This window comes from Cajanus cajan, chromosome 6 (assembly GCF_000230855.2).
Source record: "Cajanus cajan strain Asha chromosome 6, NIPB_CcT2T_4, whole genome shotgun sequence".
NCBI classification, from domain to species: Eukaryota; Viridiplantae; Streptophyta; class Magnoliopsida; order Fabales; family Fabaceae; genus Cajanus; species Cajanus cajan.
This window is the reverse complement of record NC_138522.1, coordinates 65,478,825-65,623,003: the sequence shown is the minus strand read 5'-3', so window position 1 is coordinate 65,623,003 and position 144,179 is coordinate 65,478,825. Positions and strand designations below refer to the sequence as shown.

Below are 144,179 nucleotides of genomic sequence, written 5' to 3'. Positions count from 1 at the left end.
TGCTAATAGTGAAGAACTTAGTTGCTCATAGTTAAGAAATTCACTCACAAATATAGATCGAGATCTTTAAAGGATTCATGATTACAAGAATATCACTCTCACCCTCTCAGATCTTTGAGTAAATACTAAAAAATGAAATGTCTCTGGACAGTGGCGGAACATCAATAAAAAATTTGGGGGTGCCAAATTAATTTTTTTTATATATAAATTAATTTTTTTATTAATTAAAAAATAACAAAAAAAAATTATTTTCTCTACTCAAAATAAACATGCATAATAATAAAATTCAAAAAAAAATTATCATTCACTAGTTATAAGAATCATAAAATAAATATATATATATATATATATATATATATATATATATGAATATATATATATATAAAATATTTAAAAAAAAGTTTGGGGGAGCAACGACTCCCCCTGTCTCTTAAAAGGTCTGCCACTGTCTCTGGATTGTCTTGAGCCCTAATTCCATAATATTCTAAATGGACTTTTTTTGTGCATACCCACTTAAGCAACAAGGTTGGATCACTTAAGTGAGTTAGATGACGTGTCCACATGAACATTGTTGTGTCAGTTTGCTCAGAGCACTCAGATTGTTGGCTTAAGAACCAGAATAAATTAAAAAAAATTTCTAAAATAAATTAATAAAAAAACTATTTACCAAAATAAATAATTTTGGACAGTAAGATGAAGAAAGCGTCAAAATGAGTGACGATTTGTGGAAAGCGTCGACCTGAGTGACAAGTTCGTACTGTTCAACTGTTCCCACGTTTCAAAAAACAACTGAAAACGTCACTGGTAGTGGCGTTTTCAGTTGAGCCAAAAACATACACTGAAAACGTCAAGGGTATTGACGTTTTCAGTTGTGTTTCAAAAACAACTGAAAACGTCAATATTCCTGACGTTTTCAGTGTATTTTTTTTGGCTCAACTCAAAACGTCACTATATCATCTGATAAGAACACTTATGGTGATGCAGTGGAAGAAACCAATTCATCAGAGTTAGACTACGAGTTTATATGTTTTTTCCTTTCTAGCTAAAGACTTGACCTCTATAAATCAATTGATTTTCGATGTGAAGATATGCTATTAGGTATATCCTGAAATGGAAACACTAAATTTGTATATGAATTATATACATTTTATTGAACATTATTCTGTTTGTGTTTGCATGGGCACTGCACAGACCCATTTGTTTTTTTCTGTTATAACAATACATGTCATGCTCTCGTCAATAGGTCATGAATATTTGATTACAATAAATCTCTTGGTTTTCATTTGATTGCAGGAAGGGATGGGATTTTGTCCGAGGCTCAATGGCTTCTTGATATGGGTCTTCATCCAAACTCCAATTCTGCAATGTAAAATAGTTGATGGCCTATAGGATTCGTGTGTATTGAGTTGGTCATTGTATTTTCTATATAAATAGTTGGAATGATTTTACTTTATTTTGTGTATGTGATTCACAAATATCAGGCAATGGAGTACTTACTAAACTGCAGAGAGCAAGGGGGTGAAAGTTCTGTCCGAGAATTTTACAAATTCTTGTCTGAGTTTCAAAAAGCATCACGGTAATGCATTTTTTTTTCTTCATAAAATAAAGGTAATAGAGAATTTGGCTCAACTGAAACACAACTGAAAACGTCAATACCCCTGACGTTTTTAATTGTTTTTTGAAACGTGGAAACAGTATGAACATTACGAACTTGTCACTCAGGTTGACACTTTCCACAAATCGTCATTCATCTTGACGCTTTTTTCATCCTACGTGTCTAAAATTATTTATTTTGATAAATAGTTTTTTTTTATTAATTTATTTTAGAAATTTTGTTTTTTTTTAATTTATTCTGGTTCTTAAGCCCAGATTGTTCACTTTAGTGAGCTATTCATAAAGGTGTCTTTTGTACTAGCTCACCCAGAACAACCATTTGGTTTACTTGAGTAAGAGTGAAGACACATTAGTAAATTTAGTGGGAACAAGTTGTGACGCAATAGGAAAAAAAAAGGTTGTGATGCAAGGGAAGACATGTTGTGCACTGACGAGAAAACACATGGTTGGTGCTTAATGAGTGTTGGGTGGTGAAAAAAATTGGATGGCCAAATGACACTAATGTTGAGTTGTGAGAATTCCGGACAATACAAAATATTTTAAAAATAAAGAGACTAAATTGAATCTAAAAATAAATAGAGTGATTAAAAATATAATATTATCTTTTTTATCTTTTTTCTACTTGTAAAAAAAACTTACATTAATGTCTATGTAATGAATATCAATAATATCAAGTATAACCAAGTCTATTAGTAACCTTTTTTAGATTAAAAAACTATTATAATGAACTAACGATTGTCAATTCAAGTGGTTCAACACTTGTCTCTATTAAAAAAGTATTGGGATTTAATTCATAAAACTATTGTAATGAACTAACGATTGTTAATTCAAGTGGTTCAACACTTGTCTTTATTAACAAAGTATTGGGATTTAATTCATATATTGAGTAGAGCTATTAATTTGACTCTCACTCGATAGGTTGACCCAACCAACTCGCAAATAAGGTTAGGTTAGACTTTAAAAAGAATAATTTAAATAAAATAAGGTCATATTGTCGCACTAAGCTCGACAAGCCAAATGAGCCTAGGTTAAACAAGCTTACAAGCCTATGAGCTAGCTCTTTAAATCAATAAGTGATATAATTTGAATTACCATCATTGTTAATCGGTAAATTTGCATTGTATTGTAAAATAATAGAACAAAATATAATAGTAATAATTTTTTTACTTTTTTGTGTTCATTGATAGAGTTGTGATTACAAGCTTAGATTTAGGGTTAATTGTTATAAAAATTATTGGTCAGGTTAGACCAAAAAATGAAAGCCCAAAAAATACAAGTTATATCAACTTAATTTAAAATAACATTTTGACCTGTTTAGGTTAGATTGAATTGAACTCGTTTGACATCTCTACTTGAATGTAGAATTGTAATAAGAGATATCACTTTATAATAGGGGTTGACCCAATAGGAATAGGTGGTATCTCCTTATCAAACAAAAAATAAACAATTATAAAGTTAAAGTTTTAATTAACATGTAATATTGAAGACGTGCTTGAATATTTTATTCATAAATGTTTTTAAGAGGAAAAAATAACTTGTTTATAAGTTGAAATTAGTTTATACATAAGTTAATTTATAAAAGATTAAATTTAAAAAAAATACTTATGCATAAATTTTTAAGAAAATAAGAGAAAAAAACAATTCTTTTTACTCATCTTTTCATATAATGATGACAACAATTCAAAGAGTTGGAACTTATAACTTGTCTCAATTCTTACCATTAGATTGACGATAATAATTTATAAGGAAGCATATTTTATTTTTAATTTTTTATATTCAAACGTTTCCTAATTAGTTTAAATTGTATTTTTCAGTTAAGTTTAACTTGCACGGATTGTATTTCATTTTTATGAAACGGTCCTCATATTTTGTGGCGGAATTGAACTACAATGGTCGGTGAATAAAGAATACGATGGGCCAATCCATCAAACTGGACAGCTTGAATTGGGCCTAACATTGCCCTTTGTGCACTGTAATTAAGGTGAACTTCAAATTTTCTCTGTTTATGGATCATGTCTTTGTTATATTTTCCTGTTACATTTATAACATTCAATTACATACTTCATTAGGATGTACGACTTAGTTAATTTGATTATTAAATTTTTCATAAACTTATAATAATTTTTTCAAACAAGTATTCTTAACATTGATGATATTTTTATTCTACCAACTACTCATTAAATCAAGAAAAATACATTAATTAAAAATATTTATTATCAAAATATAGTTAATGTAAAAATCATGATTGCTTAACAAGTTAACTTATGATATATATTTAATTTTAGTAATCTAGTCATTAAATTATTGGTGATATGGATGAACTCACTTATATTGATGAACTATGGAAAAGTTTAATGCATATCAAAAGATCACAATATCATTTTTTAAAATAAAAAATTTCTCTCTCCCCTTCTATTTTTCTTTATCCCTCTCTCTCACTCTCACTCCCCCTCTTTCCCTCTCTCTCCCCCTCTTTCCCTCTCTCTCTTTCTCTTTCTCCATCTACCTCCCCCTCTCTCTCTCCCCTTCTATTTCCACTACAAAAAAATGTTAAATAATAGAGGTTATTTTGCGAAGGTTTTAAAAATCTCCTGAAGTTATTAAATTAGGTGCAAACACTGCAATTTTTTTTATTTTATTTATGAAGGTTTATAACCTCTTCTAATTAAATAATATTTTTCCGCTTAAATCCCATTTTTCTCTAAAATAAAATATTTTTTGTGCTTAAACTACCCGCGCGTGCCTCCCTCTTATCAAAAAATTAGAATTCCCTTTTGTCAAAGAAGTGAGAAAACCCTAAACACAATTCGACGTTCGAGTGGCATTCGTGTAGTGAAGAACATTTGTTTCTTTCTCAAACGATTCTTGCGTAGATAGCTCAGGCCATATCGCCATTGGCATTTGCCTTCCATTCATGGGCATGGTCCCTTTGAAAGATGAAGTCATATGAGTTTCTCCTTCAATTGAATCAAAGCGTAGAGAAATCAGAAAACCCCACCAATCCTAAGCTTCTACCAATCGTCGTATCATTGGAAACCCTTAAACTCGTTGATTTTGGTCCCTAGCTTCTACCAATTGTCATACGTGCTTCCCATTGCCGCAACGCTCTATACGCACATATTTCCACCTTTTCTGCTTAGCTTATATTTTTTTTTATTAATTGTGGTTTTGATTTTTGATTTAGACGTTATGGTTTCATGGGGGTTTCGTCATTAGAGGTGATTATTAAGTTTTGGCTTTGATGGGATTTTGGAGAAATTGATTTTTTGTTTTCAGGGATTCAAGTTTGTTGCGTCGTCGACCCACTTCAAAGAACGGTGGAGGGTAGGATGCCGAGAATCTAAGAGTCAAGGTATTTGAGCAATATAGGCAACATGCCTATAATACAGGTGCATCACGACCATTAAATGAAAATAAAATATTAAATAATGAGCCAAGGGAGGATTATAATGGCTTTTATGAGCTGCTACATGATGGGAGTCAAACATTGTACGAAGGAAGCAAATACACAAAACTGGAATTTATAATCAAATTATATCATATAAAAGTTTTGTGTGGATTAAGTGACAAGGCAATGACTATGATATTGGATTTGTTGAAAGATGCATTTGAAGAAGCATAATTTCCTCCTTCTGTTTATGAGGCCAAGAAAATTATTAACAATCTTGGTCTTAACTATAAAAAGATTGATGCTTGTCCAAAACATTGCATGTTGTATTTGGGAGATGATGAAAAAAGTCTAGATGCTTGTAAGCATTGTGGTACATATAGATGGAAACCCAAGAAGAAAAAAATAGCTGCAAAGGTTTTACGTTACTTTCCATTGAAACCAAGATTGCAAAGATTGTTCACATGTTCTAAGACTGCAAAAGATATGAGATGGCATGTTTTGGAAAATAATAAAGATGGGTTGATAAGGCATCCAAGAGATGGAGAGGCCTAGAAGACATTTGATTTAATCCATCTTGAGTTTTCTCCAGATCCTCGAAATGTTGGCTTAGGCCTTGCGACTGATGGTTTTAATCCTGTTAGGACCTTGAGTTCTTCCTATAGCATTTGGCCAATGTTTTTAATTCCATATAATCTTCCACCTTGGATATGTATGAACCACACTTCGTTCATCATATCAATGATCATTCCGGGCAAACAAGGTCCTGAAAATAACATAGATGTGTACCTAAAGCCCCTTATAGAGGAGTTACAAGAGTTATGGAATGGTGTGGACACCTATGACACATCATTGAATCAAAATTTTAGAATGCGAGCAACTCTTATGTGGACGATTAGTGACTTTCCTGGCTTAGGCATGTTATCTGGTTGGAACACACACACCAGATTGGCTTGCCTGACTTGCAATTTTGATGCGGAACCTTGTCGCCTTCAAAATTGTAAAAAGTGGTGTTTTATGGGCCACCGTCATTTTCTAAGTAGAAATCATAAATTTAGATTGAATCGTGTTCGTTTTGATGAAACATAGAAGAAGGAAACCCACCATTCAAATTATTGGATCTGACATTTTTCGACAAGTGGAACATATTAATATTACATTTGGAAGTGGAGCCATTCAAAATGGAACAATAAAAAGATCTAGACAAGAACCCACACAGTGGAATAACAAAAGCATATTCTTTGAACTTCCTTATTGGGAGTCTAATTTGTTGCGACATAATCTAGATTTTATGCATATTGAGAAAAATGTATGTGACAATGTCATGTATACATTGCTCCATGAGAAGGATAAATCAAAAGACAACCTTAATGCTCAAAAAGATTTAAAAGAAATGGGCTTAAGGCATGATCTTTGGCCAAATGATAATGGAAGATATCACCTTGGTTTGTTTTCACTGACACGTGATACCAAAAAGTTATTTTTGAAAACTTTGAAAACTATTACAGTACCAGATGGTTACTCAAGTAACATTTCTAGATGTATTGATGAGAAACTTAACAAAATATTTGGATTGAAAAGTCATGATTGCCATATTATTATGGAACAATTGCTACCACTAGCGATTCGTAACTTGTTGCCAAACCATGTGACATCTATCTTAGTGGAGTTTTGTTCTTTTTTTAGAATACTTTGTGGTAAAATCTTATATCTTCTAGAACTTCAATTGCTCTAAGATCACATTATGGTTACACTATGTCACTTAGAAATGTTATTCCCTTCATCATTTTTCACAGTTATGGTTCATGTAACTGTTCATCTTATAGAGGAAGCAAAACTTGGAGGCCCAGTGCATTATTGATATATTATCCAGTGGAGAGGTAAACATTTTAATAACTTAAATTTATGATGTCATATTACAAATATCTTACTAATGCTATCTAATTTTTAATCATTTATATAGGGAATTAGGTCACTTAAAATCTTTTGTGCGGAACAAGGCACAACCTGAAGGATCCATAGCTGAGGGGTATTTAGCTGAAGAGTCTCTTACCTTTTGTTCTCGCAAGATATTGAGACAAGGTTCAATAAACCTAAACGTATTTGTGATGATCCAATTGATAATGAGACTTCTTTTGTGTCCTCTATCTTTCGAAAAATTGGTAAAGCAGTCGGAGCTTGCTCAATGTTCAGTTTAACTCCAATGCCAAAATTGCAAGCTCATCGGTATGTGCTCCTCAATTGCACAATGGTCACACCATTTGTAGAGTAAGTAAAATGAGACAAATTTTTATTATAAGTCTACTTAAAATATAATAGCCATGTGCATTGATTATAATAATTACTTATGTAGTGAATTTAGACAATTCATAAAAAGGAGTTCAACAGGAAGAAGACCTTCATCTACGGAGATAGGGAAAAAAGTCAATAAAGAGTTTGTTGATTGGTTTAGAAAGCGGGTGAGTAGTCATTTAGTGGTTAGAGATTTTTAACTTTTTACCATATTTGTCTTAAACTTTGACTTTCAATTTTTTTTAGATTATGAATCCAGACACAATGAGTGAAATGTCTACTGATCTAAAGTTTCTAGCACGAGGACCTTTGGATAATGCAAGAAGATTTACTGCATATAACATTAATGGGTTCAAATTTCAAACCTTGGCTCGAGAAGAGGGACTAAAAACACAAAATAGTGGTGTTTTTTTTAACATCTAACACATCATGTGTTTCAAGTAGTGTTGATGGCAACTTAAGGCAAGCAGACTTGCCATATTATGAGAAGTTGGAAGATATCATTGAGATTAACTACTATGGTCGATTCAGTGTTATCCTTTTCAAATGTAAATGGGTTGATACCACACAAGATAGAGGTATAAAAAGGACTGCTGGAATTTTAATTGTGTTAACTTTGATAGATTAATTCATGTTGGTGATCGTGTAGAGCATGAACCGTACATTGAAGCATCTCAAGCACAAATGGTGTACTATGTAGATGATGTAGTCAATGAAGGATGGAGTGTTGTTGTACATATAAAGCCAAGAGATTTATATGACATGGGAGAAGAAGTAGAAGAAAATGCATATGAAAATGAGCCATACAAAGAGCAAGAGCTTGAACAATTTTATAGGCTCGATGATCAGTATGTACAATTGGCTACAAACCATCTAAATGATAATATAGTTGATTGAAGTTTGACTCCTAAAATAGCAAGAAATTCACACTTGTTTGGCTATATTTATTTACTTTTGCACTTCCTTAAAGGTAATAATTTTGACTTGTAAATGTTGTAATTATTTCATTAATTAATTATTTTAAACTTGTTTTAATTTTGATAGTATATAATGTTTAATTTCATAGTTCTCTATTTATTTTTCTCTTAATGTGCAATCATGCCAAAGGTAAAGCATTTTAGAAATCCACAAAAATCAGCACCTCAATTACAATGTGATGCACCTTTAACACAAGCTCCAACACTTTATGTTCCAGCAATGAATCCTGAAATTAATTCCCCACCAATCGATTCCTCACATGATCCTGAAGTCCCAACTATTAATGTCCCACTTTCTCATGTATTAACTTCTGATGTTCCACAAGAAGATGAAACTACTAGACTTCATGTTGGGCGTGAGTCTACACAATGTTGGACTGTTGAGGCAATAGGTATATAAGTATTGTATTTTCATTTATAACTTGATAATATAAACTATACCAAATTTTCTTATTATTAAGTTTTTTATTGTTAAAGACTCTGAAGAAACTATTAAGAAGATTAAGGTGAAAGTTAGGGGAGTCAATAGCTTACCTAGGGAGTTACGCATCATTGTGGATTTTGATGACCAAGGCCAAGCAATTGGTAAAGCACAAGCCTTACTTGCTGGATTTCTCGGAACATTGGCAGCTGATTGCAAATTATTTCCTATGGATTATGATAGGTGGTCTGGACCTTCAAGCGTACCTAAAGCTTATTTTGATGATTGCTTTGAAACAATTTTAAAGGTATGATAATTAGTCATATATATAATTTTTTATGTCTACATTGCTTATAATTTTCCTATCTTTACTTTTTTGCATAAATATGTCTATTATTTTGCTTATGCAAGTTTAAATTTGATATGATATTGACAAATTTTTACTTTTTTTTGCCTCGATTTTATTTTAAGATTAATGAAGCTAGTGCAAAAAGGTATTGCAAAATGAGTATGGGAAGGAAATGGGTTGCAAATAGGAAAAGCTTGTGGAATGAATTTAATGATCCAACCAAAACAAGAGATGAAATCATAAGAAATGTGCCAATAGGCATAGATAAAGATCAGTGAGCTTGTTTTGTTCATTATCGTCAGAAACCATCAACATTGGTACAAATTTGATTGTTTTAAATATTAATTTTATTTTTTGGCTAATTATATGATTACTATGGGAAGTTGTAAAGTTTTCATTGCTTTTCCTATAGGAACTTTGTTGGAGAAATAAAGAAATTTGAAGCAAGCAAGTTATTCCACACACCGATGGCTCCAAAGCTAATCCTATAAGAAGAAAAGAGTTGGTAATGATACTAAATGTTAACTTTTACTATTTAAAAATTTTCAATATTTACTCACTCTTTATTTATCTTAGTTGTTAGAAACTGGGAAGGTACCAAGTCGTGGACAATTGTATATTGAAACTCATAAAAGGAAAGATGGATCATTTGTAAATGATGAAGCAAAGACTATAGTGGTAAATTTTTCCTTAGAACATTGATTTCAAGGATTGTGTTTAATCTTAAAACTTTTATATTTGATTTTATTACATGTTTGTAGGAACAAATTGAAGTAAGTTTGACTCAAAGCATAGTTGATGAATCTGAAGTTTCTCTTCTAGATGTTGTCGGTAGAGTGTTAGGGCCAGAGCACTCTAGGAGAGTACGGTGCATGGGATTGGGTGATGTTCCTTCTAATACGTTTAGGAATACAAGACTTCGTGTTTATAACTTGAGCTCTTCTTCATCTGGTGTTGCCTTTCCATCTTCAAACCAATGGCAAGAGAAATAAAACAATTTAGAATCAGCTTTTAAGGCCTTCATGATAATGAAGGAAGGAAGGATCCATGAAGAATTAGCTAGTTATTTCACTTCTGAAACACATGTAAGTAATTAATGTGCCTACATCATTATATAGTATGTGTGGTATCTTTATGCCAAAACTAGCGATACACACACACATTTTAGTATTTGGCTACATGGTTTGTAGCATGATTTCTGTTGCAATTTCTGGTACGGGTGGTTGTTTTGTTGGTTCATACTCTTTGGTTGCATGGTTTACAACATGATTTCTATTGTATAGTTTCTGGTTAAAATGGTTATTTTGTTGGTTCATGGTCTTTAGTTGCATTGTTTGTAACATGATTTCTACTACAATTTTTGGTTTGGGTAGTTGTTTTGTTGTTTCATAATCTTTGGCTGCATGGTTTGCAACATGATTTCTACTACAAGTTTTGGTTTGTTGGATGTTTTGTTAGTTTAGTTCTAGTTTTGGTTGTCCAGGATCTGAGTGGACTAATCTTAGTCCCTGGCTGTTGGTTTAGGAACTAGTTGGCTTCTACACATCTTTGGTTTGGTGTTGCTATTATGGTTTTGGCTTGATGGAGCTCTTGATTCGTAGTTCTAGTTTTGACTGTGGGTGGGTTATGTTATTGGTTGCATTAACTAGCTGGTTTGTTTCGGTCCTTAATTGATTTGGTCATGGGTGTTTGGAATTGTCATTATGATATAATATATGTGATATATATTTTTCTTAACTAAGTTTTTTTTCTTTTATTATTTCAGCCAAACTATGCTTCAAGTGTTCCTAATACACCTTTAGATGCAAAAGGATCATCTAGTGCTAGCAACCCTTAGATTGCTTATAATGTATTTTGGTTTTAAAGTTTAGTATAAGGCTAATTTGACAATGTTATGGATTTTATGTTGTACTTGGATTTATAATAGAAGTTTGAATTGTAAATCTTTGAACTATATGTTGGTATTTTGGTTATTAGCAATGGAATTTCTTCATCCATTTTATGTGTATTTTTTTTATTAAGTTTCTTATAAATATCAAAAGTGAAAATGGGAAATTGTAATACATGTAAATTATGCAATTAAAATGAGTATAAAAATTATTATACACAGGAAAATAGGGAGGATTATAAACTCCACAAAAATATATTGATTAATGATTGTGATGGAAGAGCATGGGCTAAAGGCCCAACCACTAGAGCTATGGCCAGGAGACTACTTGAAGATTTGACTGCTTCAGAGATTAGTGGGCCCAATGGGCTTGGTGGGCCTAGGGTGTTTTTCATATGGACCTTACTTGAATAAACACCATGATTTGTTGTATCTTATTAGTATAGGAATTTACTTTGATTTTGGTCTTGTATTTTGACCATAAACTAGGTTTAATGCTCTTGGGCTTATATTTGGGCTTCTTAGGCTTTGGGCTTTTGATACCCAATATTAGGCTCATTCTTCTTCTTGTATTATTTCCTTTTCATTGTATTCCTTAGACCATTGTATTTTGGCCATTAGATTAGGGTTTAAGGAGGATTAGTAGTTCATTTGAATTAGGACAAATTAGGTTAAATTTAGGATGGATTTAAGTTGCATTTAGGTCACACTTTTGGCACCACCTTGGCTGCACAAGTGTGACACCGAAATGCAACCCTAAATATATACTAAATTCAATCTAATTTGCATTTAGCTCCACATGACCGGTTATGCACATGTGACACAAGGTTTGAATTCAAATTTGAATTTGAATTCAAATCTTGGCACCAACATGTGACCTCTCATGTGGCGCCAAGTGTCTCCTCATTTTCGGTGACCTATATGTTTCCTCCTAACACATTTTGTACTCACTTTGAATCATTTATGAAATTTGTGAGCCATAGTGTCGAGTTTCTCTCTCAAAGTCTCTCTTGAGTTCATCTTCAAAAACCTTAGGAATTCACCTAGATTCCTTCTCTTTGAAGTGTGCTCTCCATTGATGCTTGAGCTCGGATGCTTCCGTCCTAGTTTTAGGTTGAGTTCATCCGTGAGTTCTCTAGCTTGCAAGTGTTCTTGAGTTGAAGAATCAAGTCTCTATTGAAGAAGATCCGGCCTAAGCAAAACCGTGGAGAAGAACCTCCATTCACTTCTCATAGTTTTGCTATCAGATTGTAATAGTTAATTTACTTTAAAACCTCTACTAAATAATCTTTACTGTTATTCCACTTCAAAGCCTCCAGTAAAGAAACCTATGCAATTAGCATAGCTTTAAAACCTCTTTTAACAGAACCGCCACTAAATACTCACAATACCAGAGGTTTCTAAAAAACGCTGCTAATTGCTTGCAACAAATGTAACTACAGAGATTTTTAGAAATCTCTGCGATTTATTTTGCGGAGGATAAAAACCTCCACTAAACTAAAAATAACCTCCAATATTTAGCTCATTTATTGTAGTGTTTTATCTCTCTGTCTCCCTTTCTCTCTCTCTCTCTCTCTCTCTCTCTCTCTCTCTCTCTCTCTCTCTCGTTCTCTCTCTCTTTCTACTCCCTTCTATTTCTATTTATCTTTCTCCCTCTTTTCCCCTCTCTCTCTCCATCTCTACCTCTCTCTTTCTTTCTTTGTTTCTCCTTCTATTTCTCTTTCTCCATCTCTCTCTCACTCTCATTCTCACTCCCTCTCCCTCTCCCTCTCATATAATCATTTCTCTTTTTCTTTCTTGTATTTCATTATTTTTTTTATCTTGTCAATTTTAATAATATTATTAATATTTTGTTTCGATAGTTTAATGATATTTATTAAATTTATTTATTTATTTATTTACTTGAATGAAATGAAATATATGTTTTTATCCTTCTTAATTATTATGTAACATTTTTATTATTTTTTTATTAAATTTTGTATTTAAATAATCTTGACTATAAATTTTCAAAATTTTAAAAATACTTTAATATCATATTTATAATAAAATTTGAGTAAATAAATATATCTAATAAATATATTTTAATAAAAAATATTTTTATAAAAAATTTTATATTAAATAATCAAACATATTTTTAATAATCATAATTTTTAGTATTTGTAATTCTTAGAAACCATAAACGTTCCCTAATAGATAAATCATAACTCACAAATCTATCTGTAAAGAAACTACATTCAAGGAATCTGACTCTTTGAACGAATTAAATCACTCGTAACCACCTTGAACAAATTATGCCATGAATCAAATTAGAACAAGAATGGAAAGAAAAACACCCTTTGATACGTAAAGAAACTACATTCAAGGAATCTGACTCCATGATGAACTTTCAAAAACCTTTACTCCTCACAATAATGTCAATTCCTATATAAATAACCCATAACTCAAGATGCAGGACAGAAGAGAATCCAATATTTGCAGCAAACGAAAACTGAATTACTCTCCTCTAATCACGGAACACTCCATCAGCAGCAATATTCCAACCAATCAAACTCATTACACCATCACAATTTAATTTAAAATACTCGAAGGGAAATAAAGCCAACAGATTATATGAATAGGATTCTTAAAGTTACCATACCACCTCCCTAGTAGTGTTTATGGAACGATTTTTAAAAAAATTCAAACTGAACCGAACTATTTTATAAAAGTGAATTGGTTAACCAATCCATTTTTTATAAAGTGGATCGGTTTGATTTTTTTAAAATATGGATCAATTTTTTTAAATTAGATCGGTTCGGTGTGGTGCAGTTATCCACTTTTTCCTCATATATGGATCGATTTTTTTTAAAAACCAAATCAAACCAAACCGATCCACTTTGTAAAAATGGATTGGATAACTGAACCGATTTTATAAAGTGCTTCGGTTTGAATTTTTTTCAAAATAGATTAGATTTTTCATTACGGATCGACTTGAATCAATTTAGATTTTTTGCACACTCCTAACCTTCGCCGCACCATCTGCAACTTGCAAGTAATAAATATAATAAAAAAGAGTTGCACATAAAAAAAAATATATTTTATCCTTATTATAAAACCTAAATTTTTAAATTAGTGTGATTACTTTTATAAAACTCAAATCTTTTGTCTTAACATTTTTTTCTTTACAACAATTTATGTATCATTAATTTTTATGTTTATCTTTCTACATCATTAATAAGTGTAATTTACTAATGTGAAAGAGAAAATTAGACACAAAAAAAGATTGCACAAATATTATTTCCTTAAGGGAATACACAAATTCTTTTTTACTTTCTCGAGAATCTAACTTAGAAATGTTAGTTTTCACATTTGATTTGTTATTTAAAAAATATCATTATCACAAAATATTCTTTTTTAAGAATGATCTTTATGTAAGTTTCTCATGAAAATACTCTCACGGGTGAGAAACTAATTTTTTTGAGATAAAAATATTTTTTTAATATAATAAAATCATCATGTTATCTTTAATTGGTTATTTAATGTACTTAAAAAACCTTTGATTTCTAGGTAAAATTTATAAACATTTTCAGAAATATTTATGACAAATCAAACAAATTTTCATCACTCTTAAAAATCATGATTTATAAGATTTATGATTTTTATGAATCATGATTCTCATATATGAAAAAAAATTGATGTGGACTAAATATCCCCTAAATGTCTCATAATTATATTAGTTTCTTTTTAAATGGTTATATATATATATATATATATATATATATATATATATATATATATTCACAAATCAATAAATACAATAAGTTTGCGTGTTTCTTTATAAAATAGTTTTAAAGTATTTTTTATTATAGAGATTTTTATTTTACACAATAACAAATGCATACTATTTATAAAAGTGTAAATTAATTACTACTTTCTTTCCTTTATGATAGTTGTTTAAAGTTATTTTACACAAACTTAAAAACATGATAAATTTTATATTTTTCAAAGAATGATTTTGATGTTTCCTATAATACTCTCTTTCATCTTTACTTCATAATAAATATATATTAATTATTATGTATAAATTAATTAAAAATTACGTGAGATGTAAGAGGTATAATTAATAACATAACAATTAATATTATCTTAAAATTTAAAAATGATAAATAAATAGAAACAAATTTTTACTAAAAATTTAGAAAATAAAAAGAAACAAAGGAGTAAAAGTTAAGTAAAAACTGATTAATGTTATCTTAAATATTAAAATTATAAATAAACAAATAATAAATTAATATGTTTTTATTCTTTTAAATATGATTTAAAATTATTTTTGATATTTTAAATATAAATCATTTAATCATACAATTTTAAAAGATCAATTACATTTTAGTGTTTCATTATCATATTTAACAACGCTCGCAAGAATATTAATCGAATCTAATATAATATTTTTAGTAACAAAAATCTTAATTAGTATGTAAATTTTGTGTCATGGATTTATTAATAAATAAGCTATATTTAACAAATCCACTGATAACATCTAAATAGAGAAGTTAAATTAAGTTTTTTTTATTATATAAACAAAAAAAATTAAATTTATAATTAAACTTACCTCTTATTCAAAAGATCAATAAATCATAAAAAAACTTTTTAGAAAATAAAAAAATTTAAAGATGAGTCTACATATACATGATAGTAAAAACTAATTTGAAGTATCAAATAATTAAAAGTATGTAATGAAATATTCTATATTATATTGAACAAGATATATAATATTTTTATTTATTTATAAATTATTGATGTATGTATGGCAACCAACTTTTTAGACATGAGGGAGGAAAGAGGTGATGAATGAGTGGGAACTGGGATGGAAGCCAAGTGGTAAGGGAAAGTAAGGATCGCCGTTAGCCAAACATGTCCAAATACTATCTTGTGGGTCCCACCTTCCATGACTCACACACTACTTAGATACCTCACAATCTTTCTCTTCACACAATATTTAAGTGCTTCGTCACACTTTCTGGTATTCCTCTCTCATAATCTCTTAATTTTTATTTTTATCTTCGTTTATATGAATGCTATCATTATCTTTCTTTGCATTTCTGCTTTGGCTTCTTATTTTTCATTTTCTTATTCTCACTCGATCGTCGTTTCTACTCTCCACGCTTCAATTCATCGAAAAAATTATGATTATTAGTTCATAATTCCTTTCAAAGATTTCGCCTGATTTTAGTAATCTTTTATTCGATTGCCACCAATTCTTACACATCGTTGTTCTTGTTATATATATATATATGAGAACAAAATATATTTGTATATATATTCTACATAAATGAACCTGTTTGTATAACTCTATGTGCACATAGTTAGCACAACACATCTCGTTCGGATCTATGGAGAAATACTATTCTTTGTGTTTATGTATTGTCAAACTCGTACGCATGACTGCTTGGAATTTGACTGGTTTGTTTATTCTTCTTATGAATTCTTATTTTCTCAGCCTATTTAATGATCTTCTGAATGAATAGATTAGTGGATCGTTTGGTTGGTAAGTTGTGAATAATATTCGTATTCTCTGTAGCGAGTTGGTTTAAAATAAAAAGTTATAGTTAACGAGAATTTGATTTCGGCCAATACTTAATTTTTTTCTTCTTCATGGTTTTGGATTTTATTGCCAAGTTTCTTATTTGAATACAATTATATCCCATTCCACGTAGGCGTGCTCTTAGAAAAAAAGAAAGAGAAAAAAATCTAGCTTTTTAAATTTCAATCCGTGGACAGTTTCGCGGAAAAGATTATATATTCTATTCTATTTATGCAACTAGAATTGCTTTATTCGACTTCTGCAAGACGGAACTCACTTAACCAATAATTTATGGGAAGATGGAACTTTTTTTATATCTATAACTTTTTTAAAGTTAAAATTGACTTAATTTTATTCTAACTTGTAAATTACAGTTTGTTCGGATGAAGTGAGAAAACAATTATGACTATTCTCATCTTTATTCAGATAAAGAGAAGAGAAAATAAATAACAGTTTCTCTTTTGTTATTTAGATAGAAAAAAAAATTAAAAAGAAAGTATAAGTGTCCTGTTGGTGGAGTAACATTCTCTTTTCTTGTGCCGGTTCTTCCGCCGATGAAGAGGCCAAGAGGATTTATGTTTTCAAATACTCAACATTCGTTTATTCCAAAGTTAGTACTTGTTTTAACGTTTTTACTTTTTCTTCTACGTATTATTCTATTACAATAAACAGCAAAAGTAATTTTTTTTAATATTCAAATCACAAAATATTTTTACGCTTTTTTCTCAATAACAACGAGGCATACACTTAAAACTATATGTAATATCTAAATTTTTCTCTACAAGACTGATCTTAGTGAGTTAATATCTTTTATGAGAGCGGGAGACAACCGAAAAGGTAAAAAGATTATTCAGACATAAAAGTGTTATTTTTAGCTAAAATTTCTTTTGCACAATAATTTTTTTAGCTTAAACTTGGAAAACTGTTTGAACAACAAAATAAAGAATTAACTAGATTGTAAAAATTGAACAAGAGTCGGAACCAAAAAATGGTTTTATCAGTTTTTTATTTATAATATTAATAGTTTCAGGTATTTTAAAATAAATAAATATTAAGTCATTAACTATTTATTGTGATTTTTTTATTAAGTTTAAATTTGTTGACGTAGATTTGAAATTTAACTCGATTTATATTTTTATGTTTATCTTAATTTGTTACTTTAATATATTGCATAATATTTGTGTAGTTTTAAGTATAATTATGTTTTTTGTTTGAGCTTTTTTAATAATGTGTAAGTCCGTGCTTATTTTAATTTAGCTTTCAAAAATGATTATTTTATAATTTTCCTTAAGAACTTGTATAGCAAATTATTTCTTTGAAAAAGTCTAGGATAATTTATTTTTTGGTTGAAAAAAGTTTACGATCACGTGATTCGTATTTGAAATGTTTCTCTATTGAAATTTGAAATGTTCTGGGCCATGAAGAGATAATCCTGCATAGAAGAAACACGTAATAACATCGCCCTAAAGTTTGGTGAGAGATGCTGCCGCCTGCATGCCCTAATACTATTTTATTTATACACGGAAAGGGACTGAAATAATATAATTAATCTGATGCGACACATTATTTAATATTGGCCATCCCCCCATTATTACTGTTTTATTTATTTGTGACTTGGTATGTTGTGGTCCGCTTCTGATTTCGCTGTTTGTTACATAAAAAAAAAAAATAAAAAAAAAACTCAAGCAAGGATCAAGATGTCATGTTTGTTTATTTGATTGATTGATGAGGTTAATTTGCAAGCTGTATTTGATAAATTATTCAACAAGCTTGTCAGATTTATAGGACGTATTGCAGTTGTGTGTATGCATTTATTTATAAATTAGACCACCACCAGTCCTCCTCACTGCGAAAAATCAAAATTGCTATCCACTTGGATTCTAGGAAGAAAATGCTGCCCATACTAGAATGTCTTGTTTAACACGTGCAGTTTAGCGTACCTAACCTCCGTTGAAAGAAGAGGGACGAGGATGGTGGTGGTCAACTTTTTAAAGGAATGCGTTCAGAAAGTAATTTATGACCTTTGTGAGAGTTTAATGATTATGTAATACGCTGAAAAAATAGTGGTTGTGATTGGTTAACAATTACATTGTCTGTTGTCGGTATAGATTATTTGGCTAAGCTATGTGATGTGCAGGCTGTGTGAAGATGGAGGCTGGTGGCAGAACCTCCGTTCCTCCCTCCAACAGGAAGTCAGAGAGTGACACCATAAAGCGGGTGCCATTTGAGAAACCTCCGTTTACTCTGAGTCAGATCAAGAAGGCCATTCCACCTCACTGTTTCAAGCGCTCTGTTCTCCGCTCATTCTCCTATGTTGTTTATGACCTCACCATAGCCTTCTGTCTCTACTATGTTGCCACCCATTACTTCCACCACCTTCCCCGTCCTCTCTCTCTCTTGGCATGGCCACTCTACTGGGCTGTCCAAGGTTGCATCCTCACTGGCGTTTGGGTCATTGCCCATGAGTGTGGCCACCATGCATTCAGTGACTACCAGCTGCTCGATGATATTGTTGGCCTTCTTCTCCACTCTTTTCTCCTAGTCCCCTATTTTTCATGGAAATACAGCCATCGCCGCCACCACTCCAACACGGGTTCTCTTGAGCGAGATGAAGTGTTTGTGCCAAAGCAGAAGTCCAGCATGAAGTGGTACTCTAAATACCTTAACAATCCACCAGGCAGAGTCATCACACTTGCTATCACCCTCACACTTGGTTGGCCCTTGTACTTGGCTTTCAATGTTTCAGGCAGGCCTTATGAAAGGTTTGCTTGCCACTATGACCCCTATGGCCCCATTTACTCTGATCGTGAACGCCTTCAAATATATATATCAGATGCAGGAGTACTTGCAGTATGCTATGGCCTTTTCCATCTTGCCATGGCAAAAGGGCTTGCCTGGGTCTTGTGTGTCTACGGAGTTCCATTGCTAGTGGTGAATGGATTTTTGGTGTTGATTACATACTTGCAGCATACTCACCCTGCACTGCCACACTATAATTCCTCTGAGTGGGACTGGTTGAGAGGAGCATTGGCAACAGTGGATAGAGATTATGGAATCCTGAACAAGGTCTTCCATAATATTACGGATACCCATGTAGCACATCACTTGTTCTCCACGATGCCACATTATCATGCAATGGAGGCTACAAAGGCAATAAAGCCCATTCTGGGAGACTATTATAGGCTCGACCAGACACCATTTATCAAGGCAATGTGGAGAGAGGCTAAAGAGTGTATTTATGTGGAGCCAGATCAAAGTACCGAGAACAAAGGTGTATTTTGGTACAACAACAAGTTGTGATGATTAGTACAACAACAAGGTGGGAAGCTTTACTTTCTTTTGTGTCTGTTTAGGATTCAAGCTTGCTTATTGGGAATAATTTTGTTGAACCCTGATATTGGTAGTAGTAAAAAGACAGTAGAATAGTGATTTTGTTCGCATAATCATCTATGAACAGCTCGATTATTGCACCATGGTTTCGTTTAAAATCAGTGCTTGTCTACCTAGTTTCTTAACCTTGCCTATTATTTTCTCACTCACTAGTATCTAAAAGTTTTCAAATCATTACTCTCGGAATGATTTACATTTCTAATTTGGCAAGAGGGTGCAGAATATTAATTATTGAACTTGTTTCTAAACGTTAAGTCGTATCTAAGAATTCGCTTTCTAAATTATATAGCTTCAGCTTTAACCGTTTCTGAAATTATTTTTTATCCTGTGAAAACTTTTTACCTGTATATAAGATCAAGGGACTAGTTGCGCCTTTCAGTTGGGCAGGGGTTGATTGAATCTCAAAGGAAATTCAGCGCATAACTTTTTGACTTAATCAACATTTTGTTATATTCTAGGAGTAAGTATAGGAGTAAATCAATTTATAAAATAATTTCATGATTATTAATAATTTGAATTAATAAAATAAATTATCAAATAATTTTTAAATTTTTAAAAAATTTATAAATTAGATCTATGAATTAAAAATTTTAAATTCAAGTTTAACGGTTAGATAAATAAAATTTGACGTAGAATATAAGTTATTAAATAAAATAAGTATAGATAAACTTACTTATATGAGATAAACAGATTTTTCTTTATATATATATATATATATATATATATATATATATATATATTTTGTTCTAGTCCGTATAATTTGACTTTGCAGGAAGTAATTCGAAAATATATATTTTATAACAAAAGCTGAATAGTGGAAGTTGTAGAAATTTGCTATAGCCTTGAATGCGCTCATCTTTCTCTTTACCTTACAGATCAGGTTATACGGTACATCATTAACCTTGCTACACCATTTGTGATCTCTCAAGTTAACACTACTAACTAAACAAAATCTGGAAGCAATCAATTGGAATCCATTTTCCTTTTCCACTTTATTTTCATGTTATTGTGTAGCATGCAGGTTATATTTTTAATGAGTATTTTGTCTGTTTGAAAGCACGAGTGTTCCATTGCGCATTGTGAGCTTGAATCCTTGAATCCTTGAATACTCGAACACTTTCTTAACTGAGAATCGAGTCATATTAAACAATCATCTAGCCACACACACAACCTCATGCTAGAATCATATTATGGAAATCGATGCACCAAAAACTCCATGGCAATCAACGATCCCGACTCAGTCTCAAAACAACGACTGTTGACTACCACAACTTTGTCCACAACATTAGACGAAGCTAAATTGTCACCATACAATTAAAAGGGAGAGGACAACCGGCATCGATGGCATTACCACTCCCAAAACTCCCTTTGGAAGGTAGCCAACCACTACATAATGAGAATACCAACAAATTGTAAGAATACAGCCTCAACTATGAACCAAGAGGATCGATGAAGTCTCAATGCCTTGTAGACTTTGTAACAAAACTCACCCTTGTACCCTTTATCAAAAACAATCAATGGACTTTAAGCATTGATAACTCCTCTAACGAAAAAGGCAATGGCGGAGGCATAATCTTGAGAAACAATGACGAAATCATGCTTAAGCAATCCCTTAATTTTGAATTCAGCACTTGTAACAATCAAGGCGAGTAGGAAGCATTATTAGTCGTCCTCCACTTCCCCTGAGAACTCAACATCAACATGCTAAAATGCTACAACAACTCCCTACTCGTCATTTGACAAGTACTTGAAACATACCAAATAAAAAAACCACAACTACAAAAGTACTACCTACTTGCTAAAACACTCATGGCCAAATTTAAGAAATTGAAAATCGCCCACATGCCACATGAATAGAACATTTAAGCTAGCCTCCTCTGCAAACTCACAAGCATAAAGAAACTAGGACAACACAAAATGATCATACAATTAACTGCCACCTCCCCTAGTATCAATGCCATTAGCAATGTTCATACTACAAAAGCCTCAATAAGGAGCAAGTAGATCACGTTATATGAGAATTCGATGGAGGCATCTATGGTATGCACCCTAGAGGCAAGACAATGGCAAGTAGGATACTTTGAGTAGGATACTAGTGGCTCACAATTCGAGCAAATTATTGCTTAACTTTTTAGGGTATATAAAGTTTTTTCTTAAGACAACCTCATAAGTTCATGCTTTTAGAAAAGCTAGAGAGAAGTTAATGAGATAAGTTCTAGAAATTAAGGAACATTCTCCTTCTTCTTCTCTATCTAATCTTTTCTAGTCCTTTTTGTTAGCTAGGCAACAATAGTAGATCTTCAAATTTGAAGCTTGGAGGCCGAGAAGTTGAGCAAATTGCTTAGCTTCTCAAGGTATATAAAGTTTTTCTTCAGACGTGAACCCCATAAGTTTAGGTTTTTAGAAAAGCTAGTGAGAGGTTAATGAGATAAACTCAAAAAATTTGAGGAATTTTCTCCTTTTTCTCCATCTAATCTTTTATAGTTCCTTCCTTTAGCTAGGCAACAATAGTAGATCTTTGAATTCGAAGCTTGGATGCCTATAAGTTGAGTTGTGAGTTGTGTAGAGTTCTTTTCTTTCTTTTCTCCTCTTCTTGCTTTGGTGTAATTCAAGATAAGGAAAGCTTTGTGTTTAGATATTTGTTGGATTGTGTTGTTTGTAGTTGTTGATACTCATCAAATGTTGATTTTCTTGAATTGAACTCCATGAGTGTGTTTCACTTAAGTTTGGGTTTTGGAGGTGGTTGTAAATGGATTGATGAATTCTTGAAAACCTTGTGTTGCATGTTTGAACTTATTTTCGAGCTGTATATGTTGCATGTATGATGAGTTGTACATTGCATGTTGGTGTGTACTGAGTTTTCAAGTGATTTTGGAGCAAGTTGAGTTTCTGCCAAGTGCAAAAATTGATACCACGTCTTTAAGGTGTCGAGTGCAGCTTCAACTATTGGGTTTGCTCACATTGAGCACGGATTGGTGGTATCATACATGAGAAAAGAGAATCATCTCAAATTGAAACCACGTCGAACGTCAAATAAATGGTGTCGGACGTGCGTCAGGCCGAGGCCTTCTACTTGATTTGGGGTTGGTTGTGGGCTTTTACCACGCCAGACATGAGATAGTGAGAGACTCTCTACCTTAGCCACACCAGGCATATGTAGTTTGGCATTAGGCATGGATGAGATAGGAAACCCTCTTGCATCATTAGTGTCGGGCGTCTAAGGGATGACATTGGGCGCTAATTGCATGTTTTTGAGTATGATGCTTTTAAATTGCTTACGATGAAAGATGTTGATTGGGTTGTATGATGAAGATGATATGATGATGATTCATGATGTTTAAGTTGATATAGATTACATAATGATATGTATGATGTTAAGTTGTAAGTTGGTTGATGATTAAGTTGTATGAGTTGTAAGATACTATGGTTGAGTGAATTGTTGTGTTGTAGGCATATATTGTAGATACATGTTTTTGTTGAGATACATAAAAATTATAAGAGAGTAAAAATTGTTTTAGAAATTAAAGTATTTCAGTAAGTAAGTTGACTTCTAAATGGGTGAATATTTTTAAGTTGTCTCCTTTAGATTTTATGTGATATTTGTATATGGCAAGATCGAGATATACGTGTATAAAATGACCAATCGAGTAAAATATAAAGTTGTGGACTTAGTCCCTAACCGAGTATTGAAAAGACATAGTATTTGAAAAGTTGTTGGTGGGCTAATCTCATAGCTGACTTAGTGTTGCAAACTAATGTCTTAGTATGCTCATACCCAAATTGTTCTACCCTAACAATAGTACTAGAGCTCCTAGTTGAAGTAATGAAACTTAAGAGGTTAAATTAAGTTGTTAAACAGGTTCTTTTTTCACAATTTCTCGGTGCATCTCCTTCGTCACACTTTAATGTATTCTTCTCTCTCTCTCATAATCTCTTAATATTTTTTATTCTTGTTTAAATGAATGTTAGTTATATTTGTGTTTCTGTCTCGGCTTCTTATTTTTCATTTTCTTGTTTGCACTTGATCTAACCATTTTCACTTTTCATGTTTCGATTCACCGAAAAAAAACTGTAATTATTAGTTCATTCCTTTCAAAGGTTTCACGTGATTTTAGTTATCCTTGATTTGGTTGCGACCAATTCTTACACATTATTGCACTTATTTTTTTTTACATAAATATTTATATATATATATATATGAGAAGAAATTCATTTATTCTAAGAGAATGTCTATCTAGACTTACTTCGTTTAATAATTCATATTTTACATTAAATTTTAATGATTTAATCATTAAATTTAAAATTACTAATGTATAAATCAAGTCTGTAAATTAAAAATAAAATATTATTTAATATTTTATTTAATTAATTCAAACTAACTTATAATCATAAAAATATTTTATAAGATTACTATTTTCATCTTTATTTCGATAAAGAAAAGAGAAAATAAATATCAGTTTCTCTTTTGTTATTTAGATATAATAAAAAAATTTGAAGAGAAAGTATAAGTGTCCTGTTGGTGGAGTAACATTCTCTTTTCTTGCGCCGGTTCTTCCGCCGATGAAGAGGCCAAGAGGATTTATGTATTTTAATTACTCAACATTTGTTTATTCCAAAGTTAGTAGTTGTTTTAACGTTTTTACTTTTTCTTCCGATTATTATTCTAATACCATAAACCGCAAAAGTAATCTTTTTAATATTCTAATCACAAAAAATATCTTTACGTTTTTTTCTCAATAACAACGAGGCATACACTTAAAACTATATGTAATATCTAAATTTTTCTCATCTTAGTTAATATCTTTTATGAGAGCGGGACACAACCGAAGAAGTAAAAAATTCTTCACAAACATAAAAATATTATTTTCATCTAAAATTTATTCTCACAATATTGTTTGAACAACAAAATAAAGAATTAATTAGATTGTAAAAGTTGAACAAGAGTCGGAGAAAAAATTAGTTTTATAAAACATTTTTTATAATATTAATAGTTCAGATATATTAAAATAAATAAACAATTTATATTTGAGGTTTAAATATGGATTATTATTATTATTAAGTCATTAATTATTCATTATGAATTTTTCTTATAAAGTTTAAATTTGTTGACGTAAATTTTAAATTTTACTCGATTTATATTTTTATATTTATCTTAATTTGCTACTTTAATATATTGTATAATATTTGTGTAGTTATAAATATAATTTTGTTTTCTGTTTGAGCATTTTTAATAATGTGTAATTGCGCGTTTATTTTAATTTAGCTTTCAAAAATGATTATTTTATAATTTTCCTTAAGAACTTGTATAGCAAATTATTCATTTTATAATTTCATCATTATACTGAAAATTCTCATTAAATAAATTATGTTTACAATGTAAATATAAAAATGGTTGCAACTTTTGTCAAACTTTATAAACAGTTTAAGAAAAGTCTGAGACTACATAGAGCTCTGAATGATGTGGTTGATAAATAGATTCCATCAGGAAATAAAAAAATTGAAAGAGTAAGATTGAGAATATAATTGTATATGGTAAATGGGGTATGAGGCATGAGGAAAGGCACGTGAGAGTGGGAGATATTTTGGGTGGTGGAAAGTGTAATATGCGGTTGAGAGTAAGCAGCATTCAGAACAGTACTAATGGTTGTTCAAACAAAGAGTGGACGGTATTAAATGAATGCTAACTTTTATATTATTTTTTTCAGTTATTAATAAATACTACAATAAAAAGGAGTTACAAATAAAAATATACTGTATTTTATCTTTATTATAAAATCTAAATTTTTAAATTAGTTTGATTATTTTTATAAAACTCGAATATTTTATTTCTTGCTTTTTTTTTTCTTTACAAAAATTTTTAAATCTTTTTTTTTATAATTAAGAAATGTAATTTATTAATATGAAAGAGAAAATTAAATATGAATAAATATTATACAAGTATTATTTTCTTAAAAAAGTGTTTGACTTATGAAAACTTTTTTTCTTTTATGAGAATTTAATGTTGGAAAGTTTGGTTTGATATTTTAAAAAAATATTTTAAATTTTTTTTTAATAATTTTTTTCCTAGCTTTCTTCGGAGTATATTCTCATGGGAAGTAAGGACCTAACATTTTTTTTTAGGTATAAATAATTTTAATGTGATAAAGAGATCGTGTTACATTAATTTAATTATTTAATATAGTTAAAAAAATCTTTGATTCACACGCAAAATTTATAAATATTTTTAAAAATATTTATAATCATTCTTAAAAATCATGAATATTAGGAATTATGATTCTCATGAATGAAAATTAGATGTGTATAAAAAAACATATCTCCTAATTGTATCAGGATCTTATTAGTTTCCTTTAAATGATTTTATATTTGTTCTTTTCACAAATCAATAAATACAATAAATTTATGTGTTTCTTTATAAAAATTTTAAAGTTTTTTGTTATAGAGATTTTTATTTTACACTACAATAAATGTATACTAATTGTAAATGTGTAAATTATTTATTACATTTATCCCTTTATAATGAGAATTTGAATTCTCTCTAGCAATCCTCTCTCTCTGACCTCTCTCTAGTAACGATAATAATTATTGGATATATCTAATAACTCAAATTTAATCTTATAAAAATTATTTAAGAAATTATATTAATTATATTACAAAATTAATCAAAATTATCATAATATTATTTAAAAAATTACATTAATTTTGTAATAATATTTTTGACTGTACAATAATAAAAATTATTTAAGAAATATATATAACTATATTGATAATAGTTAACATTTATTTAAAATTTTTATAAGATTGAATTTGAGCTATTAGATGAATTTGGATTAATATAACTTAAAAATTTAAAATAAATGTTAACTATTATCAATAATAATATTATAATAATTTTGATTAATTTTTTAATATTATAATTAATGTAATTTCTCAAATAATTTTTATAAGATTGAATTTGAACCATTAGATATATCCAATAATTATTATTATTGCTGGAAAGAGGTTGGAGAGAGAGAATTGTAGAAGAGGATCCAAATCCTTATAATGATCGTTTAAGATCATTTTATACAAATCAATAAATATAATATTTTTAATTTTTTAAATAATGAATTTTATGTTTTCTATAATACCTTTTTAGTTTTGTTTCATAATAAATGTAGTTGTCATTTATAAATTAGTTTAAAATTAGGTAAGATGTAAGTAATATAGAAATTAATGTTATTTTGATATTTAAAAATAAAACAAAATTGTACTAAAAATTTAATAGATAAAAAAGAACAGGAGAGTAAAAATTAAATAAAAAGTGATAATGTTATCTTAAATATTAAAAAGCATAAATAAATAAAAAAATTAATATATTTTTATTTCTTTTACATATGATTTAGATTTATTTTTGATATTTTAAAATTAAATCATTTAATCATACAATTTTAAAAAATAAAATGTATTTTAGTTTTCCATAATCACATGTAACATTACTCGCAATAATATTAGTTGAATCTAATATAATATTTTCAATAAAGTACTTTAATATGTAAATTTTGTATAATAAATCTATCCATAAATAAATTATATTTAACATATCCATGAGAACATCTATATAGAGAAGTTAAAATAAGTTTTTTTCTTAATACAAAAAAAATTAAATTTACTTTATATTTAAGAAACCAAGTCATAAACAAAAAAAAACTTTTTAGAAAATAAAAAAATTTAAAGATGAGTCTACATATACATGTAGTAAAAACTAATTTGAAATATAAAATAATTAAAAGTGTGTAATAAAATATCTTATATTACATTGAATGAGATATATAATATTTATTTTTTATTTATAAATTATTGTTGTACGTATGGTCACGGACCCTTTAAGTGGTAATGAATGAGTTGGGTGGAAGTCAAGTGGGTAGGGGGGAAGTAAGGATTGCGTCATTAATCAAACATGTTGGAACACTATCTTGTGGATCTCATCCTTCTTACCAAAGCATTAACCAAAGTATTTATGATGAACTAAATAGATATTTAGTATTCCTAATAACTATGATTCTCAAACATAAAAAAAAATAAATGACATTCGTCAAATGTGTCCTAAACTAAACATATGAAAACCATTTTAGTAAAATTTGGGGCTGGAACGAACAGAAGGGTCTGTCTGTGTTTGTGTGAGTGGTAAACTGGTAATTGGGTGGAGGCCAAGTGGAAAGGAAAAGTAAGAGCGCAAGTGGGAAGGAAAACTAATGAATAGTATTATTATTAGCCAAACACGTCCAAATACTATATGTGGGGCCCACCCTCCTCACTCGAACTGGTCACACACTGCTTAAATACGACCTTTCTGCTGCTCACAATCCTTGCCCCTCTCTCATTCATTCCCTCTTCTTCACACAATTTCTCACCACACTTTCAGGTACTCTTCTCTCTCTCATAATCTCTTCATTTTTTATTTTTTTTTGTAATCTTCGTTTAATGAATGTTATTCTTATCACTGTGCTTTTGCCTCGGCTACTTATTTTTCATTTTCCTATTCTCGCTGGATCTAACAGTTTCCGCTCTCTGCTCTCCGCGCTTCGATTCACTGAAAAAACTCAGATTACTACTTCATTTCTTTCCAAGACTTTCCGTGATTTTAGTAATCCTTGATCCGGTTGCGACCAATTCTTACACGTTGTTCTGCTTGTTTTTTCTCCTCAATATATTCTGCATAACTCTATCTGCGCATAGTTAGCGATGCATCTCCTTCGGATCTAAGGAGGAATGCTATTTTTCCTCCTTGTTGTTTGTCGTATTTCCGCTTCTGCGCCGAGACTCCATAAAGTGGCAGCATTGTCTTCTTCTTTTGTGTAGTCCATGTTTGTGTCGTAAATCTAGTGGGAGATAAAGGGAAAGATATGAAAGCTAGTGTAGGGCCATATCTAGTTTTTTTTGCTTATTGTTTCTTGTTGGAAAAGTCTTCCCTTTGTTTACAGATCTGGATATGTTTAACGTTTACTCTTCTTAATTCTGTATGCTTATTTCTTTTCATTTTTTTGTATATGGATTATTTTTAATTAGAAAAAAAATAAAGCTTTTGGAACATCCAATTAATTTTGGTTTCTGTGATCATTATGTAAATCTATACCAATTTTGGGCAAGGGAAAATGGTCCCTGCTCAAGTCCATTCCAGGATGAAAACAAAAAATATAAGCGGCTATAGAAGATCTATATTCTTCTGTCCGTAATGATAGCGTGTTATTGTTTTCTTATTCCTCTTTGCTCTTGATAACAAGCTGGTTCAGTAATTCTATTTGCCACGATTTATCTGTATGTAATTAAAAAGAGTAGGGTGTTATCACACTAGTGTAGAGATGGGAAGTAATGAACTAGAAAGATAATGAGAAGAACATGTCGACTGCTAGGCACTGTTTCAGTTAAAGCATTTTCTACTTTGAAGAGCAAACAAATTGTACATTCTAATTCTGTGCGTTTAGAAACTAATAAGGTAGATATTGCTGACAATCCTTGATTGTATGTTCATGAAAAGTGTACAGTCACATATGAAAGAGCTGTGCTTAGTGCTTAGAACTGTTGTAATGAAATATACCGATATGTCATGTGCAGGCTGTGTGAAGATGGGGGCTGGTGGCAGAACCTCTGTTCCTCCCTCCAACAGGAAGTCAGAGAGTGACACCATAAAGCGGGTGCCATTTGAGAAACCTCCGTTTACTCTGAGTCAGATCAAGAAGGCCATTCCACCTCACTGTTTCAAGCGCTCTGTTCTCCGCTCATTCTCCTATGTTGTTTATGACCTCACCATAGCCTTCTGTCTCTACTATGTTGCCACCCATTACTTCCACCACCTTCCCCGTCCTCTCTCTCTCTTGGCATGGCCACTCTACTGGGCTGTCCAAGGTTGCATCCTCACTGGCGTTTGGGTCATTGCCCATGAGTGTGGCCACCATGCATTCAGTGACTACCAGCTGCTCGATGATATTGTTGGCCTTCTTCTCCACTCTTTTCTCCTAGTCCCCTATTTTTCATGGAAATACAGCCATCGCCGCCACCACTCCAACACGGGTTCTCTTGAGCGAGATGAAGTGTTTGTGCCAAAGCAGAAGTCCAGCATGAAGTGGTACTCTAAATACCTTAACAATCCACCAGGCAGAGTCATCACACTTGCTATCACCCTCACACTTGGTTGGCCCTTGTACTTGGCTTTCAATGTTTCAGGCAGGCCTTATGAAAGGTTTGCTTGCCACTATGACCCCTATGGCCCCATTTACTCTGATCGTGAACGCCTTCAAATATATATATCAGATGCAGGAGTACTTGCAGTATGCTATGGCCTTTTCCATCTTGCCATGGCAAATGGGCTTGCCTGGGTCTTGTGTGTTTACGGAGTTCCATTGCTAGTGGTGAATGGATTTTTGGTGTTGATTACATACTTGCAGCATACTCACCCTGCATTGCCACACTACAATTCCTCTGAGTGGGACTGGTTGAGAGGAGCATTGGCAACAGTGGATAGAGATTACGGAATCCTGAACAAGGTCTTCCATAATATTACGGATACCCATGTAGCACATCACTTGTTCTCTACGATGCCACATTATCATGCAATGGAGGCTACAAAGGCAATAAAGCCCATTTTGGGAGACTATTATCGGCTCGACCAGACACCATTTATCAAGGCAATGTGGAGAGAGGCTAAAGAATGTATTTATGTGGAGCCAGATCAAAGTACGGAGAACAAAGGTGTATTTTGGTACAACAACAAGTTGTGATGATTAATGCACCCGGGCATCTTGTCCTTCAGGTGGGAAGCTTTACTTTCCTTTGTGTCTGTTTAGGATTCATGCTTGAATAATTTTGTTGAACTCTGATGTTGGTAGTAGTAAAAAGACAGTAGAATAGTAATTTTGTTCCCGGAATAAGATATAACAACTCTGAACAGCTTGATTATTGCACCATGGTTTCGTTTGAAATCAGTTCAGTGCTTGTCTACCTAGTTTCTTAAGGCTGTGAGGAAAGCTTATTCTTGTTCTAGTTCTTGACTCCAAGTCATTCGCATATTTCGTTATTGACTCGGAATCCTTAACCTTGCTTATTATTTTCTCACTCATTAGTATCTAAATGTTTTCGGATCATTCCTCTTGAAATGATTTACATTTCTAATTTGGCTGGAGGATGCAGAATATTAATTATTGAACTTGTTTTCTAAACGTTGAGTCGGATCTTTTCTAAATTGTAGTTTCAGTTTTAACCGTTTCTAAAATTATATTTTTATCCTGTGAAAACGTTTTAACTGTTAAGATCTAGTTGCGTCTTTCAGTTGGCTAGTGAATCTCAAAGGAAATTCAGCGCATAACTTTTTTGACTTTTTGACTTAATCAAAATTTTGTTCTCTATAAACTATTTTTTTTTTTTTTTTGAAAACGTTTTAACTGTTATATAAGATCAAAATTTAACTTCCAGTCCGTATAATTTGACATTGCCGGAAGTAACTCGAAAATATATATTTTATAAATAGAACTGAATAGTAGAAGTTGCAGATTTTTGCTATAGCCTTGAATATGCTCGTCTTTCTCTTTACCTTATAGATCTGATTATACGGTACATCATTAACCTTGCTACACCATTTTGTGATCGCTCAAATTAAGATTTCTAGCTAAACAAAATCTGGAAACAATCAATTGGAATCCATGTACCTTTTCCACTTTATTTTGACGTTGGTGTGTAGCATGCGAGATATTTTTTTAATGAGTATTCTGTCTGTTTTAGGCACAAGTGTTCCATTACGCATTGTGAGCTTGAATCCTTGAATATTCCAACAGTTTCTTAACTGAGAATTGAGTCATATTCTCGTTGACGACTGAGAAACCCAGCAAGAGCCATTTCGAATTTAGTTTTATCACAAAAATATACATCTTTTCATTTTCAACCTGTCTGAATAACCACCACATGCTCTTTCACGTTGGAATGATATAATCCAAAACTAAATTTCTTTCCAAAGTGCTGGTCAATTTGATTCTTGATTTTATAAAACTATCGTTTAAGCTTGGAAGATTGTTAGCCAAAAAACACATTTTTTTTACACCAATGCATAATTTTTTATCCACCAAACACTTTTTAATGGTTCAGAAAAACACTTTTTAATATATTTTTTTCTAACACGTTTTTTTTACTATTTGTTAAAGTTTATTGACTTTTAATAAATTTATAATAATTGTAATGAATGTGTTCAAAAGTGTGTTATTAACAATTTCTTTAAAATAATCTTTTGATTTCTTAATAAATTAGTGGTTATGTTAGTTCCTTTAGAAAAAAGAAACTAGCCTAGGATGTCTTTTTTTCTTCTTCTTTTTTTATTATTATAATAATAATGATGTTACAATAGTACAATTCATTATGAATCATTAATATAAGTTTAAGAAATAGTGGATTAAATATATTAATGTGTCAAGTATTTTAAGAATGTAACTTTATATCATATTTATATTATCAGTCGCGAATACAAATTAATTTTTAATTGTAAAGTTTAGAATATTATGTGGATTATGTTCATGGAAAAAATATTTAAATTAACAAGAGAGGAAGTGCTTTATTATCTTGAAAGGGGTCACAAAAATTTTTAATAATCATCATCAACATGCATATTATGAATCATTGTTGAATTTTTGTGTATAAACATTGTCTAATCATTAAATTAATTTTTAAAGACTTAAAATATGGTTTTTAGTCCCAATAAAATATAAAAGTTTTTATTTAGTCCATATAAAAGTTTGTCTTTATTTTTTATTTCTTTAAAATTTAAAATAATTATTTTTACCTTTTCCTATCACGTAATCTTTTTCAAGGGCTTATATGTTTGTTAAAATGTTAAATGATTATCTTAGCTGATGTATACAATTGTTTGAGACACTATATTAACATATAACTTTGCTAGATTTTTTTTATATATACTTAAAATCAATATTATTTATTTATCACAAAATGGTTGATAAGATTAAAATTATTAACTTTAGATTTTAGATAGAAAAAAAATCAAAGAAAATTATTTTTTAAGGACTGAAACTAAAATTTGCTCCTTTCACAAAGATCAAAAATAATATTTATAAATTTTGCAAGAAAGCAAAATAGATTTTTTTTATAAGAATCAAAATCAAAATTAACTTATTTTATAGGAACTAAAAATATATTTAAACTAATTTTTAATTATCAATATAACTATGAAAATAAAATCAATTTAATTTCAATTGATGAATTTTAATAACAAAATGATGAATAGTCATGGCATGCTCATAACATACCATTATAAAAGAGTTTGAAAACTTTGGAGAAGAAATTCATACATTTTGCCTAATATAAAGATGGAGATGCTCCTTCTTTTATGACGACTATGATTTCTCACGTAATGTTGTGTTACACAAATTTGTCTAGACAAAATTATTACCACTAATCAACAATACTATTACCATTCTCTCATAATTTTTGGCAAGAAGTTATAAATATTTTCTTTCAATGAAACAATGCAAAAAATATGACTTGAGGTTTTGTTAACGTTTGATAAAAACATTCTCGTTTTTTCATCCATAAAATGGAACTTGTTACGAAGAGATTTTACAATAACCTACGCATTTTGTTTAACCAGCTAAACTATACCCCTTATACTTTTTTTCATTTAGTAGTCATGACTCTTAGATGAAAAATTAATTAAAATAATTATATTAGAGTGGTATCTATGTAAAAATAAATAGATGGGAGAAAAAAAAAACTACATTAAAAACCCTTATACAATAGACGTATGAATTATTTGCATAATTATATTTTTTTCTCTAGATTTTTTTCTTCAATAACCATCAAGTCTATGTTTTGCATCCTAATTCCTAGATTGAGAATCACATTCCTGTGAAGCTAAACACACAAGATTGGTCATATGCAAATTTACACTTTAGTTAACATTAACATTTTTTTTCTCCAAATTTGTCAAATATCAATGATTAAATTTGAGAATATTTTTTGACAAAAAACATCACAATAAAGGTGCCATAAAAATTTTCCCCTGAAGAAAGAAGAAAAATACTCTTGACACTTTTTCTAATATTTTCTTTATTATTAATTCAACAATCTTTTATGAGTTTTACTATTTATTTAATGAGTTTTTTTTTTCTTGATTTAGTAGTAAGATTTATCAAAATTTATGATTTTCAATAAATTTTAAGGAGTTAAAAAGAGAATGTACACATTCCTTATTATTTGGACAAGAGTGGTAATTAAAAGATAATGTTCTTATTATTCGTAAACTTGGATTTGTTATATAAGAAACAATTTCTTACTACTTAACACTCATTTAGTGTAGAGTTCAAGTTTAAAAGTGTAGAGTTCAATAAATTTTATTTTAATGAACTCGATTTTAATCATTATATATACTTAAAATATATACTAAATTTATTGTATTTATAATTATTTATGAATTAAATTTTAATATTTTAAAATAAAATTATTGATAAATAAAAATAATTATGTTATAGTATTAATTATTTATTATAAATTTTAAATATAATTAATATATTTAAATATAATATATATATATATATATAATTTTTTTATAAATTTTAGTTATATATAATAAATATTTAGATTAACACAATCGTTAAAATAATCATCACAATGAAGCATATGTTGTAACAGCCCAATTTTCATGGGCCCAATTCGTTGCCCGGAACGGGCCGTTTCAAAAGTGAAACGGGCCGTTCTGGAATAAAGAATTTGCCTAAAAAACGTAGTTGAGAACGGGCCGTTCCGGTTGAAGAACGGGCCGTTCTGAAAGTAGAACGGGCCGTTCTACTGGGTTTTGGAACGGGCCGTTCCGGTTTTGGAACGGGACGTTCCAGTTGAGATTTTTGCTTGGTTCTGGAGGGTCCAGAACGGCCGTTCCACTTTTGGAACGGGCCGTTCCGGGTTAGCTGAGGCAGATTCGTATGAATAGGTACCTCTCATTTTCTCACATCTTTCATTCTCTCTTCCTATTCTCTTCTGTTCTTTCTTCTTTCCCTCTCCTTCTTTCTGAAGACCAAGAGGAATCTAGAGGAGGAGGTTCTACCCTAGTTTTAGTTTCGGTCCCTGTTTAAGGAAAAAGAGGAGGAGGTTCTGCCCTAGTTCCTATTTATCCAGGTACGGGAGAAAAAGAGATTGTTTATATGTAGAGTTACATGAGGGAATTGGGTAGAGGAAGAGCCCTTAGGGTTATGAATAATTTATAATTATTTCTATTTGGAGAATTAATTGTCTTATGTGATTCTGTATATCTTTAAGACTACGAATATATGATTTATTTGTAAAAATGATGCTCTGGAAGAGAGAACGAAATTATAGAAAAGTGCCTGTAAGTTAGGTTGTGAAAAATTGGATGATTTCCGTTTGAGGAATTGATGATCCCATTAGATTTTGTATATATTGAGGATTATAAATATGCTAATAATTTGTAAGAATGATGATCGGGGAGAGAGAACGAAATTGTAGAAAAGTGTCTGTGAGCTAGGTTTTGGAACAATTGGGGATTTTACTGTTTATGTTAAAATTATATTAAATTGATAATTCTATTGTTTATTATATTAATTTATGAATGTTATTATATTATTTAATAAGAATTGATGATTTGTGAATTGCTTGAGGGATGTGTAAATCCTTATTTTGTTAGACTTATCTGTTGTGTATGTGATATGGAATTGTGTATATGATATGGAATCGTGATATGAGATGAGATGTTGTATGGACATGATTAAGAATGTGATTGCGATGTGTTTCTTCACACTAATGACTAGGGATGGCACGGCCCCTGGGTAAGTGGTGCTACAGGGAGGGCGTGACCCTAGCATGGTGTGGGATGAGTAAGACAGTTAACACACACCACTTATGTCGATTATGGCAGCCCTGACATAGAGTTAATTGCAAGAGACTGTATGGATTGTAATGTGATTGTGGTTCCTCACACTCATGCTTCAGGGACGAGCGTACTCCTGAATGATCAGGGATGATACGAACCCTGGGTAGGTGATGCTTCAGGGACGAGCGTACTCCGGGATGATCAGGGATGATACGAACCCTAGTATGGTGTGGGTTGAGTGAGGCAATTAACCCGTATCACTTGTGTCAGATGTGGCGAGGTCTTGGCATAGTGTTAATTGTAAGATTGGCTTGAATTATGGATGTGGAAATGATATTGTTAATCGTAAAATTGTGTGGATGGTGATGGATTGATAAATTATGATACATGCTTATATATATGAATTATGATGAGATTTCATTATGATGTGGTTGTATGTACTTTGCATATAGATATTTTCTTTTCTCACCGTATAAATTGTGGATGTTTTAGGTGAGGAAGATTCGGCTACGAGTAGAATGCCAACAGTTGAATTGTGGATATGCTCTGATATTGTGACATCGGGGCAGAGGATTTTTAGGATATAGATTTTATATGGATTTGGAATTGTAAATATGATTTTGAAAACAATTTGTAAATTTTCAAGTTTTATTTTCAATTATTATGTTGGTTATTGATAAATGAATATGAAAGTTTTATGTGAACCCTTTTACCAACGTTAAAAATTTTATTCTTTAGTTTATTTATATGATTAATATTTATATATGTGTTAGGGTAGTAAGAGTGTCACATATGTTATTTTATTTAAATGTCTAAAGATTGATTTTCTAACTTAAAATACAAAAGTCCTTATTTTTATTTTAAAAATGACAAGACCTAACACAATTCTTATGCAAAAATAGTTACAAATATAATAAAATTTTTAATATATTTTTAATCCTTTAAATTTAAGATAAATTAATTTTTAATCTTTTAAATTCAAAATATATTTTTTAGTCACGATAATTTTTTAAAAAATTATTTTAATCTCTATATTAAAATTTTATTAAAAAATTTATCAAATACTTTCATATAAAATTTTTATAATTTTTATATATGCTATTAATAATTTTTAATTTTAAAAATTAAAATTATATTTTAATCCTAAACCCTAAAAACAAATTTAAAGCAATTGTCTCATGCATGCAAAGTAAGCGCGCTCTACCATATGTTTAAAAATTATAAAAAGCCGATGTACTAAATGAGTGTTTATCATATAAGAACTCTTTTGTATCCTTGATGAGTACACTTGATTTTACTTTATAACTATTTACAGTATTGCATTTCATTACCGAGTGTGTGGATTAACTGTTACAGTTGCCTGGAGTTAGAGAAGATTGATTTAACTGATAGAAAATTATTTTAGATGTGATAAAAAAAAAATATAAAAATACCGGCAATTCGAAACTTTCAGTTTTGGGAGATCTCAAAAATTAATTTAATTGATGGAATATTGTGTTGATGGCATTTTGTAAATATCTCATTATGTGTGATGTTTATTATAGAAGTTTGAGTATTTGGATTACTAAATAAAGACGGAGAAATATTGGCATGATTTAATATGAAACCTTAGAAGTTGTGTCATGTGCCTATGTGAGGAGAAAATATGAATTAAATTGGCTATCCTACTTTCAAGAGTGTGGACTTGAATTTTGTTATATAAGGGTGAATTTTCTGCTTTCTTTGTATCAACATTGACAATGATGTGCCATGGTTCTTTATTTCAGTATTTCTCTGCCAATAATGCAGAGATCAGTGTGGTTCCACTCGTCAAGCCGCACAACTTCATGCACACAGATGATCACATAGTTTTGGAAGAGGAAAGTGGGCTGGTAAGCTCAATGGGAATCCCATTTTGCCGTCTGAATATGTAACAGGCCTATATGATGAACAACATACCTAAATTCATTAAAATAGATTGTGATAAGGAGGTTCTGAAACATGTGCATGTTAATTCCAAAACATTGGGTTTGGTATTTCAGCAATTTCTTTACTTTTCCTTTTTTTTTAGAAGGGGGTGTGGTAACAATATTGGATTGCTTTGTTTAATATTTATCTGAGCTATGTAGAAACAAAACATGTGACTACTTAATGATATCCGGCCTTGTAGGAATACAAATGAATGTCATCTAGCACATGATGATTTTATGCTAACGTTATCTGTGACAGGAAATGTGGTTGCTTTACTCGAAAAGGAATTGGGGGCATGTGACTTTTTAGTAAAGGAGGTCCTAGAAGCTGCCTTACCACCACAGATTGAATTTTCCCTTATATCAAGTATCTCTTGCAATCTTTTACATGTTTATAACCCAGTAAAGCACATGCATGGGATATTTATGGTTTTCTTCCCTAGATCTTAGCCAAACATGATAGACTATGACTTCCCATTTGAGGGTGGATGAATGTGTGGTGAATTAGCATCCCACTTGCCTAAAGTGTTGTTTCTGTTGTGTATTTAATCCGGTCCTTTATATAAGAAACAAAATATCTAATTTATCATGATCAATAAAAAAGGTTAAGTTGATTATTTTTAATGAATAATTTCATAACTTTAATTTTTATTCTAAAAATATTTCACAATTAAATGTTTTAAGTAGTGGTTACATTAACTAATATTCGAATTTACTCCCTCTTCCCAAAGTCCTAATATTTGTGTAGCATTTGGTTTCTTTTCCTAATATTTTTCTTCTTCTTATTTTAAGAGTAAATTTATTTAAATATATTTTACTTAATAACTTATATTTTACATTAAATTTTAACAATGCAATTATTAAATTAAAAGCTTTTAATATATATCAAATATGTAATTTAATTTTTTTAAAATAACTATTTGATATTTTATTTTATTAATTTAAATTAACAGATAATCATAAAAATATTTTATATGTTAATTTGAATTAATGAAATAAGGTATCAAATAATTTTTAAATTTTTAAAAAAATTGCATGGTTGATTTATGTATTAAGATTTTTTAATTTAACGGTTGGATCGTTAAAATTCAATCTAAAATGAGTTATTCAATTAAGTAAATATAATTAAACTTATTTTTAAAATAATCAGAGCCCTTCTCATATATATAAATTAAGCCTACAAAGTTTTAAAAAATTTGAAAAATTATTTAATACTTTGGTTCATTAATTTAAATCAACTTATATTTTTTTTATAATTATTCATCAATTTGAATTAATGAAATGAAATATCAGATATTTTTAAATTTTTTTAAAGTTTTATAAATTTAATTTATGTATGAAGAACTTGTAATTTAACACTTGGATCGTTGATATTTAATGTAAAATATAAGCTATTGAGTGATGTAAAATATGAGTTATAGAATTTTTTTTTCATTTTTCGTTTTTTTAAATATTATATATTTTTTTTAAATTTTAATTGTGCTAATTAAATCCCTAAATTTTCATTTCATTTACTATCAAGTTTTATTTTTTTAATTAGTTGTGACAAAATTTAAACTCTTAATCCTATGCCACAACATAAGCACAAACACTATGTTAACCTAATTGTGGTGTATTGAGATAATATAGATTAAATTTTAAGTTTAAATTTGATTGAACTAAATATTAAAAGACATTTACAATAACAGATTTTTTGTTTAAATAACTGATTCCTTATACCTTTTTTCCTTTATGTTAACATTGCTTGGATGAAAATTTAATCAAGATAAATATTTTAGGGTTGTATCTATGTAAATATTAGTTGGGGCCAAAAAAGCTACATCAAAAACCTTTTTAAAAAGACGTATGAAGTTTTGCATACTTATCTCTTTCTCTCGAATTTTACCTTCAATTACTATGGTGTCTCTATTTTGTATCCTACTTTCTAGACTAGAGAATCATCACATTCTTGTGAAGCTATAGAAACACAAGCTTGGTCATGCGCAAATTTACACTTAATTAACAATTTCTTAAAAATATTCTCTATTTTCAACTTTAATTTATTCTAAATCATATATATATATATATATATATATATATATATATATATATATATTGTGTTTTACCATTTATTTAATAAGTTTCCTTCCCTCTTGAATTAGTGACAACACTTTTCAAAAAATTTTATTTTTAATAAATTTTAGTCAATAAAGAAAAGAGTGTTAAAAAGAAAATGTTGTTAATTAACATTTTTTTTTTGTTTATAGAAGAAAAAATTGATAATCAAACTATTGTTTATATTAAAAACAATATTTTTATTGTTTGGAAACTTGGATTTCTAATACAAGAAACGATTACTTACCATTAAAACTCATTTAGTTTAGTGTTGGATAAAATTAACTTTAATGAAAATGATTTGAAATCATGAAATGTAACTAAATATATACTAAATTGATTTTATTTACGTATTTTCAATGAAAATTATGTTGTTTTATTTAACAGCGATAATATTGATTTCCTATAAATAAATAAAAAATAATAATACAATCCCTTATTTAAGATTGTAACACATTACTTATGTAAAGAGTAACAGAGATGAGAGATGACACAATTCTAATGTAAAATAATTACAAAAATAATAAAAAAATAAAATTTTGATCAATGGAGATGCGGGGGATCGAACCCCGTGCCTCTCGCATGCAAAGCGAGCGCTCTACCATTTGAGCTACATCCCCGTTGAATCCTTGTCTCTAGCTAAACCTATAAAACAAGACACAACTTAAATGAGTGTTTATTATATATAATTTCGTCCCTAATGCGTAAAAACTTGAAAGAGACAATTGCAACGAGGGAAGTGTTCCCGCCTCGCCATGGGAATGGAGCGAGTGCAGTGTTCATATCACTCTCAGGTTCGGTGCTAACTCTTTTTGCCTCGTTGCATTTTGACTTTGTTGAAGAGTGTGATAATTTGATTTTGGCCGAAGCAGGATGAAGCCTTCAAAATCGGGAAAGAGACGTATCGGGGGCAGCAATACAGCCAGATTTACTTCGCTCGCCTTCATTTGATGAGAACTCTCTTGTATTCAATCGTTCCCCATTGGAAACCTAATTTTCCTGGTACTCTCGCCTTTTCTATTATCCTTCTTCCAGTTAGAGTCTGTTTGGTTCAGGGGAGTTGAAGAATTTTAATGGAAGAATGAGAAAGGAAATGACTTAGAAATTTTATTTGATTGGAAGTATAGAAGGAAGAGGAAGAAAATGATTTTAAAAATCAATTTATTATTAAGTAAAGATATTTTTAGATATTATATTAGAAATATTTTAAATTCCTTTTTTTTTTTTTTCTTTTCAAATATTCCAAAATTAAAGGGGAGCTAAAATTAGAAAGAGCAGTGGTTTTGCTCTTCATCATTTTGTCTCTCCTTCTCTTCTAAAAATTGAATTGAACTAAATAATGAAACTTCTTCCCTCCATTTCCTTTCAACCAAAAACTATGTTATGTTAATGTCATATTTGTGTGCAGTGTGGTGTTTCTTTGCTTTCAGGCTTCAATTAATTGCTTACCGGTTTCTGTTTCATACAGTGTGCACCGTGCTGGGATTGGAAGAAGGCAAGGAGTGTGTCATTGTTGGAACCCTCTATAAACACATGAAGCTCAAACCTTGCATCCTTGATGAGTATTCTAAGGAGGTACACTCGGTTTTACTTTATAACTAATTCGAATATGGCATGTGTATCACTGAGTGCTTGGATCGTCTGACACAGGTGACCAGTGATTTCGAATGCGAATCATGTACATCTAAATATATTCAATTCGAAAAGGATTGTCTCTATAGAGGATATTGCTTTGTACTTGTAAATATAAGTAAATTGTAAAAATACAGTTAACAAATATTTTGGAGAAGATTAATTTAATTGATAGAAAGTTGTTTTAGTGGTGATAAAAATAAAAATACTGGCATTTGAAACTTTTAGTTTTGGAATATCTAAAAAATTAGTTTAATTGATGGAACATTGTGTTAATGGCGTGATTTGTAACCTTCTCATTATGTTTGATGTTTATTGTACAAGTTTGAGTTAAGGAAATTAAGAAAAGCAAAAATGTTTTGTGGTTTGATTACTAATTAAAGGCGAAAAAACATTGACTTGATTTAATATGAAAGCTTAGAAGTTGGATCATGTGATTATGTGAGAAGGAGAATATGTATGTACATAGGTTATCCTACTCTCAAGAGTGAAGACTTGAATTTGTTATATAAGGTCAATTTTATGCTTTCTTTGTATGAATATTGGCAATAATGTGCCATAGTGCTTTATTTCACTATTTCTCTGCCAATAATGTGCAGAGATCAGTGGTTCCACTTGTCAAGCCGCACAACTTCATGCACCCAGATGATCACCTAGTTTTGGAAGATGAAAGTGGGCGGGTTAAGCTCAGTGGGAATCCCATTTCACCGTCTGAATATGTAACAGGTCTATATGATGAACAACTTATCTAAATTCATTAAAGTAGATTGTGCTAAGAAGGCAATTCTGAAGTGCATGTTAATTCCAAAACATTGGGATTGGTATCAGCAATTTCTATACTTTTTTTTTTTTTTAAGGGGGTGTCGTTCAATTCAAACTATATTGGATTGCTTTGTTTAATATTTATCTGAGCTATGTAGAAATAAATCATGTGGCTACTTAATGATATCCATTCTCGTAGGAATACAAATGACTGTCATGTGGCACATGATGATTTTATGCTAACATTATCTGTGACAGGAAATGTGGTTGCTTTACTTGGAAAGGAATCGGGGACTGGTGACTTTTTGGTTCTGGAGGTCCTAGATGCTGGCTTACCACCACAGATAGAATTTCCCATTAAATCAAGTACCTCTTGCAATCTTTTTTCACGTTTTTAACCCAGTAAAGCACATGCATGTCATATTTAATTATTTCTGGGATTTTTCCCCCAATCTTAGCCACACATGATAGACTATGACTTCCCATTTGAGGGTGGATGGATGTGGTGAATTAGCATCACACTTTCTTGTACGAAGTGTTGTTTCTGTTGTCTATTTAATACTGCCTCTAGTCCTTTGTATAAAAAATAAAATAAGTAATTCATCATGACCAATAAAAATGAAGTTAGTTATTTTTAACGAGTAATGTCATAACTTTAACTTTTTTCTAGAAATATTCGTAGAATTAAATGTTTTTAGTGTTGGTTACATTACTTGTGATCCTACTTATTCAAGGGATAATTTTTCCTGGCAATGAATGTGGCTTATATTGTTAATAGGCCAATGAATGGATTCACTTGCATGGAGAATGAGTGAGTATATCATTAATAAACTTCACAGTGAATTTAGGATATAAAAGAAAATTAGCAATTAATATACCTGAAAGGAAGGTAGTTTATGTTTCTTATAATTTGAAATAAAAAAATGCACCTAATGTTTTTATATAAGGGACTAGAGGTAGTATTTTCTCAGAAAGGGTTGTGCTGTTTGAAAAATTTATTATTTGTAGTCAGCAAGCATATATTATCTTCTCTTTCCCTTCTCTTACCATAGTCTCTTCCCTTTTGATTGCATTAAGATTTTAATTATACTTGCTGGAGTTTAAGAAACCAGTTTCTTATATTATTCTTTATGTGGTCAAAATTTGAAAAGTTATTATTGTGCATTTCCTCTTGCTTATGCTAACGCACAGATGTTGAGCAACAGTCTTGCCATTTTGTTCTTTTAATTGTGCATCATTGATACTCCTTACATCAATATTGTTATTTAATTTTATTAAAAATATTTGCTCAAAACTTTCTATTATTTGGATTCAACAGGGGAAGACAAATATGTTGTTCTAGTATCAGGGTTAAGTGTTGGGAGCAGCAACTCTAATCCTCTTCAGTTTCAGCTTCTCATTGATCATATTACAGGGCATTTAGGAGATGAGAAGGTTTACCTTTCTTTTCTCTCAACTTTCTCATGTTGATAGTTATGCAACATTTCAAAGTTTAACTCATCATAAGTGACATGAAACAGGAGCAAAGTATTGCATCACAAATTGCTCATGTTGTCTTTGCTGGAAATTCAGTTGAGATACCTCGCAGACTTCTTAATGGACAGGTATTTATGTTACCATAGAGGGAGGGGGAGAAAAATAAAAGGATTGCAGGGAGAAACCCTTGCTACTGCATGTCATTTACTACTTACCAGCATTGTACAGTGTATGAGACATCTGATTTATTATAGGGAAAGAATAATACCAATGTGTAGTACAAAAGTAATTGAATACATAAAACTAATAAATAATAGACTAATAACTAGCACTAACATCTCAACAATTTTAATGTTGAGTTTTTTTTTTAACGGTACTGCATTTTGTATTTTGTCAGGAGCCCAAATTAGTAAACAAACAAAGAAAAGAAAGATTGTATTTTTTTATTGTAAAAGAACATAAAATAGGAGAAATGACTCTCCTCCGATGGTTTCCCCTTCACAAAGGATTTCTCCTTTCACCAAGAGCTAATGCTCAATGTACAAATGAACAGATCTGAATCAATTCTCTCTCCTTTAGTCTTATTAATTTATGTCACTAACTCACTAACTCACTAATCACTATAACTAATATTCTAAGTAACTCCCCTTCCCAAGGTCCAACAGTTTTCTTTGAGGAGTTTGGTGTTTAGGGTTTAGTGTAATTCTAACTATTCAAAGGGAGTTGGGTTTTTTTGCTATTGCTTTTGGCATGAGTTGTAGACAGAGAAGCTTGTTTCTTTGAGGAGCACTCTGCTCTGGAGTCTCCTTTTGTTTGTAACAGCTCATTGAACAGATTTCTATAAATAATACAAGCTGTTTTCTGGTATTTAATCTCTAGTTTCTATCAGCATTTATGGGCATTTTCATCAATATTTGCAGAATTTGGCTTCAAAGGATCTTTCAAAGATGGCTGAGTCAATAAAGGAGCTAGATATTCTGTTGAGTCAGGTTCAGTTCGTTAGTTTGGTTCTTGTGTTGTAGTCCTTTGTTTTTGTAAATAATATGCTCGACTTTTACTTGCCTTTCAGATTGCTGCTAGTTTGCCTTTGGATATCATGCCAGGACCCAGTGACCCTTCTAATTTCTCATTACCCCAGCAGGTTCGTATGTTTCCTTTAAGAGTTATTCATGTCATATTAACATATGTTGTTTGACTTTATGACTAAAATTATCACTTGCAGCCATTACATACATGCCTTTTCCCTGGGTCTTCGGCATATAATACTTTCAGATCTTGTACAAATCCTCATTGTTTTGAGCTTGATAATGTCAGGTAAATAGGCTATTCTCAATATTACTGTCTTTGGTGCTGAATCTACTATAACATCAAAATGATTCCCACACTGCTTCCAGGTTTCTTGGGACATCGGGTCAAAATATAGATGATCTTGAGAAGTATTCTGATGCAAAAGATAAACTTGAATTCATGGAAAGAACATTAAGATGGAGGCATGTGGCACCCACTGCTCCTAATACTCTTGGTATGTACATTATGGATGCTTCAATGTTTTTACACTTCCTTGATTATCACTTATCTATAATCTGTCTCTTTCACTTTGCACGGAAAGTTTCTCCAGAAGGTTGAATATTTATTACATTACCTGCTATTTCTGAAGAAATCTAGACTTAAAAAAAATGAAAAGTTATTTATTCTGACTTATGAAAGTTACTGTTGCCTTCCAGGATGTTATCCTTATACTGATAGGGATCCTTTCTTCATTGAGAGCTGTCCTCATGTTTACTTTGTGGGAAATCAAGATAAATTTGAAACTCGTGTCCTAAAGGGTATTTTTATTCTAAAATCTACATTGCATAAATAAAGTTACTTCATTTCTGATTTGCATTTACTTTAATATACCCTCCCTAAAACTTTAATTAATTTTCATGTTGATTGCAGGATCTGAAGGGCAGTTAGTGAGACTCATTTGTGTTCCTAAATTTTGTGAATCTGGAGTTGCTGTTATGGTGAGCTCCAAATCTTGCACACTTCATGTTAGTTTGATACGGTCTTTTTTTACTTATATAAAATATATTACTCCTTAAACAGGTCAGTAACATGTCTCCGGTTCGGTGCTTAAGGTCACATTAGTGTCCCAGTGATTGTACTAATGAGACTCACTTTAGGCATTTCCTTGTAGTCAATTAAATTGGGTTTTTCCAATGATTAACAACCCTGAAAATATGGTTCTTTGCTAGAATTGAAATGCTATCTTTCTTGCTGCTTTCCTCTCTTAAATTATATAATGAGGCAATTTTTAAGAAGTTCAATTAAACAAAAAGACATCAGAAGTGGGATAACCGGATAAGGTTTTATTGTTGTATTCTTTTGTTCAAGACTTGTGTGCATAAAGGGGTTCTCTTTTGAGGAAATCATAAAAAGGTTTTGGTATGAGACAAATATTGGTTAATCGGGCATTTCCAATTATTTTGGTCATGGATTGGGTTCATGGGACAAATAGATTTTGGTATGTAGATTGTCTACTTCTTTCCCTACTATAACAGAAAGCAATGGTATTTCCTGAAAGTCCTCCAAGCCCCAGCTATATGATGGCTGATATTTGAGCTTGTTATGTTATTTATTTTGTTAATATGTCATGATCTTCAGTTCACTGATCTAGTCAGTAATTTCTTGCCTTCTCTAAGAAGATAGAAGTTTTAGTTCAATCCTACTTTGTTGCCACTGGTGCAATTCTGGAATCGTCCACATTTGATGAAAATGTAGTCAAAAACAATAGTGGTAGGATTATGACTGTTTAGGGTTGTTTTCTTTGCTTAATGTTTGGTTGACATAATTGCTGGTTTCATCTGATGTAATTCTTCTTGCAGACTTGCGATTCATTTTTTCATTTTTTTGCAGCTAAATCTGAGGGACCTTGAATGTTACACACTCAGTTTTGGAACTCAGTTCAGCTCATAACAATGCAGAATGAAGTTGTGCTAATTAAATCTGTAAGCTTCTAAATTTTGAGCTGTTACATAAGCATAGTGTTTATAGCTTCCGAAACTGAGAAAATATATAAAGTCAGAAAGTTTTACTCTTGATCTATAATAAAATGGGTTATGACTTATGAGATTTTCTCAACTGAAACCAATGGTCCCGACCAAAAGTAAAATCTGAAATCAATGGTAGTTGCATCCTCCTTACAGTTTTTTACTTTTCACGGTTTCTCACTTTAAAGAGCCAAATTTGCTTTTTTGGCATAACTAATAAAAAAACTCGATACATTAAAATAGTCATCTGAGAAAAATACCTATTGTGCCTAATATGAATATGCTCATGTAAAAATTGCTCTTAATTTTTTGCAGATACAATTTATAAAAATTCATATGATTCATAAGCCTAGTGTAATCAAGTTTTATATTGAATGGTTTTTGATAGTTCACGTTAACAGGTTGTAGGTTTCATGACATACTGACAAACAGTGGTTTCTCCACTATAATAACTGCAGATATTAATTTATCTGAATTAAGTAAATTGATTCTGAAGGCTAATGATATTCTTCTCACTTAAGTGAGTGTGAAACTTGAAAGTGTCATCCACGTGCAGATTGATCTGCATTTGCATCCAGGTACGACAAATAGGAGAAGTTTCTGATCATAAATTCTTAATACAGGTTAGGGGAAGTTTGCTGATTGTGCTGACGTCGATGTATCTTGGGGGACATAAAGTGAAGAACGGAAAATTGAAGCTTAAAGTTGATGAAGGCTGATTGCGTTTCTTTAGTGTAATATATTTTTGTAGTATCCTAATATATTGACTGCAATGTTTATTTTTCTCATTAGTTTTCAATGCAACATTATTTACACTTTTATGCATTTAGTTTGTAGTTGAAACATTTCAATTTTGAAAAATTGGAGCCCCCCCCACCCCAAAAAGAAAAATTAATATTGTGTACATTTTTCCTTTTTCTTAACAATTGGTTAATTTAAGGAATGAGAATGGTAAATATAACTCACCAGATCATATTTAAAATATAAATATGTGGATAATTTTATTGATAATAGTTGTTTGATTGAAGAATGAGTGAAAATAATTATTTGATTGAAGAGAAATAAAATAAAAGTTGATTTTTGAAGAGGTTCTTTTGTTTTAAAAAAGAATAAATATTATTACTATTATTATATTATTATATAACATCCCAGAGTAGTTAAGGAAGAAATAGATTATTATTATTATTATTATTAAGGAAGAAATAGATAGAAATAATTTTATTAAAAGATTAAACGGTGTATGTGTTAACAGTGGAAAAAGGTAATTTTAATAGGTTCAACTAATTAAAAATTGTCACATTATTTGATGATTTTATCTAACATTAAATTTTTTTCTCAATATGATTTATAATGAATCGATAGTGAAATATATATACTTTTAAATGGATTATATGAAAAGTTACAAAAAAAATTTATAAATATTTTCCTTGAAGAATTATTCCTAAAAACGTTATTGCGCAAGATAATTATTTACTTTTAATATATAGATTGATTTGTGTAAAATTATTGATAAAAAGTACATTAAAAATAAAATAATGGACACTAAAAATATTGAACATCGTGATCCAAATCCAATTTTTTAGTTCAACATTTTAAGAATTTGATTTTTAGTCTTTTAAAAAAAATTACTTTTTCATTAGTTTTTGTTTCATAAATTAGTCATTAGAGTTAAATGTAAATTATAGAGTGTTATAATTCTTTTAATTATTTTGTGAATTTTGATATCACATTGAAAGTGTCTTCAAGGTATCGAGTGCATGATCAATTGTGCTTAGCATGAGGAGAGAGACTCGTCTTAAGTTGAAATAGCGTTAAGTGTAGTTTGAATGACACTGAATGTGAGAGTACTAGGAGGTTTCTGACTTGGTGATGTTGGGTCTAGGGTGGAGTGACTCCCAACATGGCCAAATCAGAGCTCTTTGTCTGGATGACATTGGGCGCTAGTATGGTGGCATCGAACGTGATTCAGGCATTGGGTCTATGGTTGAAATGAGGTCGAGTGTGATTGTTTTCCACACTAGACACAAGGTCTTAAGGGCCTTTGTCTTATCCACGTCGGGTGCAAGTTGTATAGCGTTAGGTGTGGGCAAAGCAGAGAGTTTCCTACCTCGATGGCGCTAGGCATGGAGTGTGTTGCGTTGGACGCTATTAGTAGAATGAGAACGTGTTGATGTATTTGATGAATTGTTGAATATGAGATAATAGATGTATATGTTGCATACTTTAAAGTTGTTAAGAGTTGTTATTATATATATGATAATGTTCTAAGATGAATGATGATTGAGAAGTTGAATATATATGAGTTGAGATATGTGCAGTGAGTTGCAAAGTTGTGTATTGGTTGTGTAGTTGTGTTGAATATATATGAAGTCGTTGAGTTGTGATGATCAACTTAGAACTAGAGGAGGGGTTTTCAAAAGTTGCATATCTCATTGTGTGGATATTGCGCTGTAGTGTGCGTAGAGCTCAATTTGTTAAAAACCCGTTTTGGGAAGTTGACTCTTAATGTGGATAGCTATGTTAAATCTACTTTAGGATTTAGTTGGTACCGTGTGAGTAAGGTTGAGACACATGTATAAAACAACCACAATAAAGAGACTAGGTCGAACTATATTAATTACAAGTGACCAACCAAGTATAATATGAAGTCAAGAACTTAATTCCTAACCAAGTATCGGAAGGACGTAATTTTTGAAAGGTAGACAGTGGACTAATCTCGTAGGAGACTTAGTTAAGTTAATTAATGTCGTGGTAGGCTCATACCTACCTATTCTACCTTGACAGTAATACTATACTTCTTTATGTAAGTAACGACATCCGAGTAACCAAGTTGTTGTATTATAGATTTTATATCCAATTTTTTGTTGATCTAGCAAGCTCAAAAAGATCGCCTTGTGTTGTTTGATTGGTAGGATCAAGTCACTTAAACTACTCATCCTATATTGTAAGATATTTTCTAGTTCAAATGTGTGACAACGCATGTAATTATTATGTTGTAAATACTGTGTTATTGTGATGAACAATCTAAGTTGTTAATACTGTGATGTTGAGTTGATATTGTGTTGTTGTAGAATGAGAAGTTCATGTTGATATATGAAGGTTGTATTTCGATGATGAATATTGATAGTGTTGAAGATGAGATGAGGATGTGTTGATGTATTAAAGTTGTTGATGTTTTTATGTTGTATGTTGTATATATGTTGTGGCTTTAAACTCTAACTTACCCTTGCGAGTTTTTATATGATTTGAACTACGATGATTATACATGGTATGAAAGCAAAACAGAAGATAAGTGTGGAGTTATGTAGTGGAGGCCATTTACTGGTGTTGAAGCTGGATGTCTTTTTGATGACTATCCATTTGGGGTGGTTCTTGTATAGGTATTATCAATTACTTGACTAATGACTTAGTTTGTATAATTTACTTTTATTGAATCACTATATTTATATCTATATTTATTTAGTTGTTTTATTTTCACTAGTATACTATGTAATACATATTCAAATATTAATAAACTTATTTTCGCTACTTGTTGCTATGTCATTTAGTATAGGACCATGATTAATCATTATATTAAATATCATTTTTTAAGTAATAATGTATACTAATAAATAATAATTAACTTAATTATTGATATTCACACAGTTACTTAGTAAATATTGAATCATATAACAAATGTAAGTTCTCTATTTATTTATGGTCAAACATCTTTTTTAAAATAAAAGATTTTATTAAAATAATTTGACCATGAACAATAATAAAATTATACGTGGATAATAAATGAGACTTAACCTTCAAAATTAATTTGTGACAGAAAATTAATTAAAAGAACTAAAAATTGACAAATGATTTAACATTTATTAAGGTGATATAGTGAATATTAATAAAAATCAGACATAATTTATTAATACAAATAAGACTTTAATCTTAAAGAACTAATTTATATGACAGTAAATTAATAAAGGATTAAAAGCTAATTTAAAAAAAACAAAATTAAAATTTTAAAAATTTTGAAACTAATTAATCAACGATACTATAAGGTATTATTATGAGGCTGACGAACAGAAAGCCCTTTATGAGCCAAACAATGAAAAAATGGACGTCAGAAAGTATCAGTGAAGCTGAAGAAGAGCGCAATTGTGGGTCCTCTCAATCTCAATTCTTTTGTATTGTATTGTGTTGTTCCCATCACAAAATTCACATGTCAATAATGGCCTACACAATACAGAAAAGGTCAAAACATAGACAGAAATAATAAAATAATAAAAATGTTATGAATATTATGCCACTCACAATTTATTAGTACTACATCTACATCCCGACCCAACGGCTATATTTTGTTCCCTCTCTCTCATTCATTATTCAACCATTATCTATCACTATTGCTTCTTCATTTTCCACAACGGTCCTCACTCACCACATAGTACCCTCATAAACCATCATAATCATATTCTTATATTCTTACGTTACATAAATAGTACATATATACCATATAGTTTCTTCTGCTATACCATTACACTGGAAATGGACACTGCTAGTGAAGCTAAGGTTCAACATCTCACAAAGAAATCTTCCGACGAGCTTTTGAGCAAGTTTGCGGAAGTGGCTTCCGAGGAAAAAACCAAACGGAGGACGAAGAGGAGGGAAGATGAGTGTGACAGCCCTTCAAGTGGTGGCGCCGCCGTGGTCGAACGGAGGTCCCTTCTGTCGCCCAAAGTGGCACGGAGGTCGGCGTTGCTCCGGCAGCTCAGAGTGAGGGATGTTAGGAACAAGTCATCACTCTTTGGGACCATTCATAAGGTTAGGCCAATTCAATTCCTATTTCTTCAAAATAAAAAATAAAAAAAAATAAAAAAGCATGCTATGCTATTTATCCATATGAAAAGGGAAAACAAAATTAGATAAAGGTTCTTAGTTTCTTAGTTGTTGTTGGGCTTTTTTCTTTTTCAATTCTGTAATCTGTTTGATAAAGGTAGAACTAAAGAATTATGTGGATTATTGAGATTCTATAAAAAGAACAACACCATTGTATGTCAAAAGTTATTTTTTTCTGACTTGGGATTGTAATGAAAATTGTTAAAACGTGTGAGAATTTTTTATTTTTTTTTTTGAGTATTTTTTAAATTATTTTTTAATTAGAATAAAAAAATATATCTTAGTCATTTAATGCCAACTTTTATTATTGTATTAGTGAAATGAAATTCAAGTTTTAGTTTAAAAAATAAAAAACACTAGAAATATTTCATAAACTGTATTTAAGTTTTATCTCAAATAATTATGCTTAGGTTGTTGTCCTAAAATTGAAGCTTCACAACAAACAATATAAAATATAATGGTCATTCAATTAATCCATTACAATCATATCAATTCGTTTTCTGGAGTTGCTGGAAGGGGAATAACTTGAGAGTTAGAAATTCATTTGCTTTATTCGAATAACGGTGATTAATTTTAAGAATCTCAGCTTGCTTTTATAGCTAAAATTCCTAAGCATGGGGATAAAATGATAATGTTGGAAAAATAATATTCATACAATTTTTTGGTGGGGGAATGTTCAAGCCTGTTGCAGCTTCAAACAATTTACAATAAATAAATAAATATACAATTACTCCAAGAGGTAATTTTATTAATTTTGATCAGTAATGTTATCTGGATGTTATTTGTCTCCCATATTTTTTAAATATATTTTTGATCACTTTTTGTAGACATGGCGTAGAACTGTGGAAGGTGCCTCCAGAGTTTTCATGGAAAAGCATTATCATCGCCATAAGCGTTTGATCAATGATATTGTTTAGCTTCTGATGGAAAATCTACAAGGTTGCACGTGTGCTAATTCTTAGTCAGAAGGAAAATGCAAAACTCACTCTATGTATATTTTTCCATTAAAATTTTAATTCAATTATGTTGCTGATGCATTATATATTTACTTTGTACTGATTATTGTTTATTCTTTCACCTCACGTAATAAAATTTATTTGTTCATTCATTCTTCCTTTGCATTAAATACAATAATCTCATCTCTCTTCCTCTTTGACAACTGTTTCATCTAAATTCTGGTGAAACATTAATGGAATAGCGATGAATCGTCCAATATGTCACAATGAACAAAATAAAAAAGAAAGAAAAGTAAAAGAAAAAGAAAATAAATCATTGCCATTATCTTAATCGACTTCCTGTGTAGCAACCACAATTATTTAACGCATGTGTATAACAGGAGTTTGATTAGATTAAAATAGGTCATATTAGATTGGACCCATTTTGTCAAGATTTATAAACCAAATAATTAAATGCAATAACAGTCTCAAAAAAGTGCATTTCAAAAGAGAAATTTATGTTTCTAGACTATTTCTTTTAAGGTCTGTTTGGTGGCCAAATATAACATAATAATGTGATACTTTTATCTTATTGTTGTTCTAATGTATTTTTATCATAAGGAGGAGCTGAATTAGGAAACAACAAGATATGATATACTTTTTTCTCTATATATTATATTATATATAAAATAATAGCAAAATATATAATAAATATAAGATGTATAATATTAAATATTACTTTATAAAATATTAACGATACATATTATATAAAATTATCAATATAACATATTACAAACTTTACATTCAGCATTTTATCTTATATACAATTATAATAATTATGACATGTAAATTTAAAGTATATTATTAAATAAAATGTTAAAATAAAAATTATAGTTTAAATATTTTTATAAAAATATTTGAATAATGAGGAGGGTTCAAACGACACCGGTGTAACTTTTATTAAGTGTTACACCGCTTAATAACTTTATATTAAATGTGAATTTTGAAAATCCAACCGTTAGATTGAAAGTTCATATCTCTTAGATCATATATATCAAATTTTATATTAATCTAAGATGATTTGATACTTCATTCTTATAAAATAAAATTGACGTAATATATACATTTTAAAATATACTAAAATATGAACACTTTGATTACCTTCAAGTTGTTGTTCAATTTTAACAAAATTTGACATATATGATCTAAGAGATATGAACTTTCAATCTAACGGTTGGATTTTCAAAATTTACATTTAATATAAAATTATTGAGCAGTGTAACACTTAGTAAAAGTTACACCGGTGTCGTTTGAACCCTCCTCTTGAATAATAGTTATAAATATAATTTTTATGTCTGAGTCCTGTGAGGAGACGATTCACGTGATCAACAATGATGATGAAGCAGTTGTTGCCATAGCAGAACCTTTTTGATGGTGATTAGAAACCTTGAGAGGCATTCTTGTAGCGAATTCTCTTTTGTTGTGGCTCAGGCTGATGCACAAATTGAGGATAATAGTTAGGTTGAGATTGGCACTAATACCCTCTTTGTTGGGGTTTGTGATGGCCATGGAGGTTATGATGCTTCAAGTTTCATTGAAGAACACCTCTTTGAAAAAATTATCAGTTAGTCTTGAGTCTTGATGCTTTTTCTTTCACATCCAAGAATTTCATACTAACCTTTTCTTGATTACAAGTATCGTTGAGAACAGTAGAAATATAAATGAAGATGTTATTAGAGAGGCCATTACTGTAATAGAGTCTAAGTTCATGCATCTTGTTGAAAACTTTGTTCTGCTAAAGCCATTGATTGTAGTAATAGGTGTGTGTTGTCTCTTAGGAGTCATTTGGAGAGGAACTTTATACATGGCCAATCTTGGCGATTCTCGTGTAGTACTTGGTAGACACAAATGTAGCCGGATCATAGCTAAGCAGTTGATTGTAAAGCACGATGCTAGTAGGACATAAATTAGAAACAACTCAAGGCTTCACATCCTAATGATCCACAAATTGTACTTTTCAACCATGGAGCATGGCGCGTTAAAGGCATCATCTAGGTTGTATTTTCTTGTCAATTAAAGACTCCAACCAATGCTTATATAATTATCCATTATTCATTATTCACTATATGCTCAAATTGTCATTGCTTATTAATATCACATTATGTTACCAATAATTAATCCCCATAATAAAACTCAGATATCCAAATCCATTGGAGATGAATATTTGAAAGACTCCATATTTGCTTTGAATGCAGCCTACCCATGGTTATACTTGCCTCAACCTATTACCCAACCTACCGTAACAACAAAACCATCTTTATCTTTAAGAGTTTTGGATTCTAATGACAAATTCCTTATGTTTGCATATGATGGATTTTGGGAACACCTGTCAAATTAGCAAGTAGTAGGCATTGTTTATAAGAATCCAAGAAATGTATGCCTTTTCTACTCATATTTTTATACGCAAAACTTAAATAATGTTGGTACTATTTTTTAATCAAAGTTTTATCCAAGAAAGTAAAGTTTCAATTCTAATTGGAAAACAATATTAACCATATCTAAAGAATTGCACTTAAATTTTGTCTTTACATCTATTATGTTTGCCCTTGTCAACAAGTTCTAACTTATTCTTATGCTATATGTTGTGCTTTTGTTATAAAAAAAAATAAATAAATAAAAACTCTAGGGGGTTGCAAAAAGGAGGCAGTTAAAAAAGGAAATGTGCAATATAGAAATAACTTAAGAACTTAGCATCCTCATCAATATAATTATCTTGATTTCCAGTATAATTAAAGTTAAAACTTTGGCATATATCAAGCTAATAGCTTGAGGTTTTGAGGTAATTTTCTTAGTCTACACTAACCTCATTAATTAAATACCAATAAAAAAATGAACGAATTTAATTTTATATGTATTAATAAAAAATTCAAGGTTAAATTTATATTTATGATATTTAAATCCCTTAACCAAAGTGAAAGACCTTGAAATGAGAAGCGCTTTAGAATATACATAATAATAGTGTTGTTATGAAAGTATTCTAATTTTTTTGCATATGTATGCCTTAATTTCATAAAATATAATTTTTCAATTGATGCTCAAATTTCTAAAAGGTCAAGTTTGAATTCGAGCCTAAACTTTTACAAGGTTAAATTCAAACTTAAAACTTAATAATCATGAACTATGAAAATCAAATTCATTCTTAATATCATAAGGTCGAGATTGAACATAAATTTCAAATACATCATAACCAAATTAAGCTCAACCATTTGTAAATATTTTAAGTTCTTTCGCTTCTCTAAAACATAGGACTTGGGACACTTATGTATTGTCCAAGAAGATAAGGTAATCGACTAACCGTCAATCTCATAAATAACTACTGAATCAATAGATAATCACCTATCCCACTAACCTAAAACAAGACAAGTATAGATTGACTTCAATTTTTAATCTTGAACTATAATGAATCTTTAACTAACTTGATTGTTGAAGTACTCTTTGAAGATACCCAACTAATTTTTCCAAAAAGAACTCGGAGAAGAAGATCGAAATTAAAGATCAAGAACTTCATCTTAAAAAAAAATTAGAAATTCATATACTCAAATTTTGTTATATTTTGATAAGAATAGCTTCTATGTTGAACACGATAGATTTTATTTATAAAAGATTTTTCTATTCAATTTTATTTATTCATGTAACTTTCCGAGTAAAAAGGGTAAGCTTCATGTATAATTGTGTCATTGGCGATGTTTTAGGGATGCGGCAAATTTGGCTAGGTATCCGAGTAAAAAGGGTAGTCTTATTTCCAATTGTTTTGTCACATAAACAACCCAATTTTTCATTTCCACTTATTCTTTTGACGGAGGAGTACTCTCTAGTCTCTTCTGTTCATGGCTGCACAGAATATATAATAGAATATTCTTTTTTACAACAAAAGTAGTTCTGTTGATCTACATTTGTTACTGCTAATATTTTGCAGCAATGCATCAAGTTTACCCATGAAGGCAAAGTTGGAATAGAACTTTTACGTTTTGCCAGAGCCTACTTTTGCAAAAGCAGAATGCATCCAAAATATGACTCCAAACAAGTCAACTATTTCGGTGAATGGTGTGAAAGAAGAGAAATATCCCCCAAGACCTCTAAGTGGCAGTGTGACGTGTATGACAGGCATAGGAAAACCAAGTATATACTGAACCTTATTTTTTATTCATCGCAACCGCGACCTCTGTTCTTTTGGTTGTTTTGAATTTCTATTTTCTAATCACTACTTTGATTTTGGTTACAGAAAAAAGTACTCATCGGGTTAATGTTGTAATGCGACAGAAAATGCTATACCAAATTTGTTTAATAGGTACATGCAAGTCAGTGCAGACCGCGGTTGCAAGTATTAATTTCGAAAAAAATGTCAGAAAATATAACATAATTAAAAAATAATAATGAAAATAACAATTGCCTCTCCCCCTTCTGATTTCTAGTTCCTACACGTTAGATCCCGGAAACATTTACTGAAATGATTTATCCATTCTGATTGAAATAGAGCATAGAAAATGAAAATCAAAAATAAAATTTAAAAAAAAAGACTTCATAAAAGCTTAGTTATAATAATACACCACCATTTTGACATCCTCTGGTGGAACGCTCAAAGGCATATATGATCAGTTGGCGTTGGACAGTAATCAACAATGACCTTTTCGTTGCAGAGAATTATAAATCATGCACTTACCACTATGTTAATCAAAAAACTTCATGAAAAGAATTTGTTGATTCAACCAAACCAAATCGGTAACAATGCACATCTCTTCTACAGCAAAACGGAGAAAAAAAAATTGAATCTTACATATCTTGCTAGCCTTCATGCTCTTATCTCAACATATCAAAGAAAGGAAAACACAAAAACATGATAAAAGGAATGGTAAAGAGTAGGAAATGGAAGTTCCTCAACCACTTGATGGTATTTTTGTAGTATTCGTATAAATAGTAATTTCCATGATCCAGCTTTCATTCTCCATGATTAAAACTTAGAAGCATTTCCTGTGTACGATTGATGGTCCAGATTCATCATACTCTGCCTTCGCAATCCACATCTGCACGTGGGAAAGAAAATACAAAACAGGAACATATTAAGTATTAGCTAAGCCTCATTAAATATCCAAGGTTTGAGTTGACTTACTCTGTCGCCCAACAAGCACAACTTAAGAAGCATATATTGTAGACTAGTTCTTTTCCCTTGATCTAGCTGAGCATTATATTTGTTATTTCCACCTATTTTGTTATAATGTCTATTTCATTAAAGCTTCTACCTATTACCTATTATTGAATTATATTTCCCAAGTTATTTTTTAAAAAAAACAAAGGTATCCCTGGCCGAAAATTAAAGACTAGTTCTTCGTTGATCAAGAATCGAACTGCTGACTGCGATTACATTTTTAAGGGACAAAGTTAGGTTATCTAACAATCATGTTAGACCTTGTTTTGTTGGTTTTACCAGTTAACATTCCAAACTTGACATGAAATTATAGTCATGCAGTTTACCTGTTGGAAGGTGCTGAGGGAAGCCAAGATGGATCCTCCAATCCAGACACTGTACTTCCTCTCTGGTGGTGCTACAACCTTGATCTTCATGCTACTTGGTGCCAATGCTGTAATCTCCTTGCTCATCCTATCAGCAATGCCCGGGAACATAGTAGAACCACCACTCAAGACAATGTTACCATAGAGATCCTTCCTGATGTCAACATCACACTTCATGATAGAGTTATATGTTGTCTCATGGATACCAGGAGATTCCATCCCAATCATGGATGGCTGGAACAGAACTTCAGGGCACCGGAATCGTTCGGCACCAATGGTGATCACCTGCCCATCAGGTAGCTCATAGCTCTTCTCAACAGCTGAGCTGGTCTTGGCAGTTTCCAGCTCCTGCTCATAATCAAGAGCAATATAGGCCAGCTTCTCCTTCATGTCCCTCACAATTTCTCGCTCAGCAGATGTGGTGAAAGAGTACCCACGCTCGGTCAAGATTTTCATCAGGGCATCGGTGAGATCACGCCCTGCAAGGTCCAAACGCAGGATTGCATGTGGCAGGGCATAGCCTTCATAGATAGGAACTGTGTGACTGACACCATCTCCAGAGTCCAGAACAATACCTTCAACAAACACCATAGGAAAACCACATTAACTCATCAATACCAAACCATGTCAGTAAATGGCAACTAGTCACTAGACCATCAAATCTCATCCAACATTCATGAAACAAACAAAGTTTAACTTTAACATATTCCCAGGAATTCCTCCTTGCTCCCATCCAACAATCCCAAACCCTTTAGGCTTCAAGAGTTATTTTGTATTTAAAAAATATATTTTAATTAAAATAAAAGGAACAACGAGTAATCCTTGAAGCTTTGATCTTTCATCAAGCCATGTGATCTATGTAGTCGACCTCACCTGGTAAGATAAGGCTTTGTTGTTACCGATGGGAACAACAAAACAAGGATCAAACTCCAGACCACTTGATAATAAAACTAAAAGCTTGTTACCATGTCATGATCCAACAACCCCAGAAGCTTAAACTAGTAGGCAAACACAAAAAAGCCCAATTTGGATCAGTTTGTAGCCAATGCAAGCCATTTCAATTAAGATAAACACGTGATCTGTAACTCAGAACCCCATCAAGTCACACAACAAAAACAGATCAACACTTCCACATCACATCCACAAATCACACAAGCCGAACATGCATGTTGCACAAATTCAAGAGGGTAGAAGAAGATGAATTACCAGTAGTACGGCCACTAGCATAAAGGGAAAGCACGGCCTGGATGGCGACATACATAGCAGGAGTGTTGAAGGTCTCAAACATGATCTGAGTCATCTTCTCACGATTGGCCTTAGGGTTAAGCGGTGCCTCTGTGAGAAGAACAGGGTGCTCCTCCGGAGCCACACGAAGCTCATTGTAGAAAGTGTGATGCCAGATCTTCTCCATGTCATCCCAATTACTCACAATCCCATGCTCAATAGGGTACTTGAGAGTCAAAATACCCCTTTTCGATTGAGCCTCATCACCCACATACGCATCCTTCTGCCCCATCCCAACCATCACACCAGTGTGACGTGGACGCCCCACAATGCTAGGGAACACCGCCCTCGGCGCATCGTCGCCAGCGAAACCAGCCTACCACACACACAAACTGTCAAATTCCAACAACATGAACATCATCGAGAAATAACGTTTGGCGATGCAACGAATTCTCACCTTGACCATTCCGGTTCCATTGTCGCACACCAGCGGCTGAATATCCTCGGCATCGGCCATTGTGGGTTAAGGTAATCGGTTGCTGCAAAAACAAAACGAGTTAGCGTTAATCGGTGGTTCTTATCGGGGGGCGGAGAGAGAGAGAGAGAGAGAGAGAACGTGGCGGTACCTCCGAAATGAAGTGCGACAACGTATGTGTGTGTCTGTGTGTCTTCGGTCTGTGTGTGGCTCAGGTACCCGCCCCTGTGGTTTAAAAAAGGAAGGTCTTGCCAAATGAAATTCGCCTCAAATGAAGCGCAAATTGCATGTCATTCCATCGTCGCCGTCCGTTGCGAATATCGCATCCACGGGCCACGTTTGTTGTTGGAAATAGCTGGCACTCTTCCGCTTTTTCTTACTTTCCACTTACACCCCTCTCCTCTCCTCTCCTCTCCTCTATTCCACCACTCACAAATCACAATAACCCACCCCATCTATCTATTATTCATTTTCATTATTCCTCTTCTTCTCTCTCTCTCTCTCTCTCTTACCTATTCCAATTCTTTTCTATTTTCATTTTTCCTTTATTCATTATAACAGAATCTTATATTTTTTAACTTAAATTTCACTCCCTCAACTTTATTTAATTCTTTTTATCTGAACACACTCGTAAAAAATAAATAAATATTAATATATTATATATTAAATCTATTTTTTATATTGAGATGTAAACATTAATTCGCCGTACTGTAAGGAGTAATATTCTTTTATTACACTCAGTTCCATTGTAATTATTTTTAGTCTTTTAAAAATAACACTGGTTTAATATTTTAAAATTATTAATTTATAAAGTGACAACAAAATTATATTTTTTTACGCAAATTACGTTAACATTATTAATTGAACTAGAGAATAAATTAACGTTACATTTTTTATTGCTGAATTAAATAAATGCCACTCTATATATATAAATCATAAACATCTTTTACAATAGACAAATTTATTTGAACCGGTGAAACCCTGTAAATAACAAAGTTCTCTATTTAATATATAACTATATTGATAACTCAAACTCCTAGTTAAGTTTAAACTTTAAACAACCTCGTTCAAGTTAAATTTATGTTACATGTTTCTATAATGTGTCTCATTTATGTTCTTTTTCTACGTATTCAGCAGTACATCTTTAAAGCAGTTAAAATCCATGGTATATTCCTTGTCACTTAAATCCCATCCTAAAAGCCTTTTTGAGTTGATTCATTGGAATCCCAAACGTGTGCCATTATTTATTTGAGGTTCCATTCGTTAGTGTTATGAAGCTGAATACAAATGGGGTGGAAGAACATGCATGTCCTTAGTGCCAACGATGGCTGTAACAGTAGCATCATAACGTATGAGCTGGATATTATTATCATATGATGAAAAGAAGGGTAATTTAGGAAAAGGAAAAGGAAAAGGTGGTAGGAGTAAAGTAAAGTAAACCAGAGCGTGTTGCTTAGAAGAAGCAGCTTTTCTTGTACTGGGGTGTGTGTAATTTTCACTCTTAACTTTTGAGAGGTTGATGTATGGGAGTGGGGGTAATGATGCATGGGACGGTGCGAAAAGCGATAAGGCATACATAACATTACCAACTCAGCATTCAGTTTGCAACTGTCGAGAGATCATGTCGGGGTGTTTGCGTAGATGCGGTCGCCTCCACCTACACTTGTTCCTCCTGCCTCCCTTCTCATCCTTCAGATTCGATCCTCATTTGACCGCTTCTAATTCGCTTTCCGATCCAACGGTTGCTGATAGTTGTCCATGTCGTCACCAAAGACGTGCAGCGGATAACTACCAACCAAACATACAACGTGGTTTCCGGTTTCGGACAATCCTCGTCCCACCGTTGACCACCTCCTTTTGTTTGGCTAATGCTTTCTCTTGATGTGACGAGAAAATTAAATTAAATAATAAATTGTTTTTGTTTTTGTTTTTGTATAATGAATTGTTTTATAACATTTTTTTTTCTAAACCTGGGTAGAAAGAAACGTTATTTTCTTTTACTTTATTTGATTGAAGAAAAATAAGTGAAAAAGAAAATTAATCATATCAAATAACTCTTATATCATTGATTGAATAAGAATTGTTGCACTTATATGGATTGACAGATCCACATTGCGAGTAGTGGGGAGACTTGTTCCATTACTATTTCACGTATAAATATTTTTTTATTTAAAAAATAATATATTTTTAAAAAAATAATTATATTTTAATAAAATAAATAAAATATATTTAAATTATCATGTATAAAATATAGATTCAGAAAAGAAATTCATTTATTTAATATTTATTAAACTTTTAAAGGATATTAATTCTTTTATGTGATAAAGAATATTTCTTAATAACGAATTAATTTTCTTAAAGTTTTTTTACATTGACTACCAATTATATCTTTTAATTGTGTCATGCCACTGTTAAAAATAAATGTGTTTACAGTGACATGACACAACTAAAAGATATAATTGATTATCGGTGTAAAAAAACTTTATACTGACAGTGTATAGGTGATTAACTCATATATATATATTAATACTCACATATATAATTTAATATATTAAAAAAATCAATTTTTGATAAAAATGAAATTTACAGTATGCATGTTTACCTTTTGCGTTTTCTAGTTATTGTATATGTTGATTAAAAAAATTAAAATAAGAAAAATCAGAAGATTTATGTTCCATTTAAAATTGTTATATAAAATATATTTTAAAATAAATTATTATCTAAAAATATATATTAGATATTAAAAATATGTTTATATCATAAATAAATTAAACTTGATTTTTATAAAATTTAACATATTTATTTTATATTTTTAATAGTGTTAAATTATTATAAAATAGGTCTTTAGGATTGTAGTTCTATAACCAAACATTTAAAAATTGTCTATGATAAATAAATAAGTCATATTTAGGATATATATTTTTAAAGAAAATTATGTTCAAACTTATTAAATTATAATAAAATTTAGTCTAGTCTAATTTATTTTCATCTTTACTTGTAATCGTAGATATAAAAACTTGTAAAAAAAATAATTATAATATATATTTATGCTTTTAAAAGTTATATGTAAATTTTTAATACTACAAATATATAAATAAGTATTGCCCCCACTATCTAAAATTTATGGATCCGTCACTGCTTATATGTGATGTTAGATTTTAATTTGTTCCGTAAACAAAAATAAAATTGACTTGTTTTCTGTACAATATAAGATTTTTAAGTTCGTGTTCTTTTGTAAATATAAATGAATGAAATAGAGAGAAGTGAAATAGGATAAAAATATTTTTTTTTTAGAAATAGAGAAAAATAAGATAAAAAAAATCTCAAAATTGGTATCGAAGTAGGTGAAACATTTCATAGAAAAATGTTCATCAGTAAAGAAAATGAAGTAAAAAAGTTTAATTTAGGGAGCTAGATTTATTTTTTTACTAGAAAAAGTAATTCTTAATTGTTATAAAATATTTTTCATATTTTTTTATTCTTTCATACTTATTTAAATGATTAGATAATCAAAAGTTGTTAATTCAAACAATGACACTTGTATTTTTTAATTAAGGACTATGATTCAATTCTTAACTTGGACATAGATTCACAATTGGAGATGCCATTTTGTCATATAGAAATCAATGAGTTATAAGGATTGAGGTTTGATAATAAATAAATAAAAAGTTAGTTGGAAAAAAATATTTGTCAACTTTTGTTATTTTTTTACTTATATCATCTTTACTCATTTTTTATTTTTCTTTTCATCCAAAAAAATATAATCAAATGAGTTCCTTAGTTTTGTCCATTGTTATTGTAACTTCCTAAAGTCAATGCAAGTCAAGATCGTTAGTTAAGGATTTGGTACAAACTTTCACTTTTTTTCACAAGTATGAGATTGAATCTCCCTCGCACCATTTTTATTACTTAAAGGGCAACTATCTCCAATGAGACTCCTTAGCGTCTAAAAGCTAATTGAGTAATGCAATTGGGTGAGATTAGTACTTGTAGTTTAGATTTGTGTAACAATCCTTTGGGTTAGTCTTTGTTAGTGGTCACAACACGGTGTAACATTTTTTTTTTCTAGTTTTCTTATAAAGGAAAATAAAACTTGTATTTATATATTCTCTGCCTCGTTATAAAACACTTTTAACCAAATCACATGGACTAGTATAAATAGTTAAGTTAGTTGATTTTGTTGGTTTTGTAAAATAAAATCATGATTTACAAATTTTACCTTTCTTAATTGTCATTAAACTTTCATGAGAGAACTAAAGATATTATCTCATATTAAAACTTATGCATCAATACCAACAAAAATAATATATGTCAATTAAAGAGAGTTTAAGAAGTGAAAGGGTAAAAAAACACATATTCTCACAATCTTTGATAAGGGCAAATAAAGACAAAATAATAATTTAATGCTTTTTATAAACTACAAGATGCCTTATAAAAAAATCAATAATTTCTTTTAAATTATGTATTATAATAAAAAATAGAAGGAGTAATTATTGTTGTTTTAAATGTTTCTACAACAACCATATGACTTAAATTATGTAAGTTTAATGAATTTTGTGAGTTATAGTGACAACAAACTTGATATGTGATAAGTTAAAGACTAATTTAAAATGTGTTAAAGTTATGAGTGAGTCTTGTGAGAGTATCACTTAGAGGTAGTTGATGTTTGTGTACTTGTGACCAAAAGGTCATTTGGTTGCTAGTTTAGTGAAAGAGGGAGTCTCGTTTTGTACACCTTTATTTATCATATCTATATGAATGGCTCTATGCGAACAAATTGGAGAGAATGGAAAAGTTTTGACAAGTGTTGTCAACACGAGTAACATTTTAAGAGAAATAAGAGGATCCTTATAGGTTGCTTCATGGGTCAACTGAGTATTTTGAATTTTCATTAAGTCACCGCTCTGAGTCTTAATCTTTTCTTATATAAAATAAGGTAGATTAGGTTTTAATATCATGATCTATTATTTCCTTATGTGAAACTCAAATGTATAATTATTAAATTCCAATAATGTAAATATATAAGAATGTCTTATGTATTACAATAACATAATAATGCACTAGAGGAAATTTTTAGTAAGGTGAGACTTTGTTATGTTTCATGGTTTATTATGGAGCCAATGTCTTGTAAAATGACTTGGATTTATTAAGACCAATATTTCTTCAAGAAAGTATTTTATTATAATGATAAGTTATTAAGAATGATCTTTGCTGGGGATTTTAAGTAATAACATTTTAAAGGAAAAACAAATTATATACACATATTGTCTCACATCATTTGTCTTGTATATTTCTCTTATTTCATTAGTATTATTCATGACTAATTAAGTTTTTAACTCTTGTAAATGGATGTGAAGCTAATACTTTTAGATTATATTGTTTAAATTTTTTTTTTATTTTTAGTCGTTTCTCTCTTATTGTAAAAATGTGTACCAAACTTATAAGAAATAAGTGTTAATAGACAATTATAGTTCATCTAGATCATATTACCTTACATATAAGTTTTTCTCCTTCACAATGTTTCAAATTCAAAATTTACCTATCTCTTTAGATTTTTTTTTTATAGATTAAACTTCTTTACTCACTTTGGACTATCAGAACCTTAAAAACCTCCATTTTCCTTTTTTTGGATTCAAAATCTCCTTAACCTAGTTTGCAATGGTTATTGAAAAATCAAAGAGACATATCAATCCCATGGAGAGATGCCATCGTAATGACTTCTTACTTGAAAAACGAGCAAATCTCTAAGTGTGTGTTTGGGAAATCATTCAACACTAGTTGAATGGACTTTTTCATCTTTCCAATGCAAAAAAAAAAAAAAAAAATTCAAAGCAAGTAGTGTGTTGTTTATGGGTTACATTAAACATAACTACAAAACAAACACACCCTAAGTCCTTAAGAACAAAAATTCGATGTTTTTGATTATGTCAAGAAGATAGGTGAAACGAATTTCATGTCATTTTCATAAAAAGAGTTTTTAAGATTAAATTTGTTTAGTTGTAATCTTGTATCTCGAAATCCTAAAATCCTTTTTTTTCTCATTACTTTCAAAATCTCATTAACCCTTTTTGCGATAGATGTCGAAAGATAAAAAAAGATTATCTATAACTCTTATGAAGACTTCAAGTCCTAATTCTGCCATCTATTATACTGAAAATCACAAAAAATTGCAATAATTTATATGAATGCTAACAACTTCCTTTAATCATTAAAAAAATCATAGAGTTATAAACCTCATTTTTAGGTGATTTTAAAGTCATTAAAAAACTAACATTCAAGACTACAACTTTTATGAAGGCTACAAAAACAAATTCCATCATCTAATCACTTAAACAAGTCAATCTTTTGCTTAAGCGAGATTCACTAAAAGCACCTAAAAACTCGCTCAGAGCGAATTTTGTCGCTCTAAGCAATGCAAGTCAAAGAGTATTTTTGAACAATCACCCAGGCTCGCTTGAAGCGACCCCGTGGACACTCTAAGCGACCTAAACCCAAAAAACATGCATGACTTTGAGAAAAAATAGCAATCTCAATAACAACTTCAAATCCTCTAAACTCAAACCTAAAACATGCATGCAACTTTGAATCTTACGGTTACAACAACATGCAACTCATAAAATTGAAGAAACTGAAACATGTACCAACAACACATCAATCTGCCATCATCAAACCTCCCCTTCTTCACCAAGAACATCAAGAACACAACACCCACCCCAAGAAGAATTAAGCATACCAACAACACAATTTCACCATTAAGAACAACATGCATTCCAATCAAGATAACCATAAAGCTTCCCTTATCTCTCGACTATCTGCACGAAAAAGGAGAGAAGAAAACGATAGCTCCAACCAAATTCACCCCATTTCTCACTTGAAATGATTGACTTTGGGCTTTAAATCACAAGTTTCGCAAAATGGATCAACTACTAAGAGAGAAAGAGAGATTTAAAGAGGAAAGGGGAAGAAGAGTTTGACTTCCCTTCTAAAAACTTTTCTCAAGATATATAAGTCTCTTCTTAAGAAATCTCGGAAAAGTAATTCCTTTTAAAGCTAAACCCACTCACTTATAGAGAATCTCAATACACATGTGAACTAACACTACATATACTTTTAGAATTTAATACATTACTTATATTTAATAAAATTTGACATAAATATTTAAAATAATATAAAATTATAATTTAATAGTTAAATGCACAACAAATATTTTTATATAAAATTATTAAATAATATAATAGTTATAAAACTTATATTAGAATAATTCGATTCGTCCCTTTAATAAAATCTCTTAACCCTTTTTTTATAAAAATTTTTCACATTTGTTGACATTACGTGTGAATTGTAATTTTTTTTTTAAATTTTATTCCAAGTTCGATTTTCATAAAAAATAAAGTAAAAACCATTAAAATGGTTTATGGTGTACAATGACTAATGACTAATGACCATTCTGATTGTGTCTAGGTCTAACATAGATGATCCTAATTCTGGTTGCCGGTTAAAGAAGGTCGGTCGAGGTTGGGCAAAGGACTCGAATTGCAGAGAAAATGAGCAGCGCCATCTTCAAAGCGGCAAACAGCAACAATCTCCATTCCTCTCTCAGGGCCGCACTCTTCCATTCCACTCCTCCCTTGCAACGCAAAAGGCGCAATTATTGGGACTCCGTTAGTTTCTCTCAATCCCCTTTGCTTTATCTTCTCATTTCATTCCATTCAACTACTTGTTATTCTATCAATTAATAGAATCAAAATCAATGTGTCTTTTCATAGTGGGTCTCACCATTCCAATTCCGCGTTTCTTTATGATTTTGTATCAGTTTATTGCAATTTGGGAACTGTTTGTAACCCAAAAATGTTATTTTTTTATTTGTTTATTGCGTAATGGGAAGATATGGGAGTTCGATGTCGTTTTGTTGCGTGTAAAGCGTTGTTTGAATAATTGTTTTATTGTAGAGAGGCAATAACCATTACTCCAGAAGGTTTAGAAGGATGCAAGCAAAACACAGAGTAATGCAGAGTGTCAACGATTATGCAGAATTCCTGTTTCAGGTTCGTAATGCTTCTTCTCTGTCTCGTGTGGTGCGCGTCCGTTGCAATTTCTTGTATTTTTATTTTGCTTTCTTTTTTGTTAACATCTAATATATTGTTTTGCTTGATGAGGTAGTCCAATGAGTTTTGTCATGGTTTCTTTCCAATTGTTATTGATTGAAAGTCTGAAACAGTCTTTACATTCTTGGCATTATCTATGCTTCACTTTTTATTTTAGAAGAAATAATGTTGGTGATGAACAACCTTGTATTTAGCATTTAGGACCTGCTGCTACAGTCTGTCTAGATGGGCTGAATCTTTGTGTTATGTTTTTGGAGTAGAATGGTTCTGGACAGAAACTTTTTTCTGATCTTAGTTGACCCGGAGAAATATAACTTTGTTTAAGAGGGGTTTGACTTGTTCCCCCGGTCCTATTGTAGAGGTGTTGCGGCTGGAACTGCACGCAACTCTACCTTTGGGTTCTTGAAAGGGAAGTCAATCTCAACACGAATGGGTGCTTGCAGTGGTATCCTGAGGAAGGTGGCGGTGGGGATTTGCCAAGTGATGAACAGGGTAGTTGGTTGGCTAAAGGGTTTTAGATGCAGGTTGGGAATTTCTTCCTCCTTCAAAGCAAAATGTTGTTGTTTGTAAAGGCTTGAGACTGGTGTTTGTACACGTTTATTAGGATTGAGGTATAGTTTAAGTCCTTAGTGCTGGTGGCCATATCATGTATGAGACAACCGCAATGGTGTATCTACTACCTTTTTCTCACCTAACGTATACGCTTGCGTGGAAGTGGGAGCTTTGTAATCTTCATATTTATCCAAAAGGCTAATTCATGAGTTGATTGGCTAAATTAAAACCTGGCTGTGGAGCATGGCTGCCTGCCGATATGGAACATGCTGTTTGAGCCTCCACCACAGGAACTATTTTTGGTGCTCTTGTACGATCTTGGAGGGTCCTACATTCAGAGTACTAAGATTTGATTTCTCCTTAGTTGACTTTGAAGTTAAAAAAAACTTGCTATTCATGAAAAAAGAAGATAAAAGAAAATGGTGATATGATGTCTGGAAATGCTTTTTCATGGTTGTCTCCATACCATAGTATCTCTTTATCATATGCTACCATGCCTATGCTTTGATATCTGACAAAAAGACTATTAATTATTTGTAAAATGGTGTAGCATTTATAAACAAGCTAATTGAACTTGGAAGTGTGAACATGATATTTTCCATATTGTGCTTCAACTGGAAAAACTGAATTACTGTCTAAGATTTGCCAATGCTCACCCTCTAGATCCAAATTTAAGAGAGGGATGAAGTCTTCAAATTAGTCATTTTTGGGACTGGAGAACTCAATGGTTTAAACTATACAAAACAAATATTCTTGATGAATTTGAATTCATATAGTTGTATCAATTATTCATTTCATTATTAGCATTTTTGGACTTTGATTGTGATTTTGTCATCAGCTTAATGATTAATGGTTACTTTTCTGATATTTAAAGAAGATTCCAGCCCTGAACATAATTTTTGCAATCCTAAAGTGAATACTTATGAAGAATAACTTGAACTAGTTATATAAAACCCATTTTTTCTTTAAGCTAAATAACAGAAACTCCGCTTGAGGCTTTACTAATTGACTGCTATAACTTGAACGCATGAATAGTGCCCAACCCAAAAACCTAATTCATTTGATAGAAGAGTCTCATGGGGCTTAAGTACCATATTGAGCTCTTCTTATTCTACTTAATGTGAGACTCATTACATTGTCTTCTCTTTTAAGAGTTGATGTTGATGACTATTGACGTTGACCTAATGATAGCCCCTTCTTAATTCTTATAGTGGTGACTTCACTCATCTATAAGTATTATAGTATATTGCACTTTAATCTAATCTATGGATAGTCATTTCTATAGGCTAATTCTCAATGAAAACACCAATTGTTATGACTTAAGCATGTTGGGAAAGTTCAGATCAAAAGACTAGTCTATTAAATGGGAGAGCTTTATTACTTAAGTGCCACATTGAACTTCGTATTTTATTTGATGGGACACGGGAGACTCTTATCCATGACTCAACCCCAATACTTGTGAAACAATTGCTCACCACCCCATTTTAATGGTACAAGTAATGGCCAATGAGAATCCCTTTAACTAAAGTTAAAATTAAAACACAGGTCAGAGATATAACGTTTTTCCTAATCATCCGCTATTACCATTTTTTTTGGGGATCCTGTGTCTCTTGGGAGCTGCAACATTTGGTGAAGCCATGGCCTAGATCATTCTGCATTTCAATGCTGCCATCCAAGCGGGAAGCTTTTATATATATAGCATGTATGCACACACACATCAAGTGAGAATGGTTTTTACACGAGAGAAATAAATATTGACCATTAATTTTATTTTTAATGTTCAAAAATAAAACATAAAGGTGATGTTAATTTTTTTTTATTAGGCCATGCAATGCATGCAACTTTAAGTAGTCTTCAATCTTGACTTGACCGTTTAGGTATGCTTTTATGGGCAATATTTACTCCTCTCACTTTGATATAAAAATGACCCTCTTGCAGTTTCCTTGTAAAATAAATTAATAAATAAAATTCTTTGTTAACCAGTTAACTAAGAAACAGACTTAATCCCTTTGTCTTCTGTGATTTTGTTTGTCTTAAGATGTTCCGAACTTCTGATGCTTATGGTTGCTCTTTTTCTGCTTGTTTTAGAGCTGGAAGGAAGATACTGACAAGGAAGATCCATCATCAAGTCGAGGCACCTCATGGTTTAAAAAACAATATTCTGGTGGGGGCTCTAAAAGGTACAGGAATGGCAATCAAGGATCAAGTCATCAGTACAAAAGTAAGGATGCTTGAACTACTTTTCCCGTAACAGAATATATGATATCATGTATCTTGTAGTACCAGCTGTCTTTATTGGAGGTTGTATCTCTAGGAAATCATCCAACTTAATCTTGTTTGGGAACTTCATGTCTACACAAATAGTTTTGAAAGATTTAAACTTGCATCATAAGCTTTCTTAAATTTATTATTTTTTACGTTGTTTTTATTATTTTAAACAAAAGATACAAGATTCTAGATGCCAATAAGGTATATTCAGGAGTAAAACGTATTAATGGTAAGTTGGTAATAAACTTGATTTCTTTCAGGAGATCCTTTGTTTTGTGAAGATGATTTTGATGTTGAAACCATTTTCCGTTCTGCCTTTGGTGGGAATAGATTCTTCTATTGGTCCTTCATCAATGACGAAAATCCTCAGTGGAGGAGGTCTGAACGCTTTTCTAATTTTGAGAAATCTTGGAACTGGAGATATCGGAATGAAAATGATTATGACTCTTCATCCGAAACTGATAGTTCTGATTCAGATTTAGTTCCTGATAGATTAGCCCTCGGATTGAATGCTTCTGGTCCCCTTAAACTTGAAGATGTAAAAAATGCGTGAGTTCTTACTTCTTCCAATCCCTCTACCAAAATGTTAGGTAGCCAGAGTTCTTTACTGTGATATTTTTAACCTTTTAGTTTTTATATCATCAGCTACCGGGTCTGTGCTCTAAAATGGCATCCAGATCGTCATCAAGGTTCTTCCAAGGTACTGCCAAGCTCTAACGACCGATTATATGCCTCCTCCTTTTTAGTTCTATTCCTTGTACAGGAGTTTCTCAGCATGTTTGGTTTACCTTTTCAAAGTTTTAAATTTAAGGCTTAGGGATTTAGAAGTTTTTCAGCATGTTTGGTTTACTGTTTCAAAGTTTCAAAACGGGAGTTTGTACTTTCCGACGTATGAAATGCAAAACCAACAAGACAGTTTGCTTTGAAGTTAATGTGGCTTACAAGTTAACTTTTTTCCAAATACGCTCTGTCATTAGTTGCAGAGCTTCCTAATTCTATCTATTTTTGATTCTGTATGTTTATACTTGATAGGCTATGGCAGAAGAGAAGTTCAAGCATTGCAGTGCAGCTTATCAATCTTTATGTGATAAGCTGGCGTTGGATTAAGGATCCTTTAGACATTCTAATCCTTTTCTAGAAGTCTCCAACCAGCTCATACCAGATGCTTGACCGTGCTGAATTATTTAACACCTCAATCCTGCTTGCATTCATTGTATTTTGTAGTTTTGAGCAATTTTATTTGATAACCAAGGAAATAATGTTTATGCTATTTTACAATTACAAATGTACCATTTATTGTCTCTGTAATGTATTTGTACAATTGTACATGTTCGTAATTTACATTTTTTTCCCACATTAATCAGCTGATTATATTCAGAATCTCCTATTGGTGTTCAAATAGTCAACTATAATCGTTACATTTTTCTACATTTGAGTAAGTGTTCATAAACTAAGTCTATTGTAAATTGCAAACATCGAATCGAAAAAGTAGAAAAATGAAAAATGAAAAATCTAATAAGTAACGGTCTTGTTGAAGAGAGTTTTATGTACATAAAGAATTATTTAATATAAAGTATTTTCCACCATTAAGCTCACAAGGTGAACAAAATTTGTAGGTTTAAAAGTTTAGTCAAAGTCTCAAATAGGTTGCTTAGGATTGGAAGAAAATGAAGTAAAATTAGAGAAAGATACGTGTTCATGTTCATGTGTATGTGCTACTTCTCATGCATAAAATGCTTCATCATCCAACACTGAAGATTTGAATTATTTCATCGTATATTTGATCACACTTTGTGCATGTAGTAGACAATAGTAATATTTTTTATTTTAACAAAATGATTTTTATCGCAAGGTTGAAGAGAAAACTCATTACTGTAACAACATTTTTTTTAACTACGGAGATTTAGGTCTCTTATCGTTAGAGAAGACTTCAGATTAAGAAAAGGGGGGAAAGAAGAGAGTGGTTCTTTTGCTCGTTAAATTGGGCGATTCGAATTTGAGAAGGGCACAGTGAAAACTGAAAAGGGTTTTGTTGTTTATAATAATAATATTGCGGTTGTTTGTTCCAATTCCTATCGCGAAGCAGAAGAATAAAGAAAAATGATGGTGAAAGCAATCCAACTTCAGACATGTGGATTGGTTAGTCAACGATGGAGTTTCAAACCCCGCATAGTCTCATCCTTCTCCTCATTTCCCCCAATTCCATATCCTAACCCTTATTTCAAACTTCTTCCCACCAACACCGTCCCTCGCAGGGTTCGATTCGCGCCATTTCACGCTTCCTCGTCGCCGCTTCCTTCTGCCGTGAGTTTTCTCGCATATTCCCTATGTTAATTTCGTAACTGCATTGTAGATATTGTTTGGTACAACGCTGAAATGTTACAATTGTGGATCTTAACGGTTCGCTGAAACGCTATTGATCGTGACACTGTAGGGAAATGTTCGAAACATCAAGTTCTGTCAGTGGTGTGGTGGTTCCACGAAGCATGATATTCCCGAGGGGGAAGAAAAGTTGAGAGCCATATGCACGGTTTGTGGGAGGATTGCGTATCAGAATCCGAAGATGGTGACTGTCTCGAAATATCTCTGTATTGCTTCTGGTTTATTTGATTTAGTGCTTATGGTGAAGTGATAACGGGTGTTTTTGTGTGTTCCGAAGTAATTTCATTTGAGTGTGTGCGAATTGATTTACAAAACTGTGTTTCTGTGCAACTGTTTTTAAATGGAGTGTAAGGTGTGTGTGACTTGCAAGATGACGGTTGTGCAGGAAATCTATTACTCGTTTCTGCATCATGAAACTGGTTTTACTTGTTCTTTCATTTGTCATGTGCTGGATTATCTTGTTCACTCTTACATTTGGATCAGGACTTTTGTGTGCCGTAACAAGTATGAAGGTTACTCTGCATTAGAAGTAATCTATTTCTTTCTCTTTCCTAATAATTTTTCTTTTTTATTATTATTAAAAAATAATTGTTTTCTACTGAAGTTTTTTTGAGGAAGTTGTTTGTGGCTTCAATTGTAAGTAACTGGAGAATAGAAGAGATATGTGTGGATAACCTAAACTTCAATCCACAATATGAATGATTTTTGTGGTTGGTTTATGGTATACAATACAATACAGTGCACATGCAATATAACTTAGAAACCAATGTTTCTCGTTATGACTTTTACTGGAGTTTTAAGATGTACTGTGGGAAGAGATTGAGAAAAAAGGAAGTGTGAGTGATCTTGATTTTTCCCCCAGAATTCATTGATCTACTACGGATTTATGGTATCAGCTTTAAGATAAGGATATTTTTTTAAATAATTGGTATATGATACATGAAGTTGATACTGAAATGGATATGGAGGTTCAGGTATCTACATATAGCATGCTTTAAATTGGTGTGCCTTTAACTCATTTATTAAAGTAATTTTTCTTTTCACAAAATAGTTGATGAAAATGTAAAACAAATGAGGATTTGGACGAGTATTGTATGTATTTAGATATATTAATGCTGTGCTCTTCAGAAACTCCTACTGCATTTAATAATCCTTTACTTCTGTTTTTTGAACTTTTATAATTACATTATAATTAGATAAAATGATAATATTTCATTATGTCTACAGTGACTCATGCTAACTTTTGAAAATCACTTTTCTCTCTTGATTTAAGATTTATGCTTTTATATTATTTTCTTAGTAATTTTGGGATAATTTTAAATTTTTTCATATCTCCTTGTCTTGTGTCATATATGTGTTTTCGAGATTCTCTAACCTTTGTGTGCTGTTTGTCATTGCACTTATTTCACTCCATCAGTTGATGATACATGACTAATTATTTTCTTCCAAACCTTACACGGTTTTGGATGGCAAAGTAGGTAGTTGGCTGCCTCATTGAACATGATAACAAGGTCCTCCTTTGCAAGAGGAGTATACAACCATCTCATGGCCTTTGGTAGGAATGGATTTTTTTTATAATTAAACTGCCTAATTTTGTTTTTTCTGGTTATGTACATGTTACCTTCCTGTTCCCAGAACTAATTATAAAACCATGATGCTATTGCTAATATTTTTTTTTATAAAGATAAATATTGCATCCCTTGTCATCAATGAGCTATGTTAATTTCATATTTTGGCATCAACTAGGACCCTTCCTGCTGGTTATTTGGAAATTGGAGAGTCGGCTGTGGAAGGTGCCATCAGGGAAACAAGGGAAGAAGCAAATGCAGATGTAGAAGTAATTTCTCCATTTGCTCAATTGGATATTCCGTTAATTGGCCAAGTGAGAAAGAAGCTTTGACTTATTTCTTTATTATTATTATTATTTTTCTTTGGTTGATTTCATTGACTAGGCAGAGAATTTTGATACTTGATTATGGAATGTTTGAGGCAGACTTATATGATATTCTTAGCAAAGCTGAAGAAGCCCCATTTTTCTCCTGGTCCAGAATCATCAGCTTGTCAACTGTTTCCACTTGATGATATACCTTTTAATTCTCTATCCTTTTCATCAATGGTGGTTACCTTAAGTTTGGTATGATTCGGAATCAGATATTTAAGCATGCTGGCTTTGGGTTTTATTATGACGTCTGCTCGTACTGTAACTTACGTTATTTCTCATGGTCACAGTATGTTGAGGATATTAAGGCTGGAAAGCTCAAATTCCATTACGGAACTATTAACAAAAGGTATTTTCTTCCGACGCACACAGGTTATTTTCCCTAAATCAAATGCATTGTCTGGTTTGAGGGCAGGAAATTATTTTGTATGTGAAAGTAATTGTACTTTTGTTTAGGAGTTAGGAAATCTGTTAACTGGGTGGACCACATACATGTCATTGGTTACTAGTTTCATTACTGTTCAGATCCAGTCTGTCATGGAATAAATGTTAGCAAAATGCATGATATATAAGTTAAGGATCTTGCTAACAAGTGTTTACGGTAATAATTATGAAATCAATAAATAGAAAATTTATATTGGAAATTTTGCTGAGAGTGCATTTAAAATCATGATGAGAGGGTATTAACAATACTTTTCAATAAAAAGTTTCTACTGTTGATTTAATTAGTGCCCCAAGCATTTGTCATAAATTGCTTAGGACAGGAGAAAGATACTCTTTATGTGAGATCGAGTTTGCACCTGCAACTGTCATGCTTTGTGCAAATGCTAACTGATGAAATCAATGTATTTTTCTGGAATATTTCTGATTCTTGGCTTCCTAGACCTTTGTACTTACTCATGCTATATAATTTTATCTTGATGTTTGTTGTTAGGCCGGGTACAAGTCCTTCTGATATTTATGCCTATACACTGGATCAACATATGCATTCATGAGTCATGATAATCAGGTGAGTCAGTCTCTCATGGCATATCTCAAGGGGGGAAAAATAAATAAAGAACAGAAAGAACTATATATCATCATATACGTCTAATTGTCAATTATCACCCCATAAAGACCTAACATAACACTCTATGGAATCAAAATAATACAAGTCACCTTACAACTGCCTCCTAATAATGTTCCTAATTATTAAGTAAATTTGGTCCCTTTAAAACATTGATTATTTTCACTTTTGAGACACAATTTTAAATCATTTTGACTGATTTTAAACTTAAAACGCATCTCGTTAGATTCAATTATGTGAAAACTATTGAGCACGAATGCAATTCAAACCAAAGTGTCATAAGCATGGTATATAATCACATAAAAATACGTCTAAAAAACAATTGAAAATATAAACAATTTAATTTCATATTATTTTCTAGTTGTTCATGTGATATATTTTTTCATATGATTCTCATTTTTATAACTCTTTTGGATTTGAGCGTCAATTCAATTTTATAATTTTCATATAGGTAAATTTAATGTTACAAGTTTCATGTTTTAAATCAATCAAAAATTGATTCAAAATCATGTCGAAAAATTGAAAATGATCATTTTTTGAAAAGACCAAATCGATCCAAATATAAAAGATAGGTAACTAAAATGAATATTTTAATAAATAAAAGACTAAAATTAATCTAAAATAAGATAAAGTATCAAAAGTATAATTTAACCTATTTATATATATATATTTAAGATATTAAATGCATTTGTTTTATATTTGATACTTCTACTGTATTTAAATTTAAGAGGAAGTTGTAGGAAGGTACAGCATAACTCTTTGCATCATTCGTACTAATCTTCCATCACAATTCACCAATAATACATCTATGATCATGATTTTTTCAACATTGTGCTTGTTACAGTGGAGTATCAGAAAATTGTAGGTAAAAGAAAATTTTATTCGGTCAGCTAGAAGATTGCATGTCTTCTGCAAGAACTTTCGAGTCTTACTAGCTTGAATTCATCGTTGTCACAAGCTTAAATTAACATTCTCACAAGATAAATGAGCAGTGTTCCAATTCAAAAAAGATTGCCATGGGTCATGATTACCGTCGAATTCCTCAATTGCTCTTTTGGATCTACCGTATCTCATTGGTAGGTAGTTGCCATTGTAGAAGAAAGATTGATACTTGTTTTGCGATCTGCATTGAAATTGGAATTGTAATCATAAACATTCATTGATGTAAATGAAATTCATTTTGAAAAATTTCCCTTTTTCAAAACCAGACACTCTTGGTGCCACTTTGTTTAACATGTTTGATGCAGTACGGTAACATGCCCAAGGCAATGGCACAATCTTTAACTCAAAGCTCCATTTTTAGTACTAGAAGTTGGTGATTTTTAATTAAAAGTTAAAACCAATTTTGTATACTTTTATTCTCGTAACTGCACATTTATTCTCTTGTATACCGAGGCCAGTCCAAGATTGAGTGTGCACTGGAGGCAATGTCTTAGGGTCCAGCCCAATTTGGCTACATCTTGTTCTTGTGTGTAGGCAACTTTTAGGTATTTTTGAGATTTAGAAACCTAGAGCGTTGGCTGTGGCAGAGGGAATTTTTCGTGAGTGTCATTCTTTTTTTAATCAATAAATATAGCTTTCCTTTAGTCTCTTGACGCAATGACATTTGTGATTAGGAACAATATATTTTTCAAATGGGCTTTTGGCGAGCTATGGGAGTCGGATATCAGTCATTTGATATGTGAATATGATAATATGGATTTTGTATCCGATTGGAAGGGGGCCACTGTTGCTCTCCATAGTTACGAGAAGTTTATGATATCATGCAACGAAACTGGACGTGTCATGTTGCATACATCCCGCGTGAAGCAAACGAAGTAGCAGACATTGGGGCTCGAAACACCTCCACCGGGAGCAGTTCTATGTAGTTTTTTTTAAAACAGCAAGGGAAAGGTACTAAAATATCCAGGCACAAAATTAAATGGAAACCTGGTGCCTTTGAGTCGTGTTTTCAACTAAATGGAATAGCCGAAAGCCTCTGTTGTGTAAGGGAAGTGAAGGAAAGAAAAAGACTAGAAATTGGAAAGTAAGAATTTTTTTTAGATCTCTTAATAAGAGGGAAAATGAAAGATTTTTTTTTTTTTATCTTTTTGTTTAGTTGTATAGAAAGGGAAAAAATATGAACTATATATGTATGCGAAGTTTTCATAATTAAAGAATGAAATGTGACAAATAATTTTTCCATAAAAATTACATGCAGAAGAATAGTTTTTTTAATGTAAGGTTTTTTTTGTCTTACAATATAAAAATATAGATTTTTTTTATTACATGATATTTTTATTATTTCCTATCATTACGAGGTATTTGTTTCAGGTTATTATCTTTCATTACCAAAATAATATTCTCAAGAATATAAATGATTGGAATGACATTGTTGAACATACTTAAAAAAGTGTGTTTGATTAATGGCTAAAATGTTTTTTTATGAGTGTATCAAGAAAGTTAAATGCATAAAGATGAAAGCTTTAATTGCCACATCATAGGAATCAAGTTACCCACTTCTTCCTAGGCATGACAATGGGGCAAAATGCGTATAAGTTTCAATATTTTTGTCTTTGTCTTTATTTTTATACCTTATAATCATCTCTGTCTCCATAATTAATGAGTATGAAATTTGTGTTTCATCTTTGTTCTTGTTGAATATTTGGTATATTTGTCCTTGTCTGGTACATAAATTTTTAACATAGAGTAATAATTACAAAATTATATTAATTAAGTTTCAGTTATCTCTGTCTCCATAATTAATGAGTATGAAATTTGTGTTTCATCTTTGTTCTTGTTGAATATTTGGTATATTTGTCCTTGTCTGGTACATAAATTTTTAACATAGAGTAATAATTACAAAATTATATTAATTAAGTTTCAGTTGAAATAAATATAAAATAGAGTAAGAATTACATACATGTCAAGTCAATTCTAAAATAAATAAGTTTTTAGAAATTTAAAGTGGGTACGGATGTGAATATGAGATGAGTATATATAGACTCATTTCGTCATCGTAGCCGATTCAATAAATCAGATATTACCTGTACTTATACTCACACTTGTCAAATTAGGTATTTTCATCAAAGTTGGGACGGATTCACGATTACGAGTTTACTTGTCACCCTTACTTCTTCCCTTGGGAATAAATCTATGGGAATATGAAAGTCATTTCATCCCCTATGATATTTTATACACATGAATAAAATTTGTAACCTTGTAACGACATGAGAAAATACATTCTTATCCATGTATTATTGGAATTATTGTAAGATAACTCAAAACAAATGCCCTCAGTATATTACATTGAGTCCTCGTTCTTAATTTCTATAAAGTTACACAATTTTAACAAAAAAATAGTCATATAAGAAAAATCAAAATAAATGAAGGATTGATAACATTTTTATTTTTTCTTTGATGAAGAATAAATTTACATCAACCACATCCTTTGTATATATAAATTAAAATAATTATATTAAAAAAAATAATTTTAGAGGAGCAAACACTCAATATGATCAATAAAAAATGGTAGAGGTGATCGATGACTCCCTGGAAGATTTTTTTGCAACATTTGGGTTCCTAAAATTTAACTTCGTTATTTAAGCTATTCATTTTGTTATAATTAATTACAGACTCTAATAGCGATCAACAGTTGCTATGTTGACACATACTCTCTCTTAGTTGTGATGCAACTGTTACAAATTAAATAGATTTAAATACGTGATAAAATAATATTTAATTTTTATTTAATTTAAAAATAATTGAAGTGTCGTTTGAATGAGTTATTTCTCCCCATCACTCTTATTCTTATATTCTATTTCACCCGCAAAACTAATATGTGAGATATGTAAAACTCATTTACTTACTCTTGTGCTCCACCATCACAATTGTTTTTTTCTTTTGGTTTTGTTAGTAGGTAATTTGAGCTCAAATTTTAATTTATGTTATTATGTTATGTTGGGTCCCATTATTATGTAATGTGAGCTCAAATTTTTCAAAAACATATGAAACTCATGTTCTTTAATGTGTATGTAATTATGGCCAACACTTATAATTCTCATCTGGTTACATCTTTCAAGCTAACAAATACACTTAAATTTAATTACATAACATAAAAAGCATAAAACTCATGGTACTCCAATTTTTCAATACTACAAGTCATGCCATTTACATTTCAGTACAACTATGCTACTTACATAACATGTTAAACCTACAATTATAACGATTACATAGATAAAAAACATCATAACCTTCAACATTTTTAATTCCATCACTAAGGCATTTCTTCTAAGAAACATTTTAGTTTTTCACATTTGTTCCATTGTAATATACTCTATTTCTAACACATTCCTTGAGCTCTATTCAATGTGTCCATTTGCTAAAGTAAGGAAATTGTAGTTGCTTAAATGATCCTACACCATAAAAATAACTGGAATGTTAGACTATTAAGAGGAAGAAAGACAAAAAAAGAGAAGAGAAACATCAATTACATAACTATCATACCCTTGACAAAGGACAATTGAAAAAAAAATTCCCTCGATTTTTTTGGTTGTTAGTGAAACTTTTAATAAAATCTATTTCCACGGTAACAGATAGAACTATTACCACTAAGCTCTTCCTTACTTTTATTATAAGAGTTTTGCAATTTATTAAACATAATAGAAATACCCATATTTGGTTAATGCATTCTTGAATTTTTTTTTAAAACGATCACTCATTTTGTTAAATCTCAAATTTAATAATTTAGTGTTTACAATTCAATCTTAAACATGTAACCAAAATAAACGAAGAAATTAAGGATGATTGAGACAAAAAAATCCAATTACAAGAAATCCTACAAAATCCAACATTAACATTTCATTTAACTAGAGCAATTATGATCAAAATATCTAAACATGACAAATTGTCCGTTGCTCATTAAAAAGTTATCAAAACCTTGCATTATAATCCATATTAGGTGATTAGGAAAGAGAACAAACAATTGAGAGATAATAAGTGTCAATGTGACAATTAATCATGAAATTAGTAGAGTTAGTAACTAAGTGTGATGAAAAAACTAATTTGCATAATAGAGTCAAAGTTTAAGAACTTAGATGCAAAAAATAAAATTCTTTCAAAGACCTATTGATCATCTTTACCATCTTTCATGAACCAAATTAGATGTTTACTCATTTTTAAAGACTATTATTTAAAGATAATGTTTTAATTTTTTTTATCAAAAATATTTTTAAAAATTATATATTTAAAGATAATTTAAAACGAGTTACGAGTGATAATATTTTGAAGTTGAGATAGAAATAATATTATCTGGTATGATGGTAATATATATTAAATTCATTTTTAATAAACTCATCAATTTCACAATATAAAATGGAGAGTGAAGAAAATAAAAATAAAAAACAATCCACAGTTAGCATACCATATTTTGCAGTTATATTATAAAGAAAAATCGGAGTTTACTTTGACTTGAATCGCGGTACTTGCTCTAACAGGGGAGGTTTCAGTTTCAATTCCTCCATGGAAGCTAGGGACTCTCTCAGTTCCATCAACGGCGATTTCGGCTTCGCCGGCGCCACCGATCGGCGATTCGCCTTTTCGCGCCAATCCTCCTTCCAACAACCTCACACGCCGATAGACATCCCCGCGCACGGCCACCACCACCACCTCTACTGGTCCGCGCTCGACGATAAACCCTCTGCCTTGCGCCGAACATCGTCTCTCTCCTCCTTCGGTTTCTCCGTTTTCCGAAACGTTAGGTCTGGCCACAGGTACATGAAGAGGCTCTTTTTGATGATCTCGCTCAATGTCGCCTACTCCACCGCCGAATTGCTCATTGGCCTCTTCACCGGCCGCGTAGGTCAGATTCATTTTGCTTTTGCTTTTGCTTTTTTTTTTTTTTTTTTTTTTGCTGATTTGGTGAAATCTGCTTTGTGAACTGAATTTCAAATTCAATCTCTGCTGCCGTTTTGATTTGTGCCTTTTCCGTTTCAGGTTTGGTATCTGATGCGGTTCACCTGACTTTTGGATGTGGTTTGCTTACATTTTCGTTATTTGTTATGGCTGCGTCTAGGAAGAAAGCCGATCGAGAGTATACTTATGGGTGAGAGATTTGTTTATTTATTTATTACCGGTGCTTGTTAACAATGCTGCGTTTGTTGGTTTCTAGTTTCTACTTGGTCACTCTAACTAAATTTTTATGCCTAAAGGAAGTAGGACTGTAGAAGAGATGGTTGCTTGGATAATTTTTCTGGAAATAACCGTATAATTTTTTATTTAATTATTAATAACCAGTGGGGTATAGTTGTCTCGAAATAGTGGAAACCAAAATAGGGGATATCCCCTTGATATATTGTTATTGATTATAGATTATAATAATTAGTTTTGGAAACTTTTCCTGTACAGTCATGTCATATAACAAATTCGGGAATTCATAAGGTATGAATAAATATGTATGACAATTGACAAAGTTGTGTATCAAATTGTAGAAAACATGACTGTTTTTCCCACTTGCTTAAGATTACTTGTTAGTTGTTAGTTCTTTAACAGCTGGCATTGCTAAATTTGGTAAGTTGAAGAGCCTACCTTTTGCTCATGTGTCCCTTTTCTAACTTTTGTGCATGTAGATATTGTCCCAAGTTTTGTATCGAGGGCTAGTTCTCAATTCTCATGTAAAATTAAGGGATGGAGTTATGAACTCTTATTAAACAGGGAAAATATGAATTTATTAAATGAGCATTTGGCTAAACTGTCCTCTGTATGAAGTTTTTACATGACTTAACAAACATCCAGGTGTCCATATGTACCTGGCTACTGGCATGCATCTCATGTACTATAAAATTACTTTTTTTCTGTATGTCAACATGTCATTTTTGCGTTTTGTATTGAAGATTTAAGAATATGAATATGTCCAACAATTAATACTAGATGCAAACATGGCTAAACTTGTACCTTGTCCTTGTGTATGTGTGTGTGTTGACTACTAAAGGTATTTTTCGAACTACTTTTTACTTTTTGATAAATCATTTCAACCCTGTCTGTGCTTTTGACCGTGATTAAATTTCAGGTATAAAAGGCTAGAAGTTTTGTCTGCATTTACGAATGCCGTAAGTATTCATTTCCTTTACTACATCTGTCGTTACTGTATATCTGGGTGAATTGGTGGCCTGATGCTGTTACTAAAATGATGCTTCTATAAATATAATAAAACTAGTAACCATGTAAAAGTAAGCTGTGGAGATTACCAATGTTGATCTCAAATCATATCTGATTCTTCTGTGAGGTTTAATAACCTTGACAAGTTGACATGCAATTTTTATCCCTTTCATAAATATCTATAAAATAGAATTTTTATATTGATGTTGGGGCTGTTGTTAAAGGATTTATCTTGTATAATGCTGAATGATATTGCACAGTAAATGGTAAAAGAATTTCATAATTGACACGTTTTACTGAATTGAGTTGCTGAAAGCTTTTTTTATACCTAGGCAATGCAGTTTGTTTACGAAGGGATAATAAATGGCATTCTGGTTTGAATTTTACAATGCTGTCTTTAAATGATAACTTGTATGGGATTAAAAGAATTTTGTGTGAAGTGTTTTAATTAACTGTGGAAAACTTATTTCATTCTTTCTCTCCTGTCAGTATATCACATCATATGCACTAACATATTGAATTTTCTTCTTCTGCTGCTTGTGTAGACAGCTGTTTCTTTTGTTTATGTCATTCTCCCTAGCAGTTGAGGCGCTTCATGCATTCATACAAGATGAATCAGAACACAAGTAAGTTTGTATGCACAATGATTGTCAGTATTTATTACTTTTAAATAAATATTTTACATAACCAGCAACCAAATAATTGACCCAGTGTTGTTTTTCCCATAAGAATTGAAGTTTCGTAAGTCTTATTTTTGTGGTTGAGCTCAGTTCCATTTGATGCTTGCAAAGGTGATTTATATTGGTGTATGCAGTGATATGTTACTATCTGTATGAAGCATTCACATATAACACTCTTTGAGCCCTCTGATATTTGATCCAGATCATCTTAAATCATATCTTCTGGATATCATTATTGATGTGATCTTTTGTTCCATTTTTTTCCTGCACTATTTACGGTTGAACTTTATCTATTTTGCTTTTACCAGATTGTTTGTTAATCCATATGTGATTTCTTTCCTCTTCAGTCAGTATGTTTATTGTTCAAACTTAAAACTAAATGATACTATTGACAAATGAAGGAAATAACAATTCCCATCCATGTTAGGCCAGTTGTGGGGTATTTTTGCTGTTTAACAGTATTTATAACCTAATGATAGATGGTGAAATATAAGTAGCAACTTAAGTACTTAACCCAGACATACCCTTGGTTCCTTGGCATTGTACCCAATAGAAAGAGATGAATTACTGGCTTATGGCTAGCGGGACTTGAAACTATTTTCTTTGATCAATGTCTTATTTTGATGGCCTATCATGTCAGTTGTGTAGAATTTGTCAGTTGTGTAGAGCTTGTCAAACTTGACCAAATAGTCACCTACTTAAGACCAAGTTAAATAACCCTTGTCTAATAAACATAAAGAAAACTTAAATGACAACAATTTCTTTTGGGAATGCCCACAAAAACTAATGTCCATGAAAAGACAATTATAAATAGCTAAAAATTACAACTATAGTGATCTTTAGATCTGTCAATCTTCCGAATTATGACTTCTAGATTTTGCTGCTGCCTTCACTACATAATACATATATGTAAATTGTGTTTCTTTTGGTATGGGGAGGGGGTTATTTGTCTTAAGTGTGACTGTTTTTCATGCTAACAATTTTCTTTTTCATTTGTTTTTCTTTCTAATTTTTATTTATGCTGACTATGTTCTTGTAGGCATTACTTGATTGTCTCTGCAGTGACCAATTTATTTGTGAATCTCATTGGTGTATGGTTCTTCAGAAACTATGCCCGGATTAATCTTGGTTAGTATTTATTTTGATGTTTTTAGATTAACTTGATTAAATCTTTTCTCTGTTTTGAATGGTACATTCATGAATTGGTATTTCCCTTTGAGCGTTGACCTATAATAAATTAATAATCATTCAATGTTTCTTCTTGAATTTCTTGCAGCTTACAGAAACGCAGAAGATATGAATCACCACTCTGTTTTCCTACATGTTCTTGCAGATTCCATTCGCAGGTAGATATGCTTGGATTTATGTATGTTGTGCATTTGTGATAGTAACACCCTATAAATGCTAATGCATTTCCTTTCCTCTGTACAAAATAATATCAAGCTCATATACTTCAATGGTTTCTCAGTGCAGGTCTGATATTGGCATCCTGGTTATTGTCAATTGGGTAAATGTCATCTTTTTCTGTCTAATAATCTAGAGGGAGATAAAAAATAAAAGTATAAGGAAAAAACAATTGACCATTTCCTAACCTTATTACTTCAGATATTTTAGTTCGACTTATTTATGTTTCCTTCATTATAGGGTTCAGAATGCAGAAGTCTTGTGTTTAGGACTTGTTTCCGTTGCAGTTTTTATGCTTGTTCTGCCTCTCTTTAGGGCATCTGGTGGTATTTTGCTCCAAATGGCACCTCCTAGCATCCCAACTACTGCTTTTAACAAATGCTTAAGACAGGTTATTACTTTTTCTTGGGCAAAAATGTGTTTTGCTTCATGTGACTTGGGGATACTAATGCTTACTTTGAAATTCGTTTGGAACTAACACTTCATGCAAAAGGATTAACTGTATATTGGGTTTGCTTGTTTAAACTTTTTTCTTATAAAAATGTTTTTTTTTATAAATAAAATAAGCAATTTTCTATTTTTTTAATGTGTTTGCCCAAACTATTTTTTTTAAAAAAAGCACTTTCTAGAAACCTTTTTTTTTTTTTTTTTTTTTTTTTTTTTAAGTTTAAACAAATGGAGCCATTATCGAATGAGTTGTAAATGAAAAGCACTTTTTTCGTTCAATTTCTGTTTGTTTCAAATTGACTAAAAGTAAAAACGTGATGCTGCTGTCAAATTTCTAGATAATGCGGATGTTCTACAAATATTATATTGAAGCTGTTCCTAGATTCTAATATTCACGTTTCTGTGTTATAAAATTGTTGACAAAGCTACATTACGCCCTTACCAGTGACCACTTGAATATACACTTGTTTGGAACTCCTAAATAGAGGATATTTTAGTTTCAACTTTCAAATATTTTTTTTTCAAGTGGTGTTTTTATCACAGATCCAATCTTGGGGCTGGGAATAATAAGTGCATTTTGCTGGCTTTAGTCTATGTTATTTAAATTTAGCATATTTAAATTTTAATTTGACACTCCTGTTGATACGTCAATTTATCAGTGATTCATTTCGACTTATCTTATATTCCGTTCAGATTTCTGCTCTGGAAGATGTAGTGGAAGTCTCCCAGGCTCGCTTTTGGGAATTAGTGCCTGGTCATGTGGTTGGTTCACTTACATTACAGGTAATTTATTATTTGTTCTCCTTTTCTTTGCACTTCCGTTGTTAACTAGGGAACAAAATACTTACTCGATTAGTTATCTGTTATTAGGATATAATATGTCTGGATTCACATCCTTCTATCAAGTAGTCTTGTTCAAGTGAAATGTTGTTTATCTACTGTAGAGAGACCTGAATTTCGTTTTCAAATTTTGATTTAGTGTGGCATGTTTCATTTTCTTCTTATTTACGAACTACAATATATATGCTGACTTAGCGGGTCATGCTGGCAGGTAAAGAAAGGGACGAACGATCGCCCAATACTAGAATTTGTGCATGGTCTATACCATGATTTGGGTGTACAGGACCTTACAGTGCAGACTGATGAAGCATGAGACTTTCTCAACAGTTTTAGTTTTATGCTAGTAGTTATTACTAAGGTTTGTATACGCATTAATATCATAGTTTATTGCCGTTGAAAAGGATAGTCACGTGATTTCTTATTTGAAAAGGGATTATTGATTTTTAACCGGCACATTTTTTCCAGCCAAAATTAACGAGTTTAATCATTATGTAAATGTTTATGTTTACATATGCCCTTTTACACTGAGAAAGCGTATCTGATAGATAAGAAATGGATCCATATAAAAAAAGTATGAAAAATTTCGTGGATATAGGTACATTTTTAAAAAATATAGGAATTATCTGCATAATATTTGATTGGAAGTGATTAGTAACAGAGGAAAGTATTGGACTAACATCTAGGATTTGGACAATAAACATTTATTGGAAAAAATGTGTTTGCATTTTATTTGATTTTGAAGCGTATTTAATCACTATATATATATATATATATATATATATATATATATTATTTCTCCATGATCTATCCCAAACTTTAAGAGTGTGTTTAGCTTATAAGTTACTAGTTTTTATTTTAAAAAAAAACAACTTTATTCTCATTATTTTATTTGAACTTTAAATAACTAAATATGTTTTTTTTTGTTATTTTATGTTTATCAGCAATTGTATGAGCTAATCTTATTCAATGCATTCAATTCAATTACATAGTTTATAAGTTTTTATATTTTCAGTTAGTTTATATTTTATAAGCTTCAATTAGTCTATAAACTTTTAGATATTTTATAAGTTAATTTTATCAAATATGCATTAAACATTTAAACCTACACATCTCGGAAGGTTTTTTTTTTTAATATTTGCATAACTCGCTTAACTCAACTCATTTTCACTATTTTGTTGGTAAATAAATTTCGTAAAAGAGATGGGAGCTAGTACTTTGGATGTATTCCAAATTTGTAGGTTGTCTTCCCGTTAATTAAAGATCTTTATTTTTTTATTTTTGTATTTTTTAAATAGCCGTTGAAAGAGGAAAAATGTCTTTTAAAATTAAGATGTTAGAAGTATGTTTGAATTTCTCTATATAGAACAAAAAGTTTTTGTAAACTTTGAGAAAAATTTAAAATTCATTTTTAAGTTAAATGAAATTGATTTATGTATATTTTGGAGAATATTATTTCTAGTTTTCTATATAAGAAACAAATGAGTATTTTCTTGGTCCTAATTATAAAAAATTTGGTACCATTCTTAACTTAATTGTTAATTTTATTTTATACTCTTGATTAATTGTTAAGCATTTTAATGAGATATCTACTCATTATCTAATAGTGGATGATGATGCATTTATTTGGCAATTAACAGCACAAATCATTTTTATTTATTGGTTACATCAACTAGAGCTTTCTACTTTTGGTTCTATTAGCATTTTCCCAAGTATAAAGGTGAAAGTCACAGTGTGGTTTTCTTAATTAAGAGAGACTAAACCAGTGGTTTTTCTTTATTAAGCCCTCACTTAGCGGTTACATTAGGCGTGGAAGCCAACACGTTTGCTGCATACCTGTGTCTCATCATTCCTGATAACCCCAAATACTTTTTACTCTTTTTAAATTCTTTCCAAAAACACTGTCCTTCCCGATGAAAGTAACATTTGCATTGGCCACATTCAAGTGTCCATCCATTGCAGCGTTCACCACAGGCTTCACACTCACTGTTCTGCTCAGTTTTCTCAACCAAAGCAAGAGGGTGTGAGTGAAAATCGTATTTGAATCTCCCTCCGAACTTGACACGCCTACACTTGCCAACAACACAATAAGGATGAGCAGCATTGTCACAGTCATCACAGTAATAAAACCAACTTTTGGAAGACATTTTCTCATTGCAAATGCAACATTCATACTCCCTCAAATCCCCTTCCACAAAATAGTTTAGACTTAGTGGATGCTTGTCATTCACGTGCCACGCCTTACACGGAAGACCAGCACATCCACTATCAATAGCAAAATCCTCACAAACATCACACACGTACACATGTTTCGACCAAACATGACAACCTTTGCATTGCCTTGCAACTCTTGTCTTCTTAAGGAACAACGCATGAACGTGACTTTCATGTTCAACTTTCTCTTGTAGGGAACCACAACAAACATCAAGGTCGAATTGACACTCTTCGCAACGATACACAAAACCATTGCTCAGTGTTCTGCATCCATCGCACCTATAAATGCCATCATAAGGAGGTGCCTTGGCGAGAAGAGTTAGAGGGTGCTCATGAAACGGGTGTTGCCTCGTTCTAAGTAATCCAACACAACTTTGGTGCACATAGAAGCCACAATTTTCTTCTTGGCACGAAAAGAAACGTGGCGTGATGGGTTGGGTACACCCATCACATAGTTTATCAGAATATAACTGATTACCATGTTCCTCCACGAGCTTCAACGAATGTTCATGGCCAAAGAAACTAAAAGTCCAATCAATATCTTGGGTTTCCTCAGTTTCATAGCCTCTCAATGATTCCTCATCCTCTGTATCAGTCTCCCACTCTTCTCTTAAGTACTGTTCTGGACACTTCAAATGCACAGAAAATTTGCATTTTGAACAAAAGTAACCGGCAACAAACGGATTCATTGCCCCATTACAAGCATCACAAGTTATGCCACCCCAGTTACTCAAGCTATAAAAGTGATGACGGCCATAGGAGAGCTTCAAACGGTGGTCATGGCCATTTATTCTAATAGCAAGAGGCAATTCAGCACAGTAAGAATGAACCCAAATCTGACAAATGGAGCATAAGCAAGCGGGGCCACTGTTTGCATGCATGCCACATGCATAGCAAACAAACGAGTTTGGATTTGTCAAGAGCGTGAAGGCATGCCTATGGCCATCATCGGGGTGCCAGCGAGAAGCACATGTCACGTCAAGGTCATAGTCGCAAAGAAAACAATGGTATACGAAGTTCTTGAAGAGTCCTCTACATGAATCACATGCGTAGTGTTGCTTATAAGGGGTGGTGGAAAGGAGAATGAGGGGGTGCTGAGGGTGAAATGGGTGCTTCAAGAGGCGCTCTAGTTCTGCGCATGTTTTGTGAAGGACGAAATCGCATTGGTCGCAGGAGAAGTTAGGACCTGAAATTGGTTTTTCACAGCCTGAGCAAACGACTTGTTTCTTGTCCTTTTTCAGCTCCTCTTTGAACGTTAGAGGGTGGATATGGCTGAAATGCTCAATCTGCTCCATGTTTTCTTGCTCTTTCGAAATTAATTAAGGGTGATTTTCTGTTTTTGAGCATTCAAATATGATTTTTGGGTATTTGTATATACTGTTGATTAGGGATGAAGTCTAATGTAAAGTAAACTTTGCTGCATGGTTAAGACATCAAAGATGGAAATCCTTATTCTTGCTTAAACAAATAGAATACACAAGGAATTTCAATTTCCTATTAAAGGGAGTTAAAAAAGCTTTTAGTTTGGCCACCAACCTAGGATTGTACATTCCATAACATATATTGGAAAGGACCACATGCCAATCGCAATACTGAGCCATAATTTTGGAGTGGTAGGTAAGAATGGGTCAAGTTGATACCCAAGTTCAAAAAGAAAAGAATTTTAAGTTGCTTTCAAGATATTTCAATCAAATTCCTTGTCATATATAGAAGTAGGATGAAGTTTTAGATTGAGAAAAAAAGTGAGATCAATTTTTTTGGTTTTCCAATACGAGATCAAAATACCCCCACAAATTTTAATTTTTGGTCTGAGTGAGAGACTAATTCTTGATTCGAAGTTACTCTTCGAATATTAATGGGTCAAAAAAATGTTTGTTAAATAACAAAACACAAATATAACGGAGTAACTTAAAAAACTAATTTCACAAATGCTTCTTTTATATCACGAAAACAAATATTTTGAGGCAAAAATTTGTTGTAAAAATAAGTGGATTTTAGATAAGATCGAATCAACAAAGATGTTTTTTTATTTAAAAAATTATATTGATATCGTTACCAATAAATAAATAAATTATATTGATATAATTAAACTAACAATAGATATAATTAAACTAACAATACATATGAATTATCTAATACTTTCTCATAATTGTTCAATTTTAATAAAATTTAAAAAATATATTTAAGATAATATTAAGTTAAAATTCAATAGTTTGATCACTAAAATTTAACTTTACTGAAAGGGATTTGATAGGTAAAATTTTTTTCACATCAAAGAATTATAATTCCTGAGATTATAAATTGTTATAACCTTAATTCCTAGAAATGATTAAATTCGTTTGATTACTTATAAAAATTCTTAAAAATATAAAGATTCTTTAATTTGATTATAATATTACTTTTTTTTGGTATATAAATAGGTTTTAAAAAAAATATTCTTTATTAAAATAACCTTATTAAAATATTATATTTTACTTAAAATAACAAATCAACAATTTCCATATGATTAACTCAAAGTGTGAATATGGTTTTAATGACGTATCATAGTAGGGAAAAAAAAAGTTAAATTGACCAAAAAAAAAACAATTAAAATTTAAAAATAAGTAAACTAGAAAATAAAAAAAAACATATAATGCAATTTTATTTAAATAATTTTTAAATTTAAAATATAAAAATTGTATTAAGAAATTAGTAAGGCAGTTTTATAAATTTTAAATAATTATAAAAATAACATATATTATTAAAATAATATAATTATTTTATTTTTATTATTAGGTTAAGGAGAAAAGTGATAAAAAATAGTAATTCTTACCTGATACACATTCAAATATTTTGTAAAAAAACAATAAAATAATTTGTTAAAAGTTTATACACAAAATTTTAAACTAATTTTATTTTTTCCTTAAAAATAATATAATTAAAAGTGATAAAAAAAATAAATAAAGGGATAAAAAATACAAATAAAAGGATAAAAAATAATATGCCTAATAAATTATTTAATTTAATTTATATTTTAATTATTTAATAAAATTAATGTGTTTTCATGCTTTTATGTTTGTTGATAATTATCAAATATATATAATTTTTATTCAATTTTGACAATTATTAATATATCTTATGCTTCTAAATCTTATTTTTTGTCATAAAATATTTAGTCAATAGTTAATTTTATTTTATGATTTAATTATTTAAATATTAGATATTTTTAATATTTTTATTTCTTGAAAAATAATACAGAGAAAAAATAATTTGGAAGCTACAAGTCTTGAAAGAAAACTATTGCTCCAAGTCTTAAAAGGAAATTATTACTCCAAGTTACATAGAAGACTTATTCTAAACAAGTGAAATTTGCTCATAACAACCAATAGCTTGTTCTATGTGAGTCAAGTCAGAGAACAATTCTGGAAGATTATACCAACTCACTCAAAACAAGCCAAAATTGTTCAAAACTACCACAAGAACACTTTGAATGAGTGAAGTCAAAGTGCACTCCTGAAAGCACTAACAAACCTACATTATAATGAGGGTGGAGAAATGCACCCCTCACTTTAATTAAATTATTTGTATATGTTTAATAATATTTCATTTTTTACTCTCTAATTTTATATATTGAACACATTAATGATTATTTTTTATATTTATTATGTTTATATATATATATATATATATATATATATATATATATATATATATATATATATATATATATATATATATATATATAGATAGATAGATATATTATTTTCGTCTGTTACATTTAATTTATATCATAACATATTATCTAGCAAAATCATTCATGGTTATCTTGATAAGGAAGATTTTGCTAACTTAATAAGCATCTGACATGGAAGAAATTAAACTTTTGAAATTCAATTATGTAATACAGACATCTAATCATATATTATAATAAATAAGTGGTAGTTGACGCATTGAAATGTTAGATATTAGCTATCCAGTGTTAAATATGTATTGAGGTAAGTTATACACTTGTATTATGTAAAAATATTTTACACATTGATCCTTATGTTGAAGAGTTATTGTAGTCATTTATTATACACTGACCTTTATATTAAAGACATGTAGTGTATTGGCAGTGATATGCCAACCAAAAGTAGGTGGCTTCATTGCAGTGCAGTAGTAATGTGAAACAAACACAATTTGCACGTACAATTTGGGTGTTCAACTTCGAATGCTTTTACATCGACACGGTTAACTTCCTCTTATAAAAATTAATTTGTAAGATAAAGATTATACTTACTTGTATACTATTTCACACTCAATATTATTAAATTTTATGCATTGATAAATATATAATGGATTATCCTTTTAAATAGATCTAGGACATGTAAAACTTGCCTCAATATATTCTCTCATTTTCAACACTATTAGACTTGGTATATATATAAATAATAGATAACTCTTTTAAAAGATCTAAGATAGCATTGATATTATCTTAAAATACAGGTTTGAGCTTAAATCAACTCTATAAAACTTAACACTTTTGATATTGAGTTTGGTAAATAGATAAATGATAGATGAACTTTTTTATTCTTTCTTATAGATTTAGGATATGTGAGACTAGATATTTTTCCAAATACACTCCCTCACATAGAATAATATTAGGTTTGATACCATTTTAGTGATGAAGTTATTTTATGATATTTATCTAAGAGAATATTATATAAGAGTTATTTTTATAAGATTATTTCATATACAACTCCACAATGATGAGATATTGTTTGCTTTGAGCCTAAACCCTCACGATTTTACTTTTGGTTATTACCCAAAAGACCTCTTAATTATTGGAATATGTTTATATTTTATAAATGATTATTCTTTTCTTATTTTATTGATGTAGAATTTGTTTGTATCCTAACACTTAGAATGTGATTGTTTGAGTCTAGCTCAATTCTACAAAATCTAACCATTTAATATTGCGCTTGGTGCATGAATAAATGGTAAGCGACCCTTTTAAATAGACCTAAGATAGGCAAAAATTGAGTTTTTTTTTCTCACTCAAACACTATTGAGTTTGGTGTATGTATAAATGATAAGTGACCTATTTAATATGTTTAGGATAATCCTAATAGCATTTTAGAATGTGAGTTTAGGCACAACACTATTGGGTTGCATGTATAAATGGTTGGTGGCTCTATAATAGATTTAAGATGGCTTTAATATCATATTAAAATGTAGGTTTGGACCCAACACTATTAAATTTGATATGTAGATAAATGTAGGTGACAATTTTTTTTTTAATAAATCTAGGATAAGCTGGACATGGGTTCCAAATACCTCCTCACACTCAAGGCTATTGGACTTGGTGTGTATATAAATGGTGAGTGACCTTTTTAATATATCTAGGATAATTATGAAATCATTTTAAAATGTGAGTTTGTATTCAACAATAATGGATTTGGTGTGTGAATAAATGGTAGGATTAATGTATGTATAAATGGTTAGTGACCCTTTTAATAGATTTGAGATAACTCTGATATCATCTTAGAATGTGATTCAAGTATAATACTATTAACCATGATGTATGCACAAATGGTGGATGATTTTTTTAATAAATCCAGGATAACTTAAATACCATCTTAGAATGTGAATTTAAATTCAACACTATTGAACTTGAACTTGATGCATGAATAAATATGAGTGACCTATTTTAATGGATCTAGGATAGGTGAAACTTCATTTTTTTTCCTAATATATTTTCTCACACCTAGCACTATTGTATTGGGTTTGAGGTGTGTATAAATAGTGGGTGACCTTTTTAATAGATTTAAATTATTTCTGATACCATCTTAGACTGTGTTTTTTGACCTAATACTATTAAATTTAGTGCGTCAATAAATGATAGGTGATCTTTTTTAATGAATCTAGGATAGTCAAGACTTGAATTTTTTCAAATACATACCCTCACATCAAACATTATTGTGCTTATTGCATGTATATATGGTGAGTAACTTTTGACTTAATGCATGAATAAATGGTGGATATTCCTTTTAATGGGTTTAAGATAAGCAAGATTTGAATTTTTTTCAATATGCACCCTCACAAGTCACACGACTCACACCCAACATTATTGAATTTGATAGATGTACATCTTTGAATAATTCTAATAGCATATTTGAATACACGATGATAATAACCTTTTTATTAGTTATAAGATAATTGTGATACCATTTTTAAATGTAAATTTTGATCTAATTCAATCTTATAAACATTATAAATTTGAGTCTAATTCAATCTTTTATTATTTATAAAATATAAAATAATTATTACTTCAAATATTTTATTTTGATGTAGGACTTAGATTTTCCTAATTTAATGTTAATTAGTGAAGGGTGTAGGATTTGGTTAGTCAGATGTTTGCCTTTATACAACAATCATCATACAAATAAATAATGAATGCAACAAAAATGTAAATTTAAAATCAAGTGAAATTCAAATTATAACAAGGAAGAGTAACCTATTTATAATTTTATTTCTATGATTTAATTATATTAAAGTGGGAAATAATTATATGATTGTTAACAGTGAAAAATAAAACTAAAATTAACACTTGAAAAAAAGAAGAGTACTTTGAAACACATTTTTATATGAAAGATAATAGAAATGTTTTTACTTTTTGATTAGTAAAAAAAAACTTAAAATAAATATATACCATTTTAATTATATATAACACCCTACTATGTTATTACATAAAACTAACTAAACTATGTTAATGTTAATTGCATTTTTAAAATAAAACTAAAAAGGCATCCTAAAATCAGAATATTTGTTCCCCAACTGAATTGATCAAACCAGTCATGTTCAGTAAAACTATAGAACAAATTTAAACAAGAAACTTAAATTTATAATTAAAAGAATTATAAACCATTTACTTAATATATATAAAATAAACTTTATTAATTGATCAGTAGGATTTTTCAACAATGAAAATCATTCTAAAAAATAGGTCAATAATTATAAAGCAAGCATCAACTAGATTATATAATATATAAATTTAATTAACTGTAGCAGGGTCGCTGAATAATGAAAAATTCTCTTAAAAATAGGCTCATGTCGTTTTATGTAAAGGACAAGTGATATTCTTTTTAAAAGAAAGAATATTTCGCTTTGTGTTCATAACAATATACAATATGGACTTCAGTAAGATGCGTAGACACAAGTCCTCTTGACTCTTCCCAGTTTGTTCTGTTAGTATTGTGTCATATCTTGTGCCACAATCATCCCTAGTTCCTTGCTTGAATGTTCCATTTTTTTTTTGTCTCACTTTCATATCCTCAGCATTATTGTTTGTAGATCTCAATATCCGAAAACATAGTAAGAAGAAACTGCTGAAAGGGGCTAACACATTTGCTTCATACTGGTGTTTCATCAAATACTTTGTATATCATCATATTGGAATCTGCCTCCCAACTTTACACGCCTAATCTTGCCAACAACATGATAAGGATGAGCAGAAAAGTCACAGTCATAACAGTACTAAAATCATTTTTTGGAGACATTTTCTCATTGCAAATGACACATTCATATTCCCTCAAATCCCTTTCAACAAATAGTTTGGACCTAGAGGATGTTTGTCATAAATGTGCCTTACTAGGTAGAGTATCACACCCACGATTAATAGCAAAATCCTTGCAAACATCACACACATAGCACATTGTTCAATTATCTTCATTCATCTCAGTTATAAACGGGTGTTGCTTTGTTCTGATAATTGATGTAATCTCAAATAAGTCTAGTGATTAATGAAATATTTTAGGAGATATAAACTGGTTGAAGGGACCACTCGGACATAACAATATTGAAGTAGTAGACAGAGGTACATTGAAGGTTGATAGTCCAGTTCAAAAAAAAAAAGTTAAGTGCCTTCAACGTATGTTAATCAAATCCTTACATATACAGAAGTGAGTTGAAATTTGTGAGAGAAACAAAATGAAATATTTGGGCTTGGAACATTAATGAGTTGAAAATAAGTTTGTGAGTAAAGTGGAAGAAACTTGCTGTATAAAACCTTTCCTAGATCAAGAAAACAAATATTTTTAAGTACAATTTTATTGTGAAAATAACTGTTGTTTAAGAATCCACAAAATATTTTTTTTACATTATATCAATCCGTTTATGATTTCAAATAACTTATTTTGGCATGGTTCTTGTAGTTGAAACTACTTTCTTGTGGATAATGTCCGCCTAGTTCCCTATTTTGATTGAATTTCTCAGTCCAGCCTTCTGATTCAAAACTCGTCCTGTTCAGACTTCTTTTCTGAACTCACTTTTCTTTTTTTACTTCACATAAATGAAAATTTTACTATCATAACACAATAATTCAAATAAATAATAAATAAATAAACTAAATATATATCTTATTAGCAATGTTGTAAAAGAGTAATTTGTTATACCGTGACTTGTGAGTAACTTTTGTACTTCCAAATCATATTAGTTTATGCTAAATCTTCATTTTTCTTCTAAACTAACTGAAACTTTCACCTGATGTGGAAGAAATATACTATACAAATAGTCAAACAATTTTCCAGCAAAACTAAATTTCACAAGATCAAGATAAAAAAAAAACTGACATAAAACTTAAGCAAGAATTAGTAAGAACTGGAAACTAATTAATTATTAGCTCAGACAAAAGATTAGAGAGACACACACGACATCACATTAATCCATCAGAATTTGCAAGCAAATTAAAGAAGTGAAAACTCACTGTCACAGACGAATTAAGAAAGGTGAGACTGAAGAGGCAGGAACTTATGAGAAACTTAGCAGCTTTTGATGAACAATGTTATAAAAATTTGGGCAACTTTAGTCTAGGTGAGAGCGACCCGTATCGATGAAACCTCAACACAACATCTCCAAATCTAATTGGTAAGTGGTGGGAAGAGTATGAGCCATGATCATGAACCAAATCGATACGCGTTTCTCTCACCCAGATCAAAGATGGCCAGAGCCAGAGCCAAAGCAAAGAAAATGTTCTGTTTAGGTTCGTGCTTATTTCTTTTGTTCATTTTATACATCTTTATAATGATAAATATATAAGGTAGCCACAGCCGACACAATTGAATCCTGACTTCAGATCAAAGCCACTTGTTCCAAATGAGTTTTATTATAATAATATACTATTAGTTAATCTAGAATCTTTGGCCAATAAATATAATTTGTAATGAATGTATACTATTATTAATCTAGAAACCTCAGTCAAATCATGATGCCCTATATAACACATGAAAAACGTATATTTTTTAATAGTTAATACCTTCCTGAGTATTGATATAATGATACCTCATCCACTAATATAAAAAATAGGGCGACAAAATGATGTACATATACTTCTTTCAACTGAAAAATATATGACTGTTTTCCGAGGACGTACAACTCTCATCATAAACTATGACATTATATTTGTTTTGGATCTATTTAACTTGTGAATCAGCAGTATAACATTCTTTTAACTTTTTTTTTTTTAAAAGTTGTCAATATATCATCAGCACATAAAATTTTAATATATATTATCATCAAGACATCAGCTATTTAATTATATTTTTTAATTCCGTGATTTTAATAGGAATTTGTGATCTATAAAATAGTAAAAGTAAATGAAGGAGAATTTGATTGCAAGACCTCCTTTTCTTTTAGTACACAAATTATTAAATCATTTAGTTTGTTTAAATAATTATATAAATATTATATTACATATAACAAAAGTAAATATATATATATATATATGTTTTAAATTCTTAGTTAATGTTAACCTAGTTTAAAACAATAAATATAAAATTTTAAAATACTTATTCATTATTTTTATATTTATTTTTAGTATATCAATTTATTATTTAAATTCATAAATTTATATTTATATAAAATAATAAAGAAGTATTTTGAAATTTTATTTTTATTATTTTAAAACTATATTTAATATTAAATGAGTAGCTTAAAGTTTTATATTTACCTTTTTACATATATAATATTTTTTACTAGATTGTTTTTATATACATAATAGTGTTTATAATATGATTCAAACAAATTAAATGATATTATATATATATATATATATATATATTTACTACTTTTTAAATTATAAATTACGTTTAGTGAATTAAAATTGCATAATTAAAAGTAAAAAATATTATGAATTGAATATTATAAATAAACCAAAAATTAAATTTAATTATCATATCACATTCATTTAGTGTCCGAATAAACATTAACAAGTAAACCAAAATTAAAAATTTTACAAAATCAAAAATTAAAATTAATTGAAACCATAATTATACAACTAAATAGACAATCTACAAAAGAAATTTATCCTATGCTGGTTTAATACAAAGGTTATGATAAATGTACATTTCAATGAAAAATGATAGACAACTACAAAAGCAATTTATCATATGCTGATTTAGTGCAAAGGTAAAAAAGACTTTATTAATTGAAATTTAAAAAATTTAAAAACCACAACAAGCAATTTGAATTAACTACATAAATTAGGAAAAATATAAAATTCTATAACAAATTTTAAATATACTTGAATTCTATAAAATTTTAAATACCTGAAAGGAAGACTCTTTCAAAAATTAGCATATGCCATATAGTGTGAGGATACACGGTATTCTTTAGTAAAAGACGAAAGAATATAATTCACTTTATATTCATCACACGACTCTGTCTCTGTGTTTATTTTATGCTGAAAGCTGTTTTAATTTATAACATTAGTAGTTCACTTTCACTCAATACATTCTCCAATGTGGGCTTTAAGAAATAGAGACACAAGCACACTTGACTCCTCCCTTTGCTCGTGTCTCTGTTGTCACGAATTCTTAGAAACACTTGATCTTTCATCTCACCTTCGTATCTTTGGCATCACAGTTTTCTAGATCTCAATAATATCCCAAAACAAAAGACAATTAAAAAATTGGCCTCGAAAAGCTCTGCTACTGTTAAAAGAGACCACCGCAGCCGGATTACAGCGTGTTTGAAAAACTATTTTTTTAACGAAAACATAAAATTATACTTTTTAAAGTACTAAAATATAAAATAACTATTCCTATCTTTTCTATTTAGTGTACATCTTTTAAATTTTAACAATATAATAAACATACACTTAATCTCTCAAGATATTAGTGCTTAAACTTTTCTAATTAATAGTTGCTTCTACTCATTGCAGTAGTGAACCTACGTACCAGAGGAACAAGGAATTTCCTTTTACCCTCGTTAAACAAACCATTTGAAATATACCTAAATATTTTTAGAAAAATTATATTTCAAATATTTATATTTAATCTGTTTTATTATTTTAAGATTTGTTTTCTTATTTTTAGAATAGGATAATATCAATATTTGATTTTGTATAACAAATTTTCTCTATAAATAGAAATTTATGAATAAAATTAGATTATGCTCTTCTGATAAAAATAACTCTTATAAAATATTTCCTCAGATAAATATCATAAAATAATCCCATCATTGATATCTAGAGCTAAGGTTACGATCTTGGAGATGAAAGCAGAAACAAACTTTTCACAAATTTCCCCACTTATTTTTGATGGAGAAAGTTACGATCTTTGGGCAGTGAGAATGGAGGCATACCTAGAAGCTTTAGATCTCTGGGAAGCCGTAGAAGAAGATTATGATGTTTTCGCGTTGTCAGACAATCCTACTGTAGTCCAAATGAAAATTCACAAGGAAAAGAAAATCAAGAAGGCAAAGACAAAAAGTTATCTCTTTGCCTGTGTTTCACAAAATGTTTTCACCAAGATTATGACTCTCAAATCGGCAAAAATAATTTGGGATTATCTAAAGAAAGAATATGCTGAAGATGAAAGGATTCGAAGCATGCAAGTATTAAATTTAATGAGAGAATTTGAAATACAAAGAATGAAGGAGACTAAGACAATCAAACAATACTTTGACAAATTGCTTGGCATTGCTAATAAGATACAATCACTAGTGCAAGAATTAGATTTAAAATCGGAGTTTTAAGATCGATTATAAGGTAACCGATCTTAAAAGTACTTTTAAGATCAGTTATAAAAGAACCGATCTTAAAGTGGCACTTTTAAGATCGGTTCTGAAATAACCGATTTTAAAAGTATCGTCAGAAATCTTTTATATTCCCCCCATTGTCATTCTCTTCAATCTTTCCCTAAAGCTCTCATTTTTTAAAGTCTCCAATAAGGTAAATTTCGTTGTCGTTTTCGTTTTCATTTTCGTCTTCTTTTTCTATTTCTTTTCGTTTTTTCATGATTTCTCGTCTTTGTGTTGTAGGTCCAGTTTGGGTTCGAAACTGGAACGGCCCGTTCTGCAAGGAGAACGGGCCGTTCTCCAAGGAGTGCGGGCCGTGCTCCAAAGAGAACGGGTCGTTCTCCATGGAGAACAGGGCGTTCTCCAAAGAGAACGGGACGTGCTCCAGGGAGAACGGGTCGTTCTCCAAGTTACCTTTTAGGCATTTTGATCAGACTGGAACGTCCCGTTCCGGTTTTGGAACGACCTGTTCTAGTTTTGGAACGGCCTGTTCCAGTTTATTTTTTTCCCACATCTAGACTTTTAAGATCGGTTATAAAACAACCGATTTTAAAAGTTGACTTTTAAAATTGGTTGTTTAACTTATTTTAAAAGTCTAACTTTTAAAATCGGCTCTTTCAAGATCGGTTAAAGAACCGATTTTAAAAGTAAAAAATAACCGATTTTAAAAGTCTTTTTTCCACTAGTGGATTACTAGGAACACAATTTCTTAATTCTAGAATTGTTGAAAAAATACTAGTAACTATACTTGAAAGATATGAAGCTTCAATAGCGGTCTTGGAGAACACAAATGATCTGAGTAAGATCACTTTGGCAGAGGTATTACATGCATTGCAAGCATTAGAACAAAGGAGGCTTATGAGAGAAGAAAGATCTATGGAAGGTGTATATTTAGCCAAATGAAAGAACAACAATGGTGGCAAAAACAAGAAGAAAGAATTGTTCCAAAAGAACATTCAAAATAATAACACTCAAAATTTTCCACCATGTCCTTATTGCAAAAAGACTAATCATCCATAACAGAAATGTTGGTGGAGACCTGATTTAAAATGTGACAAGTGCGAACAATTAGGACACCTAAAATATGTATGCAAATCTCATGAGCAACAAGAAGAAACCAACATTGTTGAAGATCAACAAGAAGAGGAAGAAGAACAAATACTTTTAATGTCATGCTTTATGACCAAAAAACCCTCAAAAGCTTGGATTATTGATAGTGGTTGTACAAACCATATGAATTATGACCGAGAACTCTTCAAAGAACTCAACAAAACTGATATCTCTAAAGTCGAAACGGGGAATGGAGCACACCTTATAGTAAAAGGCAAAGGAACACTGTTTATTAAAAGTCATTCAGGTTTAAAATTAATATCTAATGTTGTATATGTTCCTGATATTAATCAAAATTTGTTGAGTGTTGCTCAGTTGTTGGGAAAAGGTTATAAAGTGTTATTTGAAGACAAAAACTATGTGATTAAAGATATACACAACAAAGAAGTATTTAATGTCCATATGAAAGGCAAGAATTTTGCTTTAAATTTGGAGAAGGAGGAACCAATTATAAATGAAAATACAAATGAAGAGCACAAAGATGCATGTCTTCAAAAGAAGATTGATGATCAAGAGGAGAATGAAGATGATGAAAAATCACCTTCAAATGAGAAGCTCATGACAAATGCTAAAGTAGTTTCACTCAAGAAGAATTGTAACAAAAATCACAAAAAAAAAGAAACTGATCAAAAAGAGAAAAGACAGATTTTGAAATTCAAATTTAAATTAGGTGATAAAGATATTTAGTCAAGGAGTTTTGGGAATATGTCTAAATATCTTTAAGAAAATTATATTTCAAATATTTAGATTTAATCTATTTTGATTATTTTAAGATTTGTTTTCTTATTTTTAGAATAGGATAATATCAATATTTGATTTTGTATAACAAATTTTCTCTATAAATAGAGACTTATGAATAAAATTAAATTATGCTCTTCTGATAAAAATAACTCTTATAAAATATTATCTCAGATAAATATCATAAAATAATCTCATCACAAACTATGTTATCCTTAACAAAGATTCGATTATTTGTGATTTGTAACTCAGTTAGAAACTCAAACAAACTAAAAATAACCAATTGCATGAGAACTTTTGAAAAAACTCTATGTTTTAGATATACACCTTTTAAAATGTGTATAGTCATACACTTACACTAGTTAAAATTAATTTTGTCATGTCATGTGCAAGGATTTGTTCTAAGCCATTGTAATATTTCAAAGTTATACAAAAACCCAAAAGACAAGGAAGATTGTAGGTACTTTTCTATTGTTTATAAATAACAACTTAAAATTTGTTCAACGCAATAACAAAGAGCACCATCAACAGGATATGAAAGAGTAAGTCATCCATAGCGAAACAGGCTCATTACTTCTTTTTTGAAAATTGAACTAAATTGTAAGCATCGATCCCTATTAACACACAAATTTAAAACAAATGTAATTCAAAATCCTTGTTACAGTGTTGGTTTCAGGAGGTTGCTGCTGCAGTTTAAAGTAATAGAAGGGTATAAAAAGAGGCACCATAAGTTAGAGAATATTTCCAATTTAGTGAAAAAAGTTTAAAAAGAAAAGTGTTGTAAGCATTATCTGGTGTATGAGTGTGAAGTGTGAAACGAAAGAGCATACCCGCCGGCTAAAATGTGGGAATCTTTGTTTGTAAAATCCTAATTAAATATGACTCTTTCTTCGGTCACCTCGCTATCCAAATCCAATCCTTCACCCAAAACCTTTTACCTCGGTTTGACAGGTGAATTAATTGAACAATCCAAAACATCAAAATTACGTAAATCCCAATCAATAATCAGCCACGTGCCCCCAACACACACATTAGAACTTTTAGAGAACTCCGAAAAGTATTGTTGACAAATAAACCAGTAACAGCTAGCTAGCTAGCTTTCAATTATTCCACCAAAGAAAGTGAAAAAGAAGACAGTAGGTAAGGGAAGGACAAAAGTTGCGGATGGTTTTTTAAGTGCAATTGGTACTGTTTTCATATAATTCTATCATATACCTGTATTTAATATAAGTTTCATTGACATATATTTATATATATTATTAATTAAAATAAAATTTTAACTCGGATCGGAGAATAGTATCTAAAAACTGTAACTAAATATGTTTTCTAGGGAAAATTAAACCACCTCACAAACAACAATATATAGCATATACACAACACACAAAGGAGACGGACAAGTTCAATTGTTCACAAAAAGAAAAATGGACCCAAATGTTTTCCACTTTAGCCATCCACATCCTTTGGAATGTACCACCCCACCCTCCACAAAAAATGTAACCTGCTTTGGATGCAAGCTAGAAGTTAACCACGGTGAGGATTATTACCGGTGCAAAACATGTTCCTTCTCTCTTCACCATGTGTGCTACAAGATGCCCTTAATCACAAACCACCCTTCTCATCCAAGCCACGATCTAGTCCTCCTTGTTATACCTTCATCACCTTCCACCAAAGCCACCCTCCACTGCGCGGCATGTGGCCACCACGTGACAGGTTTCTGCTACCACTGTGCTGAATGTAGCATCTTCTTTCACTCTCTGTGTCTTGCACTTCCCGTTTCCCTCGCAATCATCTACCATCCCCACGAAATCAAGCTTGAGTATTCACCACCCTATGATTTCTTCTGTGACTTGTGCAACAAACCTAGTTACAACGGGTGGCTCTATAGGTGCACCATGTGTGAATTCGATACACATGTAGCTTGTGCCGTTGCAAACTTAGAGCCACATTTGTTCCAAAGTCCGTCTTTCTCTCAACCGAGCCCTTTGTTAAGGCAACTTACGAGTACTCACCGAGTGGAACACACAAGGGTTAGTGGAAGTGTTGGTGATAGCGTCAAAGGGTATGACTATTTGATCATGCGTTTGGTGGCACAACAAATTGGTGGGGGAATCAGAGAAAAATTTGACTCTGGATGGGACAAGAGATTATATAGTAGTACAAGGATAAGTCATAACAGAAACAATACTGGGAGTGGGAAGATGAAGATTGTTGGACTTGAATTACAACAGAAAGAACCAAGTCCTGCTGAACTTTTATCAAAGTTAGAAGAGAGAAGACCACTTAGGGATAAATGGACTCCACTTTCTGATTATTCGGCCACACCGTTAAGTAACCAATATAGTGACTCATATTTTTCAATTGATTTGGCAACATCATATTCAATCCAAGGAAGTACAAGTCAGGTACAAAAAGAAGGTGGTAGTGATAAGATAACCCCAGCAGAGAGAGTTGTGAGCAATTATGGACTACGTGAAGAACCATGCAATGATTCATTCGATGCGGCGCAACAGAATAAGGTGATCAAAGAAGGACGAACTAGTGATTTTGGAAAATCATCAAGTGAGAGAGTGATGATGAAAAATCCAAAGGAAGGCTTAGCCAAAGGGTCTGTTCAAGATCAGACAATTACCAAATGGGAGCCAGTAAGTTCAATTAAACTATTACCCTAGCAGATTTTATTTCTTCAGCCTCCACGTTACATATACAAGCTCTTCTGGGTAGAGCTAGAATCGCGTCATTCAATTGAATCAATTCTATTTTTCCAACTAAAAGACAAAAATGAAAAATCATTCCACACATTCTATCAGCTTTGCCCGGTGGAACGTATATCCTTGGGGAAAGAGAAAAGAAAGACATAGATAGAAATACAAGATGAGTGTTAAAAAAATTATATAAAAATAAAAATTTGATTCATGATAATAAGAGAAAGAGAAGTGTGGGTGTGTTAATAAGTTTATTTTCCTCTTCAATTTTGTCAGAAAAAAGTACGTGTAGGGAGAGAAACGTGAAATAAAAGGTGTGAAATAAATATTTTTACGGGTCTAGCTTACAAAAAACATCATTATTTATGTTTTTTTTTAATATAGGAGTAACTATTAGTGACAATAATTATGTTATCTATCTATCACTATGTTTGGTAGTCTAAAAATTAATAGACGAGAAATGAGAGGGAAAGTTTGAAAATGAGTGAATTAAAATAAATATGTGAGTTTGATAGATAAGAAAGGGAGATTAGAGATAAAAAGGTGTGAATTTCATCACATTTTATTTATTTTCACGCTTAACTCAGGAGAAATAGTAAAAGAAATTTGCTCTACAATAATGTATTTAATAAACCCTCATTCATTTGAATAAGTTACATTCGTTTTTTAAAAACACGATCAAACATATTCGAATTAACATGTTTTTCACGTATAGATTAAAATTTTAATTTAATTGATTAAAATAAAAATAATTATTAAAAATCAAAATATTTTTTATTTTTTATTTTTTCTTCCTTTCTTAGTTTTCTTTTTTATTTTTATATACTTTATTTCTCAAATTTTTATTTTTATTTTCTTTTTGATTATTTTTACTCTATTTTTTTAAATTTATTTTATATATCTTATTTCTCACTTATTTCTTTTCATCTTATTAAATATATATAATATTTGTTTTCACCTATTTTTCATCTACTCCTCTTAAATCAGATAATCAAATTTTTATTATATTTCTTATATATTTTTACTTACTTATTTATCTTTCATCTATTTTTTCATTTTATTTCTCACATATTTATTTTCTCGTAATGGACACAGTATATGCCTCTAGCGAATATCCGACAGGTAAAAACAGCAAGCTAAGGGGTTCTTTCGTTGAATTTCTTTATGACATTAAATAATTAATTTTATAGGCACAAGAACTAATGCTATATAATCCTTTCAGGAAAGTTACAGTTGTTCTTGTTGGAGGAAGTTCCTAACTTGCTGCCTTTAGCACAGGCACGTGGAAGGCACACAATTTTTGGAGTACACAATATGAAAGCTGAAAATTGTGAATGAATGAATTGGTTTGCAAATTTCACGAGAACAGAAAGATATTATCACAAGACACAAAAGTCTTACAACTTCATGTCTTGTTCACTTTGGCAATTACAAATTAATATAAGCAGTATAGATGACTGAGTTATTTATAGTGTAACAAAATGGAGAAACTCTTTTTTATTTATTTATTTTGTGGTGAGAGACTCTCTTTTATGTTGGTTATATATATTGATCAATGATCATTGAGTAAACACGTTTTAGGAAGTTGTTGCGTGCATATCATCATTGATATTATCATCCTTCTTGTGAAACATAAATCATATCAAACATACACTTGATAGTATGTGTGTAAATCAGAATATCAAATCCTTATACTCATGTTAAATGAGTTCCATCAAAAATGTAATTTTTCTTTTTAAGAATGAAGGTACTCTTAAGAACAATAAACAAAAATTCTTAACACAAGTTTTCAAAATTTTACCAATTAGAATACAGTAAATAATAATTATTTAAATAAAAAAACTCACCCCTTAATGAATCTGAACACAAAAGAATTGAATAATAAAATCTAGACTAAAATAAATAGTATTTTCAATCCTTAATTAAGTTAATATAGATTAATTGAACTAATGTACAATAAGAAAGAGTCTTAAAAGTTAAGTAGAAGTTATTTAAGACATAACACTAAATCAAGACACATATATAACTAATAGATTAATTAGTCATGAAGTCTTAAAACTAATTAATAAGTAATCTAGTTAATTGAATTAATCAAGCATTAGATTCATACAAGGAGGTTAACTAGTAATGCCAGTAAAAAACAACTAGTATAAATAAGGGTTAACTTAATTATGAAAAGAAATTGGAACTAATCTTTAATTTGATTTATTTAGTAGTTTAGAAATAAGGTTAAAATTATATTAGAAAGCCAAAAAGAGTCAAAAGAAGAGATTTAGTCAACTCATTAATGACATATTAGTAAATTTTAAGAACTATGTTAAGTAAGTTTAAAAGTAGATTAAGAGTTCTTAGGGTACAATTAATATTTATGGAACTTAATTAACACTTAAATTAAGTTAATTAAATATATGATTAAACTAAATATGGATTTAATTCATTAAATATTAATTTTAAAACTAATTGTAGTAGATGGTTATGCAACATCGTGGATGTGATGACTTTGAGAGAAAAGAATGGAAAATTTCATTCACCTTTATTTGAAAAGTATGATGAACAATGTAGTTTGTTCGTGTTGCACTTGATGGGCTATTATGGAATAAAAAGAAACGAATGTGCAAATGTATTCATGTGCAAACCCTAGTGAAAGAGACAAGAGTTATGGGAGGCATTTAGAGGCATGTGTGTTATAGTTGTAGATTGAACTTATGTACTTTGATTTATTGATTTTGGGAGATGAAGTTGTGAGCTTCTATTCATATTTGCATAACCTCTAGCTACCCCGTGTACCTTTGGAAAACACAGCTTCGCCTGAGCCTTAAAAAATATCGTGTCTAACAATGTCCTTGAAAGGAGAATATGGATGGCCACAAAAGGTACTTGAAGTATGCTCATTGGCTTTGGATCCTTGGGGATAATAAGGTGTCAAGTTGTGGAGACTTAGTGTGGCTGAAGAATTCACATATGCCGACTTGGCAAGTCCTAACAAATGTGAGGCATAACTATGATTGGTGAGAGCATCTATGTCATGTATCAAGAAAGAACGTTTCATCCTAATCGTCGGCCCAATCGGTGAAGTTTATGCTATATATACTAAAATACGCATTAGTACTCTTGAGTGACAACTCTAGAAAACCATAGCGTGGTGGTATATAAGATTATTGTGGAACTTGTAAGTTCATTTTGTATGTGACATTACCAAGGATAGAAGAAAACTCACTCCATAAATTTATTTTTCATTGGATGATGGATTGTGGTTGACTACCTTTTTAAAGTATTCAATGATTTAACAGTGATACAAATTGGAGAGCTATTGTTGATGAAGAGATTAATGAAAATCCCTTAAAGGGATCAACTTAGGTGTTTAGAGGTTTAGGTATAACATTATTGGGTATGTTGTACAAAGTTGACTGCTCTAAATCTTATACTTTTTTATTTTGTATTTGATATAGGTACTATAGTATCTCAATATTTTACATTTATTAGTCATTGGTGTATTTCACAAAGGATTTGTGTTTTTTTATGTTGATTTGTATATAGTTAATTATGAGATATGGAGGTCCTTGTTAAACTATATATTTGTATCTTATGACTTCAATGCATTTATTGTTTTTTATGTATGAGATATTTTATACTTGTGTTATCGACACAATATATAACTTGTAAATAGATTTATAATGATATTTAATTGATGTAAATTAATACTATTATTAGTAAAAGTGTTTTATGCATATAAAACAAGAGGAAATTAATTGTATGCAGGCAAAAGTAAATGAAGAAGGTTCTAATTAAATGGAAAACTTAAAAATTTTATTAAAAAAATATTTTTAACTTAAAAAATATGAATTAAGATATCCTTAATTAAATATAAATTAAAAATATTAATGATATATAATAAAAATATACATGTGCATTGTAGATTAGAGTGTCCCACAAGTTAGTATGTTAAGAAACGAGTCAAAATTTCTTTCACAAATCAAAAAACTAATTATTTATATGTTGAACTTATGAGAGCATGAAGCATAATCAAACTAAATCCATGTTGACTTAAAATTCAATAAAACCACAAAAAAAATGATGACATTTTTATTGGATCAAGCTAGGATCATTGCTTGATACATTAAAGGCCAAAAAGTTAATTTGGGCCCACAAGACTCTATTACACAAAACCAAAAAAATGCAAAAATAAACCCCTGTAGCTAAATACAAAGAAAAATAAAAATAAAAAATACAAAGAAAAAGTTTCTTAATAAAAAACTAGACTCCTTCAAAAATTATTGTGTTCTCGATTTCTATCATATATTTGTCACGGAATTCAATTTTTCAATTCCCAATGTGGTTGCATCATGTCCAACTTCATTATCCCTAAAATAAACTTATTATATACAGAGAGAAGAGGTTTCCTTATTCTAAATTTTTTCTACAAAATTTATAAATTTAATTTATATATTAAAAATATTTAATTTAAAGATTAAATTGTTAAAATTTAATATAAAATTTTAATAATTAAATCGTTAAAATTTAATATAAAATTAAAATTATTGAGTGAAGTAAATTTAAATAAATTTATTCTTAAAATATATTAATTATATATATATATATATAATATTAATTTGTTTGTCTTTTTTTATAGAATTCTTTTAAAATTGTTTCTTATATTACTTATTTTTTTACTGAAATATTTTAAATTATTTTATAATAAATGTGTTATATTAATTGACATAAGTTTATTTTCTCTCTTACAAGGATGGGTGAACATGGGTTGCAATCATTAATTAATTAGATAAAAGTAATTAAATAAAAAATAAAAAGATGAGTCTCAATATAATTTTAAGATATTTTTAAAATAATAATATAAAATTAAAAAATTTAATTTTTTTATTAACAAATATTAATTGTTAATTGTTATGTTAGTGAGAGGTTTGAATTCACATCTTCCTTACTCTAACTCTAGGTCTCTCCTTCAAACCATCAAATAACCTTATAACTTTTAATAATAAATTTAATATTGCATTGTTACTCCTTTTGTACTCATGTACAAGCAAACATATCTAAATTTGCATATATTAAGAAAATTAGTTAAGTTCATTTAATTTTATTGATTTTAGAAGAAAAAACTAAACTTTATTTTCTAAATCACCCTTAATAATATTTATTAAAAAATTAATTATATTTAATTTAATAGATATTTTTGCAATGATAATATTAAACACGATCAACTTAACTAGAATTTGTTTCTATTTAAATTAAAAAAAATTTAGTATTTTTTACCTATATATGAGTCCAACGCGAGTATTAACTAACCTAACATTTTATTCTTAGTAAGTGTGAATTAATAGAAGTTTTATATTTAAATAGCAAAAAAAGTATTCATTTATTTAGTTTTATAACTCTCTGAATTCCTTTTTACGTGTCGATTTTTAAATAAAATTTTGCCTCTACTTGTTTGTCATTTTCAAATTTAAAGATAATATTAATTATTTTTTCTTGTCAATTATATTTTTACATTTCATCTAACTTTTAAACAATTTATACATAATAACTACAATAATATGCATTTATTATAGAAATAAAAATAAAAGAGAATAAAATAATAAAAAAATCATTAAAATTATTTTATAAAAAAAAATAATTATGTTTCTTAATTTATATAGAACAACCTTTGATGACCGATATAAAAGAATAGAGAAAGTATTAGTGTAGCCCATGGGCAGGCGAAAAGTCAAGTTTCCACTTTCCATCACATTATTCATACTATATATTTATTACTTTTCCCGGTAAGGATTGTATTTCAAAGGGAAACCCAAAAATGTGAGTAGTTAGAACTTAGAAGGCAGAATGAAAAGATAAGAAGAAATTTTATCCAAACCCAACTCTGATGATGACGCTAACAGGATACAACAAATCGCTACATGACACCACCACCATCGCTGTTGCCTCCACTTTTTTATTTGGAACATAACAGTCACCATAATTTCTAACATAAAAAATCACGTCCCTTAGTTCCTCATCCTCACCAAATAAAAAACATATGCTGCTCATTACAAAATGTACTATCACATCTGAATTGCCGCCCAAAATGCATTTTTAATTAATCCATAAAGACTCTGAGAAACATAATCGAAATTTACAAAAACATTTCCTACTACTTGAGGTTTATCCAAGTAATAATCGATACTGTTCCGTGTCTAGGAAAGAATCGTTTCTTTTTAAGACTCTCACAAACATAATTGAATCAAACACGCAATAACTTTCGCCATGAACGTATACTACTGAATAACTTCTACATTAACTTGTAAGTTGTAACATTAATTAAAAATGTAGTAAAACATAATGTTAACAAGTCACAAAACTAAAAGTAGAATAGTAGAATAATATTTCTTACTGTTGCTGGATATAATGCAACATTTTTAGAGATAAATTAATTTAACACACAATATATATGGTAGATGAAATTAAACTTGGAGAGGCGATACGCAATATTTATGGTGTATATTGATAGTAAGAAATTTATGACACCGTACCCATGAATGCTGGATGTACGAATCCATGGATCATAGTGGTGGATATTCTTCAGAATTTGTTTGGTTGTCTAAGAGAAACTAGTTTGTGCGATCTAAGCAATGTGATATATATGATGATGAAGATTCAGAAGCAATGGCATGATTGCGGAATCAGAGATAGCCATGCCTAGACCAAGTTAGGAGTTAACATTTGTGAATGAATGAATTCACATTCTCCCATTTGAAGCACGTAGTGCTCAGACAGCCAGATCTCACTGTTTAAATGAAAATAGAAATCTTAAAGGGATCCATCCATTAATTCTTTTATGTAGTACACCCTTTTTTTGGGACTCAACTGGCTCCACTCCTGCCTCAACTTGAATCAATTATCGAATGATTGTCATTTCCATCATTACTTGCCACGATTCTATTCCCTTCCTATTTCTGCTATACTTACTAGCTTAGTCACCAGGTAAACAACCATCATTTATCACATATTTATTTGGGAATTTACTCTAACTTTTTTTTTAATTATAATTAAAAATCCATTTGTTATTATAATTTGTGTAATTATTAATGTTTTTAACATTTATATATTGTTTTAAAAACAATTAATATGAGACATAAAGTAATTGTTTGTAACTACTTGTGGTGGCCGATTCTCTTTTCCTTTGATGGAATGATATAACTTTTTTTATACTATATATATGACGAATGTGAGGAACCAAAGATGCTCATGCTTTCGCATAACACATCCCAAATTCACCTTGCCAGCTGTCAACGACTCAACGAGCATATAGCTGAATAGAATTGTTGTCAAACCTCTAATTTATTGTGATGGCTAATTAGATAACTCAGTTTTAAAATTTATCAATCGAAGATTTTAATTTTATTTTAATTATCATTCAAAAACGTTAACTTAAAAAAGGTACGTAAAATATTAATTATAAAAAGAAATTTAAGATACATGCATAAAGAAATGCAAAATGATTTTTAGATACTCATAAACCTATTTGACACCTAAAAAGAGGGAAAGAAAATAAAAAAAGGAGTAATTTTATGTAAACATTCAAAATTTATAAACATTAATGTGATACCCTTTATTTTCTTTTTATCTTTTTTCTTATCATATCACATTAACAATCATATCAATTATTTATTTCTCTTTTCTTCTTATATCTATGGGTCTTTACATCTCATAAGTGTTAAAAAAAAGTCTTTTTTCAATAAGAAAAAATTAACATATATTTATAATTCATAGTATGACGTGATAGAAAAAAGAGATAAAAAAATATTTAAAAAGGTGGAGTGTCTAAGAGTCATTATTATAAAGAGATAGATAAAAAAAAATAAGTCAAAAGTATACAAATTTAGATATCACTACACAAGAAAATTGACTTATACATTATTTTTGTTTTGTTCTTAAAGATATGATGACTGTATTTAAAATAAAAGTTACTTTTACTTATAATTATTAGTATTGATAAAATTCAAATATAAAATCATTGTTATACAACTCACACAATGGATAAATAAATCATTAGTAGGTATATCTAAAATAGATATTTACAACTCACACAATGGATAAATAAATGTTTTATGTGCATCACTATTATAAGTCAATTTTTTTTTGTACATACATAATTATATTAAAAAAAGATTGCAAGACTAAAATTTTTAATTTTACATATAAATTAGAACTTGCATGATTTTTAGAAAAAAATAATTGTTAGAGATCTAATAACTATTTAACACCCATGCAAAATAGAAATAAAATATAATAAGTAATATGATTTGAAAGAAAGAGAAAAATATAAGGAGATAATTGATAGATGTTAATGTAATGTTTATAAATAAAAGATTTCTAAATATCATTATTATTTTTGGACCAAATAAAAGAGATGAAGAAAAGATTCAATTCTACATATAAAAAATACTTTTCAAGTGATACCTTTTTTTTCTCTTTTCATTGGACGGTTTGTTCAAAATTCAATTTATATACCAATTTAGATTTTTTAATTATTCATTAAACATAAAAATGTATTATAATTAGATAAGATTCCTTATTAATAATAACTAAAAATTAAATCATCCGTTAATTAATTTACCTTGACACTTGTTTGTTTTGGTGTGGCATTGGTGGGTCGTCTAGCCACATGCCATTGAATACATTATCCCACTGGGGTAAGTGAAAGGATGCTATTGCCTATTGCCAATACTTGCTTTGCTGTTTGGGCCCCTCTCATCTCACCGAGCTTAAGCCACATTTGCCCCTTTCCTTAATGACAAGTGGCATCCACATACCAAAAAGATCCACTTACCTTTAACCATTTCCACCAATAACAAACATGCTAATGCATGTGAATTGCGATGATATCCATCAATGCCATAATTTAAGACCTAAAGCAACACGCAATATACATGATCATCTAAAGAAGCCGCATTTTAACAAATTCGAATTCTACAAATTTGTTATAGCTCCAACCCTATATTTTTCTCTTTCTTTTTCATGTAACAAATGTTTACACTCTCAATTGGTAACTCTTTTTATCTTTCCTAATTTTTCCTTCTATATGTAGTAATGAGAAGTTACTTTTAAGAAATTAAGTTCATTATATGTTATATAATAGACTTTTAATGGTTGAAGCTTGTAGTAGTACGTAGCTTACTCATATCGTGTCTCTAGTTACATTTTAATGCATGAGTATTTGTCGAGAACTTTTGTTGAGGTTTATATGCAGAACATATGACTTAATTGGCTTGTCTAAAAACTGTGACACAGTAGCCATATAACATATTAATTGCTCTCAAGTTCTCCTAATGTTTTCATTATTTATTTTAGCTAAGACTCCCCGTGCAATTGGGTGGAGGGCATGACTCTTGTGGTTTGTGGAGAAGTGCTGGTATAGGGTCTCCATCTCAACCGTCTCCATCCAAAAGAATCTCTCTGTCATATTTATTGGCTAAGGCACAGAAATGAAAACCAATAGTATTGTTGTACTTTTCTCACAAAAAAACAATTTAGTGGTTTCACCTAATGTTTTCTGCAAAGAATATACTGTCATCTTTTTACAAATTTAATCAATAACAGTTTTGTTAACATCACCAATTAAAAATAAAAATTTATTGAAAAATATATATTTATTTGATTAGAAACACAAAAGTATGATAAATATTTTATATTTAATTTTAATTACTTAAATTTAACTTTTTAAAGACAGGTGTTAATAAAACTGTAACAAAAAGAGCAGATGAACTAAATGTGTGTTAATAAAACTAAAAATAAAAAGGTCAGATAGAGTAAACGAGCAATTGAAAAGCACAGCGAAAACGTGCATTAATTTTAGTCAAATGAAAATAAAAAAAATAATGCCATTTATCATCAAATGAAGGAGTCATGTAGGTATTATTCTACATACTAGGCTATAAAGACGTGTATCCAATGCGATGAAACATTTCAAAACACACATAATAATACATAAAATTCGTGTCACCCTCATGTCCACAGCGTGCATGGCTCATATCTGTATCTGTTCCTGTACTTCTTGCTTTTAGCAGACATTTGCTTTCCATTTTAGCTCACCAAAGCTCCTAGTTACAAAGTTTTTCTATGCACTTCATATATACGAGCTTCCTTTAGCAAGGACAGTCAACAACATGATATCAGTTAGACAGCTTAGCGAAATATCAAACGATCGATGTATGAACAGTTTAATGTTAGTTGGCATATAAACAAAACAAAATCAAACGAAGTATAGATATATATATAGTCCGTATTATATTTAGCCCTACCTTGCTGCAACAAGTCAACCGAATACATGAGTACATACTAACCTAGCTAGCTACTCAAAAAGATAGTAAATTTTTCAGTACCCATCATGTCACAGTCACCACTGGTATGTAGAATTATATAGACTTTTCTCGAGACATTATTATAATGTGTGGAAAATAGAAGGAAAAACATAGGCGAGATATTTCTTTGGTTGTTCCAGGAAGTGGAATAGAAGTTAAAGAAAAGATATAAAATAAAAAAGATAGCTGCGTCTTAGAATGAATATTATATAATATTATTAATTAAAGTGGACACAACCATACTATTACAATTAAGCTATAAAAAGCATTGACCATACAAAAAGTTATTATGCAGTAATGACTCATCATAAGCCCCTTTAACTCAGAAATTACAGCAAAAGAGCGCATAAAGCTGAGTAAAAATTCATGATAAAAAGTAATATAATAATGTGACTTTGTGTACATATTATATACAGGATTATTTTGTTGAAGGATATATGGTCTATACACATCATGGGGTCTACATTATAATGTTTTTCAGTAATAGCTTAAGGCAAAGAAAACTTTACCTTAATAGACCTCGTCCTTCTTTGTACATTGTCAATTTTTTTCATCAGTAAAATACTACATAAATTAGTTTCATGACAAATCACACATTTCTAGTTTTGGACGCAAATTGGACAAAACAACAATGATTGTAGAATATCCCAAACTTATATGAGGCAAATATAAATTATATTACATATATAGTTTGACAAGAAAAATAAATATAACAATTATGATATTTGGTCTTTTGTATTTTCTGTTGACTACAACTTGCGTTTCTAAGTTTTAACATAGTCAGGATTTCAGAACATGTTGGAGGCGATTTGAGAAAAAGTTTTTTTTTTTTTTTTAATTGGGACTGCGACTAATTCCCTTTTATAAATCTTAAACTAACAAGTTTTGGGTACTTGATCTGCCAGGGCCATATATATGTAGGCCATGTCATCGGGAAAAAGAGAGTTGAGGGTCCATTTATCTGAATCAAAAGCTGCTGTTTTCTTATGCAGCTCTCAAAACCCAAAATAAAATGCTTCTCATAGCCGGTGAAGACAAATTATAATATCTGAAGTACACAAACAAAAAGATCGACTAGCCAGATTCATCGAGAATATTATAAATGATTAAGCTCCATGCAAAATTGTTTCCATATATATTTATTCACGTTTCTCAAATTTCTGCTGCTATTTAAACGCAAAAAGCGGATGCAAGCAAAATTTTTCTATCTCAAACTCTTTATGGACAAAATCATGCCATTTAATTTGTTTTCAATAATTTTTTTTATTAATAACATACTCTATATATAGTTCACATGCACGTGTTCGGCTGCGATTATATCAACCTCAACCGCAAATGACTCCCATAATTACGGACTATAAATTCAACAACAAATTCCACCTCTTTGCATGTTGCACACGAGTGAAGACTGAAACTACAAATTTGTGTTTTGGCAACCACCACAATATTTAAAGGCACACATTACTTAACCTCGATCGATGTACGTAAATTCTCCGTGTTACATAACTAAAGGGTGCAAGTGTTGAAACCATGCATGCACGAGTGGTATATGACCACCAATAACATTAATCTTAAATTACATCTTAATCTATTATCCTGTCAATAACAAATTTTCGTACGATATGGTTCAAGTTATTCCCTTGGTCAAAGAACACATAGATATCATGCTCGAAGCCACTGCTAGGCCAAAATATCCAATGGATAACATAGCAGTTCATGCCAGTGCAAAATCACAACGTGCCCCCAGTGCAATAGTTTAACAATAATCCCATCACGCACCATAACAAAAGCATTGCAAAATACGAAGTAACATATGAATATATAATAACGAAATAAAAGCACCACCAAGTTGAACATGATGCAGTGGCACCAAGTATTTAGTTAGACAAAACTCCAGTTTTAAAATTTCTTTCAAGTTTCAACCTCAAGTACATGAAATAATAACCGTTGTCTGCGCTTGTACTTATTGGCCTTACTTGCTATTATTCTCATGAACTACAGCGGCAATGTGAGTGTTTGTTTGTCCCAGCAAGCTGCTTATAGAACGCGCTTTCACCATGCCAAGCTTCATCCTCTTCTTTGTTATCGTCATCATCTCTGGCTTCTTCTCGTCCTCCACAAAGGACTCAGCATTAGCAACGACACACTCAGATTGCTTCTCAAGAGAAGAAGAAGGAGAAGGGAGAGGCACGTGGTGCACCTTCTTTGGTGCACTAGATGCAATAATAGAACGGCTTCTAACACTTGTCATGCTTCTTAACCTTCCTTTCCCCAAGTGATGCTCACACAGCGAGTAACCGACCAGCGTTTGTTGGCAGCACCTCCATCCCCTACCATTCACACGACTGCACCTAGAACCTTCCATGAGTGCACTTCCCCTTGCCCTCTTCTTACTCACATTCATTTCCACTTTTGTTTCTTCTCCCTCATCTTCCTCTCCCATGCTATCTTCATCACGCGTGGAACACTTCTTGTTCATCTTTGTCTTCATCTTTGCCTTCATCTTCTTATTATTATGAGTAGCATTATTATTCTCCTCGAAGCTCCCTCTTCTTTTCTTCAGCGGAATAGCTTTCTCTCCCTCATACCATCTCCCATCTACATATATAACACTAACACAGTCATCACCAGCTAGCGAGACAAATACATGCATTTAATCTTTTCCCATTACCTCGAGTAGAAGAAGGGCTGAACGGTGGCAACACCTTAGCCTGTGATGTTTCCAAACTCAAGGCGCGTCCTTTCCTACAAACAAAGCAGACCCAGAAAGACCCACAACATACATTTGCATATATATACATGTACATAAAATTTACTGCCAAAGAGTGAGATTTGAAGATGAAATAGAAGGGTGTAATAGTTCGAAAGAAGAAAACGCAGTGTAGTTGGGGACCAGCATATGGGTGCTGGCAACTTGTGCACCTCAAGTGCAAATGGTAGTTGTCTAATTTTGAGAAAAGAACCAAGGACTTTGGTTAGATGTGGGAGAGTATATACATATATGGTGGCTACACAAACCTCTTATTTAAAACAACTTCAACAGTATTTTCCACTCATATATATTTTTTATAAACAATAATGATAATAAAAATTTCTTTTTGGATGCTGGTTAAAAACTTGGAACCAAGAGATGGGTCTCCGTGTTTTTCACCTTTTTTACTATGAGATTTCATGAAAGAATTATAGAGGGAAAAAAATTATTTTTCTTTTTCGTTCTTACCTGTCTTCTCCACTCTCTTCCCTTCTAACAACCTCGTCCTGCAAAATCAACCACACCAAAATATACATAGGATCTTGTTCCTGTCCCAAGCGTGCCCCTTTCTGGGCGTGAAAAATAATTTTATTTTTCAAAAAATAAATAAATAACTAATTTGACAACCACTTGCCAGAGATTGGACAAAAGTGCAATTGTAAAAGCCCACATCATGAAATTTCGAAAAAACAAAACGGAATAGTAAACCAAATTTAAAAAAAAAGGAAATAAACAAAAATAAAATTAAACAATTAGTGTTTGTGTGTGTGTTTTACTCACCAAAGGGTCTTGCTTGTTGTGCTGTCTGTGTGCCCCACTTTCACCGATGCCGGAGGGCTCATCAGAGCCGTTGCTTGGCTGATCAGACGGCTGGCGACGATCCAAGCTCGATGGAGGCGCGGAAGCAGCATGGTGATGGAGCACTGCAGCTGGAGAAGGCTTGGGTGCGGTGGGAGTAGCGTCGCTAAGTTGCACCATCACCGGTGACCGGTTGATCAGGTGGGGATCTGAGAGAGGCAACGGCGAGAGCGATGATGGGAAAAGCACCGGCCTTTTCCGGATCCTCATCGGTGCAAGACAGACCAAAAAAAAACACTTCAACTCACGAGATTCACTCACCCAATAAAAAAAAAATGATTTTTCAGTTTCAGATTTCAAACAAAAACAAGGTCGAAAGAGAGATAGAGAAGAAAGGGTGTGAATAAACCCATCTCTAGCTACTACATCTACATGCCCCTCCAAAGACCTAGAAAAATTTATGCTTTTATGATTTTATCAACTCCACTCTCTCTCTCTCTCTTTCTTTCTCTCTCTATCTATGAAACTCTATCTCTGTATCTACATGGCTCCATATATATTGCTTCCATGAGTTATTATTCTCTCTCTAACTTTTATTTGTTGCACCACAGAAAGGGAGTTGTATGGGTGAGGGGCGGCACGTGCGACGGAGTGTTGGAGGACGAGGCACGTGCGAGGCTGGACACCGGGCAGGACGGTAACCCGTGGAAGAGAGAGAAGGAGAAAGGGACAGAGTACGACGAGGAAATGAGGGTAAACGAAAGCGTTACATTACAAAATTACACTAATTGTTAATTTATTTATAATATAAAATAATAAATAAATAAAAAGGAAAAAGAGAGAAAATTGATAAGAGAAGGAAGTGGGTGGTGGCGTTATCGTTTATACTTTTAAGATGGGAGACGGTGGGGCCCGCAACCTCGACCCTCCTTAACCGTAACATTAACCTTCTTCATGTGCTCTCTCCATCTCAATACTTGTCTTGTGTTCTACTTATGATTTTCTGTCTCTTCTTCCTTATTTCTTGCAATTACCGGTTCCCGTAAACTATAATATTCAAGTATTCATTTCCCAGAAAATTATGATGAATATGTTCTTGTTAATTTTGGCTTAAATATTATGCTGTTTATAAAGTGCAAGGAATATTGACCTTTTTTGTATCGGATAGATAGAGTCCCAGCTAGGGGTGGGTATGCGGACCGGTCCGGCCCGTTTAAGGCCCGGTCCGCGAAGTCCGCATTTTTAACGGGCCGGATAAATCCGGTCCACGAAATAAATGGACTAAATCTTCAAGTCCGTATCCGGCCCGTGAAGCCCGCGGATAAACGGATAAGTCCGCGGGCCCAATTAAATCTAAATTGTTTAAATGAATATTGACTCAGATTTTGAATTTCTTTTCCTTTATTTAACCTATGAAAACATGAGGGAAAAAAAATATAAAATCATATAAATATACTTCTAATAATAACATCAAACATTGTAAATAATAAATCAAAGTCTTAAATAACAAAGTTTACACATTCTAAATTTCTAATAGAAATATTTAAGTCTCAATGCCTTTAAAATTTAAAGTCCAAGCATATCAACTATTAACCAAATATTAAAGCCAGTACATCAAAGTCTAAATACCTTAAAACATAAAGTCTTAATTAATATCTTAAAAACAAACATAAAATATTTGTAAGTCCAATTACATCTATCAAATATAATCAACCATCTCCAATAAAAAAATTTGAGTCCACATTTAAACGGGTAATCCGCGGGCTCGCGGATTAAATCCGCAAAATCCGCGGACTAAACGGGCCGGGCCTAGAAAGTCCGTATGATTATACGGATTAAAAAAAATGAGTCCGTTATCCGTGAAGTCCGCGGACTTACGGACCGGTCCGCGGACTCAAGTCCATATACCCACCCCTAGTCCCAGCAAATATACTACCAAAAATTTATACAGGATCTGCCTGCGTTTAGATTGTTTTCAGAAAATAATTCCTTCTTTTTAAATTCTGTTCTACAGTTTATATAATTAAGAGACTTGAGTTCTTCTTTGGAATCATAAGTTATAATTGCAGACTTTAGTTCATTAATTAAAATGTTCAAATTTGTATTATGTACTTAGGGAGAGTAATGTGTTTCATATTTGGGAACAAAATATAATTCAAATTTAAATTGTATAAAAGAAATCACAAAACATAAATTTCACTGACAATATTCTTTTTTATCATTCAAAAAAAAGTACAAAAGAGACACTAATTCTTAACAAATGCAAACTACATTGCATCTGCCATCAGTAACTGAAAAATAGTAACAAATAATGTTGCATCATGGGAGGTTTTTTGTAATCCAATCATCGCTAACAATATTTAAAACAACACAAGTATAAAATAAACATGTTATAGATATCTTATCATTGTAATACGAATTTAAATACGAAACCTAATATTTTAATAATAAAAAAAAAAACAGCATAATTTTAATATATCCAATTAACTCAGACTATTGACTAATTAATCACATCTCTTGCTGAGGTTAAAATATAGAGTTCGAAGAGAAGTGTACGTAATATCCAAATTTAAATTTAAGAGAAGAAAAATATCGGGAGAGCTTCGTAATTGTTAAAATATTAATTTATAGCAGTGTCGAAAATGGAATAATGGGGCCTGAATAAATTATATGTGAATCATATTCTAAACTAGAGTATTAAATTAAGTTCAAAACCTTGAAAAGTCAATTTTGTTCGATGACTTGATTTGACGATAATACATGTATGAAACCCATTGTCATCGTTGATTTTTCTGACAACATTTAATTATAAAACCACCTCTTGTACTCATATTATTGAAATGATTTTCCGAAAAAGAATAGAAGTTTTGAATTTTTGGTCCTTGTACATGACAAACTAAATACTCAATTTGTTCCCCTATATAATTATATTAAAGTGTTACAGTATTATAAAAGTCTCAAATTTATAATTGTCATAAACTCATAACTTTGTGAACTATTTTATCAACTTAATTAAGTAATAGATTACGGCATGATCACTTTGACTTTTATTAACCAGCTTTAGTGAATTAAACTTTTAATCCTTTATATGATGATTGATGACCATTTTCAATTTAGTTTCATGAAAAGGAAAGTTACATAAATTTGTCCTTTATTCGTGAAATGTTTTTCAATCCATATCATCTTATGTGTAAATGATAAGTGATAAGAGATGAGGGATGCATTTGAGAATGTGATCTAAAATTCTAAATTATCACCCACGACCTCAACCTCACCATGGGTATTGGGTATCACCACTTTTAGACTATGCTCATCTCGAACCAATATTAAAAAATTCATCAAAAGAATAGTCATTCAAGCATGTGTTGTTTCTTGTTGTGACCTAACTTACAATGAGCCAATGAAAATACACTTCTTCCTACCACTTATACAGTTGTTTGTTTATGCGACATTGTATGTAATTTTCAATTCACAATTAATTGTTTTCAAGTTTTTGTTCTAAAATGGTATGTAGATTTTTAATACACAGGCTTCATTGTAATATCCATTGCAACAATATTAAAATTATATATAATCTCTCTAATTTCATCAGGTACTTAGTTATTACTCTTTACGTTTTTCCCTTGCTTTTTGCAATTCTCATGAGTCATGACTTAGGACTCATAAGTTAGTTTCTCACCTTTGAGCAGCCAAATGTGTCAAATTGTCGGGTTATAACTGTAACACTCCAGTTTTAAGAAATTAAATTAAATTGGAAAATAATTAATTGGGTTTTATTTAATTAAGAAAGATATTTTAAAAAATAATAATAATATGTGTTTTTAAATTAATTAAATATATATCTTATAAAATTAAGAAGAGGGTCTTGTAAAAAATATATTAATTATATTAAGATTTATTTTTGAAGTACATTGTTTTAATATATATATATATATATATATATATATATATATATATATATATTGTTTTAATTAATTAATTAAGGGTAGGGAAATGTTTGATTGGGGTTAGTTCTGTAAATATCTATCCTTTCCAAAATTTGTCTCCAATAACTCTCTCCTAAATATTTTTATATATAAATATTATTCTGAAATAAATTGCTACTGAAAATAATTAAAAACAAATAAATATATCAAAACAAATATATATATATATATATATATATATATATATATCAAAATAAAAGGAAAAATTTGGATAAAATAATTTTTATAATTACTAATTATTATTATATTTTTGCAAAATTTAAAAAAATTTAATGTCATTTGATTAACATTGATAAAATTAAAACGGTATTAATTAATGTTAATACAAGAAAAATTGAAAAAAAAATATTTTATGTAACACTTACTTAAAAAATAAGTGTATTTAGACTTATTTCACTTAATAATTTATGTTTTATAAAATTTAAAAATTATTTAATACTCAATTTTTTTAATTCAAATTGACGGATAATTCAAATTTTTAATGTATAGATTGAATTTGTAAATTTTTAATTGATGTAAAAGAAAATTATTTTTTAAAAATACTTTGACTAAATTAAAAAACTAAAATATCAAAATTAATTTTGCATGTTGTTGAAGAAAAATTCATATATCAAGTAGTCAAATTAGTCTCAATGTATATATATACTTAATTTATCATTAACTTCTTTAAATACTAGCATTCCATTCAAATTTCAACGAAGATAATTTTCTCAAGGTCAATCTTTAAAACATTTTGAGGTGTATCTTTCAAGACAAATTTTTTCTCATAGTCTATTATTATATGTAACAATTTCAAGTGTTACATCGAAAAGTGAATTGAAAATTTTAGTTACCAAGAAAGAAAATGAATATTCAAATATTTGTTTTTAATGTTGTTTATAAAAAAACTTTTAATAATTTTTTTAGAGGATTTTTTAATAATTTATAATAACAAATTAATATATATTTATTTTTAATATTATTTTGTGACTTATTCTTAATATTATTATATTTTATATCTATCAATTTATAATCATATAATCAGTTAAATATCAAAATAAATCGTACATTGTACAAGTATCGAATCTAGTTTGATCTAACAATTTATACTTACAGTTTATTTATTACAATAAAAAAAATACTTTTCATTTAATAATTATTACATTTTCATATATGCATACTTGTTGAACTCCTGAGAGCACACTATTGTGTCTGTTATATTCATTGTTGTAATTGTCCGAATGGCATAGCTTTTTTTCCCTTTAAACATGTGTTTTATTTTTTTTAAATATCAGACTTTGATTATTTATAAAAAAAATTATTTATTTATATTTCTCTAAAAAAAATAAAAATATATTTGTTTCGATCCTACTTCTATATGATATTTGTTTAGAAGAAGGTTTGCATGACATTTGTTAATGACATAAATGTTAAGTGTTAGTTTAAAGACCATCTTGTCATAACTAATACTCACTAATATATGTGGTAACATATCAACATATAACATTTTATTTTCAAAATATTTTGAAATAAGTATTATTTATCTATTTTAAAATGAAGATTAAGGATTGAAACTAGTAAGTTCAGATTTTAAAGAGATAAAAAAAAATAGTTATAAAACCAAAAATCTAAATTTGTTTATTTTACATGAACTAAAACCAATAATTTTGAATTCTTGAGGATTCCAAAAAAATTATAGTAATTAAAATAAAAATTTGCTTATTTTATAAAGGTTAAAATATATTTAATATTTTTCAAATTATAATTATTATTACTCTTATTTATTTATTTTTCTGTAGCATAATCGGAATTCTGAATTGACTTAAAGCAGTTCAAGGCCCGGCTCGGTATTGGCCCAAGCATTAGAAGCGTTTACGAGTTTGGACCTAAACGTAGGTCTAAATCTAAATTGCACAATCAAAAGTGGGTCAAAGACATAAGTCCATGACTACAGGCCTAATGGTAGCCCTTTCAAACGCTAAACTTATATTCTAATTCAAATCGAAAGACATAAAATTTGCAAAAAAGAAGTATACTAAAGATATTTTATCCCCTCAAAAGCATAAGTAAAAAATAAATAAAATTTTAACCTTTCCATTCTTATGTTATATTGAATAAATATTTGAAATATTTTCCAATTTCCATTCCAAATCCACCTTCTCTTTTTAATTATTTGTTCAAAATCAAATAAGCATGAAAACATGTTAAGGAGGGGTACTGTAGTAGCCCCAAGTTCCCGCAGAAAAATTGGGCATCTTAAAAGAGAAAATAGTCTATGCATGAATAGTGTAAAAACCCGAATTAATCTAATAGTTAGTGGAGGAGTTTATATATCTTGTTCAAATCAAGGTTTAAATTTATTGTCATTACAAGTACAAGAAAAAAATTGAATTAATTTTATATTGTTATTCAATTACAAATCACTATATTATAATAAATTTATTAATTTTTACAATATTTTTTAAAAAATTATTTTTACCATGATTTTTAAATTAATTAATAATTAAAAAATACACTAGTAGTGTATATAAATTAAGCTCTTCATTTATATGTACATCACAATATATGAGATACTATGAATATTCATAAATATCTAATAAATTATAAAAAATAATAATATAAATAATAAAAATAATGTTATTAATAAAGAGTTGATTGTGTTGAATTTGTTATTAAATAGTTATAATATTTAAGTAAACTTACATAAGGATATCCAGGCGTATGAGTATCCAAATTAAGTAAATATTTGTGCAAACTGCAAAACAAAACTTACCCGTTCCCTCATGGGGGAAAACGGAAAACATTTCATATAGGATTTTTTGTTGTTGTGAGATACTTATAAATATAGATAATTTTGTCATGTTTATTTGATATATAACGCATGCAAGGACAGAGAAGCCAGAGATGCTTTCGGATTAAGGGTCTCCCTCCCCTTCTAAAAAAAAAGGATTTCTTATATGTTATAAAAAATTGTAACTAATTAATATTTTGGTTTTCTCTTTTTCTTAGTAAGACATGAATATAACTTATGATAAGTTTACTTGTAGTTAACTTTTTAACAATTTAATAAGTTGAAAATCTAGTCTTTTAGGCTTAATTGTACTTTACTTGAATGACTAATTTCAATTTTATTTTGACCCTATATATTAGCTTTAATTTAAAATGAAAAATATAGGAAGGGTTCAAATTGCCCAAAATTGTTCTTATTAATTAATTCTGTTTTTTCAAGCTATCTAAATCAAGTACTTTCACATAATAAAGTAAAATTAGTTTAACTTTGTTGAAAATTATTCAAATTGATTTATAAGCTAGATCACTGCAACATATTTTTATCATTATAAACAGCTAAAATCCGTCGGTAATAGAAAAATCCATTGATTTTTATTGATGAACTTCCTTTGATTTCTTTTTACAAGTAAAAAGCTAATAACAGGAGAAGAATACGGTGCTTCAAAAAACTAATTAATGTATTAATTAGAAGCATGGGTTTGGTTTTGGGAATCATTTGCTTCATTCATTTGGTTAGTTATCAAATCAACTAACTGTATTAATTTAAACCATGGGTTATGTTGACTCATGGTCTTTGGAAATCATTCACTTCATTAACGTGGTTAGTTTTCAGATCATTTAATTGTATTAAAACCATGGGTATAGTATAGGCAGTCTAATAAGATTTTCACAGCTTTAATGTTGGTTGCGTGCTTTGCTAAATCTAGTATACAATTAATTCTATCAAAGCTTCAATCTTTCAAAAAATTTAAATACTAGTCATATTTTATGATTTATACTATATTGATTAAACATTATTATTTTAATCAGAAAAGGATAAATATTAATCGGTGCCTAAATATATTAATTAAGGAATTAAAAAAATGATTTGTTTAAAATAGGTGAGACTGTGACGACATTCAAATCTTACCTAGTGCTTTGCACTTCTCAGTGTAAATTATCTGAGTCATTTTTCATACCCAAATATTAGTCCTCGTCCATGCATGGTTGTCATCTTTCCTTAACCTACAATATCAAAAGCATCTATATGTATACATATTAATAAATCGACGATGGCCACATAAATTGCATGTTTCTCATTGATTGCGGATATGCTTGCAACTTTTACGTTAGTGACTAGATGTGTTACCTTAATATTTTATTTTGTTTTCCCTCTGTTGATGACTCAGACGTAGTACCTACAAAGAATGACTGAAAAAGAATGTAGGAAACGTTTAGCTCGTTCATAATTTTCGTACCATAAAGGGCCCAAGAATCTTCTTTCTTTTCTCCATTTGCGAATACCATTTCAAAATGCCCTGCTAAGAATCTTATCATTAGTTGAACACTTAATATGGAAAAAGGAAAATATAACTAGAAGTCTAGAATAGACCAAAACATGAACAACAAAAATAAATGACGGCGAGCGAAGCATCGACAATATTTGTACTTCATCATAAGATAATGTCATACTTTGTAATCAATAATAACATTGAAATTGTGATTAAATGTATAATAAATTATAAAATTATTAAATGTTTAACCATTATTTCTTCAAAGGATAGTTAGAATTATAATTTAATGAGGTTTTAGTGGGTTGTGACGATTTGAGTTTTATAAACTTGTTTTGATTTTCCATTCAATCATTTTCGTTAACTTATAAATTCTTAGGCATGCACCTATGATTAAATTTATGGTGTTAAATATTTTATGACAAAATTACCGCAAGGTAGTTAAGTGGTAATGATTATGGTTTGAGTTTTCCTTTCCACGTCCATTCTGTGTACCTAATGATTATTACAAATCTAGTTTTTTTATACTTTTTAGCTAGCTTATGCTTGTAAGTAATGCAATAGTGAAAACTTTATCTTGAAGCAAATTATAAAGTAATGAAAGATATTCATTTCTGATATAGTTATATATATGTCAGCTAGATTCCATGCATTTTCGCTAAAACCAGCATTCGGGAAGAATATACAAGAAGCTAACAATGCTATCTTTAACTCATTCCCTATTCACCACCATTTTCTTAGTGCTAGTAATCCTTCTTCATCCATCAAATGCTCAACTGAGTTCAACATTCTACTCCAGCACATGCCCCAACGTGTCTTCCATTGTGCGCAATGTTATTCAGCAGGCTCTGCAATCTGATTCCCGTATTGTTGCGAGCCTAACTCGTCTTCATTTTCATGATTGCTTTGTTAATGTAAATCCCATGTACACAATCTATTAATTTAAACCTCCAAACAAATTTTCAAGCACGTGTATATGTAATTTATGGTCTCGTGCACTATCAGATCAGATATCAAAGCTTAGAGTTTAGACGACTAATACTAATAAATATTTTTGTGTTTCAGGGATGTGATGGATCACTTTTGTTAGACCAAGGTGGCAACATAACACTGAGTGAGAAAAATGCAAATCCCAACAATAATTCCGCTCGTGGCTTTGATGTAGTGGACAACATAAAGACATCTCTTGAAAATTCATGCCCTGGTGTTGTATCTTGTGCTGATATACTTGCCCTTGCTGCTGAAGCTTCTGTGTCTTTGGTAATTTTATAACTTGTTATTAGTCGATGGTTCTCCTTAATTATCTTATCAAATTTCTTGCAAGCCAATATTTATGTGTGCCAAAAAGGAGGATGTAGAGGTGTTCACATTAAAGTATTTATGAATTATTATTATGATGATGACATATATTTGAATTTTGAAGGCAGGAGGCCCTTCATGGAATGTACTACTAGGCAGAAGGGACGGTTTGATTGCAAACCAATCTGGTGCCAACACCGCCATCCCAGCTCCAACGGAAAGCCTGGCCAATATCTCAGCCAAATTTGCTGCCGTTGGCCTAAACACAACTGATCTTGTTGCATTATCTGGTAATCTTACTCTCTCGAAAAATTATTAAACTGTCCTAAATCACATGATTCATAACTAGTCTCAACATAAAAAATGAATAAAGAGAGAGGCAAGTGGTCCTAAAACAATTTAAATGCATATTATAAAATGATTAGTTAAAACTATAGATACTTATATAATAGTTCTAAATTTTCTAATAATTTTTTCTCCCATTCTTTGTGTGTATGCATGAACAAACTTTAGAAAAGTACACCTCTCATAATCAATAAGGATCATTAAGTGTAGATAAATAAATTAATTCAACACTTATTTAATAGGAACTTGTCAAACAAAAAAGTGGACAGTATGGAAATCATTATCCATTTCATATATCTTAAAAATCTGATTTTTCAACCGTTAGCCAAGAGAAGTACGGTCTAAAACGTACGTTGTAGTGTAAGTTTAGAGCAAGATCTTTTAAATGTTATACCTAATTAAGTACACGTTATAAAGAGTAAATAAAATACGCACTATGAATATAAAAACATTTTAATTACATCATTGATCGATCACAGATATGTAAGGTAAATTTATTAATTTTCATAATAACTATCTTAAAATCTTTACACTGTCAGTCTCAGTGCATAGATGTCAAAATGAATGTTATATTATTTATAAACTAAACATTTTCTGTCTACATATATACTTTCATCTAAAAGAAAATGCTGATATAATTATATGCTATTATTACCTTGGTTATTAACTTGTGGTTGAGTGTAAAGGTGCACATACATTTGGTCGTGGGCAATGTAGATTTTTCAACCAGAGACTGTTCAACTTCAGCAACACGGGAAGCCCTGATCCTACACTGAACACAACCTATTTAGCCACCCTGCAGCAAAGTTGTCCACAAAACGGAAGTGGGACCACACTGAACAACCTTGACCCTTCATCCCCAGACACATTTGACAACAACTACTTCAAAAATCTTCTCATCAATCAGGGCCTTCTCCAATCAGACCAAGAACTCTTTTCCACTAATGGATCAGCCACAATAGCCATTGTCAACAACTTCGCCAACAACCAAACCGCATTCTTTGAAGCCTTTGCTCAGTCCATGATCAATATGGGTAATATTAGCCCCTTAACTGGAAGCCAGGGAGAAATCAGAACCGATTGTAAGAAAGTCAATGGAAGTTAAAAATGAGAGCATCTCATAAGCCACAACATCAATATTTATATACTCAAACTATGTAGTTTTGTGTTATTTTATTTTATTTTATTTTATTCCATGAACATGGTGCATACAATATTTCAAAATTGATAGTCAAGTTTAATCCGCGAGCTTTGGATTATTTGTTTGATCATGTGAAGATATGGTACGTCAAAATTGTTGTTTGTATATTGAACTACTAGTTTGTTTCCTGACATGAAATGATCTTATTATTATAAGTACTCCTAATAAAAATTAACATGTATGTATACTTTTAATTAGTTAATACTTGATTCAGCAGGCACTTAATTTCTTCTTAGTACAGAGTATTTATGATTAGCTAGATGCTACTTATTTGCAAATTACAACTAGTAGTGTGTGCTCCGTTGATGAAAGTAGGGAAATGCATGTGGAATGACCCGAATGGTTCAATTAATACCGTGAGCAAGGTTGGAACGAAGATTAAGTGGCACAAAGATCATAACCATTAACAGAACAAAAAAAGGTTGAAGAAAAGGTATATTTATCATACGACCTGGGAATATTAAATAATTCAATAAAATATATTCAGATCAACACAGTGGAAACCAGAAGATAAAGAAAATTTCTTGATGGTATTGTATGCCTTGGAGAAGAGCAGGTTTAGTGACTAAAACATAGAACAAAATGGCATTTATAGAGCTCTACCCATCATAGAACTCAACTGACACAATGCAACGTTCAGAATAGTGGGTACCAGATTTTTTGTCAACCAAATATGTTTCAAAAATGATGCTGTTGATAATGGTTTGAATGTAAGCTAAAAAGAAAAACATTCATATAAAAATGTTTGCAGAAAGGCAGGAAGAGAAGTAAAAGACAAAGGAATTTTTGAAAAAGATTTTGTATTTGTCTTTATGTCTCGCTGTACAATATGAAGACTAACTCTAATACACCTAAAAAAAATCTTTGGAAAAAATATTTTATAAAGTAATTACACATAAAAAAATATTATATATATATATATATATATATATATATATATATATATATATATATATATATATCAAGATTAACAGAGTTTTTAATTTCGAAGAGCATATATTTGCTCCATAAATCAAATATATCGGAAAGAACCCAATATCAAAAAGACAAAAACTGCCAACAGAAAATACAAATGCACTAGAAGGGATTATTATAATATGCAGTTAGAAAGTTGAGTTGTATCGTGTACAGTTTGTTTAAAACTGTAAAAGTTCCTTTGTCTGAAGGAAAATATTTATTTGAACACGAAAATGAGATAACAAGCCGTTATTTCTTTGATTTTGAAGTGTATATAGTTGGAGAAATTATTAGGTAACATAATATTACATTATATATATTTAATTTAAAATTTATGAAAAAAAGTTAAAAACATTTAAATATATGTCATGTAAAGATTAGTTAAAAATCATATGATATAAAATTACTTAATAATTTCTTGTATATATTTGAAATATATTTTAAAAAAAGGATAATAATTTGTTGTATATTTACTTAATGTTTTTTCTTTTCTTCGGTGGGAAATATTGGGAAAAATTCAAGTTTCACATCGACTAGAGATTAGGCAATTAAATAGTATATAAGTGGAAATCAACTCTTACCTTACAAGCCAGTTTTGTAAGGTTGAATTAGGCTTAAATCCACTATTCTAAGTTGGGAGAGGAGTCATTTTGCTTGCCTAAGGTTGCATTTTACATTGAGAATTGACTTTTTTATTTTATATATATAGAGAGAGAGATTGCATAAAAGTTCTACATTTTAAGATTAGTTTTAAGGCTTGTCAATTTTATACATTTTTAATAAAAAATTAAATTGTTATTAAAAATATTATTGGCTTTGTACTAGCAATATAATATAATGTATTAAACAAGATGTATAATGATATATATATATATATATATAATTATCATTTCCATAATTTTCATAAACTAATAAAATTGTCGTTAATATATTTAAAAGAAATAAATTTAATGAGAACATGTGTTATCCCAGAAAATGAGAGAGATAAAAATAATTAATTTTTTAAGTTAAAACTTAATTCTAAGCATCTCTTCTATAAAATCATTAATGCTATTATTGTCTCCACAATTACTATTTACTAATGTTATCACTATCACTATTATCATTGTTGCCACTAACATTGATGGATATAGGATTTTTTTTAGTGGGATAAAAAATAGTCTTTAAAATTTTCACAACAAAAGAAATTATATATATTTTTTTGTTAAATATATAATTTCAAAAGATTTATTTGCATAATTGTATGACTTACCTTGTAATGATTCGCCTTGATCACTACATTTTGTAGAATCCCCCAACTAGTAACAAAACTATTACTACTACAACTACTCACAATCATATGCATTTAGAGTTACCTATATATATATTTTCATAGTTGTATTACATACTTTTATGCATGTTATATATATATATATATATATATATATATATAACATGCATAAAAGTATGTAATACAACTATGAAAATATAACCAAGATATATATAGTAATCTAGTAATGTTAAATGTACAATTTAGGTGTCGATCAAGTACAACTATATGAAACTACTCAAAAGTAGTCACAAAATAAGACAAAAGTCACCATCTTGCTCCAAATGATATCCACATGTACATCTCAACAACTCATATCCCTACTTTACTCCCGTACAGTATAATCATCGTAATTTCAAACCACATGAAAAACATGTAAAGGCAAGCTTATGAAATAAAGATAACGTACAATCACAACATCAAATTTCACTTAAGGGAGATGAATAACATCACATCCAACTTATCAACAATACTACTCTTACAACTTGCAACATATAAAACAATTCAATTACAACATTTATAAACAACTCACAATTTAAAGCAATGTATGACCATTATCTCACATTATAAAAAACACAACACATATAAATGTAACTAAAATGCATCATCAGACATATCAACTTATGGAGATCTCCTATAACTGAGGTGAGCAATTTAAGTGGCTAGATCCTACTGAACCACATCGTTTAACCTATGTCAACTAGGTCAAGCATAGACAATGTTAGGTCTCATAAAGTGTTGGGTATAGATAACTTAATTTGATTTCTTAAGTTTTGTTACTTAGACTAGAAAGTTTAATACTACTACCAGGTAAAACAATTTAGGTATAAGCCTATCATAATATTAATCTATAAACACTATGTCCTCTATGAGATTAGTCCACCAACTACTCTCCAAATACTACACCCTTTCGATACTAGGTTAAAGACTAAGTTTTCAACTTGGTATTTTACTCGATTGATTACTTTATACACATGCGTCTCAACTTTGCACACACATGAATCCACATAAAATCTAGAAGGGACAAATTGAAAAATTACTTACTCATTTAGAGATAAATTTACCTACTGAAAGGTTTCAATTGGACTCTCATAGCACTGCAACATATATCCGTGCAATGAGATAGTCTAATTTTGAAAACAAATTACTCCCTTCTAGTTTTTATGTGTTGTAGCTAAGACATGTATATAACCCACATGTCTATAACTTATCAACTTTAGCATCTTTAACAACTCAGACAACTTACAACTTACAACTTTTACAACATAAACAATTTTTATTAACAACATCAACATTTGACTTAACAATTTTACAACTTTAGCAACATTCAACATGTCAATTTGCCACTTATTAGTTAGAACAACTTTAATCAACAACTTTACCATATGTTCAACTTGCAACTTAACAACATATATATATATATATATATATATATATATATATATATATATATCAACACATACACCATCATACATTATCATACATAAACCTTGTCATCATCATTTAACTACAAAACATTACAACTTTCATTTTACAACTCACGCTCGACGCCACTAAGACAAGGAACTCTTTGTCTCGCCCACGCTTAACGTCATTCAACCCACGCCCATCATGGGTTAAGCAAAGACCTTTAGGACCTCATGCCTAGTGTAGCCACAGCTCATGCTCGACATCACGTCAACTTAAGACGATTCTCTCTCTTCATGCTCGACACCATTCCACCACGCCCGACACTAGTTCAATCTAAGGTAATTCTCTCACACTTGAAACTACCAATCATGCACTTAATGTGACAAAGGGAGAACCCCTAGTTGAAGTTGTGCCTAGAGCCACTAAAGGTGTGCCCGACACGGCATTAGTTCTCACACATTGCAAAATTGAAAATCTCCCTAACTCTCTTGAAAAACAGCAAGATACCAACATGCAACAAAGAGTACAACATTCAGGCATCATAAATGACTCAAATATAAGATAAAAACACAACATGCATCCATCAAAATAAGGACTAGCATTTTTCAACTCTTAAGCAACTCAACTTCATTCACCTTCATCTCATGATTCCCGATCAATAATAGTAGCATTCTAGACAATTCTAAGCCACATTGACCCACATGCATCAAATATAATTTCAAAACAAGCTTCCCTTACCTTTCAAAGATTGAATCAACAAGAGGAAGAGAACGTTTGACTCCACACAGCAACAAGATGAGATTTTCAAACCCCATAAGCTTCGATCTCCAAGCTCGACTACCTTGGATTAGCTACAAGGAGGGAGTAAAAGAGAGTTCTTAACTAGAATAGGAAGAAAATGTTTGGGCTACTCAGAGAAACTTTCACTAACCTCTCACTAGGTTTTCTTGAAACTGGAACTTATGAGGTTATAGTTTTAAGAAAACCTTAACTACCCTTCCTAAGTTAACCTAACTTAACCAAGTTCACCACTCAGCTCACACCCACACAACTTAAAACCACAGTGTTACATACCTAATCTTAATGTTTGTGTCCAATAATAAGAATGAGAAAAATTAAAAAGGTAAAGGATGAGCTACCCAATTTCTTTTATCTATTTTATTTATTTTTTAGGCTATATTGAACTTTTGGTCTTTCCATTTTTACCTATTTACAATTTTGATCCCTTTATTTTAAAATAAAGATATTTAGTTCCTCTATTTTCTAAAATATAAATTTTTGGTTCTCCCATCAATTTGATGTTTGTTGATTGTTAAATTTCGACATTGTATGATGATCTATCACCACTTAATTGATGTGATATTTAATGACATTACGTATAAGGATAAAAATTAAATATAACATACAAACGTTCTTCATTTATATATACATAAACATATATATATATATATATATATATATATATATATATTTATTTATTTATTTACGATTGATTGATATTTATTTTATTGATAAAAAATTTATTTGTATGTTTTTTATTCAATTTTTTATTTCTTGATGGGAGGATCAAAATTTCGTATTTTTAAAATAAAATGACAAAAATGAAATTTAGTCTTTTTTTTTAATAATTTTTTTACCAAAAAATATGTTATGAGAGCAACAATGATTATTTTTTATTAAACATGGTTAAATAAATAAAAACATTCTTGTTGGAGAAATTGCCTCCAATTTGCCTCTTATCACTATTCTCGTTGTTATTATCATTGTTGTTGTCGTAACCAACAATAAGTAATGGTTGTAACAATGTGATGCTACTATTACCATCATCATCACCCACCATCATTATAGCTATCATCATCATCATTGTTGCCTCAATTGTTAGTCACACATGACAATGACGATAATGACAGTGACAATGATAATAAAATCAATAACAATAATAGATAGTAATAGTGATGATAAATTTTTTCCTTATATTTGGATCAAGAATAAAAATTGAAGTTAATTAATAAAGGTTGTCAAAATTTTGAGGATTTGAATGATTAGAAACGATTAACTTATTTGAGTAGTTACATTGACGGTTAATTTTTTTTATTATTTTAAAATCTAAAGATAAAATTGTTTAATAAAAAGTTGAGATTAAAAGTAATTATAAATCGATGTATCTCTTTTATATATAGATATAAATATATAATAAAATTTTATTATTGATAATTCAATTATAATTCAAAGAAAAATATCTTTTGTTGTTGAAGATAAATGTACTCCCAAATAAAAAAAATTAAAAAACCTTATTTCATTTGAAGATATAATAATAAATTATATAATAATTTGTATATCTATTTTTATCTTTATCTTTCCTTCATACTATTATTTAGAACAAACTACATTCATTTTTCTAAAAGATTTAAATATTACACTAATTTATGTTAAAATGTAAAGTCTTTTCTCTCCTCCCAACAAATTAAAATATATGTCACTTTAAAAAAAAAATATTACTAAAATATCATTTGCACATAAATATCAAATTTTAAGAAAATATTGTGAAAGTTCTGTAAGTTTCTATCGATAGAATGTTATCATTAAAATATCATTTACATTAACACTCCTTAAAGATTTATTTCACCTTCCTTCTTACACATTCTTTTGCCTTTAATAAATTATTCATTTAATATTTTAACATAACATATTTTAAAACTGTTAAACATATATATTTTTAACTGAGTCTATATTAAACTAAAATATAATTATTGCAAAATTTAATAATTATATGTATAATTATTATATACATTATACATTATTAAAAAAAAATTGCTACGATTATGTCAACAGAAGCATAAAAAACCTTTTTTTTTACCAGTTTTAATAAACTATTTTAAATTCAATTATTTATTTCATGAAAAAAAAATTATCAAGTAAGTGAATGACACTTAATAAATTAAAAATACTTTAACTAAAATATTTTAAAAATATTATAATAAATATTCTTTAATGATATTAAGTTAAATACTCGATATTATATATTTTAATATATATTTAAATATATTTTTAATTTTTTAAATTTAAAATTAATATTTTAAGTCCAAGTAAATAAATAAAAAATATTATCCTAGTGCCTCACCAATAATATTATTAATAATAACAAATTAAAATTGTTATATAATATTAATTTAATTTAATATAATATTTTACTGCTACATACTCTAGTAGGTAAATTTGTGCGATAGATTTAATAATAAAAAAATTATTTGGTAGATTAGTGACAACATTAGTAAATAAGGATTAAAAAACTCAATTATAAATTCAAAAAATAGGAAATAAATTTACTTTATATTAAAAAATTATATTTAAACTTTTAATATAATATAAGAGTAATAGTATAATATTTAAATTTTTCAAGAAAAAAATTATTTTATTTTAGATTTTAACATACAAACTATAGAGAGAGAGTGATGTAAAGAAAGTATAATTTTTTTAAATTGTTAAATTAAATTATACTATCTTTTAACTTCAAAAGAGGAAAGAACGCAATAGTATCATCTTTCGAACAAATAAGGTAATTTATTTTATTATTTATTATATTTCCTATACAGATTTTTTTTCTTCTACATAATTATTTATTACATCTTGAATTTCTTTCTTTCTGAATTTAATTATACAAATAACTGCGTACATTTTTTGTGCATATTTTTTATGGTACAGTATAATATATTTATATTTTAAATTTCTTCTTTTTTTACATTATATTCCCTTAGTTTCAAATTTTTTTGTGAATTGTTAATTTAAATATAAATATAAAAAAATAATTATTTTACTTCGTTTAACAATGATATCTCAGAAATATTTTGCTTTTGATTGAGATTTTATTTTTAATGATATTTTGTTTTAATATTAAATTGTAATGAAAAATAACACTTAAAAGTATTTTTACTAAAAGTTGTTAGATTGAGCGCTTACCACTAGGCCAAAAGCTATAGTTGATAGTCAGGGCGTAACTCTTTTTACTTAAGAGCGCAGCAGCCCAAGCGCCATGATTCGACAGTGACTTGACCCACCTAGCCTCCGTCACGGGACCATTGATGCAACCCGCTATAATTTTTAATGATATTTTGTTTTAATATTAAATTGTAATAAAAAATAACACTTAAAGTATTTTTACTAAAAGTAATAAAATTGGACTGAGTATTAATTAATTTTGTTAATGAGCATATGTAAATTAGGCGTTTATTTTAGTTGTAATATATAATAAATGAGAATTAGGAGATGAGAGTAAGTTGTTTCATTGGGAGATTGCAATAATCCCTTGCAAGTGGCAGAACGGCCCTGATATGATATCCCCTTCCTTTGGTGCAGCCAGCAGCGTTGAAACTGGGAACTAGGAATACAACATACAACCCTCTCCTCATCACACCCCTCCATTTTTCATTTCATCACATCTCAACACAACACAAACCTACGAGGTGCTTTCTTGTTCCTTCTTCCTCACTTTCACTTTCTTCTTTCCTCTAAACCCTCTCTCTCTCACTAGATCGAACCCAAAGGCTCGCACCCATGACAACACAATCATCCAATCCTAAGCCAACCGTTTCTTACCGCTAAGGTCTTCCATCTTCTCCTCAATTTTGCTTCCTAGAATCTTCTTCTAATTATACTTGTCAAAATAATTATCTGTCTTTTTTTCCCCCTAAATTCGTGTTTGCCAAACCCTAATCCGCAACACTTCAACCTAGCTTCCCTTCATTTCAAGCTGAATTTCAGTAATTTATCATGGGTTCTTTCCACAATTGTGGTCAACCCTGTTTGTTGGATCTGGGGTTGTTCGTGTTTGCGGCAAATTTAGGGTTTATTCCCAATTTCGTCTCAAATTTTGGGGCTTTTCATTTCTGATTGTTCAATTTCGTTACCAAACTCACCCTCGAACATGGGTTTCTTCGATTTGTGTTAATTTTGTGGAAAGATTCTCGGTTTCTTTTTTTTTTTTTCTTTTTTTTTTGTTTTTCATTTCTTGCAATTGAAAATTGTAAGAAATAAAGCTTCTTTCTAACTTGGTGGTTGGAGCTGCGATGGAGGACGAGACCTCCGATGCAATGAACCTTGATTTGAATCTGGGCCCAGGCCCAGAGCCCGAAAGTGGGCCCATAAGCAATGAAGGTGTGAACTTGGACGATTGGATAGGAGAGCCTCTTCAGAGAATTAGCGAGGCTGTGAGGTATAGGGCAAGGCAAAGATGGCGATGGCGGCATCTACCTCATCCTCCAGAGCTTCATTTGCCAGATTTTCGTTTGCCACCTGAGGCTCAAAATATCTCGGTGGAATTGAACCAGTTTTTGGCCAATTCTGGTCATGGAAGCGCCTTGCAGGCTGGGGAAGGCAGCGTGGCGGCCGAGGAGAGAATGGAGGAGGCTCCGAAGGCGTGTGAGAATGTGAATGGCGTGGCGGAGAACGAGGGTTCACAGAAGAAGGATGATGTTGAAAAGGGTGGTGGCAATGATGGAGACTTTTTTGATTGTAATATCTGTTTGGACCTGTCTAGGGAACCTGTTGTGACTTGTTGTGGTCATTTGTTTTGTTGGCCGTGCCTGTATCGATGGCTGCATCTGCATTCGGATGCCAAGGAGTGTCCAGTTTGCAAGGGAGAGGTCACTGTTAAGAGTGTTACCCCAATATATGGCCGTGGGAACAATGTCCGTGGTCCTGAGGAGGATTCTGCTATTAAGATCCCTCCTAGGCCCCAAGCAAGGAGGGTTGAGAGTCTGAGGCAAACCCTTCAGAGAAATGCATTTGCACTCCCTGTGGAAGAGATGATTCGGCGTCTCGGAAGCAGAATCGATCTTACTCGCGATTTGGTTCAGCCAAATGAACAAGATGCAGCCCGAGAAACGGCGGAGAGAACCACTTCCTTGCTGAGTAGGTTCTTGACCGCACGAGGGATGAGGAGAGAGCAGCAGAATATAGGGACACCCCCGGGGGATGTAATGGGTTTGGCCCAGAACAATGTTAATGCTGCTGATGCAGGGGATAACCGTAGCAGGGTGCAATCCCATTTGCTTCGAAGAACACAATCACACAGAGCAACGCTTTCAACTCTTTCTTCGGCACTCACTTCTGCTGAAAGGTTGGTTGAGGCGTATTTCCGGAGCAATCCATTAGGTAGGAACCAAGAACAGGCTCCTCCTGTTGATGACAGAGATTCCTTTTCCAGCATTGGTGCTGTTATAAATTCAGAGAGTCAAGTGGACACTGCTGTAGAAATTGATTCCATGGTTTCCTTGTCAACATCCTCTTCTAGGAGGAGGAATGATGCTTCAAGGGTGTCTGATGTCGATAGTGGAGATTCTCGTGCTCCAAGGCGCAGGCGTTTGAACTGATAAACACTCATCTAGATCTTCAACTTATTACTATTCTATCATGTATCTCATATGAAAATAATTTTCCAACACCTATGTAAGTGCTTCTTGCTTTCATGTTATCTTATATTTATGAAGTTTTCACCGTTTACAAGTTTTGGTAGATTTATATCGGCTCTCTTGCAGTTTAAGAATCTTCTTTAAGGATTCAACTATTTTAGAGTATTGTCATCTAGAAGCTGATTTTTGCTGTAGAATAACCCAGCTACTTAGCATTTATGGGCTGGGGCATTTGGAAGAGTTTGCATGGAGCTGGTATGACTCTGTGAAAATGGTTTATGATTATTTTCAAGTTCTTTTAACTTATTTCAACAAGGTTCATGATGAAATTTATCAACAAAAAAAAAATCCTTTGTTTTTTTTAGTAGATTTAATATAATAATCAAAAAACCTTTTAATTTTTAATTAAGCTATTTATTTATCCAAGTGCATCCCAGAAGGATCGAATGAACGCGATTTATAGTCAAAGAAGCAGAAGTAGAAGCAGTTTATGTTTATCTGCTCATGCAGTTAAGGTTCCATAATCTGACCTTCATTTTCCAACAATGGTGCGAACTTCTGTTTTTTTGTTTTTTGTTTTATTTTTTATTTGAGCGCTCATAAAATCCTTCTTCAAATCTTATTCCTATTATATCATATTTAAAGCAAGATAATAGGACAATAGCATCATGGCATTACCTTCGCTGATTGGACTGATCTATAATAAAAACCTGTCTTCAGAATTCAGATTCAGTCAAATAATTTTTGTAGGAAAAAACAGATATAATGCCAACGATTATTCCAAGTAATTTTCTAGTTCTTGTTTCATTTTGCTGACCCCATGTCCCCATCTTGTATGCTGATTGGTGTTTGCGAATTTCCCTCGTAGGGATTTGTAAGGAATCCCTGTAGTACAATATTTTACAATTCTGAAGCTGCTCGCTTCTTATTTGCAGAATCTTGAATGAAATAGAATCTATTTATAACGAATAAATTCTTGTAATACTCGGCTTTGTAGCACTACAAAATTTTTAGTTGCTTTGATTTAACTTTTAAGATTTTATAATTTGTTTGGTTTGAAAAACTATTTTTATTTTGTTTTCATCAATAGCTATCCATTATCTTTTGCTTTGAAAGATTTCCACAACAAATAATGAAAGCTAACAAATAATTACTTAAAATTAGGAAATAATGAATAATGTGACAATTTTATGATTATTCCTGAAAATAAATAACGTTTTTTCAAAATATATGTTTGCATAATTCACTTCAATACTCAGAGTACCCTTCACTTTTGTTGTCTAAAACTCCTGTTCTAATAATGCATCTCTCCTCGTACTAGATGTTAACCAAGTTTGTTTTATTTTGTGAGATACAAAGTATTCATTAGTGTGATTATCTTATACTGACTTATTTCTTCTCGCATATTCAAAGGGAAATCAGGCTTCTTGATTTATTTGTCCCGGATGCAGGTTGTCTTTTAAGGGCATGTGTAGATAAATTTTGCTATAAATATTTATAAGAGAAGAAAATAGAATTTTTTTCAAGTTAAAATTAGTTTATATAAGAGTTTGTACAAAATTAATTTATATATAAATTTTTATTTTTTAGAGAATTTTATTTTATTTTTATTTCATAATTTTTTTTCTTCCGAATTTATCCTAACATATAACTCTTGGAAGTCATCAACGGTAGATGTTTAGTGACCTGCACTACTTGAGAATTGAGATGGATGCGTGGTTACGGTTAAGTTAATCTAATGTTTGGACCTTCAATTTCATCTATTAACCTTCGACAACCATCTTGCCATCTTCTCCTGAGGTGAAACAATTAAAAAATTTAAGGAATTGTTTTAATTGCAAAAAAAAATAAAAAAACTTATATTCTTAATTAATAATTTTTTTTACTTTATTTTTGTTTTAAAAAATTGTATCAGAAATAATAACATAACTTTTATTGTTTCTTATATAAATGCCGACAAGATTAAAAAATACTTATAAGTTATTTATGAATAAAATCTTTATATCGGTAATGAAAATTGAATAAGAAATGAGCCCACTTCCTTACGAACTAGACTAAACGAGCTTTAGTGTATACTATTGAGTATTAACAACTTTTTAGGGTCCAGCAAAATTTCAGCTTCATTAGATTTTATAGTCTGATTAGCATTACCAGATCAGGCCCATCTATTGTGCAGCTCAACATGTAAGCTCAATACATCAGAATATAAACCCTAAACAAATTTTAAAGGTCACAATGAGGCTTTTTTTATTTTGTATTTTGTAACAAATAAAATATTTGTTTTGACAACACCAATTGAACCTGACTGCAAATGCTTTCTTGTATATTTTCTCGGGTCTGCTGATCTAGAAAAAGGAAAAGAAAGGCATGATATTAACATGCGATCCCTCAATGAATCTCGTACTTCGAAAAATTAGTACTTAACATTTGGTTAAGTACTGCTGAAAAAAAAAACTGATTTAGAAATATCATATTTTATTTAAAAATTTTAAAATAAAATAAAAATTGAGGTATTTGAGAATTTGAGTCGTTAGAAGTAGATACGTTATTTGAGTTTGTTCGGGTGGTTAATTTTTATTATATTTTTTATTTAAATATTTAAGAATAAAGTTATCTAGAAAATATGGACATGGAAAAGTGGTTATACACCCATGTATCTTTTATATATATATATAGAGAGAAAGAGAGGAGGGATTCACTTACTCGAATAGTAAGTTTTGATAGATTTACCTTACTCAATAATTCATGTATTAGATTAAATTTCAAGGAACCGATCATTAAATTAAAAGTTTTGAATGCAATGATCAAATTTACAAGTTTTTAAAATCATATGATATTTCATTATATCTATTTCAAATCAATGTATATATGAAATATTTTTATAATTATCCATCAATTTGAATTAATAAAACGAAGTATCAAATAGTTTTTATTTTTTTTAATCTGTAGACTTGATTTGTATAGTAAAAAATCTAAATTCAAGGTTCAATAATTAAAATTTGATGTAAAATATGAGTTATTGAAGTTTTCCTCCCTCAAAGCTATGTTTTCTCTCAGTTTCTGTTCTAATTTTTTTTTCTATTTCACTCATTTTCTCTCTCTTCATCCTTTATATATGTCCAAGAAATTAAAATAGAGTATATTATAAGTGACCTATTCGCTTAGCTGTTTCCAAATGGTTGGGTGAATTTTAGAATTCTTCATAGTAAAAAAAACTCCATCTGTTGAGCCATTTTTAGTTCGTTGAGCCTTGTCTAAAATGAAAATTTCTTGCTCCTTTAGGCCGAATCCACTTACTCATTTGGATATGGTTGAGTGGATTTTTTTGATGTACTCTATTGCTCTTGGTCTATGATCCATTGAACACATGTAAATTTGTTGAGTGAGTTTGTGAAATTTTGAAGTCTTAAAACTTGATCAAATTTGCATGAAAATAAAGGTTCATAAGTTCAAAATCTATCAACTTTTCAAAAATTGACCTATTTACACATCCTTTTAATTCTTACAATATTTTAGGGGTTGAAAGCAAATTTTTCTTTTAAATTTAGTTAGATAAGTGTCAAAAAAGTTAAATTCTTTATGTAAAATTGACACTTATCATCTACCTACTACATATGCAATATCAAGTCTACAGAAATTCATAAGAAGCAGTAGGCTCCCAATGATTTGGGCATACTGAGATTAAGTAATAAGGTCCCCTCTATTTTTCTTTAATTGAGAGTTAGCATCATAA

The 144,179-nt window shown here is 30.4% G+C and overlaps 13 protein-coding genes, 2 long non-coding RNA genes and 2 other non-coding genes across 26 annotated transcripts; 11 read left to right on the top strand and 6 right to left on the bottom strand.

Moving 5' to 3' along the window:
* The first annotated feature begins 4,267 nt into the window (after positions 1–4,267).
* LOC145949407 (uncharacterized) lies at positions 4,268–11,038 on the top strand. Its single transcript, XR_014427625.1, has 2 exons — positions 4,268–10,126; positions 10,807–11,038. It is a non-coding gene; the product is annotated as an uncharacterized LOC145949407 (long non-coding RNA).
* A 4,779-nt stretch (positions 11,039–15,817) lies between these two features.
* LOC145949406 (omega-6 fatty acid desaturase, endoplasmic reticulum isozyme 2-like) lies at positions 15,818–19,980 on the top strand. Of its 3 annotated transcripts, none has more exons than XM_083059365.1 (2): positions 15,818–15,931; positions 18,630–19,980. In XM_083059365.1, exon 2 carries the CDS (start codon positions 18,641–18,643, stop codon positions 19,790–19,792), a length of 1,152 nt encoding a protein of 383 aa, XP_082915491.1. In that variant the 5' UTR covers positions 15,818–15,931; positions 18,630–18,640; the 3' UTR covers positions 19,793–19,980. The 3 variants fall into 3 exon arrangements, with proteins under 3 accessions (XP_082915491.1, XP_082915489.1, XP_082915490.1); XM_083059363.1 differs by lacking the exon at positions 15,818–15,931 and adding an exon at positions 16,335–16,371; XM_083059364.1 differs by lacking the exon at positions 15,818–15,931 and adding an exon at positions 18,355–18,501.
* Positions 19,981–28,125: 8,145 nt separating this feature from the next.
* Positions 28,126–30,898, top strand: LOC109796649 (omega-6 fatty acid desaturase, endoplasmic reticulum isozyme 2). 3 transcript variants are annotated; one of them, XM_020356386.3, is made up of 2 exons: positions 28,126–28,283; positions 29,474–30,898. In XM_020356386.3, the coding sequence occupies exon 2, from the start codon at positions 29,485–29,487 to the stop codon at positions 30,634–30,636; it is 1,152 nt and encodes a 383-aa protein (XP_020211975.1). In that variant the 5' UTR covers positions 28,126–28,283; positions 29,474–29,484; the 3' UTR covers positions 30,637–30,898. The 3 variants fall into 3 exon arrangements, with proteins under 3 accessions (XP_020211975.1, XP_082915487.1, XP_082915488.1); XM_083059361.1 differs by lacking the exon at positions 28,126–28,283 and adding an exon at positions 28,610–28,776; XM_083059362.1 differs by lacking the exon at positions 28,126–28,283 and adding an exon at positions 29,018–29,354.
* A 9,430-nt stretch (positions 30,899–40,328) lies between these two features.
* TRNAA-UGC (transfer RNA alanine (anticodon UGC)) lies at positions 40,329–40,401 on the bottom strand. Its single transcript has one exon. It is a non-coding gene; the product is annotated as a tRNA-Ala (tRNA).
* A 14-nt stretch (positions 40,402–40,415) lies between these two features.
* POLD2 (DNA polymerase delta small subunit) lies at positions 40,416–47,508 on the top strand. The gene is made up of 15 exons (XM_020356871.3): positions 40,416–40,575; positions 40,654–40,783; positions 41,250–41,356; positions 42,013–42,139; positions 42,434–42,541; positions 43,494–43,609; positions 43,696–43,779; positions 44,572–44,640; positions 44,721–44,792; positions 44,874–44,965; positions 45,046–45,173; positions 45,376–45,477; positions 45,590–45,657; positions 46,550–46,641; positions 47,307–47,508. Exons 1-14 carry the CDS (start codon positions 40,537–40,539, stop codon positions 46,607–46,609), a joined length of 1,302 nt encoding a protein of 433 aa, XP_020212460.1. The 5' UTR covers positions 40,416–40,536; the 3' UTR covers positions 46,610–46,641; positions 47,307–47,508.
* Positions 47,509–51,066: 3,558 nt separating this feature from the next.
* On the top strand, positions 51,067–52,666 carry LOC109797963 (uncharacterized). Its single transcript, XM_020358144.3, has 2 exons — positions 51,067–51,483; positions 52,386–52,666. The coding sequence occupies exons 1-2, from the start codon at positions 51,208–51,210 to the stop codon at positions 52,473–52,475; spliced, it is 366 nt and encodes a 121-aa protein (XP_020213733.1). The 5' UTR covers positions 51,067–51,207; the 3' UTR covers positions 52,476–52,666.
* A 4,567-nt stretch (positions 52,667–57,233) lies between these two features.
* On the bottom strand, positions 57,234–60,077 carry LOC109795998 (actin-3). Its single transcript, XM_020355592.3, has 5 exons — positions 59,912–60,077; positions 59,743–59,824; positions 59,268–59,661; positions 58,023–58,636; positions 57,234–57,574 (listed from the first exon to the last, which is right to left on the bottom strand). The coding sequence occupies exons 2-5, from the start codon at positions 59,800–59,802 to the stop codon at positions 57,509–57,511; spliced, it is 1,134 nt and encodes a 377-aa protein (XP_020211181.1). The 5' UTR covers positions 59,803–59,824; positions 59,912–60,077; the 3' UTR covers positions 57,234–57,508.
* A 7,113-nt stretch (positions 60,078–67,190) lies between these two features.
* On the top strand, positions 67,191–72,056 carry LOC109797342 (Chaperone DnaJ-domain superfamily protein). The gene is made up of 6 exons (XM_020357353.3): positions 67,191–67,421; positions 67,710–67,805; positions 70,506–70,638; positions 70,946–71,234; positions 71,331–71,385; positions 71,718–72,056. Exons 1-6 carry the CDS (start codon positions 67,305–67,307, stop codon positions 71,790–71,792), a joined length of 765 nt encoding a protein of 254 aa, XP_020212942.1. The 5' UTR covers positions 67,191–67,304; the 3' UTR covers positions 71,793–72,056.
* Positions 72,057–72,367: 311 nt separating this feature from the next.
* On the top strand, positions 72,368–78,262 carry NUDX23 (nudix hydrolase homolog 23). 3 transcript variants are annotated; one of them, XR_014427624.1, is made up of 10 exons: positions 72,850–72,989; positions 73,120–73,273; positions 73,551–73,596; positions 74,546–74,622; positions 74,814–74,949; positions 75,061–75,201; positions 75,297–75,355; positions 75,941–76,015; positions 76,917–77,613; positions 77,689–78,262. XR_014427624.1 is itself a non-coding variant. In XM_020357833.3 (8 exons), the coding sequence occupies exons 1-7, from the start codon at positions 72,786–72,788 to the stop codon at positions 75,999–76,001; spliced, it is 810 nt and encodes a 269-aa protein (XP_020213422.2). In that variant the 5' UTR covers positions 72,368–72,785; the 3' UTR covers positions 76,002–76,015; positions 77,689–78,262. The 3 variants fall into 3 exon arrangements, 1 of the variants encoding a protein (XP_020213422.2); XR_014427623.1 differs by lacking the exon at positions 73,551–73,596 and having other exon boundaries at positions 72,371–72,989; positions 73,120–73,251; XM_020357833.3 differs by lacking the exons at positions 73,551–73,596; positions 76,917–77,613 and having other exon boundaries at positions 72,368–72,989; positions 73,120–73,251.
* A 3,214-nt stretch (positions 78,263–81,476) lies between these two features.
* On the top strand, positions 81,477–87,073 carry LOC109796963 (Cation efflux family protein). Of its 2 annotated transcripts, XM_020356835.3 has the most exons (10): positions 81,479–81,911; positions 82,046–82,154; positions 83,118–83,157; positions 83,756–83,832; positions 84,926–85,014; positions 85,163–85,232; positions 85,355–85,393; positions 85,531–85,681; positions 86,431–86,520; positions 86,789–87,073. In XM_020356835.3, exons 1-10 carry the CDS (start codon positions 81,572–81,574, stop codon positions 86,888–86,890), a joined length of 1,107 nt encoding a protein of 368 aa, XP_020212424.1. In that variant the 5' UTR covers positions 81,479–81,571; the 3' UTR covers positions 86,891–87,073. The 2 variants fall into 2 exon arrangements, with proteins under 2 accessions (XP_082915485.1, XP_020212424.1); XM_083059359.1 differs by lacking the exon at positions 85,355–85,393 and having other exon boundaries at positions 81,477–81,911.
* Positions 87,074–88,167: 1,094 nt separating this feature from the next.
* On the bottom strand, positions 88,168–90,250 carry LOC109797490 (uncharacterized). The gene has a single exon (XM_020357543.3). It carries the CDS (start codon positions 90,081–90,083, stop codon positions 88,362–88,364), a length of 1,722 nt encoding a protein of 573 aa, XP_020213132.1. The 5' UTR covers positions 90,084–90,250; the 3' UTR covers positions 88,168–88,361.
* A 5,573-nt stretch (positions 90,251–95,823) lies between these two features.
* LOC109797354 (uncharacterized) lies at positions 95,824–98,498 on the bottom strand. The gene is made up of 2 exons (XR_002239698.3): positions 97,511–98,498; positions 95,824–96,226 (listed from the first exon to the last, which is right to left on the bottom strand). It is a non-coding gene; the product is annotated as an uncharacterized LOC109797354 (long non-coding RNA).
* An 847-nt stretch (positions 98,499–99,345) lies between these two features.
* LOC114915876 (U5 spliceosomal RNA) lies at positions 99,346–99,462 on the bottom strand. Its single transcript, XR_003804065.1, has one exon. It is a non-coding gene; the product is annotated as a U5 spliceosomal RNA (small nuclear RNA).
* A 4,047-nt stretch (positions 99,463–103,509) lies between these two features.
* Positions 103,510–107,002, top strand: LOC114915853 (Cysteine/Histidine-rich C1 domain family protein). The gene is made up of 2 exons (XM_083076425.1): positions 103,510–105,311; positions 106,594–107,002. Exons 1-2 carry the CDS (start codon positions 104,091–104,093, stop codon positions 106,642–106,644), a joined length of 1,272 nt encoding a protein of 423 aa, XP_082932551.1. The 5' UTR covers positions 103,510–104,090; the 3' UTR covers positions 106,645–107,002.
* A 10,513-nt stretch (positions 107,003–117,515) lies between these two features.
* LOC109796738 (WRC protein) lies at positions 117,516–120,006 on the bottom strand. Of its 3 annotated transcripts, none has more exons than XM_020356509.3 (4): positions 119,256–120,006; positions 118,944–119,044; positions 118,395–118,468; positions 117,516–118,321 (listed from the first exon to the last, which is right to left on the bottom strand). In XM_020356509.3, the coding sequence occupies exons 1-4, from the start codon at positions 119,541–119,543 to the stop codon at positions 117,696–117,698; spliced, it is 1,089 nt and encodes a 362-aa protein (XP_020212098.1). In that variant the 5' UTR covers positions 119,544–120,006; the 3' UTR covers positions 117,516–117,695. The 3 variants fall into 3 exon arrangements, with proteins under 3 accessions (XP_020212098.1, XP_020212099.1, XP_020212100.1); XM_020356510.3 differs by having other exon boundaries at positions 118,944–118,981; positions 119,256–120,000; XM_020356511.3 differs by lacking the exon at positions 118,944–119,044 and having other exon boundaries at positions 119,256–119,538.
* An 8,159-nt stretch (positions 120,007–128,165) lies between these two features.
* LOC109797670 (peroxidase A2) lies at positions 128,166–130,565 on the top strand. The gene is made up of 4 exons (XM_020357779.3): positions 128,166–128,432; positions 128,584–128,778; positions 128,942–129,107; positions 129,849–130,565. Exons 1-4 carry the CDS (start codon positions 128,217–128,219, stop codon positions 130,265–130,267), a joined length of 996 nt encoding a protein of 331 aa, XP_020213368.1. The 5' UTR covers positions 128,166–128,216; the 3' UTR covers positions 130,268–130,565.
* A 7,740-nt stretch (positions 130,566–138,305) lies between these two features.
* LOC109797827 (RING/U-box superfamily protein) lies at positions 138,306–140,540 on the top strand. The gene has a single exon (XM_020357969.3). It carries the CDS (start codon positions 139,103–139,105, stop codon positions 140,405–140,407), a length of 1,305 nt encoding a protein of 434 aa, XP_020213558.1. The 5' UTR covers positions 138,306–139,102; the 3' UTR covers positions 140,408–140,540.
* Positions 140,541–144,179: the final 3,639 nt, after the last annotated feature.

Bases quoted from the DNA above. Each gene is read 5' to 3' on its own strand.
- LOC145949406 (XM_083059363.1), top strand. From the start codon at position 16,350: ATGACTGCTTGGAATTTGACTG. The intron at 16,372-18,629 runs GTTTGTTTATTC...TGTGATGTGCAG, and splicing joins GACTGCTTGGAATTTGACTG to GCTGTGTGAAGATGGAGGCT.
- LOC109796649 (XM_020356386.3), top strand. From the start codon at position 29,485: ATGGGGGCTGGTGGCAGAACCTCTGTTCCTCCCTCCAACAGGAAGTCA.
- POLD2 (XM_020356871.3), top strand. From the start codon at position 40,537: ATGGGAATGGAGCGAGTGCAGTGTTCATATCACTCTCAG. The intron at 43,780-44,571 runs GTATTTATGTTA...CAATATTTGCAG, and splicing joins GCAGACTTCTTAATGGACAG to AATTTGGCTTCAAAGGATCT. The intron at 44,641-44,720 runs GTTCAGTTCGTT...CTTGCCTTTCAG, and splicing joins TAGATATTCTGTTGAGTCAG to ATTGCTGCTAGTTTGCCTTT.
- LOC109797963 (XM_020358144.3), top strand. From the start codon at position 51,208: ATGGACACTGCTAGTGAAGCTAAGGTTCAACATCTCACAAAGAAATCT. The intron at 51,484-52,385 runs GTTAGGCCAATT...CACTTTTTGTAG, and splicing joins TCTTTGGGACCATTCATAAG to ACATGGCGTAGAACTGTGGA.
- LOC109795998 (XM_020355592.3), bottom strand. From the start codon at position 59,802: ATGGCCGATGCCGAGGATATTCAGCCGCTGGTGTGCGACAATGGAACC. The intron at 59,662-59,742 runs GTGAGAATTCGT...TGTGTGTGGTAG, and splicing joins ATGGAACCGGAATGGTCAAG to GCTGGTTTCGCTGGCGACGA. The intron at 58,637-59,267 runs GTAATTCATCTT...TGTTTGTTGAAG, and splicing joins TGCTAGTGGCCGTACTACTG to GTATTGTTCTGGACTCTGGA.
- LOC109797342 (XM_020357353.3), top strand. From the start codon at position 67,305: ATGAGCAGCGCCATCTTCAAAGCGGCAAACAGCAACAATCTCCATTCC. The intron at 67,806-70,505 runs GTTCGTAATGCT...TGCTTGTTTTAG, and splicing joins ATGCAGAATTCCTGTTTCAG to AGCTGGAAGGAAGATACTGA. The intron at 71,235-71,330 runs GTGAGTTCTTAC...TTATATCATCAG, and splicing joins CTTGAAGATGTAAAAAATGC to CTACCGGGTCTGTGCTCTAA.
- NUDX23 (XM_020357833.3), top strand. From the start codon at position 72,786: ATGATGGTGAAAGCAATCCAACTTCAGACATGTGGATTGGTTAGTCAA. The intron at 75,202-75,296 runs GTATGATTCGGA...TCATGGTCACAG, and splicing joins TGGTGGTTACCTTAAGTTTG to TATGTTGAGGATATTAAGGC. The intron at 75,356-75,940 runs GTATTTTCTTCC...GTTTGTTGTTAG, and splicing joins TACGGAACTATTAACAAAAG to GCCGGGTACAAGTCCTTCTG.
- LOC109796963 (XM_020356835.3), top strand. From the start codon at position 81,572: ATGGAAGCTAGGGACTCTCTCAGTTCCATCAACGGCGATTTCGGCTTC. The intron at 83,158-83,755 runs GTAAGTATTCAT...TTGTGTAGACAG, and splicing joins TGTCTGCATTTACGAATGCC to CTGTTTCTTTTGTTTATGTC. The intron at 83,833-84,925 runs GTAAGTTTGTAT...ATGTTCTTGTAG, and splicing joins CAAGATGAATCAGAACACAA to GCATTACTTGATTGTCTCTG.
- LOC109797490 (XM_020357543.3), bottom strand. From the start codon at position 90,083: ATGGAGCAGATTGAGCATTTCAGCCATATCCACCCTCTAACGTTCAAA.
- LOC114915853 (XM_083076425.1), top strand. From the start codon at position 104,091: ATGGACCCAAATGTTTTCCACTTTAGCCATCCACATCCTTTGGAATGT. The intron at 105,312-106,593 runs GTAAGTTCAATT...TAATCCTTTCAG, and splicing joins CAATTACCAAATGGGAGCCA to GAAAGTTACAGTTGTTCTTG.
- LOC109796738 (XM_020356509.3), bottom strand. From the start codon at position 119,543: ATGAGGATCCGGAAAAGGCCGGTGCTTTTCCCATCATCGCTCTCGCCG. The intron at 118,469-118,943 runs GTAAGAACGAAA...CTTTGTTTGTAG, and splicing joins GAAGAGAGTGGAGAAGACAG to GAAAGGACGCGCCTTGAGTT. The intron at 118,322-118,394 runs GTAATGGGAAAA...TTATATATGTAG, and splicing joins CAGCCCTTCTTCTACTCGAG to ATGGGAGATGGTATGAGGGA.
- LOC109797670 (XM_020357779.3), top strand. From the start codon at position 128,217: ATGCTATCTTTAACTCATTCCCTATTCACCACCATTTTCTTAGTGCTA. The intron at 128,433-128,583 runs GTAAATCCCATG...TTTGTGTTTCAG, and splicing joins TTCATGATTGCTTTGTTAAT to GGATGTGATGGATCACTTTT. The intron at 129,108-129,848 runs GTAATCTTACTC...TTGAGTGTAAAG, and splicing joins TGATCTTGTTGCATTATCTG to GTGCACATACATTTGGTCGT.
- LOC109797827 (XM_020357969.3), top strand. From the start codon at position 139,103: ATGGAGGACGAGACCTCCGATGCAATGAACCTTGATTTGAATCTGGGC.